The sequence below is a fragment of the Haliotis asinina genome, chromosome 12, assembly GCF_037392515.1.
Source record: "Haliotis asinina isolate JCU_RB_2024 chromosome 12, JCU_Hal_asi_v2, whole genome shotgun sequence".
NCBI lineage: Eukaryota > Metazoa > Mollusca > Gastropoda > Lepetellida > Haliotidae > Haliotis > Haliotis asinina.
Genome location: NC_090291.1, coordinates 47451267 through 47594085, shown reverse-complemented (window position 1 = coordinate 47594085; position 142819 = coordinate 47451267). Strand labels below are relative to the sequence as shown.

At 39.6% G+C, this 142819-nt stretch overlaps 5 protein-coding genes across 10 annotated transcripts; 3 read left to right on the top strand and 2 right to left on the bottom strand.

The window, feature by feature from the left end:
- Positions 1-27145: 27145 nt before the first annotated feature.
- On the bottom strand, positions 27146-43713 carry LOC137258164 (Fanconi anemia core complex-associated protein 24-like). Of its 3 annotated transcripts, XM_067795736.1 has the most exons (8): positions 43580-43713; positions 43435-43479; positions 39998-40127; positions 38855-38994; positions 31342-31494; positions 30728-30872; positions 29537-29568; positions 27146-28344 (listed from the first exon to the last, which is right to left on the bottom strand). In XM_067795736.1, the coding sequence occupies exons 2-8, from the start codon at positions 43456-43458 to the stop codon at positions 28279-28281; spliced, it is 690 nt and encodes a 229-aa protein (XP_067651837.1). In that variant the 5' UTR covers positions 43459-43479; positions 43580-43713; the 3' UTR covers positions 27146-28278. The 3 variants fall into 3 exon arrangements, with proteins under 3 accessions (XP_067651837.1, XP_067651838.1, XP_067651839.1); XM_067795737.1 differs by lacking the exon at positions 43435-43479; XM_067795738.1 differs by lacking the exons at positions 29537-29568; positions 43435-43479 and having other exon boundaries at positions 43580-43692.
- Positions 43714-45948: 2235 nt separating this feature from the next.
- On the top strand, positions 45949-60122 carry LOC137258727 (syntaxin-16-like). The gene is made up of 8 exons (XM_067796420.1): positions 45949-46135; positions 47167-47261; positions 47719-47771; positions 48925-49031; positions 50230-50392; positions 50955-51061; positions 54415-54558; positions 56178-60122. The coding sequence occupies exons 1-8, from the start codon at positions 46055-46057 to the stop codon at positions 56358-56360; spliced, it is 933 nt and encodes a 310-aa protein (XP_067652521.1). The 5' UTR covers positions 45949-46054; the 3' UTR covers positions 56361-60122.
- Positions 60123-70334: 10212 nt separating this feature from the next.
- On the top strand, positions 70335-72856 carry LOC137258405 (F-box/LRR-repeat protein 8-like). 2 transcript variants are annotated; one of them, XM_067796078.1, is made up of 2 exons: positions 70335-70477; positions 71251-72856. In XM_067796078.1, exon 2 carries the CDS (start codon positions 71286-71288, stop codon positions 72438-72440), a length of 1155 nt encoding a protein of 384 aa, XP_067652179.1. In that variant the 5' UTR covers positions 70335-70477; positions 71251-71285; the 3' UTR covers positions 72441-72856. The 2 variants fall into 2 exon arrangements, with proteins under 2 accessions (XP_067652179.1, XP_067652180.1); XM_067796079.1 differs by having other exon boundaries at positions 70383-70609.
- Positions 72857-74854: 1998 nt separating this feature from the next.
- Positions 74855-79916, top strand: LOC137258404 (F-box/LRR-repeat protein 8-like). Of its 2 annotated transcripts, none has more exons than XM_067796077.1 (2): positions 74855-74981; positions 77721-79916. In XM_067796077.1, the coding sequence occupies exon 2, from the start codon at positions 77729-77731 to the stop codon at positions 78863-78865; it is 1137 nt and encodes a 378-aa protein (XP_067652178.1). In that variant the 5' UTR covers positions 74855-74981; positions 77721-77728; the 3' UTR covers positions 78866-79916. The 2 variants fall into 2 exon arrangements, with proteins under 2 accessions (XP_067652178.1, XP_067652177.1); XM_067796076.1 differs by lacking the exon at positions 74855-74981 and adding an exon at positions 75074-75210.
- Positions 79917-81887: 1971 nt separating this feature from the next.
- On the bottom strand, positions 81888-126872 carry LOC137257717 (protein phosphatase 1 regulatory subunit 16A-like). Of its 2 annotated transcripts, XM_067795114.1 has the most exons (12): positions 126766-126872; positions 123515-124073; positions 116829-116899; positions 112561-112706; positions 111001-111104; positions 110131-110255; positions 108939-109064; positions 108282-108357; positions 107132-107243; positions 102450-102521; positions 89260-89374; positions 81888-88294 (listed from the first exon to the last, which is right to left on the bottom strand). In XM_067795114.1, exons 2-12 carry the CDS (start codon positions 123783-123785, stop codon positions 87566-87568), a joined length of 1947 nt encoding a protein of 648 aa, XP_067651215.1. In that variant the 5' UTR covers positions 123786-124073; positions 126766-126872; the 3' UTR covers positions 81888-87565. The 2 variants fall into 2 exon arrangements, with proteins under 2 accessions (XP_067651215.1, XP_067651216.1); XM_067795115.1 differs by lacking the exon at positions 102450-102521.
- Positions 126873-142819: the final 15947 nt, after the last annotated feature.

Sequence of the window (142819 nt, the reverse complement as noted above, 5' to 3'; positions counted from 1 at the left end):
TGCGAATACATGGAGTGTCTCCCGCATTCACCGTAAACCATACAATTTGGAGTAACGGGTCCGAACATAGATTTACAGTTGGCATTATTCTTACAGTTTGCATTATTGGCGCGTTCTATTACTTAGATAGGGTATCTCATGAAATGAAATTTGCTTAAAGGTCACATTCAACGTAAAACACAATTTTCCAGATTCTGATACCTTTCGGTATGCACTTACCGAAACAAATCATCAAAAATGCCAATTCAACCTATAAAGTTGAAAAAACGCGATGAAAAAAGCTCGCGAAATCGGAGTTCAGATGATTCAGAAAAAGTGGCTTCAACAGCTGTGGTGCGCTGCGCCCATGACGCATGCGCCGTGAATAGGTTCGCGGAGCTTGAAACAGCATGCATGACCGGAGTATGAGGTCGTGAGCAGTAGTCTAATCTTGGTTGTGTACACAAACAAGTAAATAGGCTAATCTTTATATAAAAAAAGTTGTTGATTGTGGTAAACAGCCTCTGTCACTGAGAAAGCTCAATGTCTGGCTTATTCACACCTATATGTGTGTCTGCCTGTCTGCTAGAATGGGCTTAGCTCGACTTGAAGGTATACGTATCCTGCATCACTATCAGTAAGTATCCACCTGACGAAGGGGCATGAAATAGCCCCAAAACGTTGTGTGAACAATAAAGAAGTTGACATCCATACCATTTTTGTCTTATTCCTCACAGACGTATACTTGCCATTCTGTCAAATGAGCGGGATCTTACTCATCACAGCAATCTTCACATTTCATTCACAAAGGTAAAAATATTTGTAAAACTGTGTCTCCAATTTAAGTTTAATATCGCCCACCTACGTTTAAAAGATCAGCCCGTCCGAAATGCATGTGCCCCGGTTTGCATCACGTCGGTATCTCAAACAGTTGGAGCACAGTTTCAACAAAAGTGACTAACGAGTATACACTGAACTAAACTAGTTGGCAGAAGTCTATGCTGAAATGCTTTAGTTTTAGTTTTATGGAGCACAGCGGCAAAAAGCAGCATCAAGTGTAAAGCGCGTTATATTTTCACTACATACTAGCTCTTTCTCATCTCCACACCGCGTTATCATGCGGAAGGTATTTATTAGTAAGAACAGTCTCAAAAGTGCAAACGACAACATATTTGCTCATCTTTACGATACAGTGGAAGCTGTCAAAAACCGGCGTCTGTTCAATTCATCAAGTTGAGGACACTGGCCTAAAATCTAAGGCCAGTCCCTGGATTGTACATGTATCATCAGCTCTACATACCGGCACTTTGTCTTAACCGGATAATTCTTCAGTTCAATGAGTGCCGGTTTAGACAGCATCCACTGTCTATGTTTTCCAAAGAAGTGGTGGGATCAGCGCATCCCGGGATCTAGTATCTTTATCTACCGAACATACAACTTCACCAATCTTCAGAGAACTAACTAATGATGCTGATAATCATATACTGAGGCTACATCATCAAAGGCAGCTACTCACCATCCTATCTTCCTAGTGTTGTCTCTCCTTGTTGCTCTTTGGATCTGATCAGTGGCGGGAGCAGATGCTACATATATACGTGTTACATGAAGCGTGGTGTGTTTGGTCGTGAACGAGGTGCATGCTCACATTTGCTGACGGCACGCAATTTAAAAATATCCATGGTATTCTTAGTCTGATCGTAACAAAATATCCCAGCAGTGTAGTTTTTTTCGGATGCTTGGATGGAAAAGTTACTCAATTTGATCCTATTTCTGTGTTTTTAACCTCGATATTTAATCATGTTACATGAAAATATGATACTTGGATGGTATAGTTACTCAATTTGATCCTATTTCTCTGTTTTTAACCTCGATATTCAATCATGTTACATGAAAATATGATGTCTACAGGCACGTAGCAAGCCATTTGTTTCACTCCGGAAGATCGCAAAGCTTCATATTTAGGTAATTCTGAGTGTTGGTTCAGCTGTGATAGCAAATATCATACGTAAAGTTTGGTAGCTATGGTAGCTACAATGGTTTATTATTTATGATAATAAAAACACACAGTTGATTTATTTGAATTCGTAAACAAAAAAAATGATGACTTTGCCTTTGGTAGAGAAATCTGAAAATTTTCTTACGTAAATTTCACCTATTTACCCAAGTACACAGCAAATGCCTGTATGTATTACTTATGTAACGAAATTCCGTTGGTATCCTCAAAACAGTTTCGGCCCATAAGTGTTTTCAGGCTGCATGCCACACAGAGATTACATCTTCCTTGCTGTAACTCGCGTTTGATGGTATAAACCTACACGTGTTATTTGTCATCATTCTCTTGATGGTCAATTCATGAATTTATAACAGGTATAATTAGTCGTAACACCACTCAGGTTACTCAACAAAGGTTCCCATTTGGCATTTCTCCTGTCTGGAGTAAATACTCAACATTATAAATTAAGGTCTGTAATGGCAAATGTATTGTATGTTATGTAATATGTGCATGTAAGTGATGCAAGAGGGTTTATCAGCTGAGTTACAAAAACAAACATCGATCAAAGGATTAACCGATAACACACTGATTGATTAATTACTTTTGTCAAAAGGTAGTGTGTGTAGATGACTACACCCTGTCGTAAAGTGCGATTGTAAAAACATCCTCCCTTCAAAGAATTAACCACCCTTGCGTTGATTGATTGATTGCTCATTATTGGTTAACTAAATTACTTAGAATAGCGGACATCATACAGTTAGTTACCAGGTGTGCTATCTTGGGTGACCAGTGATAGGTTTATCAGGTTTTCACCAACGAAAGACGTGAAACGATGTGTCACTTTTTCGCAAATTAGACAGTTGTGTAAGACACGCGACACAGAGCAGGATTATTTACCAGCTGCAGATGAATGGAATACGATTTCTTTTACGTGGATATTGATATATTCCTGAACAAGGTAGTAGCCTGACATTGTTGCTATAAAACTAGTCTGTTTTACATTCATTATTTGCATTTTGTTTTAATTTATTTTTTGTAGCATTCGGCAGAATCGATATGACAGAAAACACACACTTGATCGCGTATGTGTGTGAAATACGATCCACATTGGCAATCTATACAATGTATAAATGTTGCTGTTATGTTAGAAATTTACTATGGGTATAAGCAGATCGTGTGTTCTTTTATTAATTTTCAAAATCATACAAATATGACAATAAACTAATTAGGGTTTTGAGACAAAATAGAGACGTACATTGGCTTCGGTATTTTTCCGTCCTAATAGTTTTTTTACCATTTCTACCACTGGCAGATGATTAATCTTCAAAGTGTTTCATTTGTTTTCATAATACATTTGTAATGAAGTTGATCTGTCTATAATTAAACTAACAGTTCCACATACGGACTGCGCAGCAGAGGTCACGAACCAGTCAGGAATTCTGGGATATCATCCGGGTACTCACTGGAGAAAAACAATAACAAAAGTTTACACCAGTCCACGGAAATTGCTCCGCATCAGTGCCCCTTTAACAACCGGTAGCGTCTTGCTTCATTATGCCCTAAATTCTTTGAGAAACTTTTCTGATCATGAGTGGGTCAGAAGCGGCATGGGTTCAATCTTACATTTACGTTACCTTACATTTACTGTATTTACGTTATTTCAATGATGTATATCCGGCTTTTTGGTCCAGTGAACGGCAGTAGATTTGAATAATTAAACACTTCTTCAACCTTTACCGGGCAAACACGTGTTGTCATCAATGATTTTCAGTGATCCATACATATAATTATAACAGCTTATTTTCCTTCATACCAACGTGAAATTTGTTTCTGGGCATAGTGAAGACTTGGTATTATTTTGCATTGTATTCAAGTACGTTGTACAATTAATTAGTAATTAAGAAGTGGGACATCGTTCAGCTAGAATCTGTTTTTAAATTGTAAGGTATGAAGTGAAACGGTTTGTGATGATCCAGAAAGTTGTCTCTACTATTACTTGTTTTAAAGCTTAGAATAGCATTATACCAGCCCAATTACATATGACTGTGTCCAAGAGCGGTCGTCGTGGTCACTCTCGGGTGGTAGTTTAGGATGGTGGACAAGAGACAGGGAAGACAAGAGTCGGTGTTGGAGATGAAGACAGCAGCAGCCATGTTTTATTACTGTTTGGTCGAAGGATGGTCAAAATGGTAAATACAGTAGTCGACATGTGACAGAACGCACATCGGGACTGAGTGGCCAAAGATCCCGATGTGGAGACCCGCTCTGTCACTCACACACATTCAGAAGTCCGACGGCGATTCTTCATCGTCGACGTAGTCGTAGGTGGGGCGACGGCCTTGGCCGACACCCCGACTAGACGCACAATCCGTCCACTTCTCTCGATGATCTAGTCTCCATGGTTGGTCTTGCTGGTTGGTCTCGCTGGATGGTCTCGCCGGTTGGTCTCGCTGGATGGTCTCGCTGGATGGTCTGTCGACTGACCATATCAGTCAGGTTTTTATACACAGGGCCATTACGTCACATTGTGCAAGATCACTGGCCCATGCACATGTACATACGTAAGATTCGCCGACGTAGGGAGGTGTTAACTGACATGTATTGATAGCGTTTGAGAATTAAGGGTCCTGCCCGGAGGGGGGTTTATGATAAGAGGGGATACACCGAATGTTTGCTGAAAACATTACATAGACAAAGGGGATAGAATTTCAGTGCAATTTGGACTTATATTGAAACAAATAGATCGTTTCAATAAATGAAGTTTTAAGGAAACTTATTGAAATGATTTAGTCTATGACAACTGTATTATACTAATGCTTCCATTACTTTACACCGATGTGTGTGCACTCGTGCTTATACGAATCAGTGAAATAAAACGGTGTTATTTTCATAAAGGGTCACTAACGTTCCTGTACGAGTACTAATTTTGTCATGAATCAGTCAAGTTTACAATGATGATTCATACCCCCTCAAAATGTCATTCATACTGACGGGTTGTTTGTGGTGTGGACCGTGTACTGCTTCGCACATTGTTTTGGCCCTTACCAAATATTAATGCAGCCCCATCTTTCTTTAATACTGCTCCTCGACAAAGCACAGGCAAACTTTAGCACAAATGATTGTGCACCATAGAGAAAATAACTTTCGTACATGCGAGCGAAGCGAGCAGTCGTTGGCAATGTACTTTCCTCGCTTCGGTTCGAAATATATTTTTCATGTCAAATAAAATAATCGCCACCATCAAAGGTGTACACCCATTTCTTCTCTGGGTTGTGCTCTCACATTTCCAACTCCACGCTTAACAATTACTCACGTGAAATATTTTATATTCTACATTTTAAGCGCAATTTTTGCCACATCAGGCCGTTCTTCGCCTCCATTCCCCCTTCCAGCTTCCAGTTCAACAGAGTGAAGGAACAGCAAGGTATTATTCAATATGGAATGCTTACAGTTACCTCCCCTGCTTCAGTAGCCCATTGCGCCAGAAGTGTTTTTATGTAGAATACATGTTACGAACATTCTAACAATAGCGACGACAGATAAGACAATTAAACTCCAACAGGTTCATGATATATTTAAGCAATATGGCATTTCTGTTTAATTTCTGCATATTTTTGTTCCGTCACTCCGTCGGAAGCTGGCAGGGGTAATGGAGGCGAAGAACGATCTGAATACCACGAGTGGCGTAAAAGTTGAAATAAACAAATTTCACGTGAGTATTTACAAAGCATGGGGTAGGAAATCTAAGAGCACAACCAAGTGAGGAAATGGGAGTGTACCTTTGATGGTGGCGACATTATATTTTGACATAAAAAATATTTTTCGATCCGAAGCGAGGAAAGTACGTTGCCAACCTTTGCTTGCTTGGCTCGCATATAAGAAGACTTGTCACATTCTCTGTGTTGCGCAACCCCATTTGCTCTACAGTGTGCCTGTGGACAAAGATAAGATACTGAGAAGTCAACAATGATTGAACAATTAACGTACGTTTCACTGTTTCACAGAGTTTAAACAATGTATACTTTCTTTGTAGAAATATGAAGGAATGATGATACAGATTCACTTTCATCCACGGACGGTTTGATTCTTAGTTTTGTTTTAAATTAAATCATTCAAGAGGCAAGAGCTTATTTTTCTCCTCTTAGTTTGGTTTATATGCTCCCTATTTTCCGCAACCACGCCCATTACAACGACTACTTTACAGTAATTCATATGTGGGCAGAACATAGATGGTACTGAGATTACATATGATCTTTGAGTGTATTTCATGGTTATGTTTAACATACCGTGTTCTGTGCATGGTTTGCTGTACTATAGATGCACTGCAAAAACAGGAAGAGGGACTCTATCATATTTTGTTGGCATTGTATAAATTCAACCCTCCTATTTGTACGAGGTGATAATGTTGTTATTGTTGAACGTCACATCAGCAGTGTAGTGTAGCTATTCGCTGGGGTGATGTTTCTACGTTTTAGGGAATAAAATGAAGATGGGTGCCCCATATAATGCAGATTGTTCTCTTTTATGGGTGACATCCTGATAATGTAATTTAATCATAGTTAAAGTTTTATCATCTTTGCTCTGTACGTTGATCAACATTTAAGATATTAAATAGGTATTTGATCCTATGGAATGTGGAAAGGCTGCCACAAAGCAGGAGTAAAACACTATGTTCTGCCTTCATATTAAATGAAACCCTTGAATTTACGTTGAAATTACTATGACTTTATACGGATGACGGGTGTAAGGAAGTGAGGTGGAGGTCAATATAACATTGCTTACAATATAAATGTCACTTTGACCCCCACCTTGTTTCCTTGGAAGAAGTCCTTATGTTAAATGTTGTGTCATGCAAAATCATTTTGGCCATGATTAAAATGCATCTTTAACTACCAGTAAAAAGTAGTTTTGATTTTCTAACTTGATGAGAACAAATCATAATCTCAATAATTCTAACGGACTTTAGCCCGTGACTTCAGGATTCTCAAAAATGACGGCGCCCTGTCTGAGGATGAATGCTATTTAAGTTTGTTTTCACCGACTTACAAAATCAAAATTACCTTCTACTGGTAGTAAAATATGTATTTTATTGATGGACATTAGGATTTTACGTTACATTGCTTAATACATAACAATTTCACTCTTGGAATCGGTCAATATAAGGGGTCAATATAATATTACTTACGATAATATTGTCTCTTCGACCACAACCTCGTTTCCGAGGAAGAAAACGTTATATCCATGCAAAATCCTTTTGGTCAGCAATGTGTAGTAAGCAGTCTTAATTTTATAAACTCAATGAAACTTAGACTCAATTTTCTATCCTGGGAGCGTGGTAGGGGGCGAACCATCCGATTTAGTATACACCACAGGCTTCCACAAAGCTCACTTCGCACACACTAACAACCAATTGAAGCACAAACTACGGAGTCTGGTGGAAATCTGTGCATAGTGACACCATCACCCGACCCCAAGGAACAATTGACGGCAACACAAGAAATCGGCATGTCTTTGGTGACGTCGAGAAATCAGCAAAATGACGAGCTACCTACACATTTTCTATACATTTAGGAGATAAACATCATGTGTTGGCCAATTTCCGGGTGTTCCAAATGCATTCCCGTGCTTCAAATACTCAATAACACCCGGAAATTGGCCAACACATGATGTTTATCGACATTGTAAACACAAAAGTAAACCAAAGGGGTTTTAGTGTCTGCACTCGTTTACATCGAATACGGACGCAGCAGTGAAGTGTCATCAGCTGGCCGTTTCAGCTGGTTCTCATGGTAGCATCTGGAGTTGCTCATTTGTGACGTCATTCTAACTTTACGTCACAATATGATTTGAATGACGTCACCACTGTTGATGACACAACAAAACAATTGTTTACGTGTCAATACGCGGTGAATAGTCTTTCAGTTTCCGGGAATCTAATACCATTTAATCATGTTTTTCAACCAATCAGATTACAGAACACAGTAACTTTTGGTTTACAATTAACTGGAAACCGTTCCTTCTATGACGTCACTGTAGGGCTCTGGCGACACAGTTACGTAACCTGTTTGCGGGCGAGAGAGAAACAGACGGCTTTTTAGCAACTTTTAAGCGCTTGGTATTTATTAATCACTACCAAAAGTCTTTCATATGCAGTGATAAAAAGAGTACCAAAAAGTTGAGTTTAGTGGTCCTTTAACGACTCATCTCTCAGTGGCAGACGTCAGTAATGATTATGGAAAATCTTGATCTCACTTTGTAACGGTTAAACATGACTCAACAACCGAGACTAATGTGGCAACATCATTCATTACAAGTAAAGCGGGAAAACACGTATGTCTGATGTTTACGAAATACATAAACTCGCACACAACGGACCAAGGCTGTTATAAGTGGTACAAATGAGAAATTAACTGTAGTTCTGTTTACAAAATGCGCATACGTCCGTAGTTCAGATCATAGGCGCATTGTAGCGCAAATGGGATTGCGCAGCGTAGAGAAAATGACCAGTCTTGGTATATGGAGCGAAGCGAGTAAAGGTTGGCACTTCCCTCGCTTCGGTTCTACAAATATTTTTCATGTCAAAATAAAATATCGCTACCATCAAAGGTACAAGCCACGTTTCCTCAACTTCCGGTTCAACAGAGTGAAGGAGCAAGTTATTATTCCGTATGGAAACACATAAAGATTTACTTTCCCTGCTTCGTACGGCCACTACGCCGGAAGTGTTATTATAGTAGAATAAATGCTACAAAGGATCTAACAACAACGACATCACTTACGACAAATAACCTCCAACAGGTTCCTGATAAAATTAGGCAATGTGGTATTTCTTTTTTAATTTCTGCTTATTCTTGTTCCTTCACTCCGAGGTGCGTTGCCAACCTTTGCTCGCTTCGCTCGCATATATGAAGACTGTTCATATTCTCTACGCTGCGCAATCCCATCGACGCTACAGTTTGGCTGTGTTTAGATCTTTGGCATCCAAATCAATCGAGGAAAGATAGGGGGTCAATGCTTTGATTCACCTTGCCTCGTAACATTTATTAACAATCTGCCTAAACCCATATATTTAGCAATTAACGGGGACACCTTCTCGTCAAACTCACTTTAGAAGAAGATGAACCTGATTGGCCTCACGTGGGAGGGAAATCATCAAACACTCCAGAGCAAACACAGAATCAAGGCATTTGCCAGTAAGCGTATGAAACATTTAACTCAGAATGAGGAAAATCAGATCACCCCTAATTTAGAAATGGACTCCCCCATAACAACACTTGATTGTTCTTAGATGGTGCCAAACCATATAAAAAGCTTTACTTAAATTGCTTGGTATTAATTAACCACGCGTTTACAAAGAATGACTCTGGTGTTCATTTTTCTTTTCATTTTTGTACAAGCCTGTAAACGAAATAGTTTAACACCTGAAATGTAGATGAATACTGCATAGACTTCATTTCTATACCTACAATTACGTCACAGAGATTGGTTGAAATTTCGTTTGCGGCTGAGAATTGTGCACTGTTGACAAAAAGGTCGATTTAAAGGTCACATGCAACGTAAAACACAACTTTGCGGATTCTGGTACCTCTAGGTATGCACTTACCGAAACAAATCATAAAAAATGCCGATTCAACCTATAAAGTTGAAAAAACGCGATGGAAAGAAAGCCCGCGAAATCGGAGTTCAAACGTTTCACTAAATTCCCCCCAGCGCTGGGGGGGGGGGGGGGGGGGGGGGGAACTGGTTTCAACAACTGTGCTGCGCTGCGTCCATAAGGCATGCGCAGTGAATAGGTTCGCGGAGCTTGAAACAGTATGCATGCCCAGCATCTGAGGTCGTGAGCAGTAGTCTAATCTTGGTAGTGTACACAAACAAGTAAATAATCTACTCGTTACGTAAAACAACTTGTTGATTGTAGTAAGCAGTTTCTGTCACAGAGAAAGCTCAGTGTCTGGTTTATTCACACCTATATGTCTGTCTGCCTGTCTGCTAAAGACAACGTTTTTAACATGCAATACACAGCTTCAATCATTGACCACGTGCAATTTGAACTTAACACCTATCAGGCTATACGACGTAAAGAAAATAAGTTGATTTATGACTCGTGCACCCGAGTCCCGTGTCTGCCACATTATGTAATTAGGCACGTGTGATACACGCGACATGTTTTTATGTCTGTGGGTTGCAAACAAACTACATTCATTTTTTTCGGATGACTGGATGACGGAAACTGGTGCAAACTCTTGTCACTTTCAAGTCCTGATTTGTACTTGGACGAATGACAGAGTCCAGTCACGCAGTAGTTTACTATCTCTACTGACATGATTTTTTATTGGATCGAGCGGAAATTCAGAGAACATGTATTTTCCAAACCCAGCATCTCTATATACATTCTTCATGGATAACGACTTCTTTTAGTGAATATGATTTTGTTTGACAACAGTATATGAATCCATACTGAAACGACGCATCAAGTACACAAAAAGGTGTTATCCATAAAGAATCTTACTTTCTTGTGACTGGCTATACTTCTAAAATGTCCATCAAACAGATCATCTTTCTGTACACACAATGAACCCTCAGCATATATATCAGCAAATGAAACAGCCAATCGGAAGCCGTCGTTACACTTGAGTGCAGATCCACCCGCTATGACTGGGTTCGGTCTCCCGAGGGCTTCGTTTCGGGGGAAGTAAGCCCAAGTGCAAAATATCGCACTTTTGAATCGCGATTGTACGTTTATAATTGTGTTTATTTGTTTTTTTTAAAAGCAGCAATGTATATTATATGTCATGAATAAGTGATAAATGTGTTTTAATTGTGTTTGATTTTTTGGTTGCATGTGACCTTTAAGTTAATTAAAGGCCGAAATGAGTAGTTTTAATGGCGGGGTTTCATTTATAGCGATGTCAGCAAGTGATTCTGTATTTGTACCCTATTAGAGTATATGTGATCTTTAAGACTAACCACAAGTCTTTCACATGAAATGGTTAGTAGAGTTCAATAAGTGTGAGTTTATTTGTTCTCTAAGTCAGTTAATATGGCCATATTAATATTAATATGGCCATACGTAAAATATGGTCTAAAGTTTGTCTATTTGGCGTAAAGCCACTCTGGTCCTCCTTAACTAGTTTTAGTAAGGGTTTGGAGTTTGAGTTGAATATTTATTATTGCTTCTAGGATTTTACATGGGTCTGATATGAGTGATATTGATCGATATTGGTTCTTGGGTTTCCCAGGTTTAAGGACGGGCACCATCCTGGTTGTTTTCTAAATTGTGGGTATGTTACCTGATGTAGTGTGTATATGATGCTATCTGGACCAGGGTCATCTATGTTTATTTGCTCGTTTGTGGGATCATACTAGTGGAGAGTTGTAGGGTGTAAGACGGGTGGTTGTCTGTGGTGTGTTGGAAATAGGTAAGGTAGTTGGTAGAGCGAGAATTTTTTTAATTAATTTGTTTTGTTTCTTAGCCTTTTAGCAAAAATAATTCGTAACGGTCCCTCTTAGATCGGTTAAGTTACATATATCTTAACACACTTTGTATGTAATGTCAACGTTGTAGGTAACGTAGATGCACAAAAGGATTTAGCGAGAAACCAATCTGTTGTCTGTTGTTAATGTATAGGTAACAGTAAGCTGACCTGACCTTGGTAGGCATCCCCGATTAGAATAAACATTCCCTACCAAGGTCAGATCAGCCACAGTCGACTGCTCAAGAGGAGTATTCCCGGGAAGTAGAATATAATACAATCCTTGTTGGAATAGCCACAAATTAATAAACTGAAAATGCTCCAATATTGTGCCGGCCAGAGACTAACTCCAAAGAAAAAGAAACATCAAGACCTCTAGAGAGAACTGTCCACCCTGGAACAAGACAAGACAAGACAATCGTTTATTGTATTTAATGCCCTTATACAGCGTTGTGATACACGTTGTAGGTATATACATTAGGACATGATTTATTGGAAGTGCTCATTACGACGAATAAATGTATATTTAACACAGAAAGCTAGGTTACGAAGGGAGGATTCATTATTGGTTGTTAATATGCTAGAAAAAACGATCAATGATGGTGTCGATAGATAATATTCTGGGATATACTTGTGACGTAAATCTTCATGAAATGGACAGTCAAGCGTAAGAAGTAATCCACCTTCAACTGAAGAAATGCGTAAAGGACAAGAGTTTTCAGATTATTGGATGGACAGTTTTCTGCCTCTGTTCGCCATTAAGTCCAACAAACCTATCCTGTATTTGGCAAATATGTTTCTATTACAATTAAAAGTAAGTTAAAATAAATACAATTCAGGCTGTATTAGGGTGCAAAAGTTCTGTATAAGTCATAACAAGAGCTACATTTTAGAGTGACATGCCATTCCTGATAAAACATATTTACCGCCCGATTACGAAATTCTTTTAAAAAAACTTTACGACTTCCCATGACAAAACAGAACATTTCTTATATGTGATGCCCAATACATTTTACCCATATTATCTAGATGAACCATCATCTTATACGATATTTTTGGTAGACGACTTTCATGCATTATCAAAATCTTCAGTATTTAAGGCATCGTATTTGCGAATACATGGAGTGTCTCCCGCATTCACCGTAAACCATACAATTTGGAGTAACGGGTCCGAACATAGATTTACAGTTGGCATTATTCTTACAGTTTGCATTATTGGCGCGTTCTATTACTTAGATAGGGTATCTCATGAAATGAAATTTGCTTAAAGGTCACATTCAACGTAAAACACAATTTTCCAGATTCTGATACCTTTCGGTATGCACTTACCGAAACAAATCATCAAAAATGCCAATTCAACCTATAAAGTTGAAAAAACGCGATGACAAAAGCTCGCGAAATCGGAGTTCAGATGATTCAGAAAAAGTGGTTTCAACAGCTGTGATGCGCTGCGCCCATGACGCATGCGCCGTGAATAGGTTCGCGGAGCTTGAAACAGCATGCATGCCCGGAGTATGAGGTCGTGAGCAGTAGTCTAATCTTGGTTGTGTACACAAACAAGTAAATAGGCTAATCTTTATATAAAAAAAGTTGTTGATTGTGGTAAACAGCCTCTGTCACCGAGAAAGCTCAATGTCTGGCTTATTCACACCTATATGTGTGTCTGCCTGTCTGCTAGAATGGGCTTAGCTCGACTTGAAGGTATACGTATCCTGCATCACTATCAGTAAGTATCCACCTGACGAAGGGGCATGAAATAGCCCCAAAACGTTGTGTGAACAATAAAGAAGTTGACATCCATACCATTTTTGTCTTATTCCTCACAGACGTATGCTTGCCATTCTGTCAAATGAGCTGGATCTTACTCATCACAGCAATCTTCACATTTCATTCACAAAGGTAAAAATATTTGTAAAAATGTGCCTCCAATTTAAGTTTAATATCGCCCACCTACGTTTAAAAGATCAGCCCGTCCGAAATGCATGTGCCCCGGTTTGCATCACGTCGGTGTCTCAAACAGTTGGAGCACAGTTTCAACAAAAGTGACTAACGAGTATACCCTGAACTTCTAAACTAGTTGGCAGAAGTCTATGCTGAAATGCTTTAGTTTTAGTTTTATGGAGCACAGCGACAAAAAGCAGCATCAAGTGTAAAGCGCGTTATATTTTCACTACATACTAGCTCTTTCTCATCTCCACACCGCGTTATCATGCGGAAGGTATTTATTAGTAAGAACAGTCTCAAAAGTGCAAACGACAACATATTTGCTCATCTTTACGATACAGTGGAAGCTGTCAAAAACCGGCGTCTGTTCAATTCATCAAGTTGAGGACACTGGCCTAAAATCTAAGGCCAGTCCCTGGATTGTACATGTATCATCAGCTCTACATACCGGCACTTTGTCTTAACCGGATAATTCTTCAGTTCAATGAGTGCCGGTTTAGACAGCATCCACTGTCTATGTTTTCCAAAGAAGTGGTGGGATCAGCGCATCCCGGGATCTAGTATCTTTATCTACCGAACATACAACTTCACCAATCTTCAGAGAACTAACTAATGATGCTGATAATCATATACTGAGGCTACATCATCAAAGGCAGCTACTCACCATCCTATCTTCCTAGTGTTGTCTCTCCTTGTTGCTCTTTGGATCTGATCAGTGGCGGGAGCAGATGCTACATATATACGTGTTACATGAAGCGTGGTGTGTTTGGTCGTGAACGAGGTGCATGCTGACATTTGCTGACGGCACGCTAACAGAAGCTAAACATATTCCTGTTGTAACTTAATCCCAAACAATGTTTAGTTTTATTTTGGTACCAACGTTGCCGTCTGAAGACGCCACTAACAGATTTGAGGAACACTGGTATTAACAACCGGTAGCGTCTTGCTTCATTATGCCCTAAATTCTTTGAGAAACTTTTCTGATCATGAGTGGGTCAGAGGCGGCATGGGTTCAATCTTACATTCATCATTAGGGTTCGTGCGTTCATTAGACGTCGATCCGTGATGGCCCTCACTAACCCATGCTTGCCGTAAGAGGTGATCAATGGGATTGGGTGGTCAGGCTTGCTGACTTGTTGACACATGTCATCGGTTCCCAGTCGCGTAGATCGAAGTTCATGCTGTTGATCACTGGATTGTATGGTCCAGCTTTAATTATTTACAGACCGTCGCCATATAGCTGGAATATTGCTGAGTGCGGCGTAAACCTAAACTCACTCACCGGATCATTAGACGTCGTTTTCCGTCTGTTTCAGCGAGTTGATATTTCATTGTATGTTGGTCGCTCAACCGTAATGATGTCGCATCAGCCGCCAAATGTATGTTTAGAAGGTCACTTCATGTCCAATAGGGCACGTACGTTAGTCACGTCACTTCGCGAGACCTTACCACATCCGGTGACAAATAACGTCAATATTTTGGAATGCTCTTATGGTTGTCATTTGAAGGAACCGATAATCCTTGAAGGAATGACAAATTTCCGATGTAACTATTCCTAAATTAGCCAGCTATTACGACTGTCGATGGCTGTGACAGTTAAGCATGTTTGTACCCTTGGTCCGTTCTAGCAAGGTCATATTTGGGGGGCGGGGGACTGCAGCACCCGTTTTGTTCATGGTCATTTGTTTAAAGGACCATTGAAGCTCGGGTGAAAATGAAGTGTGCCTCCCTTTTCTCAAAAAGCTGTATCCGCCCTGACCCTGGATTGAGTGACGTCTGCACTCAGCAATGTTCCAGCTATATATATGATGGTTGTTTGTACATAATCGAGTCTGGATCAGACAATCCAGTGATCACCGGCATGAGCATGCATCGTCATTCGGGAACCGATGGCATGCGTCAACCAAGTCAGCGAGTCTGACCACCCGTTAGTCGCCTTATACGACAAGCATAGGTCACTGAAGATCAATGTTCTAACCCGGAAGCAGAACTGATTATTTCTCTGGAAATATGGTACCAGAAGTAGCGCCACGAGAGACTTACGTGTCCTATGTCTGTCATTGTTGCCACTTGAGAGCACAGGTCACAAGTCAAGTAATCGTGTGTTCGTCTGAGCTTTCTTCTTCTATATGGCATTAGAAGTCGCCTTCATGGAAGCAGTTGGCGATACACGGGGTGGTTGCGTGGCATCTCTAAGAATTATATTGTTTACAGTTTGCTGGGTGATAACGGTATAAGAATCCGTACTGGAACGTCACATCATATACAGTAGAAGAAGTTGTTATCCATACAAAATGTATATAGAGATAATGAGTTTGGTAAATACACACTCCGCGTTTCAGTTCGATCCAATCAACAAATACTGAGATGGTGGCTGGTCCAAGTACAAAGCAGAACTTGAAACTGACAATGTGATTTTGCAATGGTGTCCGCCCGATCCAGTCATCCGGGAAAAATGGATGCAGTTTGCTTGCAACCCACAGATATAATAACATGTCATGTGTACAAGTATCAAACCTGCCTTTCTGTGTAATTATATAATGTGACAGAGACAGAACCCGGGTGCACGAGCAATAAATCAGTGTTATTTTTTATGGTGTACAGCCTGATAGTTGTTAAGTTCAAATTGCATGTGGTCAATGATTGAAGTTGAGTATTGTATATTAGCAGACAGGCAGACAGACACATGGGTGTCAATAACACAGACATAGAGTTTTGTCAGTGACAGAGACTACTTGTCACAATCAACATATTTTTCTATGTTTCCATAGACATGTACTAAAACTTTTCAGTTTTCAAGATGAGCAATTTTAGCAATGAAATTAGTATTTCTAATGCTTCACTTTCTTGAAAACATGGTTTGCAAATCTGTATGTATGGGGCCAGTCTATATTTATTACTGCAGACCCAAGCTGCTTGTAATCACAAGGAACATCTCTTGTTCTCCAGCTTAGACCGTAACGGTAATCCTTTCACGCATCACTTGCTGTGTTTGTACGAGTTATCTTCCCGGTTCAAGCCGCCCGATCCCAATTATGTGCAATGGGCGCAGCGCAGCACAGCTTCTGGAACCACTTTTTCCCCAGGGCTTTTGTGCTTGTTCTTTCTTTTCGCTCGTTTGTTTGTTTGTTTGTTTGGTTGTCTTTTTTTGCTTGTTTTTACAACATGTAATGATATGGCGAATTAGGCACAATTATATTAATACTTTATGGATGTTTACACATACTTTATTTAACAAGATACCCAACGACCATAATATGCATGACAGCTGAGTAAACGAGTGGAAAGTTCACTGTGAGAAACAAGATTCAGCATTAAACAGCTGTTTCAAAACTGAGTCACATAAATAATCCTTGAATAGCTGAATACCAGCAATCTAAAAATGTAAACACACAGAATATGCATATATGGTTTGTGAATAATTAGATCTGGGCAAGTTAAATGTGATGCTTTGAATATACCCGTAATTAAAATTTCCCGTTCGTTCTGAATTGTTTAATGATAACGAAATACTCATCCATTACACGTGTGTTATCAGTGTAAATTATTTGTACAAGAAAACATTGATCGATAGATGAGTCAACGTTAAAGGGTATGTCACAGATGCAAACTACGTATGTTCTGTCCATGCAATAGTTTTAAATAAAAAATAAATAAATCATAAATGCGCAAATGGTTGTTCATTTGCTTGTTGAAGACATTCATTGGCAGCATCATTGGCTGGACACCAACAACCCTGGAAGAACATAAATCGATCACTGCCAGTATAGTGATCACTTACTGCGGTTTGGTATAATTCTGAAAACCGTTTGAGAAGTTACCTCAGATGGCAACGCAGTATCTCTATGTCGGAGATAATGGGAAAAAATTACCGTGGCCCTAACACAACACAGATCTTCTCCTACATGTTTCAATCGTGTATCATCAGGGAGAAGTGATTTCAGTTTAACACCACAAAGGAACACGAGCTATATAGTATTCAGCCCAAATTTTACAAGATGATCCAGGATTGGAAAAGCGTAAAAGCGACAACACACACATGCACGCACGCACGCACGCACGCACGCACGCACGCACGCACGCACGCACGCACGCACTATGGATCAGCTTCTGTCCCGATGATACCAGGTGCTCACGAAAAAAGAATAGCACTGCCTGTTTCTACGTAATACAAAAGGAGTATTCACAGATTACCAATGGCCCACGTTGATGGTTCGGACAGTTAAATTTGCAAAGTTTAGGGTCTCTCTGTTTAACGTGCGCATGGCATTAAGAGAGATTAGCTTCCCCTCCATCTCGATGGGATGTTTGGTCACCTCGCTTAGTGGTTACAGAACACCGTGACACGTGATTGCTCTACTACCAAAGTCCTTCAGCTTCTGATGCCATAAACTGGTTTAGACAAGCAAATGCACATCCAAGAGTAACGTGTAAACCCCAGTGTCTATGCAATTATTCCATAGGACACTAACATAAACAGTTGCTCATGTGGCTCGTGTATATATGATATATATTTACAACAGTTGCATGGAGGGAGTATACACAATATGTGTAGTTGAAATCTGTGACTTATCCGATGTAAAAGATTTATATTCTTTCATATTTAGGCAAGATCCATATTTTCTTTTACAGATAATGACTTACACTGATCACACATATTGTCCGTAGTATTACCAAAGACCCGTGTTATCAAGACATATTTCGTTAACGTAATGTGGGACGACCGGGAAATTTAATATATGTAAAGCATTACAATAAACACACCTAAGTCTGATTATTCAGAATTCAAGTATTCATATGCTATGTTTTTTTTTGCGTAATTATATTGCCATTGTTCAGCTATTCGAGGATTATTTATTTAAATCACGTTTCTCCCTATTCCATTCGTTTACTCAGATGTCATGCACACCATGGTCGTTACCAGTCATTTGCTTGAAATGAATAACCTATATAATTCTACCTGATTCACCCTGTCTTAATTAAAAAACAATAACAACAGGGCGTGTAAATTAAATTATGTGGCACCCGTGAAGGTCCCGGGGTAGAATAGGCCTTCAGCAACCCATGCTTGCCATAAAAGGTGACTATGCTTGTCGTAAGAGGCGACTAACGGGATCGAGTGGTCAGACTAGCTGACTTGGTTGACACATGTCATCGGTTCCCCATTGCGCAGATCGATGCTCATGTTGTTGATCACTGGATTGTCTGGTCCAGACTCGATTATTTACAGACCGTCGCCATATAGCTGGAATATTGCTAAGTGCGACGTAAAACTAAACTCACTCACTCACTCATTAAATTATGTGGCAGTACGACAGGAAAGGAAAGGGATCTGACTTTAGTTTTACGTCATATGGGTAACATCATGAATTGTCTTACTTCCCATGTGTTAAGATATCAGTATAAGTCACCGTTATTGATTGAAGGGTCAAGAGTAATGGCTAATACATGACGAAAACGTGACATGAACAAGACGTTGAAGGGTTATCAATATACAACTTATACTGACAGTGGAGATTCTTCAAAAGTAAAGGAAAACATCGTTATTTTATCCGACTGGGACTCAATTTTCACTTCTAGGGCCATGAACTGGCGCACACATCAAAGTGCCTCTTGCTGTTGTTCAAAACTTGTGGAACACTCGCCCTTACACGTATCCTCAGTTCTAATCTAGTCTTGGGTCTCAGACTAAATGGCCGACGCCATCACAAAATAAGCAGTGTCAATTTTCAATAATTACCCGTCAAAACTTATTAATACAATCACCTTAAATCCTCATACAGACGTATCATAGTAATGTCGAAAAAGCACACGTCAATTTGGAGAAAACTAAAATTAAAATTTGAGAAAAGGTACTTCTCGATTTAAAGGTTTGGGTTGAAAGAAAGAAAAAATGGGATAAGAATAACAAATTCATAAAACAAAAACTCCTTAAAGATAATGAAAAGCTGAAAAGCGCATTCACAGACAACGTAAAACAGAAGGCGATGGTAAACATGAAAAACGGCCTCCCATGGATGCCAATGAAAGGTTTTTGAAACAGATGTGGTGTGTACCCAATGACTGGACACCAACCACCCTGGAAGAACATAAACTTGCGGCACCATCTGTCAGTGTTTATGATCATGCAATGCACGATAAAATAACTGGATCGTTTTTTGAGTTACATCTCACCAGATTGACTGAAAAGTGTCATCAAAAAGTCCCCATCTAATGCAACTCCAATGCCCTGATGGCATTAAAAATGATTATGAGAAACTGTTCTCCCAAATCCATTCGTCATTACAGCACTGTCTAAATTCTCTCTTAGACCCGTGAAGGTCCCGGTATAGAATAGGCCTTCAGCAACCCATGCTTGCCATAAAAGGCGACTATGCTTGTCGTAAGAGGTGACTAACGGGATCGGGTGGTCAGGCTCGCTGACTTGGTTGACACATGTGATTGGTTCCCAGATCGATGCTCATGTTGTTTATCAGTAGATTGTCTGGTCCAGACTCGATTATTTACAGACCGCCGAAATATAGCTGGAATATTGCTGAGTGCGGCGTAAAACTAAACTCACTCACTCTTGGACACGTGTGATGTTCTTCTGTGGTTCCGCTAAGGTCGCACAACAATCCTTCCTCAGAATCCTCATGAAGGAGACTTCACTGATCCCAAAAACTTCCACCCATAACGTGCTTAAATGCACAATATCAAATCTTCACAGACAAATCTCTTGCCATCATACTGCTTTTCGGATGATACCAATTTATAGAGAGCAGAAGGGCTGCAAGGATCCACTTCTTGTACAAACGGTTACTGGAAATCATTACCACAACCATGTGCTGGATTGGTCACAAAAAGATATAAGACACTGTCCGTCATGAATGGATTCTGAAGTCTCTTCACTGTATTGATTTTGCCTCTGGAGCTGGGCGATAAATGCTTGAAAAAATGCAAAACAAAAACAAAACACAATACCTTGGCTATGCCAGTCCTTTCCCAATCCTGTAGAGTGGAGTCGAGTAGAGTGTGAATGGACAAAACAAGACAACCTGCGCCGGGTTTGATAATGTGGAGGATCTTCAAGGTAGAATTGTATTTTGTACTTTGCACATATTAACTTATCGGATGATCCTCTGTTGATACATGTTTAGACCCCACAGAACACGACTCAGTTGAATTCTGGAAACCCAGTCCACGTTCTGACGAATGATTTGACAAAATTCAACATGAAGTTATTTGATGTGTCCAGTAATTAAATGACAAGAATAGAAATATGAAAAAGAAATTCTAAAACTCAACTCGCAGGTCTATGGACCAAGGAAGGGCGAAGAATGAGCGATGGGCGATAATGTACAAACGTTTAGCTCAGAATTCATGTTTTGGAGGTTCAGGCCCCCCTAAGTAATTGAAGGAATTACAGCAAATTTGAAGGAATTGCATCTCAAATGTAAACAAACGCAGCCCACTCGCGAAACAATTGCAGCGATATCGGTAGTTTAGCGGTAATAACAGAAACACATCGGCCCTATCGGAAGCAATGTCGGTAATACTGGAAACACGATCGGCCATCTTCGGAGATTTTTCGGTCGCGAGCGGAAACTCACGCAGCAAAACATGGCGTCGTTGGAACAAGCACCCGTCTCGGTGAGATTTGTTTTTAGTTCCTACTATTACATTTTTACACTTATCCATCTTTGACCACCCGTGTTGAATGCGTTTAGGTATGAGGTGTTGTCGGGGCAATAAGTTTTGTTTTTAGGAAAAGATTGTCACTGCAGAAGAGTGTCACAAGTCATGCCCCTGCAGATTGTTTACATCTGAACATCGAAGTCGTGCCGATGATTACGAACATCATGAACGTGCGCCATGAAGAAGTTTATGAGCCTACACCGGGTAGGCACATTAATTAATGCACTAACAACAAAGGGGGTTGGCCTAAGTTAATACTCATCAAGTACCGCACATATGTGCTGGTTAAGAATTTACCGTGACAAACGATGTAAGAAATCCCCTGTGAACCAGCAAAACAGAACAAAGACAAGTCATAAACGTTCAAATTGTATATTATTATTATTGTATAGTCACAAGGCAGATTGCAAATTCAATACAAATGAGACAAAACCTAAGGCAATGGGTCACAAGATATAATATAGCAAACTCACCAAAGTCTCAGTACGATAGGTAATCAACTATGCAGAATGTAAGCACAGCGATCGGTCTGACAGCAGATAATGTAGATTCGGGCGTTGACGGGTTTTGATGATCAAGCGTTGGCAGTGATGTATATCCTCCTGTTATGTGAATGCGTGTCGCCCTCAACACGGCAACCTGCCTTTATATATATACTCAGTCATTTCCCGAAGGTTCGGGGGATTTCAAACATCGTCAACACTGTATAATACCCTCGAATAAGTCTCCCGGAAGTAAACATATAGAAAACTAGGAGCATTCAAGAAAACCAGAATCCTAAAAGTGTGACATCTATTAAAACGAAATGTGACCCATCATATTTAATATTCAAAACAATAAACATTGTGACCCAATAATAATTATTACTGAATTAATAACATAATATACAGAAAATACACACTCGTAACAGTGCACAGAAAGCAGTAATATTCATCAGCGGCACAGCACACGTGCACGTTTCACTGTTCCAACTACTGCGCTTACCCCCTTATAATACAAACCAATAACAGCAATTTGAATGTTTGATAAACAACTTTGTTAAATATCTCTGTCAAAAAACCTTTATCCTAAGTTGGATAAAATTCTGAAATTAAAATGTTTACGTGGCAAAGTAAAATTATGAGGATTCACGATCTTAATTTCACTTCGTTCGATTTATTTATTTATTTATTTATTTATTTATTTATTTATTTATTTATTTATTTATTTATTTATTTATTTATTTATTTATTTATTTATTTATTTTGTTTAGTGTGACATTCATCGATGCTGCAAACAGACTATGGTTGTTTGCCTATACGTTGTACATAGGCAGTTGGCATTTCAAAGCACGGTGGAATATCAGGATATGTCAAATAGAGAATCCGCTACAATTCTTCTGAAGTAAACTATGCAGCATGTAACGTACAAAATAAGTATATCAACACCTTGTAAGTTTTAGTCACAGTGGGTATTCTGCAGAATTTCTGCCATAACGATTTACTGTTGATATTGTCTTCCCACGAAAGATTTATAATGATCATTACATTTTCCCTTCTCAACCGAATTTGACGTAAAATGCTTTCAATGTATTAGTGTGAAAACAATAAGGCGTGAAGAATGCTTAGAGTAGCGTACGTCAAATACTCATTCGACGCCATTTCAATATATTTCATTCTAAAGGTCCTGAATGTACATGTACAAGCATAACACTTTGAAATCTAAAGGTTTAACTGAATCAAACAATAGTTACACTTTGTCCGTAAAGGAGAGACTGCTAGCACGCTCTTCGGCATCAGAGTCATTTGGTTGTACATTGTATCAGACAAAGGTTTCCAAATTATTCCACTGTGCTGTCTTGCTTAGATACAACACTGAGCACAGGAACTAGTGAATGAGTTTAGTTTTCGCCACACTAAGCAGTATTCCAGCTATACGGCGACAGTCTGTAAATAAACGAGTCTGGACCAGACAATCTACTGATCAACAGCATGGCCATTGATCTGCGCAATAGGGAACCGATCACAAGTGTCAACCAAGTCAGTGAACCTGATTACATGATCCCGTTAGTCGCCTCTTACGATAAGCATAGTCGTCTTTTATGCCAAAAACAACTTTTCTGAGGACTTATTCTACCGCGAATTCTCACGGGTTAAGAACAGAACAGTAAGGTCTATCGGACAGTTGACAAATACGATATAAATTACACGCGATGATTAACATTTGAGATTCACATACATCTCATTTTGAATATTTCATTGAGATGGCAGTGAGATGCTGTGCATTACTGTTTTGTGACATGACAATTTCCTGAATGGTTAGTGGGCCACTGTCTGTGAGTTCTGGGTGGATTCGTCACAAACCACAAACACATGGTTGTGGTCTTCACTAAGGTTATGGCTACAAAGTTCACAGATGGGGTCGATCGCCGTTGTATCATAATTGGTTCACAATTTGTTTACCTTGAAATTTGTTAACGAGCTGTATATTTGAAGTAAACGCTTATTAGGTGTTTGTTCTTGATGTTCGTGATATTTGATCCTCTCTCCAGTGAAAATAAGCGTTGTGGGTTAGGAAAATTGAACGGTTCACCTCATGATGCCAGTTTTGGAGTGATATATCTATGAGGCGCTGTTCAAGTCATGCAGGAAAACATTTACATCTCTGACATCCTGTGCGATCCATACATGTGAAAATGGTATCTTGAACAATGTGTCCGTAATATCTGAAGTCCAGTTTCTTTTTCCTATATCATCGAGAGATTTAAGCATTCGGTAACACTGGTGTGCGGAGCGATCGGTTGTCATTCGTAAAACTTTTATCCAGTACTTCATGATCTTTACTCGTGTTGATACAAAAATCAAATGCTTTCCAGCGTCAGCAAGAATTTCCTTGTTTGGAGCAATCTTTAGGTGTTTAAAATAGTTTGTCTGAACGTTTTCAATTGAAGCTGAATATTTGCTTAACACTTCTGGTCCATAGAGGGGTACTGGTAAAACCTTAGTGTCAAATATCGTACATACACTTACTAGCTTGCTGGTTGAGACTATCACTTGCTGTTGTCCATATCGACCCGTGAAGGTCCCGGGATAGAATAGGCTTTCAGCAACCCATGCTAGCCATGAAAGGCGACTCAGCTTGTCGTAAGAGGCGACTAACGGGATCGGGTGGTCAGGCTCGCTGACTTGGTTGACACGTCATCGGTTCCCAATTGCTCAGATCGATGCTCATGTTGTTGGTCACTGGATTGTCTTGTCCAGACTCGATTATTTACAGACCGCCGCCATATAGCTGGAATACTGCTGAGTGCGGCGTAAAACTAAACTCACTCACTCGCTGTTGTCCATACCAGTCGTGATGAGAAGATAAGTCGATAGGCAGTCCTCTATAAGTCCATTTTCCTTTAAGCAGTATTACAGCTGTATGCTGTTCCTTGTAAAAACATCGTGTCTGGACCAGATTGTCACGATGAGGAACCAGCATGAGTTTATAAATCACCATGAAATAGTGATGATAACAGGTGTTCGCGAAAAGGTGAGTGTATCCTGCCCCATCTGCGGCTCCCGTCATAAACATATACATAGTCTAGTCCCTTGTTCACCAGAAATAATTAGGGAACACAAGGCACAAGACAAAAAGAGCAATCGCATCTGACATCATTTTTTGTCACTGATGCATCAAATTTCGAAATGTCCTCTAAATTTTAAGTTTCATGGCAAGGTATGTTCTGTGTTTGTTTTGCGTGCTGATACTTACCTGACCTTTAGTGGCTGTCTTAGGAGTTTGACAGTGCAGTTATATTAACGTGTTTGCAGATTCAGTAGGAATTCATTGTATGTTTGCTAGTATATAGCATTTTTTGCTAAATGTTTGGGTCAACTAAAAGTCGAGTATACATAAGACGAAATACATCTGATCTACTTAGTAGTCACAACGCAGTGGCAGGTGGTGATATAGCATGAAGTTTATACACTTAACACGTTTGTCTCGTACTTACTACACACGATCGTGCAACAGTGACCTCGAATATGAACTGTTTACAGGAGTCGTACGATAGACCTATCATGAACAAACTCGACACGTTTTGGATACCACAGCCTTCTTAAACGAAATACTGAGATCACTCACTCGGGGGAATCAGACATTGTCAGTCAAGTGTCTGCAGATGACAGGTACATGTATATCAACATCTTATCCAGGCTTGTCGGAAATATTTTTACTTTTATCAACAGGTGTTGATATGTTTGATATCGGAAGACACGAGGGTGACATTCCATTGTGTCATCAAATATCACTCTCCATAGCTATTACACTTACAGTGCAGGGAAGTCATAGCATAGGGACGTCATGAAGTTATGACGTCATATCATTGTCAGTGCATTGTACAGAGAGAGAGAGAGAGAGAGAGAGAGAGTCTGTGTGTGCGTATGTCTCGTTAAGAGTAACGTCTGTTAATGGTAACTCATGCTGCGCATTCAGTTCAAAATGCATATCAGACCCATCAAATCGTAACTCTAATAATGAAAACAGGAAGATTGTAAAAATCAATCATCAATCTTTTGTCTTCCCTGTGTTGTATAAATACGGAAACCTGTTCTGAATGGTTCAACCACTAAACAATTTACTCAGCTTCATTCACGTCAAAACAGCAAGTCTGTTTACAAGAATAAGAGATAAAAGTACCCGCTCCCAAGAAAGGGACGATATGGTTTAAAGTTTAAAATTAATAGTCATTTGCAAATACCATTTCCTTATGAAACAAGGAATTGGAATTCGATGTAACTATAGTTGTTTATGAGTCTACTTTCACTTTCACATGAGAAAATTCGGACCGGCTGAAGAGTAGGTCATTCTCTCAGCATTCTTTCTACTCTTGTTCCCCTTCCAATAAAAATTGCAGGAAACCGCCTTCAAACATGCATCAACATGCTGACTGCTACAAACTTGCTCATGTTTCACAGGTAAAACTCTCTATCACAAATGTTGAACGTGTTAACAACGCATGTATACGGAGTTAAAAAACTTCACAACTCATGTTTGTAAAAACAAACACGAACTGATACAGTAGACAGTTTTCGGGAATCATATTATCAATTCTCGAGTACAGACGCAAGTAAAAACTCACACACATAAATGTTAGTCCATACATCGTCTGTACACCATGCAATGCTGAAACGTCTTTTTTGCATGCCTTTGGTCACGTGATCTTATCACTGTAGGCGCATTCGATCGCACATGTTCACAAGAACTGTACTAGAGAAGAAAAACCATTAAAGCACTATTCATATGAACCAAGTCTTATACCACGAGAACGAGCTGGAAGCAGGAACGTCAGTAAGTGACTTTGCAAGGACAGTGGGGTGCAATCTTTTGACTGTTCATTAACTGACTCGGTAACAAACTGGCACCGCGGTTCATCGTCATTGGCCAGATCGAGGGCCTGTGGATGGATGTGGTGGAGACTGTGTACAAGCATACTGCAATTGATGCCCGACTGCACGAAGTCACCAGCAAGCAGTTTGTAGCCAACCACGCCAGCCAATGATGTTTCAATTTATCCTGTTTATATCACCCATGAACACATGGGTTATGACTGTCTTCAACAATCCATGCTCGTTGTATGTCTATATAAACATGACAAACATGGTAAGTATGGCAATTCGGTTGTGGTATGTGGTATTTTGGGTCTGTTGGCCAACCACTAGCAAAAGGTGCTGCAGTCATTTCATGTGAGTCATCAACATCTGGGTTACAACTGGTCTTCAGCAACAAATGCTTGTTCTAAGGGGCAACTGACAAGATGGTCAGGCCCCATGGTTTGGTTGACACATGAGTAGATTGATCCTCATGATGTCACAGATTGCAGATTGGTATCGTAGTTGTTATGGTGAAGTTTGTCTGAAAGGTGGATTGTGGACTGATGTGAAGATCAAGTCTGTAACTGGTGATGGTGAAAATGCTGGTAATCTTATTGTAAATTTCCATGTACATGTTAATATAGCGTTACAACAATACAACAATCACTTGTTGATGGAAGTAAACTTGAAGCAAGACATTGCATTGAACACTGAAAAGTATAGAAGAAATCTCAAATCGGCCATCTTCACATACTACTTTATGCTTTATATAGGAACCTTACATAATTGGTATCACTGATAAACTTTAATCATGCATTAAACACAATTCCCTCACAAGATGAACTCATTGCATTAGCCATTTGCTACCTGAACAAAGTATTGGGATTATCTGTAGAAGATGGTGGGTTCCAGACTAGTCTGTTGATACATCACGACCCACATCACAACTTCCTTGACTGGCATTCTAGAAGTTAAGGACCTGAAGAAGAAGGACAACTTCTTTACACAACCACTTGCTTGACAACAACATTAGGATCTATGTTAAAATGTTGCCTATACAGAGTAAAGTTGTACATGGATATCCATAATTTCAGAGTCATCTGTCGACACACCAGGTACAACGAGCACATCAGGAGTCAGTCACACCTGTAGACACACCATAAACCACAGCACAATGTCAGGACACAGCACTGCTGTGTGCACATACATTCTCAGAAACAGTATATCTGTCAGCACATGTCAGCACATGCGCAGTCAAGCCTATCTGTCACAATATCATAACATACATTAAAAATGTAAGCACATAATGACACAAATCATTAGTGCCAACACATCATGTGCCTGACCCATCTGTCAAAAACTTCATGACACAAATCATGTCTGTCAACACATCATTTGTCTGACCCATCTGACAACACTTCATGACACAATTCAAGATTGTCAACACATCATGTGCCTTACCCTTCTGTCAAAAACTTCTTGACACAGATCATGAGTGGCGACACATTATATTTCTGAAACAGATCTTAAATGTTGACACATCAGGTGTCTGAACCATTTCTCCAGACATGACATGTATCATAATTATTGAAATGTTATCACCTGTGAGACTCATCTGTTGGCAAATCACAACACACATCACATCTGTCAGCACACCATGGCCCACATCGTAACTGTAGATGCTTCAAGTGCTAAACTCATCTGTCAGATCATATTGAGCCACATCATAACCCTTGACAACTCAGCAGGTGTCAGATCCATCAGTTGTAACTTCATCAGAAGCATCGTAAGTGTCAACACACATCACTGTCAGCAAACCCATTCCGGTCAGCTGAGGCTGTAGTCACTTCTGTTCAAGTATTCCTCAATCTTCTGTTCAGGATCCATCCAGAAATGCTTTTATGTTGGTGGCACTTGCCTTTCCCACTATGGACGACAGATCCTATTGAAAGACAAAACTTGGGTTAAACACTGTGCAAGGATACTGTCAAGCTGCTAAGTATTCTAGCTATATGGCTGTAAATAATTGATGCTGGATCAGACAATCCAGTGATCAACAGAATAAGCATCACTCTACACAACTGGGAAGATAACGGTAAATGAAACTGGCTTTACATGTGTATATATAAGTATCCCAGTTCAGAAATGGACAGATGCGAGCATCACTGTAACCAAATTAACATCCAGGGTTACTATGTTTCTAATATATAGAGATCACTGTCACTGCCTTGAAATGTACATGTACATTGCCCAAAAAGAGCAGTCAGTGAAACTCTCTTCTGTGTGTCTACATGCATACACACATACATGCACAAGCAAATCGACAAGCACTCATGTGCACAAACACAAAGACACACACACACATCTATGTATTAATGTGTACACATATATCAGTACTAATCTACCATCACCTGAGAATAACGAAATGACCATGCAAAACATGTTCAAAGGGTATGTGCATAAAGTTCACATGCTGCAAAGATGCGAACAAACAGGGCAATCATTTCTAAATTGCAGCATGTGAAATATGTTATAATTACCATTTGAATACATGGGACACATTCAACCATATTATACATGTAATGCCTCTGTATTTATCATGGGATAAATACTTGTGGTGCTTGATTAATGCTCTTACGAGTTCAGAGCCACTGTCATGGAATGTACATACAAATGTATCCGGCAATCTGCTTACACAACTAACATCTGACATGCAGTGTTTGTCCGGGCAGTGGGGTAGCATGTTGGATAAATTTGTTTACTCATCACACCAAAGACACCATCATCAATTCCCCAAATGGGTACAATGTGTGTCGTAGTCCATTTTTGGTGTTCGTTACTGTGATATTTCTGGAATATTGCTAAAAGTGACATACAGACCTCACAGACCATACAGACCATACAGACCATACAGATACAGAGGTCTGTCAGCAGTGTGCAAAGTGAGTTAAAATTGAAAACTCTCTATGTGAGGACATTATTGTTATTTTGAACTGTTCCAAGATTTTCTGCTCTATTTTATACTTTGGTCTTATAAGGTATGATTCAAGAAAACCAAGAGACATATGTTACAAGTTTGACACAAAGACTGCTGGCATGTCACACAGAGTCTAAATAAGTATGAACATACTCACTTCCAAAGATGCTCTTGCTATAGCCTGTAGACCTGTTTAATGAAAACGGTAAATATGATGACAAGGAGAACAATTATTGTAATGCCTCATTTATCACGAATGTTACATTTAGCTGACATCTTAAACATTATACTTACAAGATGAGAAAATGTTCATCCAAATCAATTAAACAATGGCACATATATCAAGGAAACATATCACTATCAAGTGAACATAACAATATTATTATGTGAACAAAAAGCACATACATTACCAGTGAAGGAAAGAAGTAGAAAATCTAGCCTGTCCACAGGACTGGCTTTTCAATTTTTACCAGTCCTGCCAAAATCTAGCCTGTCCTCCAAATATATTAAACCACCATTTCAAGATATAAACTGGTTTATTTTATTTCAATCTAACATTTAATATGCACATAGAGCTTGGACTGTTAAATCTCCCCTAGAGGAATCGTGTGGTTGCAACATTACAGAACTAGTCTTCAGACTAGTCATCAACATATTCATCACTAACCCGACATGAGGACACCAGAAATAGGTTTCAGATTTTACCTATGTACGGCATCAACCCCCAGGCCTTTGGCGTGATGAGCGAATGCTTTAACCATGAGGATACCCCAATATCTACACATCTAACTGGAACATGTGGTCAAGACTTGTGACAGGCAGATGGAAAGTGGTCAGACCCAGTTTAATGCCAATGTCAATCACTATATCAACTGCTTTACATTCCTTTACAGACCATCATCACTCAAAAGGACTTGGTGTTAAACAACTGACTACAATATATCATCACTGCAAATATGCCTACGTCTGTGAGTGTATGACCTCTCAAAATCTGCTGAATCATGGGAACACATCTTGCCAGACACTGATTAACTGCATGGCCATGGCCATATTGAGACTTGGATGAAGTGATCAGTAACTAACTACCACCCTAATCAGCCTTTAGTTTTACCTTGCTTTTAGCAAAATTCCAACAATATCATAGCAGGAGACACCAGAAATGCACTTCACACATTATATCCATGTGGGGAATCAAAGCCAGGTTTTCAGTGTGACGAGCCAACACTTTAACCACTTGGCTACCCCACCACTCCATACCATCATGGGTAATCAAACCCGTCTATTCATGGTGACAAGTGAACATTTTATTTACTAGGCTATGCAACAATTAGTGTTATTCTTGACTTACTCCCGAAGTGAAGCAGCAGCTGTTTGGCCTTCACCCCTCCCAGTCTGGGGATGCACTGAAGGCTGTTGAGGAGAGCCACATCCACACATACAGGTCTGGGCTTCTTTAACAATGGACTTGCCTCGGGCTTACTCTCAACATCCACCTGGAAATACAACAATCTCAGGGCCACGCACAGGCACAGGCACAGGCACAGGCACAGGCACAGGCACAGGCACAGGCACAGACACTGGAACAGGCACAGGGTCAGGTTGGGTCGGGTCGGGTCAAGGTCAGGTCAGGTCAGGTCAGCTCCCAATACAATTTCAAGAATAAACTAAAAATAATACTGAACATAATAGCCAATCTGAGTTTAGAAGATTGCTTACTTCAGTTGTTAGGGCCTTTTTGTCTTAGAAATGCAACTGAGTTACAAACTCAGCTATGTTGAACTGTCAATCTCAATAGACATATGAGTAAAAATATCAATCTCCTTTGTCAGGTTAGGTCAGGTCATCTGCAAACCCCATGTATCAACTGTTCTGTCATAAACAAAAAATCTCCCAACAGTCATTTCATCCTTTCAGCCCTCTTCTTAGAATATTGGTTAAACACAGTGTTAAATTTCATCTTACCATCTGGGTGAGGAGTCCAGCTGCCTCTTTCTGACTGTTGACAGGAAGTAACACAAATCCTATCTCCAGCATAACAAACTTCTGCAGCTCCTGGTAATACTGACCACTTGTGGCTGTTTTCTCTGCTATCACCACTCCCCGTACTTTGTTGGCCTGTTGAAGACAGCAAGCCTTGTACTTTTCTGTTGGTGACATGATCTTCAATAAGTTGCACAACTAACATTTTGGTACAGGTTGAACAAACAAATCCAAAGCTGCATACAGTGGAAGCTGTCTAAACTGTCACTCATCATGACTGAAGAATTAATCCAGTTTAGACAATGTGTTGAATTATAGAGCTGATGATAACTGTACAATCCACACACGGGACTGAGATTTTATGCCGGTGTTGACAACTATACCGACTTGACAGATGCCAGTTTTGACAGCTTCCACTGTAGTTGTATTGAAAGTATCCATCTTAGCATACAGATGGATTGGATTGCCATGGTAGTTTCAGGAGCACACAGTTTGGAAATGGTTAAGCTGTCATAGTCCAATAAATGATACTGTCAATATATAGATATTTGTAAAATATTTTCTGTCATACTTTGACAGTGAAATATCAGTTATCTCTGCAAAGCCATAAAATTAGTTAGAAGGTATACATAGAAATTTCTAATGCCTTTTCAAGTGGTCATATGTAACACAACTTATTTGTGATTACACTTTCTCAGTAAAGAACTGTAGTAATTTTGATCTCACATACACTAAGTAACTGAAAATGGCTAGCACACAAAGGAAGTTGAAGATATCATTCAGTACACTACACTGTGTGTGGTTGATAAAAATGAGTCCCATTATTCATGACTAGTAATAAGCAGTACTGGTTAATATTATTTTCCCTCTCTATTCGACTTGTTTCATTTCATTTGCACATACTGACACTGATGCATCATTTCGTTTCATTAATTCAATACATGTACGCATAGTAGTATACTGATAGTCATAAACAAGACATCATCAAGAGACAATCATCTTATACAAAATATGAGTGACTGAGTGAGTTCAATTTTGCGCCGCACTCAGCAATATTACAGCTATATGGTGGCGGTCTGTAAATAATCGAGTCTTGATAAGACAATCCAGTGATGAACAACATGAGCATCGATCTGCGCAATTGGGAACCGATGACATGTGTCAACCAAGTCAGCGAGCCTGACCACCCGATCCCTTTAGTTGCCTCTTACGACAAGCATACTCACATATTCAGACACTGGTGTAACCCCCTAAGAGGCACATCTGGGGATCATGGTGAACATGGTGAACGTGTACCAAGTTTGATAAAGCTAAAGTCTGCTCTTCACAAGATAACATCATCAAAGACACAGCCTAACTCATGTTTCCATGGAAACTGCAAAAAATAAAGACGGACATACGGAAAGATTTCCCTTTATTCCTTCATATTTGGGCATGCAAAAAGAAAACCGATGTATCTCCAGTAATGTGGCCAACAAGAACAAGCTCTATCTTTGAAAAAGAACTGTATATTTTTTATACTAACCAAACATAACAAGATACATAAAAGTGTCTGTAGATAACAGAGGCTGGAACAGACAATCTAGTGATCAGTGTTACTGAAGATCAATTCTAACCCACATCTTCACAGATCTTCAGATTTGTCAGTATCTTGATCTCTACCATCGAGCCTGACAAGACAATTTACTTTTAGTGCTCCCCCTTGGCATATTTAGGAGGGTGCAGCACCCAGCCCTTTGACTTTTGCGCCCTGCCCTTTTTATTTTCCGCCCTGCCCTTTTTCGCCTCAATAGCAGTCGTTTACTATGACAGGTGTGTATTTTCCAGATCTGAAATGTTTTTTTTTTCAAATTCTAATCTTAAAATACAAACTGGGAAGCGTAAAAATGAACTTAACAACTGAAATTATAACACAATTTGACTTCTTATATTTGTTGGTGTTTTTTCAATAATCCTCACCAACATGCCATTTGAGGTTACGAAGTGCCCTTTTCCATGAATTTACCCTGCCCTTTCTGAACCCTAGGGGGAACACTAACTATTAAACAAAAACTTGGTCAGAATTTTATAACCATACTAAGGTACTTATGTTTAATGAACTTCACTGGACAACAGGGATACAGGTAAGGGACGTGTATATGCGTAATGTATGCCTAAAAATCAATGAAATAAAACATGTATAAGATTTCAAGTATATGATGTACGCACATGAATATCTTTGTACATCAAACGCATATAAAGTTTAAGAGCTGAAAGATATTTAATATCATAAATAACAAACCACATCAACCACTCATTCACATTTTTGCAGTGTTGGCTCAAGAGAGGGTTTTGGAGTGTTTTGACTCATCAAATTCAGTGAGGACCCCCTCTATTTTATATCTGCCCATCTATTTAACATTTGAGGGGGTCCAGAAACATTATTTTCATCAATTTGGGCCCACTCAAAATTTCACCCAAATCTAACACTGCAAAAATATGTCAGAACTCAAAATTCTCAGTACACCTCCACTTGCAATATGGGGTGGTAAGTTCCACAGCCCCAAAGGTTATCTGGAGTGAGTGAGTGAGTGAGTGAGTGAGTGAGTGAGTGAGTGAGTGAGTGAGTGAGTGAGTGAGTGAGTGAGTGAGTGAGTGAGTGAGTGAGTGAGTGAGTGAGTGAGTGAGTGAGTGAGTGAGTGAGTGAGTGAGTGAGTGAGTGAGTGAGTGAGTGAGTGAGTGAGTGAGTGAGTGAGTGAGTGAGTGAGTGAGTGAGTGAGTGAGTGAGTGAGTGAGTGAGTGAGTGAGTGAGTGAGTGAGTGAGTGAGTGAGTGAGTGAGTGAGTGAGTGAGTGAGTGAGTGAGTGACCAGACAATCCAGGGTCAACAGAATGAGCATGAGCAACAGCATGCGTGTAAATTATGCGTCACAAATTTAATACAAGTGCAAGGGTTTAGTGTAAAATGCATCACACAATAAATGGGAACTCAGGAATCGGTATTGATGACAAAATGTGACACCCTGAATCTTTTGTCTTTTTATGCTTGTTATTTACCAAATAGTCTGAACTGAGCTTGTTAAGCAATGAATGGAAATGAGTTAACAATGCTTTGATTACGCTGCCATGTTTGATCACGTGATTGCTTGCTACGACTACTACTGCCTGTCTTACGACATTATAAACATTGCAGAATGTCCAGTCTGCTGATGTGCTGGAGTGATTTTAAACAAAGACCAGTGATTGTAACCAGTCATAATTTCATGTGACTTTAGATATTTGTAATGAGGTAGTGACCTGTATGGAGATAATGTGCAATGTCAAAACTTCCGCTGTTGTTACAGAATTAATGCTCATGGGAAGTCTGAAATGTGTCAGTATCATAATGCATGAAGAGTACAGATGCATTTTTCACATTAATAAAATGATCGCAATAATTTCAGTATACAGTATATTTGGGAGTACATTTTCTCTCTAAACTACAGACTCTAATAAGTTTTGAAGTTGAGAACAATCAGAGAATTGAGCCCATACTTTCTGAGTTAGGCACCTAGTCGTAAGCACACAAAGTTAGCAATGTATCTGGTAGTGAAGATCACGTACACAAACTAAAAATGCACTAGAATCTCTACTTGACGGAGGAGTGAGCTTTTAGCAATATTCCAACAATATCACAGCAGGGGACACCAGAAATGGGCTTCACACACTGTACCCATGTGGGGAATCAAACCCAGGTCTTCAGCATGACAAGCAGATGCTTCAACTAGCTAGTAGGCTACCCTACCGCCCCTACTTGACTGAAGAAGTGTACTCTCAAGTATATCGTGTCATATTTGACTACTTTCTAAAAGGCATTGTGTATTTAAGAAATACAGTTTGTTTCTTTTCTAAAATGCCGTACTTAATAATTTCTAAGCCTAATTTCGATTAATCTCTGAAAAACAAACGCCGGTGTCTGTGACCAAAATTAAGAATCCTCGCATAGGGCTAACTGATGCACTGTGCTTTTGACATGTCAGTCCCCTACGTTAAAACAAACGTTACTAGAAAAACAAATGAACAGTTTGGTGACGGTTTATGTTCGGGTTAAATATCTTCTCTAGATCATTTTAATTACATCTGTGAATCTCTTCCACCATACACAAAGGCAATATGACCGTCTCATTTCTAATACCAACGAAAGTTTAGATCAGTACATTCAGCTGAAGCTGACTCGTCATGCAACATTCCACGATTGCATTATGGGAATGTAAACATTTGCAAACATTACCGTGTCTCTGTAAAATTTTGAGTCAAATTATGAGACATTTTATCCGTCGGAAGACATAAATGTAATGTTTCCACCAGTGATGTTAGTTGTGTGATGCAACTGCAAACCAAGAAACGGTATGCGACGAAGCAGTTTACTGTAGGAGGCTGTAACGAGGCTATGACAGCTGACATCCATCGTGACGTCAGTTACATTGTGACATAATGCAATAAAGTTTGATTACGAGGGGGCAGACTGGAATGGCATTGTGACGTAATGCACATTATTGTCTGATAGAGTATTGTCAGCGCCTTTGATCTTTCACCGAAGCATCTTAGAATTTTAGTTATTACACTTGTTTATGGTTACTACAGTTAATAAACTGCCAATGACAAAAGGTATAAGAAATCCCCTTTGAACCAGCAAAATATAACAAAGCCAAGTCTAAAATATTCAATAATATATAAAGCAAACAATGAGCAAGTTTCTGTGAATCACAGATTTCTTAGTACAATGCATCTGAGTCACAAGCAGTGTTTGAAATAACTGACGACCCAGAGGCCCAGCACCGGTTGTTATTGTGTCTGGCCGGCAGTTTCAAATAGGTGCAGGCCCTTATGGCCTTCAGTAAATTATCTGTCAATTAGTTTTCAGCTGGAATGTTTCCCCTTTTTAGCTTTTTGAACGTTTGGGAATCATCTGTGATCCATCACGTTACGATAACTTAGTTTCACTTCCTGGTATTTCGGCGCTTTGGCGAAGGATTCTCAACACCAGTCTAAATAAAAACTCATCTGTGCACCACAGGCTTCACTTGATCTTGTAGAAATAGTGTGAAACTGTGTACAGTGTAGTCTGTTTTTATTGGGTCTGCAGATTTCATTCAGGGTGTGTAGATTTTAAAGCCTGCAGTTATCAGCAGGTCATGATGGCCAGGTGATAAATTAAAGTATTGCAAACACTGTTCACAAGTATAAGTATATGGGTCACAAACATCAAATATTGACTCACTTGAGTCTTGGTATTACAGTGAGACCTAATATACAAAATTGAGCTTGTTTCCGATGAGAAAACAGTCAGGCATGGAGTGTCACTCTTGAATGTAAATGTTGTTCACAGACAGACATTGATAGACAGAGGCTCACAACACCAGTATAATTCTGAGTGTAAGCCTTTATATATACCAGGGATACTCTACAACAGGGATAGGTCACTCGCTTGCTTTCTTTACCATTTGTACTAATTAACCTGTGCCTCGTCATGCTCCAATGCACACAGTGACTTGGCTCGTTCCCAGCCCAACTTCAGTTGTGTTTAACAGAACTTCAGCCAGTATATTGTATCAGTGAATGATATGTGAATTTACAATGAATGAATGAATGAATTATAGTAAGAATTATTAAGAGCAAGAATTATGTGAATGAATAAAAGAAAGAAAGAAAATGAATAAAAGAAAGAAGTACATATGCGAAAGAATGAAAGTACAAATGATACACAGAGGCCTTCCCTTAAAGAACGCAAAAGTATCGTGAGAACACCCGTTAACATCACTTGTCCTTTTAAAAAATCTACTTTGAGACATTTTTATTTACATTAATAATTACTTCAGATATCTTATTGCATGTGGGGAATAGAATGGACAGTAACAAAATGTTAACTGACACTGTCACACTGCCCTCAAAAATAAAGTTAAAACTGTCACAAAGCATTCTAAAACACCTTTCCAGTTTGTCAAATACTAAGATCAACAAGAAAGAAAGAAGTTATGGAACTAAAACCCTCAAGCATCAATGGCGAATCAGACCCCGATTTCTCGAAACAAACTTAAGTCTGAGATTTGACTTACTTCTGAGATTTTACTCAAATTTGAGAAAACGCATATCTCAGAATGAACTGAAATCAGCACAAAACTCAAAATATAGGAAACAGTTTGCGTTTCGTGAATAGAATACTTAATTTGTTTGGGTTTTATAAGTCAAAAATGCAGTTGTGCTAAAAATTCAGCTGTTTCAAATTGTGAAACTCAGTTTGATTCAAGAAATCGGGGCCTGATCAGATCGGCGATATGTCAGATTTTTCAAACACCTCAAATACACCTAACATTCTTTTTTAGATTATGAGACTATCACTATTAGTATTACTTGCAAACACATTTCACCTGATAGTATATTCCCCTCATATGAATCACAGGTGTATGTGAAAGATGTTTTTGAAGAAATAACTAGAAATACTCAAACAATGGCCTGTAGCATTTCAATGATGGATCAGAATAGATAGACGAAGTGTCATATTTTTCACACACCTCAATTACACCCTAACAAATTAAAAAATAAGTCATATAACTGTCACTATTACTTGCAAATACCTTTCAATTAAAGGTTTGTTTTCCTTTTAAAAATTAAACGAATGTGTGAAAGAAGTTTTTATTGGCACAATTTAGTCTATCTTCATGGTGAATTGAGAAGAGAAGCCTGTGAGCTATAACATACCAACTTGAAACTTCACTACAAATCTACTGTCCTAATACGGACACTAATACCAATTATTTGACTTAAACTGAAGTTACAAAAGAGTTAACCTATCTTCTACATGTAGGATTTCAGTTGTTACAGCACTCAGCGAACTTAATCAGCTGTTGAAAATAAATCAGGCTCAATCTTAAATACTATGCTGCCACTATATTGGCTACACTGGTTACCACCTAATTAATGATTATATAAATGAGAAAAAACACATTATCTCAACACAGTTCACAAACTGAAAAGTTAATATGACTGACAGAAATGCATTATTCATTCATGAGGTGAGACATAGTGCCTTTAAATCAAATAAAAATACAGAAGGTATATGGCATTTGTGTCATACTTTAGAATGTTTAAGAATGGGTTTACGCAGAGATTTACAGGACTCAAGTTCCTGCATACTATATGCATAGAAATTGACAATGAACACAACGAAATAGATTAGCACATCCACACGGATGGAGAATAAGTCCAAATACCGTTTTTCAATATGTTGATCAAGGAACTGTAAGTTATCAGTGAGTTATAATATCATTTGCAGTTTAATTATTGTGTTGATCATGACACACAATACAATAACAGTAACTGAATTGCAACAATGTTGCAAAATAGTATTAATATTAATATTTGGGTGTCTGGGGCCCCCATTTTGTTGTCCAGGACTCCTGAAACTTGAGCATGAGTCCCAGGGACCCTCAAATACAGGATTCAAGGTAAATCTCTGATTTTACATGTGTTGCAACAAACCTTCCTCAGTTTGGCCACTTTCCTCTTGTAGCCACTTCCACCAACAATGTCAGCCTCCGAGACATAGATGACACCAGTGTGAGAGGAAGGGTGGAAATCAACTACTCCAAGACCATCATCAAAGTGAACATTTGCAGTACCTGAAGCAAAGACATGTCACTCCATTATCTAAAGAACAGCAGAAGTACATTGAACAAAAAGGTCCCACAAATCATTATCTAAGTGCATGTATGCACAACCTTACAGATTAATAGCAAAAAAAATCCCACAACAATTTAATGTGAATATTTGCCCCAGCTGACACAAACAAGACCGCACTATTTAATAGCAAAGTGAACATTTCATTTCCTGAAACATAACCTATTTTCCTAAAACAAATCATTACAATGTGGTACAATGACATTTAACTTACAAAATAGGACTACCAACTCTTCATTTCCATCTGAAACCACCTCTGTGATGAGCTGAAAGTTGTGGGTTTGAGCCTCAGGTGAGTCTTAACAAAAGAGGGTCCCTGTCTGGAACTTGGCACTAATGGCTACAACAAGGACTGGTTGGTTCGGAGTGAGTATAATGTGTCTAAGTGGGGTATTCATGCTTAACTGTGGCAGGGTATCTCAGTGGGCTAACACCTTAAAACCAACTTAAGTCTGGGCTAGTAAAAGCAGTCACACATTCACACGCATGCATGTCATGATATAAACAAAATATTCTCAAATGTCATGTAAAACTCCACCTCACCTCACCTCACCTCATTATTTCCATCTGTACTTCTGACAGGCAGGAGACCCGTGAAGGTCCCGGGGTAGAATAGGCCTTCAGCTACCCATGCTTGCCATAAAAGGCGACTCAGCTTGTCGTAAGAGGCGACTAACGGGATCGGGTGGTCAGGCTCGCTGACTTGGTTGACACATGTCATCGGTTCCCAATTGCGCAGATCGATGCTCATGTTGTTGATCACTGGATTGTCTTGTCCAGACTCGATTATTTTCAGACCGCTGCCATATGGCTGGAATATTGCTGAGTGCGGCGTAAAACTAAACTCACTCACTCACTCACTCACTCACTCTGACAGGCAGGAGATAACAGTAAAACATAGAATCCACACAGCACTATCAAATGAGACAATAGCTCTATTCTGACCTTGGAGTTTGTTTACTAGGTCTGTGTTTCTCCAACGTCCACTGACAAGGATATGGCCCAAGGGAACATGTATTTCAGACAATCCCTGAACAACAGCTTGTGTGCACTGAGACAATTCCATGTCATTAATCTGAAAAACATAAAGTGCTATTTTTGGGTCAGTGTGAAGAAGGATTAGTTCTGGCACAATTTATTTTGGCGAAGATCAAATGGTTGGAGCTTTGAACTTAAAACCTCCAGTGACATGACCCCTAAAACATTTCAGGCTTTCCATATTTCAATAGCCTCAGGTAATGTATCCTATTGTTTCCACACAATAACTATTTAGAATGGACTTTCCACATAATTTTAGTCTGTCGCAGACATTTACTATACACAACACATATTCAAAATCAAACTCAGGTAAAGTGCAGAATGCTATAATGTCAGAAGACAATGATACTTATAAGGTGCGTAGCAAGACAGTTGCAAAGCTTGATATTTAGATAGTATTGAGGGCTTGTTCAAATTCTATGTTCAAAATCATGTGTAACCCAGGGCCCCGTTTCACAAAACTCTCGTAAGGTTAAGATCTCGTAACTTTCCTCGTACCATTTGCGCCTCCTATGTTACAGTATGCCAGGTACAAATGCTACGAGAAAAGTTACGAGATCTTATGCTTATGAGAGTTTTGTGAAACGGGCCCCAGGCTTTTTTAATGATGGTAGCTACATCCCCTACTTGTAATTGTAAGTGAGTGTGGTGGTGGTTAAAAGATTTTGCTCAAAGACCCGGGTTCGTTTCCCCACATGGACGGAACGTGTGATGACCATTTCCTGCATCCCCACCGTGAATATTGTTAGTAATGTTACAACCATACCCAGACCTACCATACAAGTGGTGAACGAATCATCAAAACTGAACTCATACACACCAAACCTGAACTCATATCCACCGAAAAAGAACAAAAATCACCAGAAACTGCCACAATATCCTCTAAAACCAAAACAGACCCCCTGTAACGGAAAACTAATTGTTTGAAATGGAAACAAAACTCTCGTATCAGCTACAACAGTGCCCGAGAACAGTCGCTGAGCGCACTAAACGGCAGTCAGAGCATCCAAAAATGGCAACTTGAAACGGCACAAATATCATCAAAGATGGCGGCGAGGGGAGATGAACAGGCTGTAGTCAATAATGTTTTTCGTCACCACGAGTCTAATGTTGAATATTTGACATTGGGATGTAGCACATCAACCCCCTATTGTATTAAGCTTCAAACCTATGTTCATACTTTCCAGTGTCAGGCTTGTGATTCTGCACAATTTGGTCCCCCATTCGACCGAGACAGTTTTGTACTTTGTTGTCGACAATGTGTCGTGCTATTGTTTTTCTTCTTGTTTTTCTTATAAAGTATTCATAGAGTCACATTCAAAGTTAATATATGTTGGTGATTTAAAACGTTGATCACTATCTGTGAACTGTATATCTAAGTGTCATTTTGACTTACACAATAAAGTGAACGAGTGCAAACTCAAACCACAGAGCAGGGACTTGTTTCAAATCAACAGGAGGCAACGCATTGAGACATACAAGAACTGAGATGGACAAATGTTTGGACAATTTAAGAGTTATTTTATTGTATATTTTGCTAAATGTAAAAATATTTGGATATATGGAAAATTTTGAAGAGCATGGAGATGATAATATTGCAGAATGATAAACCATCCTGATACACACTCCACAGTTGAAATTATTAGCAAGTTTATGTTTCCTTCTCTGATGGTAACGAAAAACATTATTGACTACAGCCCTCGCCGCCATCTTTGATGACATTTATACCATTTCAGGATGGTATGGTTGCCGTTTTTGGATGCTGTGACTGCCGTTTTGTGCGCTCTGCGACCATTCTCGGACACCGTTTCAAACGATGAGTTTTCTGTTGCAGGGGGGTTGTTTCGGTTTTAGAGGATATTGTGGCAGTTTCTGGTGATTTCTGTTCTGTCTTGGTGGATATGAGTTCAGTTTTGATGATTTGTTCACCGTTTGTATGGTAAGCCTGATACCCACTCACAATTATTTAATGTATTACATTGTGTGGGAAAGACTTCCGCCAGTATCCGCCCTTCTAGCATGCCCTGTCAAAAGATATTGCCTGATTATAGTCAGGAGCCACTACATCAGTGTCCTCCCGCCTAGCCCAAATTCAGATTTCCCCTATTCCCGCCTAGCCCAAAATCTATTTTTCCCTATTCCCACTAAGTCCCAAGCCAATGGATCATTGTTGTTGCACGGGATTAACGCTATGAGTTATAGCCCATTTCCCTGATACCTTGAGTGAGTGTTCACTCTTTGTCACCCACTACCTTTCATAAAGAGGCGGACAACTTAGACTGCTGATGCGTTGCATGATCGTTCACTCACTATCTTTAGTGTTTACTCAGTTTCATGAAGTTCATAGTATAAAAACTCAGACAACTTAGACAGCTTCAGTCAAAATGGCAAAGGCACAGGTACATACTGAATATATTGATAACCATAAAGGTTGACAATTTCTAGTCTACAGTCGCTTTCAGTTCACCTTAAGAACAGGCATAAGGACACAGTGTATTGGCGCTGTCGACATCATCCCATGGGTTATCGAGCGACAGCTTCGACACAGAACCACTAGTGCAAGAGAAAATAGACTATGTATGGGTCCAGGCCCTGGAAGACCGAACATCAGAAATACCCGACATAGATATGTTACTGAGAAGTGGGTTCAGAAAGAAGGTCGCCAGACGTGGAACCACTTTGACACCAAAGCGTCCCCATACAACAAACCATCTTGAAGGGGACAACATAAGCTCAATAACGCCATCAAGACAGCCCATCCTAACCTGTACAAGTTTATCAATCTCATCAAAACCATGCAGGCCAAGAATGAAATTTCAATAATCCATCTCCAGGCCACAGGTAGACTTAAGTACAAGAAGAAGTATCGAGAGCTGCAGATTCAACTCCAGACTCTGAGGACCAGATACCAAGGATGCGAAATTGATGTTGTCATGTTTGCTGATGCTGCTTCCTGCTTAATAAATGTTGACTTTTAAATTCTAAAGTATATGTTCAGATGGTAAACTGAAACAGACTATATCAGTCTGTATAGAAGTTTGTGTTATTTTTATTTTTATTTAGTACGACTAATCCCTGAACCCAAACGTTATAACTATTCCCACATAGCCAACGTGTTTGTTTGTACAACAGAGTAGTTACAGCAAGTTTTGGGCTAGGCGGGCGTGAACCGTTATATCGGTGTTACGTTAGCCACTCTATTCTAATCTGAACCTTTTTTATTACTAGAGGAAAAAATATTGGTGGAATAACGTAAACATGGTCGGTGATCGTAGCTTATAATCGCTCCTATTGTCAATATACATATATATCTTCCCTCATCGGGAATACGGCAGAAGTCTTACCGATATGGGCCATTTAAGTGTCATGAAGCTTACATCGATGTCACACTGAAAATGAAATGTCCCCAGATTCATATACATACGATCGAGCGCATAATTGCAACTGAATACTTACGAATTAAACATAGACGTTGTCTGTTTCACTTACCTAATTTCTCTAAAGGCGGGTCAATCAAAATTGGTGACACAGCCTCTTTGGCTTGATGCGAATGAAAAGGGTAAGTCAGCGGTACTCAACCTTTCGCAAAAACCGCCACGAACGTCAAAGGGAGGCAACAGCTCCGACAAAACAAGCATTTGGAAACCACTAAAAATATTTTCAGCGCATTTTGTTCATACTATTGACAGATTTTCATTTGTTTTGTTTGCATTATACAGTGCATGTACATCTTGTCTGTGTATTAGTCGAATATTATTTATTGAATGCATTCCTAATAAGATGTGGAAATAGATAATTTCTTGCAACTGTCCCACGTGAGAGTTAAAAATCGAAGAAAAACTACATTTATGGCTGTCAGCTTCTTTATTGTGTATAACATGACGTTTCGGAGCTTATGCTTGCAGTACCAAGGGGGTATACATACCGGGGCGCTACAAAGAAAACATGTTTAACAACGTTGAGTGAGTGAGTTTAGTTTTATGCTGCACTCAGCAATGTTACAGCTATATGGCGGCGGTCTGTAAATAATCGAGTCTGTACAAGACAATCCAGTGATCAACAACATGAGCATCGATCTGCGCAATTGGGAACCGATGACATATGCCAACCAAGTCAGCAAGCCTGACCACCCGATCCCGTTAGTCGCCTCTTACGACAAGCATATAGTCGCCTTTTATGGCAAGCATGGGTAGCTGAAGGCCTATTTTACCCCGGGACCTTCACGGGTAGTTTAACAAAGTTGAAGACTGGAAATGTAATGCAAACTTGATGTTGTAAACTGGGCTGGTCACGTAAAGAACCCCTTACACACTTCTGGACAGCAGTAAGGTTAACGAGGGGTTGGTCACTTAAAGAACTGTGTTGTTGATAACCACACACATAACTACCGATACCCTGGGGATACTCGTGTTACTGGTCCGTAAGATTCTTCGTCTTCTGCTTCCAGTCGCCCAACAACATTGTTCCAGTTGTGTTCAAGCTAGTCGTAGCATGTCTTCACAAGAGGCCTACACATTCCACGTGTAAAAACAAACACGTGCATAGATCCCATTCTTGTACAGGTCATGTTGCGTTACTTTCCAGTATTGCTGTTTATACTATTACCATGGAAACAAAACCGCATCTTCACATAATCACAACAGTATAAGAATCTATACCGAAAAGTCGCATCAAACATAATAAAGAAGTTGTTATCCATAAAGTACCTTACTTTCTTATCACTCATCGACTTCTAAAACACCAATCAAACATATCAGGAGAATAATGCCTGCTGCAACCCTGGCCACTTTCTGAGACCGGCATCATTATATTGCCACATAGTGTGTAGTTTAACATAAAGTGAATGTAGCGTCTGTAACTTAAAGTTTGGTTAGGTTTAAGTTAAGCCGCACACAGCAATATTCCATCATATGGCGGCACTCTGTAATAATCGAGTGTGGATCAGACAATCAAGTGTTCAAGTCCGTGAGCATCGATTTGTATGGGTACGATATGTGTCAACCAAGTCATGGAGCCTGATCACACGAACCCGACAGCTGCCTCTTAGGACAAACATACGTTAATGCAGGGATACTCTACAACCCTCTATATAACCTCCCTGGATAATGAAGACGCGGGCGGTGGGGTAGCTTCGTGAGCATCCGCTCCTCGCACAGGTACCGGGTTCGATTCCCCACATAGCTTCTATGAGGCCCATTTCCGGCGCCCCCCACCCTGATACTGCTTGAATATTGCTAAAAGCGGCATAAACTTTAACTCACTCACTCCCTGGAGACCAATTAATAATCTAAGATCTAGACCTTCACGGAATGTCCACAATCAATATAGTTAACGTTGTGCAAGAATGTCACGAGACTGCAGCAATACATTCTGTGTTTCGTTAGATATTGTTTACAAGGAAAGATAACTTTAACGAACAAAGCTGATCGATCGTTAAACCTTGAGATGTTACCCCGGGGAAACTGATGTTTCTTCCTTGAAGGGATGGGCTAAATATATATATATCATGTAGTTACCTCTTTATAGAGACACTGTCTTTATTTTCTACGTAGACCAACGGCTTAGATACTAAAACTGTGGACGCACACTATTTATGGAATAAATCAAAGATTCAAGCAAAGTATTTAGTTTGCCTAGGATATTCTTTAAAATAATTCGTCCAAAATGTGTTCAATTTAGCAATAATATTATTACAACTGCACGATGATCTGCATATCATCTTTCTTTTACTACAGCAAACATACAAGCGCAAACTATAAACTCCAGAGCAGTGCATGCTACAATTTTTCGCTGTTAGGAACCAGTTAACGGTGTAAGCGACCACACCGGAAAAGGAACGGTATCTGCAGGTCCCTCCCAGCATTAAGAAAATGACATAATGGAACCGACAACACGTTTATCGTTTTGAGTCATCTGGTTGTTTTGACTTGTGGAGACCACCGGGATCCCGGGTCCTCTGTCATAATGGCGACAAGAAGTCTCACTGAAGTGTTTATTTTAATGAGAAATAATGCCTTGCAAAGTCGCCACATCTTTTCGGAACAAGTGAGTCGCGTCTCTGACTTCGCCTAATTATCATACGATGTTAGCAGACTGTCCAGCTTCATACTGTGCAGCAATGTACATTTCATGAGGAAACAATGAAAATAAAATGACAGTTCTTAAGTCTGTCCATGCTCCTCTCTCCTCGTGTACTGTCAGATACCATGCATATTTAGTTCATGCCCAAAATATGTGAACGTAAACTGGATATTGAAAGCACATTTTGATATGTACAGCACTAACAGCCAAAGAGAAATTTGGGAAAGATTTCCGCCCGTAACAACCTTTTTATTAAATCATTGAATGCCTGAGAATGATCTTTTTATCATAAAAACCTTTCTCTATCCTTTACCTTGAACCACACTTTAACCTATACCCCTAAACCTAACCATGAAACCTCGATATAGTCCTAATACATAGAATACATTTCAAGCAGGGGTTAAGGGTAGTACTCCTACTGAAAGTGAAATGAGTATGTATTTTGGCTACAGCTGCAGCAGTACTCTCTGTTCTGTTACTAAATAATCTGTATTAGGGCAGTAATATTATCCGCTGTAAGATTCCTGAAATTCTACATTTGAATGGACAGTTGCCAATTATGATGTATGAAATGAATATCCTAGAGCAACTGAATCATTTCCTCCCAGTTCATTCAATAATTTCAAAATACACAAAATAGCATCAGAGTTTGATTCATCAACCTTACACGTTAACAATGCAGTGTTAATCAAAAAGGTATAGGCAGCAAATGATGTCTCAAAATGTCTATTCAATTAAGAAACAGGTGATTCTGATAAGAACAAAACAGAAAAACTAATGGAAAAAAGACAAACGGGTTCACATTTGCAGCCAGACTAAACTGCAGACCATGTAAACTGTAGCATCATTTCTGACAATACAAATTCTCTATCCTGACAGTGTCTCGAGGCCTGACAGAAAGTTTACTAAGTGCAGATTAGCAGGGACATGGATATTTTGCAGTCTGTGCACTTTACACATGTTGTAAGTTTTTTATGTCTCGTTGCTGTTTTCAGACTGCAGATGACCGCATGGCTCTCATGGGGTCAGCTACTGTTGACCCTGAACTTGGAATTGCTTCCACGAGGTCATCTCGACTACCCCCAGAATGGTGCGTATTCTTTTAGACAGGAGTGATTTTCTGACAGTGCTTGTTACTCTGGATATTCTTAGCAAACAAATTATTTCAACTCATCTGTCAATATCTTTACATGGAAACTCAAGTGACTTTCACCAAATTCATGTAGTGTTGTAAGCTGTTTTGAGTTTTCATCAGGTTTGTCTGAATGGTTTTTGAAAAAGGTTGGTCTTTTATTTTACAAATGAAGTTTCATTATATATGTGTGTTACCAATATATCTTGATTCTTTTGAAAGGTTTCTGATCTTTGAGCATGTCAGTAGTTATATAGGAGTTGATCTTCTTTCTTTCATGAATCAAAGTCTGGTTAAAATATAAATTATAAAGTATGTTGTGGAACATTAAATACAAACTATCATCCAATCATAGAACTAGTAATAGAAGTGGTATTTGGTGTTGAAAGGTTGATTATATTGCGTTTGTCTGTAGGGTTGATGGAGTAGAAGAGGTCCAGTTTGAAATATCCAGAATCAAACAAAGAGGTAAGTGGCTTGTTTCTCATACAAGATTTTTTCTACAAACCATTTCCTATGTTCATTTGTTCTGAAAGGTGTAGGTCATTTTGATGCACATTTCAGTGAGTACCGGCTTTGTACTTGTAAGCGCACTAGCATTTAATCAGCCGATTGTGATTGAGTTTAGTTTTGCACCACACTCAGCAGTATTCCAGCTATATGACAGCAATCTGTAAATAACTGAGGCGGGACCAGACAATCCAGTGGATCAAAAGCATGAGCATTGATCTACGCAGTTGCGATAGGACAAGTCAGCAAGCCTGACCTCATGATCCCATTAGTCGCCTCCGGTTCTAACCTGGATGTTCATGGGTCATCTGATTATTATGAAGAATGACTATGTTCAACTGAAGAAGAATATTCATGGGGACATGAGTTACCTGATATAAGTGAAAGTTACATTGGCCACTAAGTTTAGTCCCTTAAACTTCTGACGCTGCTTACATTAGTTACAATGTGTATGACAGGTTCATTCATTCTTGATTTTGATCCAAGAAATTTGCCCCCATAGCAAGTTAATTGTAACGTGAGTTGCTTGAACGGATCCCCTGGCTTCATCATTACTTGTTATGCAACTGTTGATGAATCTGTATTCCGTCATTGAACACTGAAATGCTAAAGGTAGAAACATTTACAGTGTTTGTCATTTTAAGTTCATGGAAAGGTGTGCTTTATTTAGAAGTCCTACGGAGTGAATGCATACCTCTCTCTTATGTCAGCTGCATGATTGGGTGCCTGTTATCCTAGTTAGACTTCAATGTACTTTCAACTGGTCACTGTATGTGCATGAAGGCTTGCTAAGTATGTGCTTGATGTAGGTGCTTATTGTTTTCTCACATCTGTAATGTTACCAGAACAGTCAGTGATGACATTAATTTATCAGTAGATTGTTATTTTGTATTCAGTCCCGAGTTATCTTAACATTCAGAAGATATATTTGACAGTTTGGTGATTATGCACCAGTATGTTACATGAGTGAACGAGCGAGGATAGTTTTATGCTGCTTTGCACAATATTCCTGTAATATTACAACAAGGGACACTAGAAATCGACTTCATGTATTTTATCCAGTACCCAGTACCTTCTTTGTGTTAAATGTTTGTATCGGTCCTTGTTGCAGTGAAGGAGTTGTCTGCTCTCCATGACAAACACCTGAATCGACCAACATTAGATGACAGTGTAGATGAGGAACACGCCATTGAGATACAAACCCAAGAAATAACTCAGGTACCCATAACCAACCCTGTTGAGAGTTAGGGTCAGGTACCACTGCCTAACCCTGTCAAGAATTAGTGGTCAGGTACCAGTAACCAACCCTGTGGAGAGTAAGGGCTAGTTACCAATAACCAAACCTGTGGAGAGAAAGGGCCATTTACCAGTAACCAACCCTGTGGAGAGTAATGTTCAGGTACCAGTAACCAACCCAGTGGTGTGTAAGGAGTCAGGTTCCAGTAACCAAGTTTGTGGAGGGTAAGGACCAGCAATCAGTACCCAGCCCTGCGGGAAGTAAGGGTCAGTTACCAGTAACCAACCCTGTGGCAAGGAAGGAGTCAGGTACCAGCAACCAACCCTGTGGAGAGTAAGGGCCAAGTACCAGTAACCAACCCTATGGAAAGTAGGGATCATGTTCCAGTAACCAACCCTGTAGAGAGTAGGCGTCAGGTACCAGTAACCAATAGTGTGGAGAGTAAGGGCCAGGTACCAGTAACCAACACTGTAGAGAGTAGGAGTCAGGTACCAGCAACCAACCCTATTGAGAGTAAAGGCCAGGTACCAGTAACCAACCCTATGGGAAGTAGGGATCAGGTTCCAGTAACCAACCCTGTAGAGAGTAGGCATCTGGTACCAGTAACCAGTAGTGTGGAGAGTAAGGGCCAGGTACCAGTAACCAACCTTGTAGAGAGTAGGGGTCAGGTTCCAATAACCAACACTGTAGAGAGTAGGAGTCAGGTACCAGCAACCAACCCTATGGAGGGTAAGGGCCAGGTACCAGTAACCAACCCTATTGAGAGTAAAGGCCAGGTACCAGTAACCAACCCTATGGGAAGTAGGGATCAGGTTCCAGTAACCAACCCTATAGAGAGTAGGGGTCAGGTACCAGTAACCAACCATGTAGGGGTCAAGTTCCAGTAACCAACCCTGTAGAGAGGAGGGGTTATTTACCGGTAACCAACCCTGTGGAAAGTAGGGATCAGGTTCCAGTAGCCATCCCTGTGGAGAGTAGGGGTCAGGTACCTTTTCAACCCTTTTCAGGCTAAGTGCCTTGGTTCTTGTCAACGTCATGATGCTGCTGAACACAGCAATCCATGCAACTGACATGGTCAGTCTGTGAGGTTAATGCCTGTATTTCAGTATACATACATGTGTGTCATTACTTGGTGTAACCTGATGTGATCACAGTTTGGGATTTTCTTATTCATTTCAGATGTTTACCAGGTGCCAGAGACTAGTCCATTCCATAGGCTCCAGAAGCTTGCATGGGACCAACCAAGAGAAGCGGCTGTCAGCCAACATTTTGTCATCCTTAGCACGTGCTATCCAGGAAATGTCCACAAATTTCCGGAAGAGTCAATCAAATTATCTCAGAAGTGAGTTTTATTAGCTTGTAATAGATTTTTATTAATAGATATTACTCCTCAATACTTTCTTCCTAATGTCATATTATGGCTGCAGGTATTAGGGTGATAAAGGGATGTGTTAGGGACATTGGGGGCAGCAGTGTTGGAGACATTGGGGGCAGCAGTGTTAGGGACATTGGGGGCAGCAGTGTTAGAGACATTGGGGGCAGCAGTGTTAGAGACAAAGAATGATATATTGTTATGGACAAAGACAGATACATTGTAAGGAACAAAGACAGATATATTGTTAGTGGCAAAGAAGGATATATTGTTAGTGGCAAAGAAGGGTGCATTATGAGGGACAAAGACAGATGTATTGTTAGACATTGGGGTCAGCAGTGTTAGGGACAAAGAAGGCAGCAGTGTTAGGGACAAAGAAGAATGTAGTGTTATTGACAAAGAAGGATGTAGTGTTATGGACATTGAAGACAGCAGAGTTTCGGAGAGTTGACAGCAGTTATTTTGATTTTGCTTGAAATAGTTAAATTCATGCCCATTATACATTACGTACCACTGGGATGTTTTTGTGCAGAGTTGAAGACACGAGAGGAGAGATCACGACAGTATTTTGGCACCAGTATTGGCCCGGAGTCCATGATGGAAGAAGTTAATATTGCTGATGATGACATGTATGACAGGGTAGGTTCCATGTTGAAAATATTGATAAACATGTATGACTGGGTAGGTTCCTTGTTGAATATATGGATAACATGTATGACTGGGAAGGTTCCATGTCAGTAAACTTAGTCTCAGTGTATTTCATTACACTCCACCACTGAGTCTAACAAAACCTAGTAGAAGGTCAAGTCAGGTAACCTTTGAGTGACAAATGGCCGTCCAATCAAACGTGAGGTGGTTAAATAGATTTAACCAATCAGACAATGGCTACTATATAGGGATCGGAGGGTCTTTCAAAATATTCAAGTCACTGACACAGATCTCTCCACAAACAAAAATCCGCATATAACACAGATATTTGACCTGCAGTATATACACGTTGGGGTACTGTTGACATGCTTACCATTAGCTAATATTTCTGCAAGTTAACATCCTTGAATATTGCCAAAAACAGTATTTTCAGCAACTGTTTTCTCACCGTTGTCATGTTTGTACCTACGCTGTGTGGATCACCCAGAAGTGAGCGTACGCTGAATAGCATTCGGAATCGTTCGGGTACAAACCTTTTCGAGATAAAAAGTTTAAAAGGTATGTGCGAATGTGCACTTACGCAATTTGGTAAGCTATGTTCTGATTGGTCTCTAAGGTTACCTGATGCGACCCCCATAAGGTTTTGTTAGACTCAGTAGTGGAGTGTAACAAAAAGTACTGAGGATAAGTTTACTTAGACTGGTTCCACACTGAATATATGGGTAGCATGTGTGACTGGGTAGGTTCCACATTGAATATATGGGTAACATGTATGACTGGGTTGGTTTAGTTTTGCGTGGAACAATTATATATGTGACTTGGTAAGATCAGCGTTCTTTGTGTAACAATAACATACACAACAGGGTATATTCAGTGACAGTATAAAGATAACATGTTTCATTGGTGGGATCAGTGTTAGAGGAGACATTATAAATTGTTCATTATAAATTGTCCCCTCGGAGCCCATGGATTGTTGTACCCTCGATGTTTGTTTATGTTTCCAAAGCCTTTGATGTTTGTTTATGTAACATAAACAAAACTGAGGGTACATCAACCCATGGGCCCCAAGGATCTGGTGAACAATGTATTTATCTTACTGAACATGTCAGTGTTAATTTTGAACTGTTTGAAACATGGGAATTGGATCGTAAACTTTAGCCAACCTGTGTGACTCAAAAGATTTGAATCTTGCATTTTGCTGTTTTTCCTGCAGACATTGTCTCAGTAAAGTCGCTGTAATTCCCATTCTTAATATTGACAGGGACGACATGTGAATGTTTTGTCAAATTTACTTATGGGCATCACAGTCAAATCTCTTTGTAGCCATCACTAGATTTTGCAGACGACACAAGAAAAACAAATTTAGAGTTATCTCCCTTCCTCTGATTAGCATTCACAAAACATCAGTAATTTCCATGCATCATACATGATTCAGTGTTATTTGAGATAAAGAAGTGCTATCACAAAGTACCAAATGAGTTGCCATTGGCAGCAGGGTACATTGCAATGTACCTCACTTGTAAGTGGGGTACAATGAAAATAACAGAAGAGTGTTCAGTCAATCAGAAAACAAGAGGTAATGTGTGAGGTAAGATAACATTGGTTGTTCACTGGTCAGGGGAACATTGGTCAATGTACCTTTAGCCGGAAGGGTGAGGAGAACAAGCAAACATTGAGGGTATATCAATCCATGGCCCCGAGGGACAGGTGAACAACATATTTTTCTTACCAAACACCTTAACGTCAAACACAGGTACAATATAAGTTGTTCATTGGTCGCAAGGGGGCCAAGGGCTCATGTACCCTGGAGGTTACATGAGCCCATGGACCCCGACGGACCAGTGAACAACATATTTATCTTATCGAACACTTGAGTTTTAATTTTTAACTGTTTGAAGCATTTCTGTTAAATGCGAGGCAAATCGCCATTTGCAGATGACACAAAGTAAACAGATTCAGAGTTATCTCCCTTCCATTGATTCTCAATCTCAAAACATCGGTAATTTCCATGCCTGATGCGTGATTCAATGTTATTCGAGGTAAAAAAGAACTACCATGAAGCACCAGAAGAGTTCGGAATTCCCAGCAGTGTACATTGAAAATAATACATTGCCTGTAAGCAGGGTACATTGAAAATACTAGAATAGCGCTTACCCAGTCAGAAAGCGACATTCATGTGTCAGTGTTGGTGATCGTGTCCAGATTGACGGCTGTGGTTACAGTACTGTGAGTGCCTTGATGAGAGAAAATTGTTGTCTCATAATGATAGATGGGACATATTACGACCAGCACTGAAATGCAGGCGTCTTGCAATAATTGACTCGGATAGCAGCCAGGAAAATCTCGAATGAACTGTTTGACACTTTGTCAGTTGACAAGTGCACTTGCAAAATGCACTGCGAAGATTATATTTGTTGCTCAAAAGTTTAACTGAAATATTCCCAAATTCCACACTTTTTTTGTCATTTTTCAAACTAAGTTAATATTTGTTGACAACAATACGGTCTTTAACATATAGGCTGAATGGGCACTACATGACGTAACACTGTCAAATGAGTGATCAGTAGAAAACTGCGTCACTGAGCTTGTGACGTCACGTATTACTACTAAGTTTAGTTTCATGATCTGTGGCAAATGAAATCACATTTTTCTAAAGTAAGAATGACATTGTATGCTAAATAGGTTATCACACTCGCGTGTTTTGGGATGGTTAGTATCCTGCATGCCAAGGCTCGCTAAATACAATGCTTATTCCCAATGCAGGATATTAGCCATCCCAAAAAACACTTGCGTGATAACCTATATATATTTTTCAAATGCACATTAATACCATCATATCTAATGTCTGTTATGTATGCATTATGTATGAGCTCTTATGAAATCTGAGCACCACAACACAATGAAATATGCATGTGCATCCTACCAACCAGATTTTCCCCAAATGCAATATGATCATGCATGGGAATTTCTCTATCTAATGGGCTGTTCTGATTACAGCGTAATTAGCAGACTAATCAGAAAACGTGCCCAAACAGATCAAGTGAAGGACTGTATATGTTCAGGATGTTCCCCTTGTCCACTATGTCATACTTTCTAAATTATAATTTGTGTTTCCTCTGACAACCAAAACCACTTTGGGTGCTCAACTGTTTTCTCTATGTGTGTAATGAATACATGTTAGTGTATGTTACTTTTCATGTAGAAGTACTACTTTCACACTTTTTCGAAGATGGAAAGAGATATGATGTGCAAACATTGCCTGGATTCCTACACAGACTTACGGGAATTAATAAGCTGCGTTGATATGAGGTGACCCTAATGCCTGTAATGCGGTGATGTTTCAGGGCTTCACCGCTGACCAGATTCTGCTGGTGGAAGACAACACAAACATGGTTCAGACAAGGGAGAAGGAGGTGTCCCAGATTGTCCGATCAATCATGGATCTGAATGAAATCTTTAAAGATTTATCGTCCATGATAGTAGATCAGGTATGATGAGTTTTCAGTATCTTTTGATCAAGTGATATTGATCAATCATTTAGTTTCAATCACAGTTAGCTTGGATGACAACCTTTCATGTGAAGATGACTGTCCAACATCTACATGGTTCTGCCATCGGAACCTAGCACATGTAAGGGACATAACTCCGCACTGACATTTTCACACTGTCTAAATCTATCATGCACAGCTACTGTCTGTGGAACATGCAGATAAATGAATGTTACTCTGTAATGTTCATATTAGTTAAACCTGTCAACATGTGGATTATGCTTTGTCTGCAGCATTCCATGTGTGTTGTAAGAGGCGACTAGTGGAATCAGGTGGTTTTGGATGAAATGGAATTATTTTCAAGCTCACGTTTATCCTTACATACAGTGCTTTGTCCAAGTTTTTTTTAGCAGACACATGGGTTCTTTAAGTGTACAGGGTTGTGTACTGTACACTAGAGATTGTGACAACATGGAAAGAGTCTGCACACTAAGTTGACTCCAAGGTTTTTAAACCTGGTCATAGTTGGGCTCGCTCCTGACACCTCAAGCTCACTGGATCACTAGACTAGAGCTTTAGCCAGCTTGCCCACCATGCCCATGAACATTAAGTCATGCTTTGTAGATACACAGGCATAGGTATTGTCATATGAGTGCAACTGTCTCACCTCACCTCACCTCACCTCACCTCACCTCACCTCACCTCACCTCACCTCACCTCACCTCTATTAGTGCTGTAAACTGTCTTATTTCCTTGCGTTTAAATTTTCGCGAGTGATGGTCACTAAACCTTTTCGCGACTTCTTATTTTCGTGAGGCGCTGGTTGACCAATATATTGACAAATGCAATACAGTATGAATACCTGAGATATAGGTCTAAAGGGTACTTTACATGACTACGGTTTTCAAGCAGAATATTGATCGATAAATCTTTGATTCAGCCATGAAAAAGACCGGCCACGTGATAAACATGTGATCCTGTAACAGAGGGTGTCTCTGAATGTTTTAACACAACACCCAGGTGCATGATCATTGAGTTGTCATAAGATAAACAGATCTGCATAGTGATTTAAAAACAAAATGTAATTGATATCAAACCTAGTTCTCTTTAACCGGGTGTTAGAGCAATGAAAACAAAATGATCTCTTCTCATGTGATATGACTGCTTACGTAGATGTATACAGTGGTATGCAGAGAAGGTAGTCGCCAATTGCAAGACAAACATCAATGAAACAATAGACTTGCGAATCAGTGTTATGAAGCCTGTACAGGCACGGTGGATAGTGAAATGTCTGGACAAGCTCTCCAAATAGAAAGACATTGTTCTGAGGGGTTGGCAAAAAGCTAATCTCTTGTGAAAACTGTAAGTAAGAGGATCAGTAAGTGACACGTGTTAATTCAGATTAGCCCAGCAATGACACGTGAATGAGCAGTGTACGCTTGTATTATTTTTATGTTGTTGACTTATCTGAATAAAGTGAATGATATATCTATATTATCGCGTGTTTTTATTCTCGCGTCATGAAGTCTGACGCGAAGTTCACGAAAATTAAAAGGTTGCGAAAATTTGTCTGTTTACAGTATTTGCCTTAACTCACCACTCTGATGCAATTGTTTCAGGGTACACTTCTCGACAGGATCGACTACAACATAGAACATTCCTCCGTTGCTGTTGAGAAAGGACTGCAGCAGTTACAGAAAGCAGAAAAATATCAAAAGAAAAACAGAAAAATGTACATAATAATCGTCCTGGCAGTCGTTATCACATTTCTAGTTATAATATTAATAGCTGTAAAAAGTTAACATTCAGTTTTGCTATAGTCCTCATGTAACTTATGTTGTACACTGCAGGTTGTACAGGATTGTACATAAAACTAATGTTGTTACCAAAAGGGGCAGGTCCTGGATGAGCTGAGGGCAAAGCATTTGTAGCATTATGACCTGTCGTAACTCTATTGTTCATCATAGGCTTAAAGGTCACATGCAACCAAAAATTCAAACATAATTAACCTGTTCATGATATATAAAATGCATTGGTGATTGTGAAAAAGCAAAATAAACAAAATCTTAAGCGTATAATCACTAATCTGAGGTGCAGTGTTTTGTACTTGGGTTTACCTCCCTTGAAACGAAGCAGCCATGATACCAAACCCAGTCAGAGCCGGTGGGTGTGCACTCAAGTGTAATGACACCTTGTCATTGCCCACTGGTTCATTTGCCGGTATGCTTAGTCAGCTCTTTGTTTATGGATTATAAGCCCGATAGGTGTTAATTTCAAATTGCATGTGGTCAGTGACTGAAGCTGTGCATTGCATATTATCATTAGCAGACAGGCAGGCAGACATATAGGTGTCAATAAACCAGACATTCAGTTTTCTCTGTGACAGAGTCTGCTTATCACAATCAACATGTTCTTTTCATGTAATGAGTAGATTATTTACTTGTTAGTGTTCATACAGGCGTACTGATTCAACCTCTACGAACCTACTCACTGCTGAAGCGTTATGAATGCAGCGCAGCATAGCTGTTGAAGCCGCTTTTTTCCCAACCGCTGGGGGAAAATTAGTGAATTGTCTGAACTCGGATTACATAGTATTTTTTCATCACGTTTTTTTTTTCATAGGTTGAATTGGCATTTTTGATGATTTGGTGAATGCTTACTGAAAGGTATAAGAATCTGCAAAGTTGTGTTTTACGTTGCATGTGACCTTTAAGAATTGTAGCTATGGACATTTTATTGACCAGGGCCCCGTTCCTTAAAGTGATCATAGCACTAAGATGATCGTAACTCCCACACTTTAACATAGACTTACAACTGTCATAGGGCTATGATCGCTCTAAGGAAAGGGACCCTGTTCTGTGTTGTGGTTCCATATGAGCTCTCCACCAGCACTGGATCAGAGTAATATGATAACTGGGAATTAACCATTCCACTTGACATTTTAATCCGTTTCTTTCATAAAAATGTCAGTATCAAGAGCATAGCAGCATTTTTATTTTTTTTATGTCTGTAACGATGGAAACGTATTGTGTACAGACGAATCAATAATAAATTGAACCTGTTCCAGAAGGTTTCCTTTAACAGTCATAGCTAAACATGAATTGATTTCTTAGTCCCATAACTTGAGCCTCTATCTACAAGTTTAAAGTTTGGTGTGGAAATATATTTGTCATTTCATTTCAGTCACCAACCCTGTTTTCAGGAAAAGATTTTTAAGTAAGCAATGTGATCTGAAAACCTTAACATAGACTCAGGGCAGCCATGTGACAAAGAAATCTTTTGGGATCTGGACCAGGCCTATCTCCAGAGAGTCAAGCAGACACACATCATCAAAATAGTGGCTAGAACAACTGAGCCTCAGACGTTCAAAAGATCAGCTATTTTTGTTATTTGTGCAAACTGTTTATTGAATGAAGACAACATGGGTACAGTATCATGGTATCATTATTTCACGAGGGAGACATAAGAATCATTGACTTGTGTGTTGTATCATTGACCGGGGGCCCATGTCACAAAGTGGTCGTAGCCCTAAGACTGTAGTAGGTCTGTGTTAAGGTATCACAGAGATGCCAACCACTGATTTTGGAGAAGTTACTCCAATTTTCAAGCACAAAATCTGCTCTCCGATTTGTCTGTGAAAAACTCTGATTTTTAGAAAATACAAATATGTTAATAAATTTAGAATGTTTGAAAGAGTTTTAGTAAATAGTCGTTTGAATATGCTCATTTCAGTTAAGTATTATCTGGTTAAGTATGCCCAGAAATTGCATATGTCTGGCAGACTAAATCTATTTTTGTAGGGAGGCCCCCCTAGACCGCCACTGTCAAATGGGGTCTGATCCCCTCTCACTCTCACATCCATCTTGCACCTTCAGGGCTCGAGAATTGCTTTGGGCAAGGCATGACTCTTTCATTTGATTCAGGGTTGACATCTCTGGTATCAGAGTTACAATCACTTTAGCACTATGATCACTTTGTAAAATGGGTCCGAGGATGTTGTGGCATGGGGAATAATCGTGAAAAGGACTTCAGTCACTTTTGTGTTGAATTTAAAGCTTTGGGGACTGTCATCATTAGAAGACAGTTGACATTGTGATTATGTGAACATGAAGGACACAGGCCCTAAAGCATTGTGCCTGAGTGGTGTGGAAAGATTTTCACTTGTAACACCTGTATTTTTTTAATCATTCTAAGCCTAAGAATATCAGCCTATGTTTTTTATAAAAAGCCTAAACCGTTAACCTAAACCCTAACCACTTGAAATAATCCTAATAAATACAATACATTTCAAGTTATGGGTAGACCTCTTACCAGTGGTGCAGGATCTGCTTAGTGAGTGAGTGTTGACATGAAGAATACCACTGCTCTTGTGACTGATGGTAGCAATTTATCATAAAGTATTGGAATAAGGACATTATTTACTCTCTTTTTTTTGTTCCAACATTTCTTATTTTCTTTTTTTCCAATAAAGTCAGACTGGTCAGTGTGGAAATATGTGAATTTACAAATGTAGCATCAAAAATGTATTGTGATGCTGGTGCTTGTTTAGAACACTTAGCAGTCATGTTATGTGTTTGTGACATGTATGCAATAAGTAATGTGCCATTTGTTATTTATTCTACTCAAAAGTAGTTAAGGATCCCAAAATATTCACATTGCAATGGTTAATCTGTCATGGCATGAAAAATCAACTATAGCAGTAAAAAATATGGAGGTTCATAGTATTTTTCTTTTATTATATGTTTTGTTATTACTGGTATATGAAAGCATGCTTAGTGGATTCATAATTATTCATTTTTAAATAAATTCCCAATCATCACTGTCCCTGTGGACTGAATATATAGACCTAGAAGCAGTGTGCAAATAGCCACTGGCCTGATGGCCCGTGACTAGTAGAAATTCATTTGGGTCAGTAAATCTCCACAGTCACTGGCCTGATTGGCATGTGTATTTTCATTGGGTAATTTTACAAAGATGTCCTGCTCTCCAACATGTTATAATACACACTTTTAAATCAATCAAGTTTATGGTCGGATAAAATTGTTCATATTGTCAGCTTAATAATGACTTACTTAACCATAAACAAAATATTTCAGAAATGTACTTGTATATTTGTTTTGGAGGTTATTACACCTTTTGTAATCTTTTCATTAGTTTCTACATTCAAGTTAGGGGCTATATAAGTATTTTGTGGGCTAGTAACTTTCAGGCATATCTAACCAGACTGGCTAACAATATCTGGAAACTACTGCGCACACTGGCAAGAAGTATCATCATCATGGCCATTGTATGATGGGTGTGTCTCCAGTGGGTGGGGCACTGTGTGGATTAAGATTTTGTGTAGCTGCTGGTGTTGGAAGCTTCATTCCATGATATGTGTATGACTCATTGCACTGTATTCTTACAATCATTCCCCTATTCAAAAATCCGTTTTGGAATGGATGTGTGGAAGGCGTGTGTGTACATACTGTATATCTATGTATCTATTGACTGTATGTATATTTGATGGTGTATATATTTCCTGTCCTCAACCGTTGCAATATCAGATAAACATAGAGACAAACCACATTGTATCTGTTGTGATTGTTGGAAGTAGTCATCAGCTGTGAATCTGATGGTACCATTTTGTTGCAATTTGTGTTTTTTCTCAGTAGTTATAGGGGCGGTTGGGTAGCCTAGTGGTTAAAGAGTTCGCTCGTCACGCCGAAGACCCGGGTTCAATTCCCTACATGGGTACAATGTGTGAGGCCCATTTTCTGGTGTCCCCCGCCGTGATATCTCTGAAATATTGCTGAAAGCGGCGTAAAAGCAAACTAACTCACTCACTCAGTAGTTACACACAGCATCAACCCAGGATTGTATGTGAGTAGTTCTATGGGCATAAGTAACTATCAAAATGACCATAGTCTTGTCCACTCGTTATTCACACAACAGTTTTGTCCAGCATGGCAGTCATGAAGCCCAATAGTGATTGAAAGGTCCTCTGGTCGTGCAGTTCTATTCCCCACACCGTTTCTGATGTGAAGCTCATTTCTAGTGTCTCCTGCAGTATCATTGATGAAATATTGCTAAAAGCGCTGTAAAATCACACACATGCATTCCTGTCCAGCAAGCATGTATTGTCGGTATGTATTTTATAGGCAAGCACATCGGAGTATGTCTATCAAGAGGTGATGTGCTAATGGGCAAGCTTATCTAGGATGTCAAACAAAAACAGGACTAAGTGTTGCCCATTTAGGAGTTTCCATCATTACTGTAACATGAACTGAATGTATTTTTGCCAGGTCTTTTCTAAAAAAAGTTCAAAACAACCACATGCGATAAGAAAAGAGTGAGAAGCAGGATGGATCCGAACCTGTTCAAGATTTAATGTTAGTTCATTTATATGTAAGAGCAGGATGTATTATCAAACAGAATCGGCAGATATGCTATCTTCGCCGAAATAATAATGGACACCAAATGAAATAAATACGGAACATAGTTACAAATTAGGGAGTTATCTTACAAGAATAGGGGTGCCAAATTTCAGATTCACTATTCTATTGAGTTTGCGGAAGGTGTTGCAAATATACGGCCGTACTTGCTCAGACGTACTTGCTGTCACCACCAACCACGCGCTTGGGTCACGCGCTCGCCTTAATTCCTAATATCACCTAACCTCATATATCCCGCTTGCATTCTCAGTTGTTCACCCCTGAACCAGGAGGACTACCAAAAGTACATCTCAGGAGCTCAGGGCCTAGACTTAGTTAATGTATGGCACTCACGGCTATCTTAGCCCTGGTCTGTGGTCAGTCAACAATGGCATATGGTGCCATTATAAGAACCTACGAAACACGTCTTCAGCACGGGGTGGGTTGGAAGTGACTTAAACGTGTCGAAAAGACTGAATGATGACTCAACATACTATATACGGCTTTGTTTGCGTCCCGCGTAGGACCCAACGTACAGAGTCCAGTTCAAATACTTTCACAACAGACCCCGAATTCTGCTTACCAACGGGCTCCTTTGTCCACTTTGATAAAATATCTGATCACCCTCCAAAATACAGGGCTATGCCGACGATTGTATGTCCCATTCCCTATCACAGACTCTCCCCCGCCACCAGACCACACAGGTATTGCTGGAATACTGCTAAAAGGGCACAAAACTAGACTCACTCACTCACTCACTTTAGCATAGACCTAAGTCGTTTCGTGGAACGAAGACCCAAACCAATTAATGATGCATTGCATATATATATATATAGACAGATACATACATACATACATACATACATACATACATACATACATACATACATACATACATACATACATACATACATACATACATACATACACACATACATACATACACACACACATAACATACACACATAACATACATACATACATACATACATACATACATACATACATACATACATACATACATACATACATACATACATACATACATACATAACATACACACATAACATACATACATACATACATACATACATACATACATACATACATACATACATACATACATACATACATACATACATACATACATACATACACACATACATACATACACACACACATAACATACACACATAACATACATACATACATACATACATACATACATACATACATACATACATACATACATACATAACATACACACATAACATACATACATACATACATACATACATACATACATACATACATACATACATACATACATACATACATACATACATACATACATACATACATACATACACACATAACATACACACATAACATAACATACATACATACATACATACATACATACATACATACATACATACATACATACATACATACATACATACATACATACATACATACATACATACATACATACATACATACATACATACATACATACATACATACATGCAGACAGACACATGGGTTCTTTAAGTGTACAGGGTTGTGTACTGTACACTAGAGATTGTGACAACATGGAAAGAGTCTGCACACTAAGTTGACTCCAAGGTTTTTAAACCTGGTCATAGTTGGGCTCGCTCCTGACACCTCAAGCTCACTGGATCACTAGACTAGAGCTTTAGCCAGCTTGCCCACCATGCCCATGAACATTAAGTCATGCTTTGTAGATACACAGGCATAGGTATTGTCATATGAGTGCAACTGTCTCACCTCACCTCACCTCACCTCACCTCACCTCACCTCACCTCACCTCACCTCACCTCACCTCACCTCACCTCACCTCACCTCACCTCACCTCACCTCACCTCTATTAGTGCTGTAAACTGTCTTATTTCCTTGCGTTTAAATTTTCGCGAGTGATGGTCACTAAACCTTTTCGCGACTTCTTATTTTCGTGAGGCGCTGGTTGACCAATATATTGACAAATGCAATACAGTATGAATACCTGAGATATAGGTCTAAAGGGTACTTTACATGACTACGGTTTTCAAGCAGAATATTGATCGATAAATCTTTGATTCAGCCATGAAAAAGACCGGCCACGTGATAAACATGTGATCCTGTAACAGAGGGTGTCTCTGAATGTTTTAACACAACACCCAGGTGCATGATCATTGAGTTGTCATAAGATAAACAGATCTGCATAGTGATTTAAAAACAAAATGTAATTGATATCAAACCTAGTTCTCTTTAACCGGGTGTTAGAGCAATGAAAACAAAATGATCTCTTCTCATGTGATATGACTGCTTACGTAGATGTATACAGTGGTATGCAGAGAAGGTAGTCGCCAATTGCAAGACAAACATCAATGAAACAATAGACTTGCGAATCAGTGTTATGAAGCCTGTACAGGCACGGTGGATAGTGAAATGTCTGGACAAGCTCTCCAAATAGAAAGACATTGTTCTGAGGGGTTGGCAAAAAGCTAATCTCTTGTGAAAACTGTAAGTAAGAGGATCAGTAAGTGACACGTGTTAATTCAGATTAGCCCAGCAATGACACGTGAATGAGCAGTGTACGCTTGTATTATTTTTATGTTGTTGACTTATCTGAATAAAGTGAATGATATATCTATATTATCGCGTGTTTTTATTCTCGCGTCATGAAGTCTGACGCGAAGTTCACGAAAATTAAAAGGTTGCGAAAATTTGTCTGTTTACAGTATTTGCCTTAACTCACCACTCTGATGCAATTGTTTCAGGGTACACTTCTCGACAGGATCGACTACAACATAGAACATTCCTCCGTTGCTGTTGAGAAAGGACTGCAGCAGTTACAGAAAGCAGAAAAATATCAAAAGAAAAACAGAAAAATGTACATAATAATCGTCCTGGCAGTCGTTATCACATTTCTAGTTATAATATTAATAGCTGTAAAAAGTTAACATTCAGTTTTGCTATAGTCCTCATGTAACTTATGTTGTACACTGCAGGTTGTACAGGATTGTACATAAAACTAATGTTGTTACCAAAAGGGGCAGGTCCTGGATGAGCTGAGGGCAAAGCATTTGTAGCATTATGACCTGTCGTAACTCTATTGTTCATCATAGGCTTAAAGGTCACATGCAACCAAAAATTCAAACATAATTAACCTGTTCATGATATATAAAATGCATTGGTGATTGTGAAAAAGCAAAATAAACAAAATCTTAAGCGTATAATCACTAATCTGAGGTGCAGTGTTTTGTACTTGGGTTTACCTCCCTTGAAACGAAGCAGCCATGATACCAAACCCAGTCAGAGCCGGTGGGTGTGCACTCAAGTGTAATGACACCTTGTCATTGCCCACTGGTTCATTTGCCGGTATGCTTAGTCAGCTCTTTGTTTATGGATTATAAGCCCGATAGGTGTTAATTTCAAATTGCATGTGGTCAGTGACTGAAGCTGTGCATTGCATATTATCATTAGCAGACAGGCAGGCAGACATATAGGTGTCAATAAACCAGACATTCAGTTTTCTCTGTGACAGAGTCTGCTTATCACAATCAACATGTTCTTTTCATGTAATGAGTAGATTATTTACTTGTTAGTGTTCATACAGGCGTACTGATTCAACCTCTACGAACCTACTCACTGCTGAAGCGTTATGAATGCAGCGCAGCATAGCTGTTGAAGCCGCTTTTTTCCCAACCGCTGGGGGAAAATTAGTGAATTGTCTGAACTCGGATTACATAGTATTTTTTCATCACGTTTTTTTTTTCATAGGTTGAATTGGCATTTTTGATGATTTGGTGAATGCTTACTGAAAGGTATAAGAATCTGCAAAGTTGTGTTTTACGTTGCATGTGACCTTTAAGAATTGTAGCTATGGACATTTTATTGACCAGGGCCCCGTTCCTTAAAGTGATCATAGCACTAAGATGATCGTAACTCCCACACTGTAACATAGACTTACAACTGTCATAGGGCTATGATCGCTCTAAGGAAAGGGACCCTGTTCTGTGTTGTGGTTCCATATGAGCTCTCCACCAGCACTGGATCAGAGTAATATGATAACTGGGAATTAACCATTCCACTTGACATTTTAATCCGTTTCTTTCATAAAAATGTCAGTATCAAGAGCATAGCAGCATTTTTATTTTTTTTATGTCTGTAACGATGGAAACGTATTGTGTACAGACGAATCAATAATAAATTGAACCTGTTCCAGAAGGTTTCCTTTAACAGTCATAGCTAAACATGAATTGATTTCTTAGTCCCATAACTTGAGCCTCTATCTACAAGTTTAAAGTTTGGTGTGGAAATATATTTGTCATTTCATTTCAGTCACCAACCCTGTTTTCAGGAAAAGATTTTTAAGTAAGCAATGTGATCTGAAAACCTTAACATAGACTCAGGGCAGCCATGTGACAAAGAAATCTTTTGGGATCTGGACCAGGCCTATCTCCAGAGAGTCAAGCAGACACACATCATCAAAATAGTGGCTAGAACAACTGAGCCTCAGACGTTCAAAAGATCAGCTATTTTTGTTATTTGTGCAAACTGTTTATTGAATGAAGACAACATGGGTACAGTATCATGGTATCATTATTTCACGAGGGAGACATAAGAATCATTGACTTGTGTGTTGTATCATTGACCGGGGGCCCATGTCACAAAGTGGTCGTAGCCCTAAGACTGTAGTAGGTCTGTGTTAAGGTATCACAGAGATGCCAACCACTGATTTTGGAGAAGTTACTCCAATTTTCAAGCACAAAATCTGCTCTCCGATTTGTCTGTGAAAAACTCTGATTTTTAGAAAATACAAATATGTTAATAAATTTAGAATGTTTGAAAGAGTTTTAGTAAATAGTCGTTTGAATATGCTCATTTCAGTTAAGTATTATCTGGTTAAGTATGCCCAGAAATTGCATATGTCTGGCAGACTAAATCTATTTTTGTAGGGAGGCCCCCCTAGACCGCCACTGTCAAATGGGGTCTGATCCCCTCTCACTCTCACATCCATCTTGCACCTTCAGGGCTCGAGAATTGCTTTGGGCAAGGCATGACTCTTTCATTTGATTCAGGGTTGACATCTCTGGTATCAGAGTTACAATCACTTTAGCACTATGATCACTTTGTAAAATGGGTCCGAGGATGTTGTGGCATGGGGAATAATCGTGAAAAGGACTTCAGTCACTTTTGTGTTGAATTTAAAGCTTTGGGGACTGTCATCATTAGAAGACAGTTGACATTGTGATTATGTGAACATGAAGGACACAGGCCCTAAAGCATTGTGCCTGAGTGGTGTGGAAAGATTTTCACTTGTAACACCTGTATTTTTTTAATCATTCTAAGCCTAAGAATATCAGCCTATGTTTTTTATAAAAAGCCTAAACCGTTAACCTAAACCCTAACCACTTGAAATAATCCTAATAAATACAATACATTTCAAGTTATGGGTAGACCTCTTACCAGTGGTGCAGGATCTGCTTAGTGAGTGAGTGTTGACATGAAGAATACCACTGCTCTTGTGACTGATGGTAGCAATTTATCATAAAGTATTGGAATAAGGACATTATTTACTCTCTTTTTTTTGTTCCAACATTTCTTATTTTCTTTTTTTCCAATAAAGTCAGACTGGTCAGTGTGGAAATATGTGAATTTACAAATGTAGCATCAAAAATGTATTGTGATGCTGGTGCTTGTTTAGAACACTTAGCAGTCATGTTATGTGTTTGTGACATGTATGCAATAAGTAATGTGCCATTTGTTATTTATTCTACTCAAAAGTAGTTAAGGATCCCAAAATATTCACATTGCAATGGTTAATCTGTCATGGCATGAAAAATCAACTATAGCAGTAAAAAATATGGAGGTTCATAGTATTTTTCTTTTATTATATGTTTTGTTATTACTGGTATATGAAAGCATGCTTAGTGGATTCATAATTATTCATTTTTAAATAAATTCCCAATCATCACTGTCCCTGTGGACTGAATATATAGACCTAGAAGCAGTGTGCAAATAGCCACTGGCCTGATGGCCCGTGACTAGTAGAAATTCATTTGGGTCAGTAAATCTCCACAGTCACTGGCCTGATTGGCATGTGTATTTTCATTGGGTAATTTTACAAAGATGTCCTGCTCTCCAACATGTTATAATACACACTTTTAAATCAATCAAGTTTATGGTCGGATAAAATTGTTCATATTGTCAGCTTAATAATGACTTACTTAACCATAAACAAAATATTTCAGAAATGTACTTGTATATTTGTTTTGGAGGTTATTACACCTTTTGTAATCTTTTCATTAGTTTCTACATTCAAGTTAGGGGCTATATAAGTATTTTGTGGGCTAGTAACTTTCAGGCATATCTAACCAGACTGGCTAACAATATCTGGAAACTACTGCGCACACTGGCAAGAAGTATCATCATCATGGCCATTGTATGATGGGTGTGTCTCCAGTGGGTGGGGCACTGTGTGGATTAAGATTTTGTGTAGCTGCTGGTGTTGGAAGCTTCATTCCATGATATGTGTATGACTCATTGCACTGTATTCTTACAATCATTCCCCTATTCAAAAATCCGTTTTGGAATGGATGTGTGGAAGGCGTGTGTGTACATACTGTATATCTATGTATCTATTGACTGTATGTATATTTGATGGTGTATATATTTCCTGTCCTCAACCGTTGCAATATCAGATAAACATAGAGACAAACCACATTGTATCTGTTGTGATTGTTGGAAGTAGTCATCAGCTGTGAATCTGATGGTACCATTTTGTTGCAATTTGTGTTTTTTCTCAGTAGTTATAGGGGCGGTTGGGTAGCCTAGTGGTTAAAGAGTTCGCTCGTCACGCCGAAGACCCGGGTTCAATTCCCTACATGGGTACAATGTGTGAGGCCCATTTTCTGGTGTCCCCCGCCGTGATATCTCTGAAATATTGCTGAAAGCGGCGTAAAAGCAAACTAACTCACTCACTCAGTAGTTACACACAGCATCAACCCAGGATTGTATGTGAGTAGTTCTATGGGCATAAGTAACTATCAAAATGACCATAGTCTTGTCCACTCGTTATTCACACAACAGTTTTGTCCAGCATGGCAGTCATGAAGCCCAATAGTGATTGAAAGGTCCTCTGGTCGTGCAGTTCTATTCCCCACACCGTTTCTGATGTGAAGCTCATTTCTAGTGTCTCCTGCAGTATCATTGATGAAATATTGCTAAAAGCGCTGTAAAATCACACACATGCATTCCTGTCCAGCAAGCATGTATTGTCGGTATGTATTTTATAGGCAAGCACATCGGAGTATGTCTATCAAGAGGTGATGTGCTAATGGGCAAGCTTATCTAGGATGTCAAACAAAAACAGGACTAAGTGTTGCCCATTTAGGAGTTTCCATCATTACTGTAACATGAACTGAATGTATTTTTGCCAGGTCTTTTCTAAAAAAAGTTCAAAACAACCACATGCGATAAGAAAAGAGTGAGAAGCAGGATGGATCCGAACCTGTTCAAGATTTAATGTTAGTTCATTTATATGTAAGAGCAGGATGTATTATCAAACAGAATCGGCAGATATGCTATCTTCGCCGAAATAATAATGGACACCAAATGAAATAAATACGGAACATAGTTACAAATTAGGGAGTTATCTTACAAGAATAGGGGTGCCAAATTTCAGATTCACTATTCTATTGAGTTTGCGGAAGGTGTTGCAAATATACGGCCGTACTTGCTCAGACGTACTTGCTGTCACCACCAACCACGCGCTTGGGTCACGCGCTCGCCTTAATTCCTAATATCACCTAACCTCATATATCCCGCTTGCATTCTCAGTTGTTCACCCCTGAACCAGGAGGACTACCAAAAGTACATCTCAGGAGCTCAGGGCCTAGACTTAGTTAATGTATGGCACTCACGGCTATCTTAGCCCTGGTCTGTGGTCAGTCAACAATGGCATATGGTGCCATTATAAGAACCTACGAAACACGTCTTCAGCACGGGGTGGGTTGGAAGTGACTTAAACGTGTCGAAAAGACTGAATGATGACTCAACATACTATATACGGCTTTGTTTGCGTCCCGCGTAGGACCCAACGTACAGAGTCCAGTTCAAATACTTTCACAACAGACCCCGAATTCTGCTTACCAACGGGCTCCTTTGTCCACTTTGATAAAATATCTGATCACCCTCCAAAATACAGGGCTATGCCGACGATTGTATGTCCCATTCCCTATCACAGACTCTCCCCCGCCACCAGACCACACAGGTATTGCTGGAATACTGCTAAAAGGGCACAAAACTAGACTCACTCACTCACTCACTTTAGCATAGACCTAAGTCGTTTCGTGGAACGAAGACCCAAACCAATTAATGATGCATTGCATATATATATATATAGACAGATACATACATACATACATACATACATACATACATACATACATACATACATACATACATACATACATACATACATACATACATACATACATACATACACACATACATACATACACACACACATAACATACACACATAACATACATACATACATACATACATACATACATACATACATACATACATACATACATACATACATACATAACATACACACATAACATACATACATACATACATACATACATACATACATACATACATACATACATACATACATACATACATACATACATACATACATACATACATACATACATACATACACACATAACATACACACATAACATAACATACATACATACATACATACATACATACATACATACATACATACATACATACATACATACATACATACATACATACATACATACATGTTTCTTCTCATTGAAGAGCTTCTTAAAACCTGTAAGCTTCGAAACAAACATTCAGCTACACGCGAGAAAGTGTAGAGGCGGTCTCCTTATATTTTTTATTGTTCGCACAAGGTCACGAAAGAAGCGACGAATACGAATCATATTTATTTAGTTTCCCGCAGATAGTTTCATAACTGTGACACTTAACACCCCCATTCCCCCCAAAACTCGACGCGAGAGTTTTGTGAGATCCCTTTTCACAATGACGACTGAGAGTACAAATGTACTCAAATTAGTTCAACCCGACAAAGAAAATGTTGCACCCATTATGACTAGAACTAAGTTAGCCAGCTGATTCAGGTCGCCTATTCTGTTGCCTTGTGGTGAAAACGATCGACCCGGGCTTGACCCAGATCTGTCTATCAGGTCTGCAGCCTGTCTCATTGCGACATCACCGCGAATATGGTTTATAACTCCTTTACTCACTCACTCACTGACACATATCTGACACGAAATCTATATTTAACTGACCGCTATACCTATGTCCATATATGGAGAGTTGAGATCAGCGCGGTTCACAGTCATACGGGTATCTTACAAGTGAACATGTCTGAAGTTCTACACTGGTGAAGTAGACGGGTGATTTTGCCTCCGTTGTCTGATCTGTCCGAGGTATGTGCACAGCTACATCGCATAACTGTTTGTGTGGAAGGTGGTATCTTACTTCCGTGTCGGTGAGTGGTTGCGAGTTACACTACAACTGATGGATCAGGAAGTGGCACTGTCTTGAGCGGTATTATTCAGGTATACATGTAACATTAGATCATGATCTGCGAGCGTTGGTTTCGTATTATCGAAGACAACGTGAACTATCCATAGCACAAAGGATGTAGACATTTATAACTTGAGCCGAGCTCAATGGGTGGGGGGGGTAAGGGAGGTAACTCACCAAGAGAAACGCTCATAAAATTCTATATACTTTTTCTACACATTACTAGGCTTTAGAGAGACTATGTTGTTTTATGACGCTGTTAGCAAATGTTCTGGAATATTATACCGGTATGTGTTGTTTGGAGGGACGTATGTCTGCATAATGGGTTGTATCTCATCTTGATTTTTCAATGAATCTGAAAAATGCCAGTTATTATGAAGTGCGCTGTGGGTGGCGGAGTGATCGACATCTGGCCATTGGCACTTTGAGTCCACACCTCTATCGATGGGTATGCAAGGACAGTGATACCATTGGGATGCTGGACAAACCGGGAAAGCTAAACGTCACATAGCAGGCTAGCTGCACAAGCAGGCTACAGAAAAGCTGGTATTACCAAATGGAGACACGTCACACCTAATATACACAGCTGATCAAGTTGGATAATGACGTATTAGTAGATTGTTTCACACTGTGATCGAGAATCGACATAACCGTCACTTTGTGTGTGTTTCAGTATCGTGTTGCCCTATCGCACCCCGAGGAGCTGTCATGGAAGGTCTCTGCTGGGCGTTGCCTGAGCACATTGTGATCAACATACTGTCCTACCTGAGTCGGGAGGACAGAGCCAGAGCGGGCAGCACCTGCACAACATGGCACCGTTGCTACAAAAGCCCAATGCTCTGGCACGTCTCAACCCTTAACTTCCAGCGACCAAAGGACGGCCATTGCCTTCAGTGGCTTCAGCAGTATGCCCAACACATAAGGGTGTTGCGAATCCTCGTGAATCAGCGTGAAGAGCAGAATAGACAGAATGCCTGCGAAGCTCTCAAAATACTGTGCCACACCGAAGGAAGAAAACTGACGTCATTAAGAATAAACTTCACAGAGACAAATCCACTGTTTTACGCAGGCCAGGAGTTTATAGATGTGCTGAAAACCTTGTTCGGATGCCGCATGGAATCCCAGAAGATTCAATTTCGCCACGTAGATTTAAGCGGATTATCTGTAGCTTATGATGATAGTGTATTTGAAATTTTGTCTCTGAACAACCCACAGCTAGAAACTTTAAATGTTCTGAACGGAAACCTCGTGTGCAAGATCTCACCTGAGTGTGTAGAGAACATTGCACAGAGATGTAGATGCCTCACAGAACTGCGACTCTTTCACTGCAGCTTGTCGGATGGTGTTCTCTATGCGTTAGCAGAGGCCGACCGCAAACCGCTGAAGCATCTCTCTCTTCTATGCAGAAGGGAACAGAAGTACACGCAAGATTTATCGTCAGAGGCCTGGTCCGAATTGGTCAAGAAGAGTCCACAGCTGAGGGTCGTCCTTGGATTTGACCACACATGTCCACTGCGTATGGTTGCTGGAATACTGAAGCCAGAGATCCCTGTTGTAGATCTTCGCCTGGAGACCTTTACGTACATCTACGATGAGGTGAACCTTGCTGCTGTCTTGTACTACAAGACTCTGGAGAAGGTGGTGTTACAGACGAGGAACTCTCCTGAGCTCGGAGACGCTCTGATCAAATTATGCACCAGATCTGAAAGGCTGACGTGTCTCATGGTGTATTGCGTTCTGGAGAAGAGGGTGGTGGACACAATCCTAGCAGTACGTCCCGAGATGAAGGAAAAGGGGACGTACATCCTCAAGTGGAAACAGGAACCGGAACCATGGACTGTAGGCGTAGAAGAAGGGGATTAGGACCATCAGCGACCCCTCATCACATCTGAAGAAGGAATATGTGACCGATGGACAATATTCTGACAGATCGCGCAAATATTTCCGACTACAAGCGCAGAACTCACCGACTGTTGGTATCGTAATGCATCTCTGCATATGATGATGTGAGGAGAAAGTATATATGCGAATATTTTCTTGGAACATCAGCGATTCCTCATCACATCTGAATGGGGAATGTGTGACCAGCGACAAATGTACTGAATATGTTTTCCACAAACAGAGGGCATATTGATAATACTAGCTATTTATAAAGCGCCTGTTTCCTAGCAGTTGTTCATGCTCAAAGCGCTAACACATATTACCAAGTTGCCTGTGAGATGATAGAAGGTAACAGTCACATTTCTTATCCAAAATTAAAATTACACCAAATGCAACAATTACTCTTTTGTTATAGTTTCTGACCACAATGTGAACTACCTCCACCCTTTTTGACGAGCCTTAACGCCTTTTTCAGTGGTGGCGATGATGAAGGCTTGGGTTTTGTTTGTAGTGATAGGTGTGTGATATGGTCCAGCGAACTCGGGAGCACTATTCTGTGTTTTAACTCAGGGGCACTATTCTGTGTTGTAACCCGGGAGCACTATTCTGTGATGTAACTCGGGGGCATTATTCTGTGTTGTAACACAAGAGCACTATTCTGTGTTGTAACTCAGGGGCGCTATTCTGTGTTGTAACTCAGGAGCACTATTCTGTGTTGTTTGTAGTTCATGTATTGTGTGCGCGCGCGCGCGTGTGTGTGTGGTGTGGTGTGGTGTGGTGTGTGTATGAGGGTTTAAGTTGCTGCACGACGCTTTTAGCAACATTCCAGCAGTATCACGGCTGTTGACATCAGAATCAGAAATGGGCTTCACACATTGTATCATGCGGGGAATCGGAACAGGGTCTTTGGCGTGGCAAGCCAGCGATTTAAGCACTAGGCTACCCCATCGCCTCCATATAGCACAAGAACCAAGGTGTACCTTCACATTCAACGGTGTTCCATTGGCCTACGTCACAGTGAATACGGTGCAAAGAGTCGCATTCATTTCCAGGGTTCGCATACCAAGGAGCTGATCATGTTTTATCCCGCTAATGACCCCTGACTTGCCGTGAATGAGTGGGTTTGCTTTTACGCCGTTTAAGGCAATACTCAACCAACATCAGGCGGAGGACACCAGCAGCAATGGTCTTCACACATTATAACAAATTGTGAGAAACGGAATCCAGATCTTTGGCGAGCCAAGCGACACTTTAACCACGAGGCTACGCCCCACCACGTACATATACTTGTACTGTAGCTATACTATGCTCATTGGTTATACGTGAAAGGCAACTTACGAATTTTCCCCCTTGTCAGCGTGGAATAATAGTAAAACGGCGTAAAACTAACCCCGCTGTCTCACTCGTTACCCATCTAAAAGACCGGCAGACACCCCTCCGGAGTTGGTCTGACAGTGTGGTACCTGTATAACTGACTCCGAAAAGAGTGTGGTGGTGATCCGATAATCGATTTTGCCAAAGAGACCGAATTGTTAATTGGACATGTTGGGTTTGCTGTGACCAAAGGAGCAGGTCCCTTTTTCAAGATTTGTTTTGAGGCGTGCTTCTACGTCCAGGCCCTCTATGCCGATGAATCATCAGTTGCCGTATGAACTAGATATTGACTCATCAGAATAGTATGACAATTTCATTATAATTAACTCACAGCAGATAGTTACGTATGTCAGTCACAGATATTTTCAAAAGGACATCAGACATTTCCACATGACAAGGACCTGTGAAGATCCCTGGGATAGAATTGTATTTTAGCCAGCCATTCTTATAAGAGACGACTAAAGCGATCGAGTGGTCAAACTCACTCACCACGTCATCGTACCCTCAATGCACTGATGAATGCGTATGATGTTAACGTCGATCACTGGATAGTCGATTATTTAGAAACCGCCGCCATATATCTAGAATATTGCTGAGAACTGCGATAAACAACAAACCCACAAAAATCATATGACAAGCCATATTGTTCCAGTCGGTTATTTCAGACAACGGAATCACATCAATCTAACGGCTCACAGGAAAATTCTGTAGATCTTCAAAATCAGATTTTGTTTTCCAGATACATACGTAGTACGATGCTCATGCAGTTGATCACTGGATTGTCGGGTCCAGAATCGATTATTTATAGACCCATGCCATATAGCGGGAATATTGCGGAGTGTGGCGTGTTATAATTAAACTGAAAATATAGCTCTCTTACTATGCCTGTGTTTTCAATCCATTTATAATCATTGAATCCTGAAGTCTCCAATACTCTATTCATAGATAATTAACAGATGACACACAGTGAGTCCCTCTTCGTAAGCCCTTATATGTCGATACGGAGAGGAGGATCACAAGTCAAAATCAGTCTGGGTTGTGAATCAAGGCCGACCTACATTGTATAGTATCTGGGACCCTAACCTTCAGACTGTGACTGTATATGGAGAAAGTAGGCTGTCGTCTGTCGCTGGTTTACACGCTGTTCCGGTGAGTACTGGTAATCCTTTACCGAGTAAACAATGACGTAGGCCGTGTGCCCCCTATCTCACAGACAGCTACCACGGTAAGTAATTCTTGACAGTCAGACAACCGTCGTTATCCCGTTCGGACGACCCCGCCCGGCCGAGGACGCGAGACTGAGTGTTGTCCTACATTGTTCCGTGAACATATAGCAAGTGAATGCTGTCTCTTCGGAACGTTCGTCAGGTGTTCACACGTAAGGGAAAATGTGTCATTATGCATAGAATGGCTTTCAAATAGTTAAACTCGACCTTGTATGGATAGAGTCGATATCGTCGTTTGAAAAGGTTGTATTGACGATGCATGGCCCTCCCATCTTGAGTTACAAATACGAGCGGTCAAAGGGAGATAACCCGTATATATCCTTTTAGTCAATCAGGGCGTAATTTCAGTTAAACTAATTTTGTTTCAGTTTAGGTCATCTTGCTATTACCGATGTAGACAGTATTTTCACATCATCGTCAGTATCAGCACCACAAGCATATTCAGATCATTTCATGTTTATGGTGTGATGAACAATTCCACAGCCTGTATATATCCTCCAGTAATAATTAAGAAAGGTATGATACTTCATCGATGATCGTTGCTCGTCTTGCTTGAGAACGATACGAAAGTCAATACCGAAACTTTGCATCATAATACAATAAAGACGTCGTCAGTTAAGTGTCTCACTTTCGTATTATTTATCCAGCTGTAAAATGTCAATCAAATAGTACTCCAGTAACACTACGCACTGAAACAACTATTCCACGTGGCATCTCAGGATAGAATTAAGTAGATGTAGTACACCGCGGCACAAACAGAAAATGCATATCCATGGTTTGTGAGTGATGAAAGAAACAACAAACAGTTGATGAACTTTGATGTTTTTAAGCGAGTATCATAGCTATGTGTTGATCTTCAAGTATGCAGTGTTTCATGGGCAGTTTTTCACTAAAACGTGAACACGTCTAATTGATTTTTGTTAAATCAAAGTCTGCTTGTAGCCCACACCTAAACTGGTTTTACGAAGTTAAGGATGAACCCCTCTCAGACACATTATACTGACTCCTTGTTGTACCCATTAATGCCTAGCGCCAGGCAGCGACCCAACAAGTGCCATATTTTGACGTCTTTAGGCATGACGCAGCTGAGGATCGAACCCGCACCATTCCGTTGTCCTGACGCTCCCTCTAACACAACGAGGATGTGGATTCAAACACCATAAATCAATATATTTTAGAATCAAAGTCATTTTTATCCCCCCGACATGTAATGCGTCCGTCCGTAATCATTTTGTTCCCGGAGCATAACTCAGAAACCGTTCAATATTTTAGACCAGACTTGATACATATAGTAATCTGAGCCTATGGGAGTGCCTTCTGCTATTTTGCAGATTTTTGGCATTTATAATTTTAGTGTTATTCTTATGGTGGGGTGGGCTTCGTTTCCGGAGCAGAACTCAAAAACCGTTCAATATTTTTCTGCACAACTTGGTAGATATATCAGTCAGAGGCTGAAGTGGTGCCTTTTGCTATGTACAGGGTTTTGTGATTTATTATTTTCTCGGTTTCCATGGGAACGTTTCGGACATAGTCTCAAAATGGAGGGATGGGCTTCGTTTCCGGAGCAGAACTCAAAAACCATTCAATGTTTTTTTTCCTGCAAAACAGGGTAGATATATCAGTCTGGACCTATAGTGGTGCCTTTTGGTATTTACAGGATTTTGCGATTTATTATTTTCTCCGTTTCTATGGAAATGTTTCAGACATAGTCTCAAAAGTAAGAGGTGTGTTTCGTTTCCTGAGCAGAACTCAAAAACTTCTTAATATCTGTCAGTATTACTTGGTAGATATGTGTTGCAGACCCCAAAGTGGTGCTTTTCGCTATTTACAGGTTTTTTTGATGTATTATTTTCTTGGTTCCATGAACACGTTGCTGACTTCGTTTCCGGAGCACAACTCGAAAACTTTTTCATATCTTTCAAAAGATATTGGCAGATATACGAGACAGATCTTGAAATGGTGACTTTTTTCTGATTACAGATATGTGGCATTTATATTTTTTATTTAGACTCGGTCTAAATACACAATAAGTAACTGTCAGATGATTTGTCCTTTCAAATATGTGGGGGCCGGGGGCATATGTCATCTTCTGATGACCCTTGTTTATTACGTAGTTTAGTTTTACACCGCACTCAGCAATATTCCTTCTATATTGCGGTGGTCTGAAAATAATCGAGTCTGGACCAGATAATCAAGTGATCAACAGCATGAACATCCATATGCTTACTGATATGAAAAGCATGGATATGATATATCATTTTGATTCGTCAAGAAACGTTGGGTTTGTCTCGTCACGACCAAATGTAGTTCTGTAATGTGTTGATTGGTAGCATGGGGGATATATTTATAATCAAAGACCACAATAGCTACACATTATTTAGTTGCGTGTTTAAGTATCGTACCTGTTGTTTAACATTTAGTCACAAATGAAAATCCGGGTTAGAACTGATCTTCAGTAACACATGATTGTCATAAGAGGCGACCTTACAGACTGGATGGTCAGACTCGCTGATTTGGTTGACACATAGCATCGGTTCCCAGTGGGTAGATCGATACTCATGCTGTTGATCACTTTGTTGCCTTGTCCAGACTCGATTACTGTTGGAATATTGCTAAGTAAAACTAAACTCACTTACTAAGATTTAGTATTTCCGAATTACAGCGCCCGTAATGGAAAACATACCATGGTCCACACTGCCAGATCATGCTACCATCACAATACTGTCCTACCTGAGTGGGGTGGACAGAGCCAGAGCGGGTAGCACCTGCACGTCATGGCACCGTTGTTACAAAAGTCCGCAGCTCTGGCAGACAGCAACCCTCAACTTCCAGCAACCCCGCGACGGCCATTGTCTCCTCTGGCTCGCCCAGTGTGCCCAAAACATGAGGACTGTTCGAATCCTGTTAAACCAATTTGAATCGGAGAACAGACGCAATGCATGCGAAGCTCTTAATATACTCTCCAAAGCCCAGGGGAGACAGTTGATGAAGTTGTGTATTGAGTTCACGGGAGACAACCCGTTCTTCTTCAATGGTCAGGATTTTGTTGATGCTCTAAAAGCATTATTTGACCGCCACGTGGACTCTACCCGGTGGCAATTAAAGCACGTGCAGCTATGTGGCCTGGCAGTGTCGTATGACGCCACTGTTGTTGACTCCTTGTCGGAAAACAATCCCTTACTGCAATTCCTAGATATCAGTAATAATGTCCGTATCTGCAAGGTACCTCCTGATTGTGTTGAAAGACTTGTCGACAGGTGCAGGGGCTTAAAGCATCTTGCACTGTTTCACTGCAGCCTGACTGACCAGGTTCTGGAATGTTTAGCTCAACCAGACCGCGTTCCACTGGAGTATTTGGGTATCACATGTCGATGGGAACAGGCATACATGGGAGACCTGTCTTCTGAAGCTTGGAATACTCTCACCTCCAGGTGTCCGAACCTTAGAGTATGCTTGGTTTTTAATGAAACGTGTCCTTTGCATAAGATTTCTGTAATAATGAAGCCGGAAATACCAGTCAAAGAGCTTCGGTTAGAGCCCAGTAACTGTATCTTTAAAGATGAGTTAGACCTGGTTGCCCGTTCGTACAGCAAGACCCTGGAGAAGGTTGTTCTTCAGACGGAGAACTATTCGGAACTCGGTGACAACCTTATCTACTTGTGCACCAAGTGTAAAAGGTTGACGTCACTCGTTGTGCACTGTGTCCTGGAGAAGACGGTGGTGGACACGATCCTGACAATCTGTCCACAAATGAAGGACAGGGGAACATATCTTCTTAAATCGGAACCGGAACTGAAAGTCGGCTAAGGACATAACGATGGCCAGCTTCTTGTTAACATTAACTTTCATGGCTCATAATCTTCAGAAACAATGATGTCGTGAATCAAGAAAACAATGGCATGATGTAGTGTTGCTTGCTGTAGTTCAGTTATTACACATTGGGAAAGGACTTTTCCAAGTTTTAGCAAGCAAGGCGAGAAGCTGCAGATGATATCTTTTTATCCCAGTATGTCAATATAGCCTAGCTTTATGTAACTGGTTCATGTACGACAGAGCTGGACGCCAAGTCGTCAGTACGATGCTCAAACCTCATGGGAAATCTTGCACAATTTATGTGAAAAACTTGATTATGAGAGGCCGTGAAAGTGTATGGATGGTGAGATTACTGTGTCTAAACAGATGATCGAGTGGCATCATACTCCAAAAGCAAGCTTTGTTCGTAAGATGTCTAATAGTATTTCCCTGACCACGGTTGGATTGCTTACAAACTGGTGAAATATTATTAAGATCTCATTCATTCAGTAAGGCTGAAGGCACTGGCGCAGTTGGAATGGATCGAGAAACTATCATTGAAAAGTGGGGTGTCCGAGAGGTTAAAGCGTTCGCTTGTCACGCTAAAATCCCGGTTAGATTGCCCGCTTGGGTACAATGCGTGAAGCCCAGTTTACGCCATATTAATATTACGTGATATTGCTGGACTATTGCTAAAACCGGCGTAAAATCTTGCTCACTCACTTATGCATAAAAAATGAAGCCGGTTTCCTGTCCCTGGCCGTGATAATGCAGGAATACTGCTAAAAGCAGCGTAAACTAAACCCAACCACTCGCTATGGAAAACGCCCATTAACATAGCGTCTCATTCCTTTTGTAACATTCCTGCTCAGTGTGCTACAGACTCTGTGATAGCCCAGCATGTCCTCGTTTTTATGAGTAACCCTGTGTAAATACGATTCACAAAGTTGTTTTTCAGTTTGGGAATCAATAAACTTGTATATTTTCTGTAACTTTTATTATATTTGCTTCATATCAGTCCAACCATGGAAATGTAAACGTGTTTGATATTAATTAAAACATAATGCTGTTCGCCATGAGTTATTTTGAGAATGGTGACACGAAATGGTCAATACCTGGTTCCACTAGGACAAAACGATCTTAGTGTGGTAGTCGTGAGCCTATGTCAACATGTTGGAGTTACAAACACCTTTGGGCTGAGATCGCTTTATGCAAGTGGACCCTGTGTAGCGTTGTAAAAGACAATCTCTGAACTGAAACTGTCATAAGGCAATGCTAAGGTATGGGAACTGTGATCACCTTAGCGTTGAATCACCCCGGACAGTTGTTCTAGTTGAGTGTGTTTGAAGAACGCTGTGATATCCTCATGACCTTTGCATACTAATGTCTATTTTATGATACAGCCACGAAACATGGGGTAACCAAGTGGCTAAAGCGTTCGCTCGCCTCGCTAAAAATACGGGTTCTGTTCCCCACATGCATGTGTACAATGCAAGAAGCCCATTTCTGGTGTACCCCGCTGCGATATTGTCGAATATTGTTAAAAACGGCGTAAAACCAAACTCGCTCATACGCATGTGTTCATGAACTGTTATATAGCGACGATATCAGGGGTTAACGAACAGGTAGGTGTAATCCCTACTGATGGTACACGAAACAAATATACGAAAAACAGTCACTTGTACAGTAGTTTTTGCAATACCATAATTTGCCAGTGGTCATCACGGCAGGCTGGCACCTGCATGCTTTAAAATCTACAAATTTAAAATCTTGTAAAATCCCTGGACAAAATCTGTAGGCCCATGTTGTAAAGCTACAAAAGTCAATCAGCGAAGTCTATGGCGCGTGGAGAATCTTTTATTTGACATTCCCATGCGCTAAATGCTGAAATACCAGGAAGTGAAACTGTAAGTTATCGCAATATGATGGATCACGGATGATTCCTAAATGTTAATAAAGAAAACAATATGGGAACGATTCCAACTGGAAAAAGGTTTTCAGATAATTTATTTAACGCCATAGGGGCCTGCAAATATTTGAAACTACCGGCCGGACGGCGACTATATTGAAAGCTGAACGAGACAAAGAATCGTGTTCAAGCTCAAGAAACCCATGGTCGCCCATGGTTTTACCAACGGACATTACGACTTGCATGCCAACCGCAGATACTGTCAAACACCAAGACCAGAACCTTAAACAGAACACGGACTACAGTTCTCTAAGAATTTAGTTTCGAAGGCAACATCTTAAACCATATGCGTGTGACACATTCAACCAGATTGACTTGATGTATGTCGTAACATCGGCAATATTTCTGCCATATCGCGAGTGAGTATGCTTTTAGCAATATTTCACTATAATTCCATCAGAAATGGGTTTCACACATTAAACCATGTAGGGAATCGAGCCCCGGTCTTTGGTGTGACGAGCAAACACTTCAGCCACAAAGCTACCCTCAGGCGTTGCCTGATGAATGTAGAAAGAACTATATGTAGTTTCATGTATGCTGAATCATCAGCTGATGAATCGAAACGTGTGATTGAAGTTAGTTTTACGCCGCACTCAGCAATATTCCAGCTATATGGCGGCGGTCTGTGATAATCGAGTCTGGATCAGGACCAGACAATCCAGAGATCAACAGCATGAGCATCAATCTGCGCAATTGGAAAACGATGGCATGTATCAACCAGCGAGCGTGACCACCCGCTCCCGTTAGTTCCCTCTTACAAGAATAAATGTGTGAATTTACGATAGTATTTACTCATCCTTTTGACATGTCATTCTCTGGTTCTACGCAAGCAGGTTTCTGGAACCTGACCACAGGCCCTCGCGTCACTGCGAGGATTAAAGATTAAAGATTGCGAGGATGTCCAGATATATTATACTGTTTAGCGTTTCAAGTCGGGCGTCTACTACAAAATTTTAAATTTTTTTATAAAAAAAAAATCTTTATTCCTCGCAATGACAAGTGGGCCTGTGCACCTGAGTACCCAAACTGCACTGAATATAATTCCTGACGATATCAAAACAAACAGAATGTGAAAAGCAATATTTATTTCTTGTCATTATTTCGTTTCACGCCAATCAACAGAGGGCACCTGTCCAGGTGATGTCCACCGTGTCAAGGTCTCTATCAACAAGCGTAGACACTTCAGGACATCAGCCTTGTTAACAGATCTCTGGTTACTCGCATATTAAAAATATACCATTTGAATATCATTGCATGTATGATCAATTCCTCAGAAGGTGGTGAAGCGTGAGCCGTGTTCAGGGAAGGGAACAGCCTGCAACAAATTAGCTAAGATACATAGCGTTCTTCAACATGTTGGTGAAGCTATGTATCTCAGCTAGCAATAAATGAGCAAAGTACATGCACCAGCACAGTTTTCCCAAATCAGGAAAGCACGACTGACAGGGACTATGTACACTTCTTACAGCCAGCTTACCATTTACATTTCCTACTGCCTAACCTGACCCTACAATCAGCATTTTGCATCTTCTCCTTTATTATGACATCAAATCACATCTATTGGGTGAGCCAAAAAAGGGAGGTAATCCTAAGACTTGGCAGGCGACCAACCAAATAATGTAATCTACTGCTACAACATTGCCAGTGTTTGTCAACAATCGAACAAATTAAGCTCTAGATGATGAAATTGATTATAATAGTCTGTAGCTTACAACCATTGGTGAGGAAAGGGAGGTAATCCAGTTTTGCCTCCGTTGTACCATCTTCAGAAATGGAGGTAAGAAACTACTACTTAATAAACACCTACTTACCTAGTTATCACCATGTATTTGGCCAATCTAAATGGGTATTGCAAAACTTGCATTGACATTTGATTTTAAAAATCAAGCAAAACAAACTCTTGGCAGGCTTTCCTCAAATGTCAAGCCCAAAAGTTACACAAAATATCACAATATTATTTCCAGTGATGAAAATAACCTAAGGTTGAGTCAGCAATCACGATAAATTCCATGTCCAATATAAATGATAAAAGGTCCAGCTTTTCATTTTTTCAGGAACAGTATCTGATTACTGAGTTAAACCTGTAGCAGTATACCTCACATAAAATGTTCTCAATCCTGAGCTCCTCTTTTTTTTCAGAAACTGCAGTTCATTTTTTGAAGAAAAAAAAGAGCTTTAAAAAACAAATTCTCTACTTTAGCTATACCAAATTGGACAGCTCTAACACATATATGAATCTCACAAATGTTCAACTGGTTCCTGACGGATATAACTTTTTTTATGAAACTTTGAAATTCGCTCCTCGGCCAAGAACACCACCAACCGAAACACCAATTTCCAAACCATGTCATAACATTAAGATTCCTGGGGATGCAAATTGGGTATGCTATACATCCTTTTCCATCTTTTCATTTTGGTAAGTTGCCAAAATGTGTGGCCTTGAAATATGTACATCCAAACCAGAGGCGATATACTAAGTAATCTATTATATGGTCTGTTTGAAATGAAATCAATAAATTACTCCTTTTACTATACATTCCTGTATGTTTATCTTTACAAGTTAGAAGTAATGCCACAAAATTCACGAATAAAGGTATAATTGTCAAATTAACATGGGTTTAAACGGTGTCATAAGTTATGCTCGTGTTGTTTTCCTTACTACTCATTTTCCATTCAGAACAATGTGCACCACTCCAGATAGATCAGATGATCCCATGGTTATGACTATAACCACATGTTACTAACATCTCATGGCTTTCTGCTCATACAGTCAATCCATCTGAATGAAAAAAAACCCTGTTTCCTATTTCAGCCCATTCAAAAATAGAGTATGTAGGTCTGTTCTGGTGATATTTTATTCCCTTTCAAAAATGTAATTTTCAATATGTCAGTAAAAGCCAACTATTAAAATAAATTAAAAAAGGTTTATCTTTTCTGCAAAATTTACATAAAATATATACGATAACAGAATAGTGATAATGCATTTGGTGAAACTTTCGTGAAACAAGAAACATGGCCTATGGTCAGTAACTCCAGACATCAGAATAGCGTACCACTTAGTTTATATGCTGCCCGATCAGGCCATTTCAGCGGTTTAGATTCCGGATATTCCTAATGAGAGCAGAATATGTTATTGACAACATAAAAAGCGGGGGACAAAAGACAAAAAGGTATGAGTGTAACGTTATTAATATCAATGGATTTGATTTCAGATGCTTCTACTTACAGAACCAAATGAACAAGGGCATGTGAAGACATAGCTCACTAAGGACTACTCTAACTAGGGAGATTGCTGTTGTGTGATGGGTGTAGGATTTTATGCCACTTTTAGCAATATTCCAGCAACATCACAGCAGAGAACACTAGAAATGGCCTTCAGACACTGTACACATGTGGGAACTCAGATGTTCAGTACGTTTCAACCACGAAGAGCTCCAGTAGCGGTTCTGTGGGTGTGGGGTGTGCGGTACATGGGATCAAACCCCCTTCTTCCAAAAATTACACACGGCCTTGCACTGACACAAAGATATACCCTTGTATCATTGAACTGCAGGTGACTTTGTCAGTATACAGTGCAGACCTCAACTCCTGACTATTTTTCATAAATCCTGGATCCAGGCGCTGTTAATTGTCTGTGCAACAAGATTTTCCATGTGTTCAATCTTTCCATAAATTGAATCTCCTAGACTACTCACTACACCTTATAAACAAGTGCCATGACTGCCTTTTTCTCCAGTCAGATATACCTACAAATGCCCATCTACTGTAGCTCTCACAGCCTATATACTTCCATGTCATGTATTTCAATCAGGCACCAAATTCATGCTGCATCGGTGTAAAATTTCATATAACAATAAAATGGAAATTAAAAGCTTTCAAACACTGAAACAAGAAAGGTTCAAAGAATCCATAAAATCCTGAATTTCCAAATAACTGTTTCTTGTTACTGGTTTCATCAGGAGTCCAAATATCTGCAGAACAATAGCACCAACAAACTATTGGTATATGGATTGTATCGCCACAAATAAATGATAAAACTGATAATTCCCTTATTACAAAGAATAAGCTTGTTTGAGCTTGGCAGGGACTTCAGCAGTTATACTAAAGTCTAAAGTATTACTGGTAGAAATACTACACAGGTCTGTTTACAAACTGAGTGAGTGAGTATGGTTATATATTGTTTTCAGCAAAATTTCAGCAATATCATGGCTGGGACAGCAGAAACTGGCTTCACACATTGTACCCATGTGGTTAATCAAACCTAGACCTCAAGTGTGACAAGCAAACACTTCAACAAATAGGCTATTCCAAAGTCCCTTGTCAAGAGAAACTGGTGTATTCTGTGATTCAGACAATGCGGTGTAGGTGCAATTCATGTATTTAATGAACAAGTTGTTAGGCAAACCACAGTCCTCATGACTTCTGTCCTACCAGTGTCATGTGACCAAGAAGTAAATACTACACAGTAAGGCAGAGCAAAAGAACTAACGCACAATGGTATATCACTGTGCAAGTGATCACTTGATGGCAATATGTTCAGATGGTGCTTGACTTTACATGGCTATATACAACCTGGAATGTAGTGGGTAGTTCATAGGACAATAGCATTTAGTTTATGTACAAAGTTAAAAAAAACAACCAATAACAATGTAGAAATGCCTATTTTTCCACGAACTTGTAAATGTAATATTTGCACCTAGCACCCTTCATCAAGTTATGTGCCATGTAAGAAAGTGCAGGGCTGCGTCATACTGAATGATGTAATAATGGGCAGATACTTCTATGTACAGAATTCTATAAAAATAACAATGGACTGATAAACTGGTGTGACACATTCAAACAGGACAGCACTCTTCACACGCACAGGATTGCTGGGACCACTTCAGTAGAATCAAATCCATACTTCACCTCTTTAATTAGTTCACTAACATCACCTCAAATTCAAAACTGCAGTCACTTTCTTGGTCCCAACACTTTAACAGACAAAGGGTAGGACTCCATTCACACAAAAGGTGCTTGGAGGACTACAATCACAAATGGGCCTTAAGGAATATATTAATATGTACTATTCAGGAAGATCACATTCTTATTAAATTGAACATTCACGTTTTAACCTCCGCAAAATAGGGATTGAACAGGCTGAACATCCATACCAATACCATTGTTTGATGGAAACTCACATCATAGGGCTTAAAACAAGCAGATAAAACATTGATACTCACAGGATAGAGTTAGAGCTTCAGGGAAACGCATTCAGAGCACATGGCGTTAACCAGGTAGAACATTCATACTCGCAGCATAGAGTTAAGAGCTTCAGGAAAAGCCTTTCAGACCACACTGTTTTAACCAGGTAGAACATTCATTCAAACACAACTGTGCCAGACTTCAAGGAAACACATGAAAAGGACTCAAGAAACACTTTCATGTCCATATACAATGAAAGGGAAACTCTCAGACACACTAAGTGCAGAAAGTTCCCACTCACTGGGTACCGAAGGCAACACTTCTTTCTTTCATGTTTTTTCAAATTTTCTAATGCAAACTGTCTGTGGCAGAGATATAAACAAATACATATTGATGTAATATTGTTTATATCATACAGCATTAAGGTTACTGTGTTTTATGTCACAAACAATAATCGTTTAATCTGCTTAAAGTGCAAGGCACTTAGTAGAAATGTTCTTTTTAGAAGGTGTTTGCTGTTAGTACAAACTACCGGTATATGCAATATATCTGAACAGCTACTATGTATTGTGAAAACATACAGTTTGATTCTGTTTCCCAAAGCGAAATATTACAGAAAAATTATTTCATTTCAATTTCTGACTTGCTCTTGGTGGAATCACAAACCACAAAAGAGAAGTGTTGCCTCATTCTGGAATGTTTGAAGAAAGGGCACACTATGAACCACAACGTGGTGCTGGAAAGGGGGATGGCTCGAGTTTAGGGAGGTGGGATGTCTCCTATTGCATAGCTGTCTGACTTGCACTCATTTGGGCACATAATGGTTGACATTCTATTATATCAGTCTGTTGACCTCCCATGGAGATGAAAGCTCAAACAGTTGATGGTCTGTAATACATGGGGCACGCATGTTTCCAGCATCTGTTGAATGAGTCAGATAAGGGTCAAAGGAAAATAAATGTACTGCAGCTGAATCTAATAAATAAAGCTAATATTTGCAAACTATTAAAAGAGTTATACAGATATGCCAAGACTGGATGCAAAATTCCTAAATTAGATAAATAAGGCTGAAGCGTATGACAATGGTAAAGTCCACAAAGGTCTCATGGTAAGTACAGGATATATGCATTCAGCAACTGAAACATGAATGACATGAGGCAACTAAAATAATTCAAGCATGATACTATAGAAAATGTAGTGAAGACCTCATCACCAGATTCCATCTGATGATGACAGAAAATGTATAGGTTATCTGTGACTATTTCTGGAATAACACAAAATTTGACAAAGTATTCACATAGATCTGAAATCAGAGTGATGCCATTTGTATGTTGCACTGGAAATGGTTTCCTATCATGCCCATTTCTGACACTCATTTTGGACACAAGGACCTTATGGCTTGTAAGCATGTTAACATGAATAATTTCTCACGCCATTGATATTTCTCAAAAAAAATCTGTCTTTCTGTTTACGGACATACCACTACATCCATCAGCAAACATGCAATACTGTGTCAATATCAGTCTGCTAGTGCCCTCAAGCATATCCAACTGGGCATGTCACTATGATATCACACAGCACTTTGTGTCCTTATCATCATCCCCACCAATCACCGCATGGGTCTTGAATGACTTCAGTCGACCGTCATCATGAGGATAGGTATTGCGATTGGATGACGAGATTGATGTTCGGTTGTTGTTATTATGCCCGTTTTGTGCTTTGTCTTTCGCCGATGCTTTTGGAACATTGGAGCCTTGCATTACAGGGTCCTTTTGTAAGCTGGTTAAAAACATGTCCTGCAGGTGATCATCAAGTGTTTTTGGTCTTGCTGGAGGATCTACTACACGCTGCTCAGTACGAGTCTTTTTGAGATCCGGCAGGGTACTAAACTGAGCCCCATGTGGAGGTGCTCTAGGTTGCCATTGCTGTGCTGGGAGTACCCTGGCACTAGCTCCTTGCTCGGCCGAATCAACATGAGCAACCTTGTCACCTTGAGAAACGGGCCTATTTTCACTTGGGCGGTTTTCTGCTACTGGGCGGTTTTCGGGAGGTGGACGTGGCTGCTGAGATTTGACCGTTTCTGATTTTGAAGCTGGTGCAGTTTGCGGAGGTGGTCGGTGGACATCCTCCTTCAGCACAGCAGGTTGAGAGTTTGTGGGTCGGGACACAACTGCATTGCTGGCTGGTCGACTGGGAGGTCCATCACGTGAATCTTGTTCTTGATCATCCGATATGGTCACTTTTACATCATCAATATCTGTGATGGGGGATGTCTCCTTCTCATCATCATCCTGAAAACAAAGGTACATACATGAATTTCATCTGTTCATATGCTGACAATCACTGAAGCAACATTCAGTACTAATTCCACGAAGTCTTGTAGAAATCCCCAGTGCACACAACATGCCACACTAAATTAGTTTCATCTTAGAATTAGAAAGACCCTTAACTATGCAATTCATAGCTATCTTTAACTTGAAATCCCACAAAAGGTCTTTCACACAATGTTCTCATTGATAAAAGGACCATTTGGTCAGAGTTTCATTTCATTCCATGCACACCTATAGATGTCAGCTTCAACTATCGTGAGAGTTTTAACCACAATCGAACTGGAGAGACACGTCAAAAAATGCATGTTCCATGTAATAAATCCAAAGTAGTCATCAGCTGTTGTTTTTCTTAACTCACTGCATGAATATATATGCTCATTAGGTAAAATTCTGTATCCACTTGATCTCAATCTCAGCAAAGCCAAGCTGATGCCCTTGCAATACTGAAATAATGTCAATTAAGCAAGTTACAGAAGTGTGACATTCTGACCTAAATGCCTGTATTCTCTACATACCATGTCAGCAATTTATTACTCGCCCGTTGAAGATACTGCAGTGTAATATTTTTACGGCAATATTGCACTAATGTAATACCGCTTGATGTATGATGTCAAAATGGTTCAAAGTTGTCACAATGCTAATGCCGATGTCGCAATTTTACTAGACCTTGCTTGACTCACGGAAAGCTGAGAGTCCTCACACTGTAGGGAATTTCGCGGCAGTTTCTGTCAATTTATGTTGGTGAGTAATAAACAGAATACTAAACTTGCTTCCGTGAAATATCATTTGTATTAAACGAGTTAATGATTTGGTATCAGATGAACGAAAGCGAGTTTGATACTAAATCTTTAACGAGTTTAATAAAAATGGTATTACACGGAAGGTCATTTAGTATCTTCTATATATCACATATGGAGGCTACTTACCCCATCATCATTGTCATCCATTGGGAGAAGACCAAAGTGAAGGGCCTCCTCTTTTGCTTCCTTCTTGAATAACACACTCTTCTCACCACGGAGACTGCTTCGACGGATGGAGGCACTGAAATCAGAGATGACATGTCAGGAGGGTACATAGGTATTATTAAACACACTGATTATGACAAGTCATCCCAAACAGGCGATACCAGCTATGAGATAAATAAAATGGCCGTAATGACTAAATTACAATATATTTGAAACAAGACTCTAAAACCTGCAGTCTGATTAAGACTAGAACCTGGTACTCTGAGTGATGTCAGTAAAAGGCTTGCTACATATATTTGGTCATTGCCTTCACTTGTTAGAGAATGTTTTGGTGAAAATGTAATTTTCTGAACATAATTGACATTTTATACTTATCCTGACTCATGCTTAATTGCTTATCTCCTCCCCCTGGCAAAGGTAGTGGAATACCTAAAATCCCTTGAAGTTCCCTTGTAAAAGAAGCAGACGTAAATACATTCACCCACTAGTAGACTCCTTAGTCCCGCCAAATTGGTCACATGCTTATCACTCTCTCCTTAATAAATTGCCTGACAAGAGAATTTTGGAATTCAGCGAGCAGGGGGTAAGGGGTGGTTAGTTTCATCATGAGTCAGGATAAGTATAAAATATCAATTTTATTCAGAAAATTACATATTTTTCCTTATCCTGACTCATGCTTAATTGCTTACAGAATCCGACGACACTGTGCTGGATTCTGCTGGCTGTCAAAATTATGTCCAATATTCCCCCTCTAACGGGAACTTGTAATGGCGATAATTCGGTCCTGTTCTTCCAAGAAGGCTTTGTTGACTGGAACGTGATGATATCTAAAGTAACTAATGTCCTGCTAGTATCTGATGCAACTGAATGTCAAGATATTCTATTCAAGACTTGCTGCGATCCTTGTTCATGTACAAGTATCTGCATCATGAGCACAGGGTCATAATCACTGATGCTAGTCTGTTCGAAACGTGCATGGACTCTCAACCATTATACTCCGCAGAGCGTCTGGTTTCCACAAGTCACGTGATAAATGGGTGAGTAAACTCAGTGCCTTCGAGGCCCCGTTAGTTGCTGCGCAACGATGAGAAGCCCAAACTGATGAATGCCAGTGACATCCTCCGTGGCTATGTCTCGTAGATAATGATTGGTACACACCGTGTTTGACTTCCAAAAGCAGCCCTCCACTATACTTGATAGCGAGCAATTTCCATGTAGAGCTAGTGTAGAGGCCAAGGCTCTGGCTTCATGTGGGTGGAGCTTTGCAGAGGTTCTAATCCTGCTGCTTTGTAGGCTCTCAGTATAACATCTCTGATCCACACTGTGTTGCGGGATACTTCTGTAGTTGTCTCAGTAGATATAGGGATAAATAGGCACTTGAAACATTGTCTTCTAGACTTGGTACGTGTGAGATATATCTTCAGTGCTCTCACTGGACATAATGATAGGTCTTGCGTATGATGAGGTCCTAGGATTGAAGATAATGCTGGTATGTGGAATCGCCTATCCGGTTGACCTACCAGTTGATTCTTCACAATAAAATCCCACCACAGACCAAGATGAACTGTCTCTTGATAACTTGCATCAAATCTCGTGCGGCTGAAGTCCAGAGCATGAATTTCTGACATCCATGCCACTGTAGCGAAGGCAAGTAAAACCAGCGTCTTTTGAGTTAATAGTTCCAGTGAGGTCTGGTCAAGCGCTTCGTACGTACCACTTGTTAGATGTTGGAGTACGATGTTTAGATCCCAAACTGGAGCTCTAAACTTGCACTGTTGATCTTCCAAATGAAAGGAACATAATAAGGCAAGTACCTCAGGTACCTTAGTCAGTTTGATCCCTGTTTTCATGGTGATAACAGAGCTGAGGTCCGCCATGTATGTAGATAATATCGAGCCTTTCAGACCTCTCCGTGAAGTCGGAATGTCGATGGATTGCAGTGCACCTATCTGTTTGAGGATGGACGAGAAGATTCTTCCAATCTGGTATTTGTAACGCTCGCTGTCCCAATGCTTCTGTAATTATTGGGAACCAATATCTTGTTGGCCTGTAAGGCGTGACCAAAATCAGTTGTAACAGCTTCATCTGTTTGATTTTCTCTCGATGACCTTTGGTACCAGCACTTGAGCGGGAAACACAAATGTGTTTAATCTGATGCTGAGAGCATCTGTTGCCCAGGTTAACGGATCTGGTACCAGTGACACGAAGGTTTTTGTCAGTTTGTTGAACCTTATTGCAAATAAGTCTGTTTGAGGGGATCCGAATGTCTGGCTGATTAGTCGAAACGCTTCCCGATGAGGCATCCACTCTGTTGGTGATGAACGAAGAGGCCAAGACAAAGGGTGTCTGCCATAATGTTGCAAGCTCCTGGTATTTTAGCTTGGTGTTTTAGCTTCCTGGCTTTTGGCACATCATCCTTGGAGAGACGCGTCTACGTAGAGATGGTTGTTGAATGCCAACTCTAACATAAATTCCTGTGCATTTGACATTTGACTGGTGAGTCCACCATAGTGGGGATGGTTTTAAGATGTCCAGCATCTTAAGCCGGTCAAGACGTGAAACCGTTACTCAGGAACTACTGTCATAGACATAGTTTTATGCGTTTTCGTCTGGTCATATCCTGAGGTGAAGTGAGCAGACCAAGTAGACATTGTCACTGTCGTAGTGGTAACGGAGAGAGTAGAACTTACTTCGGCTTGAACTTTGACCCACTAATCTTCTGGGACTGCGTTGTATTTCAATGCAGTGATGAATCAAATCTCGAGGAATTTATATTCACAAGTCATCCAAGCTGAGTTAGTAGCCTGATAGTGAAGTCTAACTGTAGACTGAGTTGACTTCTCTCATGATGAGCTTGTACGCAGTGAAGATGTGTCATTCTTCGTCTTCACATTGTCAACATTGTATATTATGAGTGAGTTGACATTCGAAGGAAGTCGATTTATAGCTGGCTGCCAGACCGATCAGAAACTGTCATTCATTGCTGCAAGCCTCCTTATAGGCAACGTTGAATCTGCCGTTAGAAGACCTCTATGCCTCCTGAAGAATCAAATGACGCTGTAAACTGCTAATCTAGTGTGTAATCGGCATCTTTCCAGCATTGAAAGCATGTGTCTAGATGAGTAAAAAGGCACGAGCAAGATACTTCCGCCATTGAAAGCTGATGTAGACAGACTGTCCTCCAGGTAGACATGTTGGAATTTTTCCACCGAAGATAATACCGTCATCTCTTGTGATCGGAGGTGTAGTTTGTAGTGGTACCTTGTAGTCTCAAAGAATCTTCGTGACTTACTCGTCATTGAGAATTCCCCAATTCTTCTAGTAGAGTTGAAGACGTCCACCTGCTTGAGACCGTTGTACGGGAACGGCTTGGGGTGGAAGATTCTCGTCGTTCTGAACCTGATGTTCAATGTTTACCTCCTCTTCCGTCCTAGGACAAACGGCTAGATGCCTGAGGGTGCCTAATTCCTCTGTAGGGTGACAAAAAGAAGATACCATGTCTCCTCGAGTACAGTCAGACCCCGTTTATTTGGATGTTTTGGTTTCCATCGAAAACTGCCCGGATAGAGAGATGTCCGGTTAACTGGATCAAACAAGCAAATCGTGAAAATTAAGTGAAAGCAAAACATGTTTATGTACACATACCAATAAATCAACGGTCAATAGTAATAACAGTGAATCATCATAACATATAAGTGTACTGATAACACACAGAAGGTGGAACGTAGGTTACCATTTGTCAGGTTGTCTCGGACGTAATCATGTAGCGTGTGGGGCTTCAGCTGGTTAGTTAGATGAAAAACATAAATCGATGAAAAAAAGTCTCTATTTTGCCAAATTCATATTCTTTTTTCATTTTAAATGCCCTAAAAACATATGGAATCATGTCAAACTTATGCTGTCTTCAGAAAGTAAACTTTCCAATGGGATCACAATACTTAGATCATGTGGCAGGCTATTTTTATCGTGCATCGCGACAGATAGTAGGGGTCGATTTATAAGTGTTATATACACTACAATTACATTGTAGTTTACCTTAACCCTACTTAACATGTGTTTTCATTACTGATAAGATGTTCTCACACCCGCCAAATCCTAATGAACAACCCGAGTGACACACGTCCCTTAAAGTGTTTTGATGGCTAATTAATCAATTCACACCAAATGCCTTCCGATAGATTAAGAATGAAATCACATAGTCGTGCGGTAAACGTGACATGACACATACACATGCAGGTTGCACAGATCTCTCCATCCAGATAACTGGATCATATTTCAATGGAAATCTATGGGAAAAATTTGTTGTCAGGGTCCAGAAGCATGGCGTCCGGTTAAGCGAGTACCATTAATGAATGTAACTTTCGTTTCACATAAAAATCGTCCAGAGGGCGAGGTTTCCGGATATGTGGGATCTGAGTAAACAGGGTTTGACTGTATTAAACTTCTTGAAGCACGGACTTCTCTGCTTGAGCACCGTTGTCAAGGTGTCGAGGGACTTGATCATCATGACTTCTCTGGAGTCTTGCATAACCATCCTTGCTACCTCTTCAATCTTCACATCAAATATTGTAGGCGCCAACCAAGGGCTTTGTAAACTTCTCACTCCATGATGAGTGCTGACAGGATCATTCTCTTTTTCTCAATAGCAGGATTGCTGAACTTTGAGATGAGAGTCTCACTGATAGCTCTAGATCGAGCTAGTCCGAAGAACGTGCATCTTGTAGTGGTGTCCTGTTGTGCAAGCTGCTTGTCGTCTATCTTGTAGGATCTGTTGCGGGCAGTACTGATTATTTTGTATGCTGTGCTGTTTGTATGTTCTGATGAAAGGCTCCATATAGTGAAGAAGGAAATGACAAGCGTGCATGGTTAGTCATGTAACCAATTTGGCGGGATTAGCGAGGCTACCGGAGTGTATTTACGTCCGCTTCTTTTAAAAGGGAACTTCAAGTGATTTCAGGTATTCCACTACCTTTGCCAGGGAGGAGGAGATAAGCAATTAAGCACAAGTCAGGAAAAGGAACAATTCTACATTTCTCACATACAATCAACTCCATATCAAATAAAGAAACAAATTAACTGTTATGGAAAAAAAATTGCACTAGACCTGTCTCACACTTAAATGACGCCCAAAGAATTGTTTTAAAGGAATCAATAATCACTTGCTTCAAAATGTTGTTTTCGACCTGACAGAATATACAAGAAATAATTCTTCTGTAATTCTGTAGGTAATTACAGACAATATCTCTGGTGATAATACATGATATGGTATATATAAGCCTGTACAACATTATTACAATGTACAGCTATTTAATAATCATCTATTATCTCATGAGAGATGATATACTGTTATATGGCCACATAATTTGAATGATACATGAGTACCACATAAACAAATGCATATTTCACCAAGAATATTCTACAATCAGAACTTATACTGACAGTTAGAAAAGTCTACTCTGTTGCCGGTTCAGACAAATTCCCAATATGAAAGTGTTAGTTGTGAAGTCATGAATCAACAATGACTGTCAGCATCTGTGAGAGAACAGACACGACTCAACAAGTCTATTAAAACAAAAACATATATGAAGAGCATAACATTCAATGTTCAATGTTCATAAAACGACAAGTGGAAGAGTACAGTGGAAGTCAATCTAAATCGGCGGTCCTCAACGTCAGCACTAGAATTTGGTCCTGGCAGAAACTTATAACTTCCTATTACATACATTCCCTCTAATCCAGCATCAATCCATTCCTTATTTCGGCATACCAAAAACCGATTGGTGACCAATTGGTTGATTGTACACTAATAAACTCTCTCTAAGCTGGCATACAGTATCTCAGCCCTCATGACAACTTGACTGGCTGAACATCTAATAACAACGCAATGGATTACCATCAGCATTAAGCTCATTGATGCTGTCTGATAAAGGGAGTATGTATACGGATTAGGCTTAAATGTAGATGGGGTAAATTGGTGAGTGACACATGTCACTTGTATTATAAATATATTGTCATGTCACAATTTGTCGGTCACTCACCATGTCAAAATGTCTAGACCAGTCAAAAGGGTAAATGGAAAAAGTTCACGAAACCGACAACTCCTCTATACCGGCATTTTTGGCTGGACCCAACAAATGCCGGTTTAGAAGCCTTCCACTCTATGATCAAGACACTTCTACTGACTGGCAAACACATCCATTACACCTCTACTGACTGATACACAAAGGTTATATCTATATTACATCTCTACTGAAACACATCTGTTACACTGACTGATACACATTCGATATGTACCTACCGACCAAGGAACACATCCGTTACATCTCTATTGACTGATACACAAAGGTTACATCTGTACTGACTGGGCAACAATAAGTTACATCTCCACTGACTGGAAAACACATCCGTTACATCTCTACTGACTGAGACACATTCGATATGTACCTACCGACCAAGTAACACATCCGTTACATCTCTACTGACTGAGACACATTCAATATGTACCTACTGACCAAGGAACACATCCGTTACATCTCTACTGACTGATACACATTCCATACATACCTACTGACCAAGGAACACATCCGTTACATCTCTACTGACTGAGACACATTTGATACATACTTACCGACCAACGAAACACATTCGTTACATTTCTACTGACTGAGACACATTTGATACATACCTACTGACCAAGGAACACATCGTTACATCTCTACTGACTGGGCAACAATCAGTTACATCTCCACTGACTGGGAAACACATACATTACATCTCTACTGACTGAGACACATTCGATATGTACCTACCAACCAAGGAACACATCCGTTACATCTCTACTGACTGATACACATTTGATATGTACCTACCGACCAAGTAACACATCCGTTACATCTCTATTGACTGATACACATTTGATATGTACCTACCAACCAAGGAACACATCCGTTACATCTCTACTGACTGAGACACATTCCATACATACCTACCAACCAAGGAACACATCCGTTACATCTCTACTGACTGATACACATTCAATATGTACCTACCAACCAAGGAACACATCCGTTACATCTCTACTGACTGATACACATTCGATATGTACCTACTGACCAAGGAACACATCCGTTACATCTCTACTGACTGATACACATTTGATAGGTACCTACCAACCAAGGAACACATCCGTTACATCTCCACTGACTGAGACACATTTGATACATACTTACCGACCAACGAACACATTCGTTACATTTCTACTGACTGAGACACATTCGATACATACCTACTGACCAAGGAACACATCGTTACATCTCTACTGACTGATACACAATCATTACATCTCTACTGACTGATACACAAAGGTTACATCTGTACTGACTGGGCAACAATCAGTTACATCTCCACTGACTGGGAAACACATACATTACATCTCTACTGCAACACATCCGTTACATCTCTTCTGACTGAGACACATTCGATATGTACCTACCGACCAAAGAACACATCGTTACATCTCTACTGACTGATACACATTCGATATGTACCTACCAACCAAGGAACACATCCGTTACATCTCTACTGACTGATACACATTTGATATGTACCTACTGACCAAGGAACACATCCGTTACATCTCTACTGACTGATACACATTCAATATGTACCTACTGACCAAGGAACACATCCGTTACATCTCTACTGACTGATACACATTTGATATGTACCTACCAACCAAGTAACACATCCGTTGCATCTCCACTGACTGAGACACATTTGATACATACTTACCGACCAACGAACACATTCGTTACATTTCTACTGACTGAGACACATTCGATACATACCTACTGACCAAGGAACACATCGTTACATCTCTACTGACTGATACACAATCATTACATCTCTACTGACTGATACACAAAGGTTACATCTGTACTGACTGGGCAACAATCAGTTACATCTCTACTGACTGGGAAACACATACATTACATCTCTACTGAAACACATCCGTTACATCTCTTCTGACTGAGACACATTCGATATGTACCTACCAACCAAGGAACACATCCGTTACATCTCTTCTGACTGAGACACATTCGATATGTACCTACCGACCAAGGAACAAATCGTTACATCTCTACTGACTGGGAAACACATCTATCACATCTCTACTGAAACACATCCGTTACATCTCTTCTGACTGAGACACATTCGATATGTACCTACCGACCAAGGAACAAATCGTTACATCTCTACTGACTGATACACATTCGATATGTACCTACCGACCAAGGAACACATAGATTACATCTGTACTGACTGATGCACAACGGTTACATCTGTACTGACTGGGCAACAATCAGTTACATCTCTACTGACTGATACATAATCATTACATCTCTACTGAGGAACACATCTGTTATATCTCTACTTACTGGGAACACATACATTACATCTCTAGTGACTGATACAGATCCATTACATCTCTGCTTATTTTGGGGACACATTGGTTACATTTCGCATTGATTTCACTTACACAGACAGGGGAACAAACTGATTACATTTCTACAGTCTTAGAAAAATACTGATTTCATTTCTGCCAGCTGGGGGAACACATCAATTACTTTTCTACAAACTAAGAGCACATCGATACATGTCTGTCAACTGGGGAACACATCAGTTTCATTTTTGCCATTAATGGAACCCAATAGTTAAATTTATGCTGTCAGTGGAACCTACTGGTTACATTTCAGCCATCGGGAGAACATACCTCTTGCTCCTCTGAGGGAATATATCTATTACATCACTACTATCCAGGGAATATATATCTATTACATCTCTACTATCCAGGGAATATATCTATTACATCTCTACTATCAAGGGAATATAACTGTCATATTTCTACTATCAAGGGAATGTATCTGTTATATTTCTACTATCAATTGAATATATTTCAATAAATCCATTTCCGGCTGGTGACATTTTGAAGTTACCAGCTCTGACTTCTGGCTGGAGTTTTGGCTTATTTCAACCACTGATAATGCATACAGATGCTGTCAAGAGTTGTAATTTGGGGGATTGTGATAATCTGCCTTCTAATTCTGTTTTTGTTATTATTTACCTTGTTTGCTGAAACAGTTGCTACAGACATAATTTAACATGATAGCAGAGTGGACAGTCTGAGGTTTGAAAGTTTTCGCTAGTCATGTTGTATTGAAACAGGCGTCTGTACAGTGAGGAAATGGCACAAATATGGAGTAGTGCTTCATTGCATTCAAACATTAACCAAAGCAAAGCCAAAATGGTATATATACTGTAATTATTTTCATCATGCAGTTAGCACTCACTGTACCCAAGGCCAGTATGAGCTAATTGACATACATACTAACTGACATACATTCCACAATACAATATACAAACAGTTTATATAAAACTTACATATATTTGTTATGTAATTAGTAAAGAAATTCCATTAAACAACAAATTTCAGTCAAGTGAAATAATACTGTATTGTTTTAAGAGTAAGATAATAAAACTCAAGCAATAAAATACACACTACATAAACATCTGTCTCCTTTCTTATCAAATAAGGTTGATGCGCTACATCTCGATATCAAATTTTCAAGATAATAGACTCATGGTGATGAAAAACATTATTGACCAAAGCCTATACATCTCCCCTTGATGCCATCTTTGACGATGTTTATGCCACTTCAGGATGCTATGACTGCCGTTTTTGGATGCTATGACCACTGTTTTGTACATTGGGAGACCGTTCTTCGGGCACTCTCGTAGCTGACACACAAGATTTCCATTTCAAACAATTAGTTTTCTCTTACAGAGCATTTGTTTCGGTTTTGGAGGATATTGTGGCAATTTCAGAAGTTTATTTTTCCTCTATTGATGATTTTTGTTCTGTTTTGGTGCACTTGAGCTCAGTTTTGATGATTTGTTCACTGTTTTTATGGTGGTCCTGTTGTCAGGCCCACCCATGCTGCCGAGATGCTATGAGACAAATAGATAAACCTACCTCGTATGAGACTCCTTAAAATATTCCTCAAGCCTAAAACTGTTCCAATTTAACATTGCGTTCGATCGCTAGTTTGTTTGGTTGTTGCCACCAATATTTGATTACTTCAATCACAGGAACACTATTGGGTTCTACCAAAATCAATATGAGAACTAGACAGACCAACCACAGACCTAAACTTTTGTCATACTTCCTCATTAATACCCTCTTGAAAAAAATAAGTAATGCTAAAAAATCCATAGAGAACAGGACCAAAATCAACTCTCTTGCTTTTATGCAGAGCCTACTTTTACTCCACTGGTGCATGCCTATAATTATTAGCCACATGATTAACAAATCATCATCACCTAATTTTCCCAGTATACATACATCTAGCTGAAAGTCAGTCATGTACCTCGTACTATACTGAACTTTAGACAGCTACCAGTCTCATCTAGTCATGAGATATAACATGCACCCAATGGTCAAAAGCTGCTCAGACCTTACACAACTAGCCAGGTAATATGGCACATGCTAAAACAATTGGACAAGCATTTAGCTTATTATACACATCTATAACTACCGCCACCTTCCTCTAAGTTGAAAATACCTTAAGATGACCAAAACAAATCAAATATATTCATTATCAAGCCAGCAATAATAGTTATAACCACGCAGAATACAATGTTAGCTGTCACCTCAACCCTCCGGTGGCGAGTTTGATATCATGAATATTACAACCGGTTGTTGCTTTGATGAAGTTGCCTTACCGTACGTCGTTTATGTCATTGATGCGAGATGAGCAAGCCTTGCTCCTGTCCCTGTTACACAACCCATCACAACTCAGATCAATACAATTGTGACAAAATGTGTCTTGAACATGCATATCAGTGAAAACCACCAGAGAGCAACCAAGCCATTTCTAAAAGGCATTTAGAAGTGGAATACATGAGAAAAGCAAGATTTACGTTTAAAAACTTCTTTACTGTGAATAACACAATGTTTAGGAGTGTATGCTTGCACCTTTGCCATCAGATGATGAAGAAGCAAGCATGTACTCTAAAACATTGTGTTATTCACAATAAAGACGATGATGTCCACAAATCTTGCTTTTCTTATACATTGAAACAGCCACATAAATTACAACCAAGACCTGATTGCCATAAAGTGTGCAGCATAATGATTATAATCAGCCAGATTTTCAATGGAACCAATAGCAGTAAATCACGCAAACGAAAACAAGGTATGCAGGCATTCTTCAGTTTTTGCGTTAAATTCTCAGTTGAAACTGAGGGCTTTAATGATGCACTTTCTGACGCACACTTTATGTAGAATGTTTTTTAGTTGTAATTTGTGTATCTATTTCTCTTTAATTCCATTTAGTTTAGGTTGCTCTCTGCTGTTTTCAGTGGTAGGCCTGTACAAGGTACATTAACATTGGATTTAGTTCACATGTATTTCATGCAAACTGTTTACATCACATATGCAAGACACAAAGACACAGATACACTGCTTTCTATGAAGACATTTCTTAAACCTGGCACCAGGTCGATTCTAGTGATTGCCAAAAGCATGAGCTTAACACAGGGTTATATGGTAATGTTAGAAGGGTAGGAAATGTTAGTCAGTAGGTAAGTTGTACAGAGGCTAAGGCAGCCAACTAAGACAGGTTTTGGGCAATCAGACAGCTTTTCTAGGGTACAGATTCTTAAAACTTGCAGTGTCCACTTCCCAAGTGTTCCCTTGACATCTTGACCACATGCCAGTCATCAACCTATGGTACCCCATGCTGACACAAGTGCTGTGTTTGCAAACTGAAGTGTCAGGCCTCAATTTTCAAAACTCTCTTGGCACTAAGACAGTCGTAAGTACCATACATTAACAATGACTTACGACTGTCTTAGTGCCAAGAGAACTTTGAAAATCTAGGCCCAGGAACATACAAACGTCAGATAGATTAATCTGATAGTTTAGTACTCACCCTGGTAAATTATGATTGTTACAGTCACCATATCTGACATGTGCAAGAAGACCAGGCTCACGTACACCTTACAACTAGTAGTAGGTCCTTAGTCCTTCTAGCAGTACATTCTAATATCATCAGTTCACTGTCAGTTCACCAAGGAGTTGAACTTAACTCAAAGAGTCATCCTTGAACCCTGATGTGTCAAATTTACGGCTGTCTTGAAGCAAAATCTTTGTCTCTGTGTCTGGATAACCTTGGATAAGTCAAAGTATTTGCATACATCGCTTCAGTACAAACAGTATTTGAGAAAAAGTACATTTTGTTCAAGACTGTATATAATACTGGAAGTCAGAATACCATAATATAATGTCATACAGCATAACACATGCAAGTTAGTTCACCTTACTGTCATACAACATATAGCAGCAAACTTTTTCATTTAAAATCTGTAGTCAGTACACCCCAAAGCCAATACACCTGGATACCAGTGAAATATTCAACAGTATATCCATACGGTCAGTACACCTTAAAGCCAATACATCTGGATACCATTACCAGTAAAACATACAGTAGTACATCATTATGAATACATCTTAAAGTCAGCACACCTGGATACCAGCAAAATATACAACAGTACATCCTTACGGTCAGTACATCAAAAAGCCAGTACACCCGGATACCAGTAAAATATACAGCAGTACACCCATAAGGTCAGTACACCTGCATACCAGTAAAATATACAGCAGTACACCCATATGGTCAGCACACCTGGATACCAGTAAAATATACAAAAGTACATCATTATAAATACACCTTAAAGTCAGTACACCTGGACACCAGCAAAATATACAACAGTACACCCCTACAGTCAGTGCATAAAAAAGCCAGTACACTCCTGTTGAGGTGTCACACAGTCTCATAGTGAACAGCCAGTCAGTCTTGAATATATCTGTCTAGATAACACACAACACCAACGGTTAAAATGTTACAACAGCTATTGAACCCATACATGGAAGACATGAGGATGAGTATTAGAATGCACAGGATGGTTAATACTGAAGCCATGAGATGATTATGCAGGGATGAGGAAAGGTAAGCAAAGATGGTGCCAGCAGAGTAGACAGAGAGACACTTTACAATGATATATATGGTATCTATCTTGTGTTGTCTAACCTGTGACTACTGGGGGTTTTCTCACTCAGTGAGGAATTGGAGCTATACAGCATCCCTGGGGAATGAGTCAAGCTGAAATATAGAGCAGCATCAGGCTGAAAACATGCCTTCCTCAATGTCATCATGTCATACATCGGTGCATGAGGTGAGAACACTTACAGAGCTTCATGTGCATTCAAGTCTACAGGAAATGTTCAGTTGAGCTTCTCATAACAGCAAGCAGATTCACTTCATGTTATTTTGTTATGCAAGTTCATGTTAGCTCCAAAATGCAAATAATATTTAGATAAATTTCCTGAAATTCCTTTCTTATGCAAACTCATCAACTTGACCTGTTACAAAAGACTGACATCAGATGACCTTGAACTTACTGGTTGGACCAACAGAGACAATTGATATAATTGACATTTGGAACAAAAAGGTTCCAAAATTTTGCATTTTAACCCAATTTTACAACCAATTCCACCTATTTTGGAATCTTAAGATGGCGAGATTATCAAGGGATATGTTGATGTGCATTGGTCAGATGGAGAAATTAGCCAGGAGAAATTTTTGTGAAGTTGACAGATGGAGAAATTGTCAAGGGCATGCTTAGGTGAGATGGATTGTTTACTTGAGAAGAGAAAGTCTTGTCTATTGCAAGATTAGATGAGATGGGAAGATGGAGATCTTGTATAGGTCAAGATTAGGTGAGAGGGAGATCTTGTCAGAGACAAGATTAGGTGAGATGGAGAGATTGCCAAGAGCAATATTAGGTGAGAGGGAGATCTTGTCAGAGACAAGATTAGGTGAGATGGAGAGATTGCCAAGAGCAAGATTAGGTGAGACAGAGATTGTCTTAACCAAGATTAGGGAAGATAGATTGTCTAGGGCAAGATTAGGTGAGATGCAGATCTTGTCCAGGCCAACATTAGGTGATAAGGATAGATTGTGAAGGTGAAGATTAGGTAAGATGGAAAGATTGTCAAAGGCAAGATTAGGTAGGATAGAGAGAATGTCTAGTCCAAGATTAGGTGAGATAGAAAGATTGTATAAGGCAATATTAGATGAGATGGAGAGATTGTCTAGGGCAAGAATAGATGATACAACCAGAGAGGGAGAATATCCATGGCAAGATTAGGTGAAATGGACAGAAGGTGAGATTATCAAAGGTTGAGGGTTGGTTCTTTTGAGAGACCAGGTGCATTGGGTGAAATGGACAGAAGGTGAGATTATCAAAGGGTGAGGTGAGTTGGTTTTTTGAGAGACCAGGTGCAAGGTAATGTGGTTTGGAGATTGAAAGACAATATCAGGTCGGTTAATTACATAACTATGTAGATGGACAACACCTTTTGGTAAAAGGCACTTGGTGAAATGGATGTTTGACCATGGTTGTGCTCAACGGAAGACTTAACAAGCATTGAATTTTGGTTATACAAGTTGTAATAACAACAACAAACAGCAAATATCATATGTCTTTCTTTAGCTAACACTTAGTTAATATCTCATTGATGACAAGGACTTAGATAAAATGGCAGTATATCTTAAATAATCACTTAATCAATAACTCAAAGATGACAATGGATGGGTTCAGACCAGTCCCTTAGACACTGTTTTAGACACAATATTAAGACCCTGTTTTGACTGAAAGAGATGTAGAGTTTAACATACAGGTGGACAGAAGGACAGGACAAACAGTGCATGAATGTACCAACTCCACTGACTGAACGCCAGTAGAGCTAAAACATTCATGGACAAGTTAGTTTTATTAGAGGTTATTAATATATTGTAACTTTTTTTCACATTTGGAATAAATATAATTTTCATCTGGATGCACATGTAGTCTTGTAAAATGTATCAAGGCAAGAAACAACTCAAAGAAAATCTGGAATAGAAGTTAAATAATTAATCTGGCTAAAGGGCAGGCACAGTGCATAAGAAGGAATTCTATACACTGTGGACACTGGCACACTGATCAACCTGTGACACTAATGTAGTCATCGATTCAGCAAAAACTTACTTCTGTTTTGGAGGATATTTCAGTTAATTTGACTGACTGTAAAATGCAAGGAAAGTCACAATTCCAGGTTCCTGAAAATGTGATTTCCTGGCATATTTAAAAGACATCTCTCTCCTCAGAGATGTTGCAAATTCCAGGACGTTGTGCTAAAATGAATGCAGTAACTACAAAAAAAACTCCCCGTTGAAAAAAACTACAGATTGAAAATATACCACCAGAAAAAGCTTTTCCATAATACTTTCAGCAATGTTCCAACAATATCACAATGGGGAACACCAGAAACAGACATCACACATTGTACTCATGTGAGTATTTGAACCCATCCCTTCCATGTGACAAGCGAACGCCTCACCTACTAGGCTACCCCACCACCATAATATTTCGTAAGTCATGACAGATTAAGTATGGCAATTCAAAAGAATTTAATGGTTGTGGGTCTTTCATTGTCTTTCAATATTTTCTAGAAATCAATTCCCAAGTTCACTACACTTTAGAAAAGTAGTAATTATAACAAGAAGACAGTCATCAATATCCCCCACATTAACTCCAATTTCCCATAGAAACACCAAAAATATGTTATTCAGAATTCCAAAACTACCAAAAGGCACCAGTATACCACTAGACCAATCCATGTGTCAAGTTTGGTGAAGAAATATTGAAAGGTTTTAGTGTTCTGCTCCGGAAAATATAAAAGTGCACAAATGGACACATACATGCACGGATGGACAGGGTGCATTTTAACACCCCCTGCAAAACGCATTGCAGGAGATAAAAAGAGCCATCATAGAAATATGTTCTGTTGATCAGGATATTCTCTGGTCAGAGTGACAGGGTTTCATCAGTGTGTTGTCCACCATGTACAGTTTATCCATGTTTCAGGTGCAGAAGACTACACTCAGGCAAGCAACAATAGTACCCAACATCAAGCCAGCTGTATATAGGGCACACAAGCATGATGATGCTAGCCATGGTGCAAGTATCAATCTTGATACTGCTGGTCAAAATAGTCATGATAACAAGGAAATAGTAATATAGCTTTAATAAATATGCATTATGTAATATCACTTAAATCAAATAGCACAAAAATATTGACTTCCTTTAATATCTGATTTTTTTATGGCTGTTGTAATTGCTTGAAATATTTACTTCTCCATAACACAGTATAATAATGTCATGCAACAGACCCAACCACTGCCCACATGCACTGTTCGACTAGCCAAAATACATCTTACACATAACTATGAATATACACTCTGACACAGAGACAAACACTTGCACACGTACACACATGCATTCACGCAGACACTCATTCACACAATATACTGCAAGACTAGAATGCAATCTGACTTAACAGCTCTTCATACTATACTTCAATTTGACATGGAAGAAAAGATTGACAAAAGGTGAGGCAAGTTATTCTGCTGCTAAGATTCCTGAACTTATTTCGTGCCAGCTGGTGCCAAACAAATGCCCATGTCATAGTCCCAGTTTACTGCATTTCAACATTTTTTCTTTCCTACTCAAGTCTCAATGCCAACAAAAAACTTTTGCTCTATCGCATGAATACAGAAAACTTGGCAGGGCAATAACAAGTACCATGTTTTAAAGATTTTTGTATGGCACATCACACCAGTGATCCACTGACTTCCCTATCAGGGAATATGAGTTATCTGCTACACCATGTAGTAATGAAAGGTTCAGGGTTATTTATCATTATTGTGAAACCCATTGTGACCTTCCGAATAAAGTCATCAGCCAGGTTTTGATCTCAAGATCAGCAAACACTTTCCTTGCTATGGACAGTACACTCTCAGTGTCAGTATAATGTCTGTCCTGGCAGTATTAACCCAATGAAAACAAACAACATGCAAATCTTATTCACACCAAGCAAGTCTCAATACAGACACTTAAAACTCATCTTTCCCTTCAGTGCATTTAACAACTACAAGCTCACTTCAGAATACAAGACCAGAAAAAGCAACCAATAGGCTTTAATATCTCCACTCAGACACATGCCATATTCACAAATGTGACACGCATTTATGATGATAACACTTAGACATCTTGAAAGTCAACTAAATGTGATCATCCATTTCCTGTAGGTTACCAGCTGAACTTACAAATGGCTTTAAACACAACCATTCTATGGCATACTGATAAATGTCAAATACTGTGTCACATGTGAATATTAACAACACACAATTATATATTCATGCATTTGAAACCAGTCTCCAGAAGTGCCGTCCGTAACTTGCCATTACACATTATAAGAACCTCAATGTCAAGCTTCAACATAACTGGACATGGACCCTCCACCTGTATGCCCACATTCCTATAAGAACCCTGTAACTTTACAACCACACTTCCTTCATCAAAGCTCTTCCCAAATGCCATATACCTTTAAGAGTTCACTACCTGTATGTTCACATATCTTCAAACAGTTTCTACCTGCACGTCTTCACTGCTACAGGAGCTAACTACTGATACACTCAAATGATTTTTCACAGCTCACTACCTCCCATGTTAATCTAAGAGCTCCCCCCTTGAACATCAAGATCCTACCAGTCTGTATTTTCTTAAGAGTGTTCTACCTGAATGCATCACATTTTGCTAATGCTTCAACAAGTGATCCCCATGCATCTTTGCAGCCTGGTTTCAAAGCAAGCATGCAGTGCTAACTTACCTTCTGGTACTAATACGGTGTTTCCTCTGAGGCAACCGATTGTTTCGCGTCGTCTCAATCTCATCCTTCATGTCAAGGATCTTCTGTTTGAGCTCGGGATCCTCACATAAATCTGGTAAAAGGAAGAGAAAGAAACACATCAAGAGAGAACCATAGTAGCAGATGATGGAGAGAGTGAGTCTAATTTTATGCCACTTTTCACACAAATCCAACCGGGGTCTTCAGCATGACAAGCGAACGCTTTAACCACTTGGCTTTCCCAATGCCCCCTATAGCTTGTGGACTCACTACAGAGCAGATCTGTTTACAACTTGACAACCTGTCTGTATGTATTGTTTAGCTGTTTTTCATCAGAATACAAAATCAATACTAGAGTGAAGGTGTGTTGGAACTGCCAATCTCAAGTGAGTGAGTGAGTTTAGTTTTATGCCGCACTTAGCAATATTCCAGCTATATGGCGGCGGTCTGTAAATTAATCGAGTCTGGACCAGACAATCCAGTGGCCTACAACATGAGCATTGATCTGCGCAACTGGGAACTGATGACATGTGTCAACCAAGTCACTGAGCCTGATCACCCAATCCCGTTAGTCGCCTCTTACGACAAGCATAGGCACGTTTTATAGCAAACATGGGTTGCTGAAGGCCTATTCTACTCCGGGACCTTCACGGGTCTCGAAACTTAAGTATTCTACAACACTTGTGGTTGAACATTGACTATTCACAACTAACAGTACATGTTCAAGTTCTGCCTCATATAAACACTGACAACTGACATCCTCTACCTAACTTATCAAGAATCAAAGAAATAGACTGAAGAGGCAAATCTATCTTTGTGGTGATGTGTAATAGTGCAAATGTTTACAACTTAGCCTTTTTTACATCAAGATAGCCTAAAGGAAGAACCAGCCAAGTAAGCAAGTGAGTGAGTCGAGTTTAGAGCCATTTTGAATAGTGTATGAGGTCATGTAAGCTTGTGAGAATGCAGCCGGCAGTGATGAGGGTCACAGATATTCACCACATTGATAGAATCAGAGAGTATGACAGGTCTGGTGTTGACCTAGAAACACACTGTGACGAAGTGATATTAGAACTGACACAACCATATAACAAACCAATTAACTCAGTTGGTTCATAAACATGATAAATACCAAAAGCAGTCTCTCCATTTCGTGTTTTGGCATCAAGATCAGCTCCATTCTGGACAAGGAGCTCCAAAATCTCAGGCTGAAAAATGAAGAAGGCTTCTTAACATCAACAGCTCCAATAACTAAGATAAGGATACATCTAGAACCGAGGACAATATACACTAAGAGTGAACGAGTTAAGTTTTATGCCACTTCTATCAACATTCCAGGAATATTATGGCTGGGGGCATCAGAAAGGGGCTTCACACATCGTACCCATTTGGGGAATTGAACATGGGTCTTAAGGAAATGCTTAATCACTAGGTTAATCCCTGCGACAAAGTGGTACCTTCAGTAAAGTATGTCTATAACGAACATGATTAGAACCAGAGTGACAGATACAGCAAACTGTTTTTTCAAGCCCCTGTCACATGATGTTTATTTCAGCTGAAGTATGCATAACAATCTACGGTTAAAACAAAGTTAAAATAATGGTCCAGCTACAATTGTCATCACAGTAGTGTACTGTATTTCAAAGTTCCATATTATCATGTTTATCTAAGCACACTGATATAATTCTGGCATAATTCTTGCACATTAAATACTTTGAATATTTGAAGCCCAAACAGACTCCTTACAGTGACACCAGTTCATTTCAAGCAGTATGGCACATCGACTCACCTGTCCCCAGTAAGCAGCGGCGTGGATAGGCTGCCATGAGTCATCATCACGCATGTTGATTGCAACATGATTGGACAGGAGGTAGTCGGCGACTTCTATGTAGCCATTGGCTGCGGCGATGTGCAGCTGAAGACAACAGAAGGAATGGGTGATATGATATAATATCAATAACGCAATATACAAGTAGCTGTTACTTAATGTAACAGTAGCCATTACTTAATTTAACAGTAAACTCTACTCCTAAATAGGGTTGTACATGGGTCTATTTTTACTTTCGCTACTGTAGTGCAATAATATCCCGAACTACTGCAATCATATCAAGACAGTTTAATAATAATTTTCAACTATCACAAATCGCAAAAGTACTCATGGAATCATAAGGCTTGGAAGTTATATATTAATCAAAACAATTTAAATGAATGTAGTACTGCCAAGTCCAAGTCATCAACTCCCCATCCCTAACCTCAAACCAAGGGGAAGCAACTCTAACCAAAAGTTATAAATAACCATAAATAAAAAAATATTCTGTGCTCGGCTATACACACCATTTTGAAATCTGTCTGTAGAAAATGGACTTTTCAGTTATGTTTATAACTCATGATGACCAAAAGAATAATTTAGAATACTATCAAAAATACTATGGCTACACACATCATTTTGAAATTTGTCTGCAGAAAATGGACTTTTCAGTTATGTTTATAACTCATGATGACCAAAAGAATAATTTAGAATACTATCATAAATACTATAGCCACTTAGAAATTCCTATCAGTACAGAACAATCTAAAGCAGACAACTCCCGTTACATCAGTAGTTCAACCATAACTCAAGCTTGTGCAGTAGACCCCATTCATTTGGTTGACATGGAAACATGACTATGTAGTGGTTACAAAAGAATTCATGAATAGACTCTTAGATGTTCTCAAATAGCACCACTGTATCATTTAATATTCAACTAAGATTACGTGTCCCATTTCTGAATGCAAGACAACCATTTTGAACTTTTCAAAATGAAATATTTCCCAGTTGTTTAAAGTGAAAAAAACATGGCATAACACTGTTCGCATTAATATATTGTTAAAGAAATAATCAGCTGATCATATTTGTGTTGAGACCAGAGACATATTCAACACATTGATCTTCTGCTAAATCTGTAGATCTCGATGAATGATGATGCAACAAGAGCACCTACAGGCGTCACTCCATCCTCAAGCCGATTTTCTAGGACTCGGCGCTCAGTGCCCGCAGCCTTGAGATCCTCCAGCATCTTCTTCTCTGTGGCAAGTCGTGTCTCATCTACCTGTTCCTGGGTGATGCCTGCAAGGTCACAGAACACACACTGTTGGCATCTCACTCTCTCAAACAGCATGGTTTAACATGAGTAAAGAATTGTATCCATGTTGTGAACTGATCCTTGGTCTATTTATAACTTCTAATTATTATATTTACATACCCATGAAGATCCAGGGTAGAATAGGTCTTCAGCAACTCATTCTTGCCATAAATGGTGACTATGCTTGTTGTAAGAGACGACTAAAGGGATCAGGTGGTCAGACCTGCTGACTCGGTTGACACTTGTCATCGGTACCCAATTGGTCAGGTCAACTGGCATGCTGTTAATCACTGGATATTCTTGTTCAGACTCGATTATTTACGGACCGCCGCCATATAGCTGGAATATTGCTGAGTGGTGCATAAAACTAAACTCACTCACTCTAAATTTTAGAAAATCAAATCTCAACAGCTGTCATCAACGTATCTTAAGATTCTGTTTGTGAGTAAAAGAAAGGAAAGTGCATGAAAATGATTAGGACTGTATTTTTTATAATTCATCATATGGCCAGTTTGGTGGGACAATGAAATTTTGTTGAAACCATGGACACACAGAGCATATAATGTGCATCTATTGTTGTTTATCCTATAGGTTTCAGGTGAATATCAACATGTATGCTACTATTGGCTGTAAGAACCAGAACAGCTCAATGATGTGTAACTATGATTGTCAAGGTGGGCAAAAAAAGATGCAAGTCAAAGAAGAGAGAAGCAAACAAAGACTGCGTACCTCTCATAGCCATCTGAGTCTCTATATAGTCTAGTGTTTCCTCATCTTCACAGATGTCGTATGGCATGTTGCCATCAGCATTGACAGCCAGCAATTCAGCACCCCTGGAAAGAAACAATACATTGTTTACCAGGTTTCATGGGCCATGAAATACACCTTGCAGATATCTAAACCAATGGTGATATGCATAACATGTAGTTCTGTCAACACAGGTTCACAAGGAGACTTGGTCGAGATGCATACCAGTACCATTGCTTACTGCACACACACAGTATTTCAGTGGAGGCTGTTGCCCCATATATTGCTTCAGGGGAGGTTGTTGCCCCATATATTTTTTCAGAGGAGGCTGTTGCCCCATTTATCGTTTCAGTGGAGGTTGTTGCCCACACAACATTTAAAGATGACATGCAATGTAAAAGACATCTTTGCAGATTCTGATACCTTTTGGTATGCACTTATTGAAACTAATCTTCAAAAATGCCAATTCCACCTACAAAGTTGAAAAAAAATGCAATTAAAAAACGCCTGCAAAAATTCACTAATTTCCCACTGCACTGGGGGAAAAAAGTGGTTTCAAGAGCTTTGCTGCACAGTGCTCATAATGTATGAGCAGTGATTAGGTTCCCGGAGCATGAAACAGTATGCCTGCTCGGAGTATGAGGTTGTGAGCAGTAGTCTAATCTTGGTTGTATACACAAACAAGTAAATAATCACTCGTTGCATAAAAAAAAACATGTTGATTGTGACAAGCAGACTCTGTCACAGAGAAAACTCAATGTGTGGTTTATTCTGCCTGTCTGCTAATGACAATGTGTAATGCACAACTTCAATCATAGACCACGCGCAATTTGAAATTGTTATCAGGCTTATAAGCCATAAACAAAGAGATGACTGAGCGTATCGGCAAATGAACCAGTGGCTAATGAAGACGCTTCATTACACTTGAGTGCACACCCATCAGGTATGACTAGGTTTGGTCTCTCAAGTGTTTCAAGGTAAGTAAACCCAAGTACAAAATATTGCACTTCTGATTTGTGATTATATGCTTAGAATTTTGCTTATTTGTTTTTTCTTAATTAGCACTGAACCATAAATAAGTGATAACTGTGTTTTAATTATGTTTGATGTTTTGGTCGCATGTAACCTTTAAGTGATGGATGCATGCTGTCCCACCTAATAGTTAAGTGGAGGATGTTGTCCCACTCAATAGTTAAGTGGAGGATGTTGTCCTACACAACAGTTAAGTGGAAGATGTTGTCCTACACAATACTTAAGTGTAGGGTGTTGCCCCATACAGTTGTTAAGGCAGAGGGTGTTGCCCACACAACATTTTAGTGGAGGATGCTGTCCCACACAACATTTTAGTGGAGGATTGCTTTCCCCTACGACATATAAGTGGAGGTTGTCTAATACAAATACATAAGCGTAGTGTGCTGCCTCAAGCAATATCTTTAGTGTGGTTGTCTCTCATGGCTGGTGATGATAAAGCAACATTTCCTACTAAGTACAGATTGCAGTATCATGCTCGACATACTCCTGTCACAAATCATGGCAGCCTACCTGTCTATGAGCAGTTTACACAAATGCACATGTCCACACGTGGCAGCAGCATGTAGCGGCGTCCACAACTCGCTGTCCTTGGCGTTGACATTAGCTCCATGGTCCAACAGGAGCAGCAGTAGGTCTGTGTTGTCATCTATACAACACTGTTAAGGAGGACCACAATTACACACAGTTTGGAATATGAGTGAAAGTTACCTGTATTCAATGATAACAAGAGTCATCAGGAGATGGCAAATCTCCCTGGCCCCCACAAATTTGAAAGAGCACATCATGTGACAGTTACTTTGAGTCCAACTTGATATTTTTCAACCAAGTCCAAATTGTTTCCATTGAAATCGTTAAAAATAAAAAGCCAAAAATCTGTACATATGAAAAGGAAGATTCTTTCTGATGTGTTTACCAATTTTTGTTGAAAGACATTGAATGGTTTTCAGTTATACTCTGGAAACGAAATAATTACAGACCATCGAGACATTGACTGTGTCCCAAATGCATTACATGAGGGGGGAAAAAAGCATGAACAGAAATATTACAGGTTGGCTAGCCGATCACATGACATCAGGCATCATCTTTCATGCGTGTAAATTATCAGTATCACGTGTGAGGCTTCGGTATGATATGTCTAAACACAAACCTGATATAGTTCCAGCTAACAGACCGACACTAATCTCAGGTGTTGTCCCAAACTTTTTAACCATTTGTTACAAATTTGTGTAGTCAGTTCTCCAGCATATACTATCCAAAGTTTGTGAAGGATCACCACTTAAAAGTAATAGGTCAAACTGTGTGCATGTGTTGAAATAACCAAAGGCAATATAGCCTGAAGCCATGAATGTTTACACATATAACACTCAGCAGGTTTAGTAACATCACCAGTTTTCAGATTCAAGATGCTTTTGGGCAAACATAAACAATGCAACAATGAACAAGAAATAGTAATGTATTGATTTATTCCATCACTTTGGACAACATTTTTGCAGATGATTCACCTTCTTAACGTAAGTGAGTATGCAGAGTTCACGCTGCTTTTAGCAATATTTCAACAATATCCCTAAAGGGAACACCAGGAATGGGCTTCACACATTACACCTATGTGGGGAAACAAACCTGTGTCTTTGGCGTGAAGAGTGAACACTTTAACCACAGCACCACCATTCTTTAATCCTCTCAATGCTATCATCGAACCCATTCGACAGGAGTGCAGGATAATGACATCTCCAAATAAAACTTGCAATAATTATTCAACGAGTCGGATTTACGTGTCATATGAATTATGTATGGAATGTACTAATTCTCACCTTTTTAAATATGTAATGTTCAATACGTTTATATACCTTAAAACGAAACGCCCGCGAATTAAAAATGAGATCGCCGAATTTCTCGGCACGCAGTCGAAAATAACGGCCATTGTTGACTTCCAGCGCACCACGCCGTGTGGTACCCAGTCTAATATTTTCTTCATAATGAAATATTTTTTGATAGTTTAGTCGATATTTTTTGTTCCTTGACGAAGAGAAAGCTCATAAGTTTCCCATTTTCTAAAAATTAGTAACTTTCGGCTCAAATAAATATAAACAAAACCAATCTCAATGTTATATCATCGATTGGACGAACAGAAACGATCATGGCAACGGCAGTAAACAAACAACTCCACATGTATCGTGGTGCCGAAGAAAATGTGCCATCCTTTTGACATATCCAATTATTTTATCTGGAATTATTTACACGGTGTGAATAGGTAAATGTTATTGCCTCTGCACAGAAATTACCAGATTTAGCGATTTTATTTTGATTTGGTTTGATAAACTTCCAACATTCACAAAGTTGACAGCCGTTGGTGACCCGAAAGGGCGTGGCCAAACTCGCGGTCTTTCTAAGTGACAAGATACGAAGGATGTTTGAAAATATGCGTTCATAAGCAGAATCTGAACACATATACATTGAAAGAAAACGACTCAATACTTATATAATGCAGATCATGAAACAATATCACAATATTTGTAATTGTACCCACCCTTGATGAAACCGGAAGCACGTACACGGCATGGCACTCGTGGAAGTAAAATGTGAACGAGTTGGAAAACGACCATTGATACATTTTCTAAACTGATTCAAATTCCCGTAAGATCCATACTATACACCAGAATTACCTTTCAGTCATCCTCAGTCATTTACTATTAGTTGTGTTCAATAGCAGTTGTCATTTGTTGCTTGTGTTGTAGTATTTCTCCTGAAGTTAGCCGTCGATGTGTTGATCTTTAGTTTAGCAAATCCGAAGTCGATGATTTTCGCGGTCTATTTTTTTCAAAGAATCTTCTGACACGGGGAGACATATAAATTGTCAGTGTGTCATAACAATAACAGAATATTCTTCTGTGTATATCGTTACAAGAAGTACAATTTTGATGATTATAGATCTCATGAAAAAAAATCATTTTTCCTTTTGCAGAAACGAACGAAACCAAAGCTAGTGTGAGAATGTAACGTACAGTAAATGTATTTCATAAAAATTAATTACTGCTTAGAAAACAACTGTCATCGTCTTTGTGAATCAGTATTTATTTTAGACATTAAAATTAAAACAGCTAAACATCACATCTTTTGTTCACGAATTTGGAGCAAAATTGAAATTATTTTGTTACTCCAAACAGCAGAGCTTTCGGAGTTAATTCTACCTAGTATAATGCAGGTAATGTTTCAGATCAAATTGTTTGACGTGTGTGCATATTTGTATAAAAAAAATCATGTCATGTGGCTCAGTCCGTGGTTCCATACAGCTTTTAGATATTGCACTAGTGCAATCTGAACTGCAAAATGTACCTCATGTTTATGGCCATACTTTTTACCTACTTGCACACTGTCTATGTTCATATTTTACTGTTAAAACAGACTTCATCTGGGAAACAGACTGATGATCCAAACTCTTGGAGCAGTGATTACACTGACAGTGATCGAAAGACAGACTCATTTTTTTCTTGTGATGAAATTTCATGAAGTAATATGAAATTATCATACCAGACCTGGAATAATTTTGTCGTAGTGATGTTTTGAATATGGAATATCAAAACTACAAGTGACAGATAATTAAGTGTTGAGTAGGAGGTGCAACCTATGTTAGTCTTTGGCATCAAGGTAATCATGTGGTGGCAAGTAAATTTCTTTTTTCCTAATACTGAGCTCTGCAGTGAGTGGTTTTTGTTGTCCAGTTTGGAGCTATTCTTTAAGATTACAATTTGGATTTTTTTTCATTGCCATGTGTATATGGCAAAGACATATATATCAAATGCTTCCAGATCTTTAACGGAAGACTGCTCAGTCCTTGGCATTTTGTTATTCAAGGAAGACTGTTCTTCATGTTTCTTGTTTCATGATGGTTTAGGCTATTGAACACTAAATAATTGGAGTATATCACCATCAGACACTTCAGCAAACAGAAACAATCCTTGAAAGTTCATTAGACCCATTTCATATTGTGACATTGCTCCTAAACCCAGGAAAAGACAATAAGGTAGAATAATATATATTTACAGAATATGAAGCCTGTTTACTTTCACCAGAGACAATATAACTTCTTATATGTATATGGTTTCTTTTTTATCAAATGATAACATTTTCCAATAAATTTACATGTACTGTTACTTCAACAACATAAATGACATTATTTGTCATGTGCGATTCAAAATAATTCAGCAAACAAAGTGGTACTGCTGAAAACAAAAATAACTCATCACCCATTTGTATTTGATGTACATTTTGGCACGATATTATGAAGAAATAAAATACACAAAATAATTTGTAACATCTATCCATATATTTTATGGCATACATGTAGTTGTAATAAAAAATCAGATCATTTCCCCTTTGGTAACACATGGATACAATGTAAATAATTCAGAACCCAGTATCTGAGCCGAATCATAGATTTCTGGTACAGCTAAGGGACACAACCCTGGAATTGTTAACCTGTTCTCAATGATTCAGTCATGCTACACATCGGACTAAATGTTTGTCTACTAAATTGCACTATGCCATTCGTAAGCTTTATGATGACATTTTTATGATGGGCCATAATGTTACAACTGCTTTGTAAATTGGGATCCAGAACAAATAAAACTGACAGAACATGTTAACATGGGAAACATTTTCCTCTCAATCAGGTAGGACTAGCTGAAAACTTTGGAGAACATAATGCTTCCACAAATCCTCTAATCTCAAATTCTAATACTGGCAGTTGTATCACCATGCGCACAGGTACACAGACTTACCTGGTGCAATGCTGTTAGCCCATCCTCATTTGTTACATTAGGGTCCGTCTTGTTTTGCAAAAGTTTCTGAACTGTAAAAAACAAAATGAGAACATTAAAATTCACCACAAATTAACCAGTAAGAACATACCCAGTCTAAGTAAACTTAGTCTCAGTGTATTTCGTTACACTCCACCACTGAGTCTAACAAAACCTAACAGAAGGTCGTGTCAGGTAACCTTTGAGCGACCAATGACCGTCCAATCAAAGGCGAGACGATTAAATAGATTTAACCAATCAGACAATGGCTACTAAGTAGGGATTGGAGGGACTTTCAAACTACATTTGTATTTATGTCACTGACACAGATCTTTCCACAAGCAAAATTCTGAATATAACACAAATATTTGATCTGCAGTATATATGTTTTGGGGTTTCTGTTGACATGGTTACCATTAGCTAATATTTCCGCAAGATGACATACTTGAATATTCTCCAAAACACCATTTTCAGCGACTGTTTATTCACTGTTGTCATGGTTGTATGTACACTGTGTGCATCACCCGTAAGCTAAATAGCATTCGGAATCGTTTGGGTACGAACCTTTTCAAGATAAAAAGTTCAAAAGGTATGTGCGAATGTGCACTTTCGCGATTTGGTAAGCTGTGTTCTGATTGGTCAATCTCAAAGGTTACCTGACGTGAGCTCCCACAAGGTTTTGTTAGACTCAGTAGTGGAGTGTAAGACAAAGTACTGAGGATAAGTTTACTCAGACAGGAACATACTATGCTACTATTAACAAGCAAAAATGGACTTTCAAGGAGCAAACTCCAAAAATAATATATCTGTGTATGACATCAAGATTATATTCTAGTTACATTCTCCATGATCATGTCTCTCTGCACATGGACAACCTTTAGCGAATGAAGCAATCATCTTGTTTTACCATGAACGCCAGGAGAAATTTGTTTCTTGTACTTAGTTTACTAACATGTGATACATTTTAAAATAATACCACTGATGCAGCTACATTTTAAAATAATACCACTGATGCAGCTACATTTTAAAATAATACCACTGATGCAGCTACATTTTAAAATAATACCACTGATGTAGCTATAAGATGACTCATAGTGGCAAGTTTGTTAAGAATTGATACTACCAGTATACTTGTCAATGTGTTAAAGTTGTTGGCATCTACATATATGTGCTTACCTTAGGCAAACCAAAGGTTTTAATACAATTTTTGAATATGGAATTGTCAGTTTTCCCAAACTAACTACCTCAAGTGTATGTACTGATCTGTTCAAAATGTATGAGTACCCTCCAGCCAGATAACTTAACAATGATAAAATTAGACCTGCAGATGATTAAAAACTCAAACATTCAGTTTTACAGCTATCAAACATAACAGCAACTTTTTTATCATTTAAGATGTTTCAAATATAAGACTGGCAGTAAGCACGGTGGGACTATATCAATAAACACCACATGTGACACATGTTGACTCAACTTGTGGAAGTGAGTTCAAAATTGCCTCTGTTCACCCAGCAAAAATGGGTACCCGGTGGGGTTAGGCATATGACCATAACTTCGTAGGGCTTAACTGGCAGCTTGGGTTATGCTAGGTAATAATGTTGTGTTGTTGGTGCACACGTTGAGCAAGCACCTTTGTGGTGTGGGGTACTGAACGACATAAGTACCTTCATTATTAATAATTACTAAAAAACTTAGCAGCTAGCAGCACCTATTACTCCCTCCATAATAACTCCAAAATGCTTTAATACAGAGATATTCCAATGTAATACGTCAGTCAGGCACTGGTAACATCCCCAGCTCAGCCTGTCTACCAGTCACCTGTAATCAAGACTCTTGATATCTCTTGCATGTCTAGCTACAAGAATATTCATCAATAAATGTGTATGGATATATCAATGAGATATGCGAGTCAGGTGCTGGCAACATCCCTTAAACAACTAGGTTTGTCGAAAAGTAAATATGTTTCAACAGGATGGGAAACGTGGGCATACAAAAAGGACATGTATTTCATGAATCAACAAAGAATAAGCTGGTCCTGACCTTTTTACTCTATGTTCTTCTAGATTTAGGTACATTTGACAAATTCAGTGTCAGTTATACCAGATCTGAAGTTCATTTGTGTAGCAAATCTGAGTGTTTTAAACCTTGTCTTACAATTATTTTCACATCATTTAGTAAATGTTGAAGTTGTCAAAAACTATGGTGTTTAATGTGTATGTTTACATTTTTAATATAAATTAGACTTGTACAGTGTTTTGCAATGTGTACAGGCTAGGACTGCATGATATTACTAGTGTATACTGTAATATACTTAATAATAGTATACTTACAAGTGTATAATATTATAGCAACATGCTTTTCAGATGATACATAACATCACCTGTTTTGTTCTCTGGGTCACTATGGTGCCCAGTAATAAAAATACAGGAAGTTTTGTGATTATCTCTGAGGTTTAAGTTAAAACATACACAGACTTTAATTTAGAATGAGGTCTTTCATTGTAATTGACAAAACAGCATACTTTAAATGCAGTGAATTATTTTTCAACAAATGCAATCCCTCAAAATTAAATCTGAATTCGAAAATTCTGTTTTCACAACCATAACATTTAGAGTTGGGGCTTTAGAAAATAGGCTCTGCACTGTAGCTCCCAATATTATTGAAATATGCAACAGAATGTGAGTACCAGAATCGCAAAATAACATTGCATTACAATTTATTTGCCAAAACAAAGCACTAGTTGAGGCATTACAATATGATGACCCTGAGATCTAATATGTTTCCCATTATTTCAAATGTTTATACTCCTACTCTTTTCACAGGTGATTCTCAGCTCTTAGTATAATGACCCTCATAATACAATATTGTACCTAACTTTACACCACTGGTGTATAAATGACCCTCTTTAAGAAGTACAAATCCTCACCCTACTGGCGTAATATATTCAAGCAAACTGTTTTTCAATAACTAAAATATTTTTGTAAGTATCAATCACTTTTAGAACTTTTAAACGGCAAAGTTAATTTATTACTAAGTTAATAAAAACTGTCCTGTTTTTATGAAACTATTTTGATAACATGTGATTATTGTTTTGGCATGAATCTATTTGCTGAAAAATTTCCATCAAAACAGTCCTTACCAGAATATAATAACAAGACGTGCACCAGTTTTAGGCCTTATAAATACCTTCAATTGAGGGCTGTCCTTCACTGGAGACATTCCACAAACAACTGATAGCTAAATCAATAAATCAACAGATAGACCCAAAATGACCCAGCATTAAAACTACTTCACAATGACACACATTAAAATCTGGACCTATAGATGATAAACATGATCATGAAATTCTAGCTTCATACAAGTTGTATGTGACCTACATTCAAATGCCAACTGATAAAGCCATGGTAACTCCTGACATGCCTTGAACTTGCAATGTTGACCTATGTTCAAGTGATATAATGTTTTACCTGATACATGCCAGCTTTATTTTTGGCTCAGTAAAACAAATGTGGGTCTCAGTTCATATTCTGCGTTTGTTATCTCATGCAACAATGTGCTACATTCCTTGACACTAGTTCACTTCCATTTAGTTGAAATAATCAAAGATAGGTCGCAGTGACCAAACAGCCAATTAAGCAATAATTTTTCTCATAATCAAACACAAACAATTTTGGAACTACGGTTTAAGTGTTAGAAACGCATGGTTAAAGATCATACCTTAAAAGCTGTCAGGGACTGATAATTACTTTAATTCTCAGAAAAATCACTTCACCTACTGAAACATCTTATTTAGCAGTTGCTAAATATAACAAAAAACATGTTACATCTATTAGCATTGATAGCAACCTCAGAACAGGAAAATCTGAAAATAACGGTAACCAAATTTTTCGATGATTGGTAAGGAACCAAGCATCAGTTGTGAGCTTTCATCCAACCCCCAACACTGCTGGACGTAGTAAAACAACATGTACCTAGTTTACAGTCAGGTCTACCTGTAACTTATTGAGTGTGAGTATTGCACTTGCTCATGCATCTCATTACAGGGATCGAAATTATTAGTGCCATTATACCGATGGCACATCTAAGATTGAAATGGCACAGTTGAATTCTTACCAACGTGCCCTTATGGTACACTTGATTTGTTTGCACTGTCATTATCTTTCATGACTGAAAGTGACATTATGAACAATGACTAATTATACAGTGTACAAGTCAGACAGGTAGCTAGCCATCAGTGTCTTTTCAAAGTTTGAGGTCCGTAAATAAACAAAAATACATACCTAGCATTCTATAATTACTCATGATTTATTAGTCAACATTACAATATAACTTTCACATTTACTTAAAGTCATATGTAAAGTTTAGAAGTTCAGTTTAATAGAGCATGGCACACATGAAATTGAAATAACATAGTTAAGTTGTCATGACAGTACCCAAGAGCAACACTTGAAAAAAAATTAATTTTGTTCTCTGCATTACCATCTTCAAACAGAATTAGGATGATTAGTGATATATTAAACATTTGTTAAACTAGTCAGTTACTTAACACTGACAACATTCAAACCATGACAAAACAAATGTTGTCACATCTCATTTCATCATTCACTCAAAGCCGACAAATAAAATTAAACATTAAAGCCCTTTATTGGTTGCTATCAGTGAACATTATGTCAACTCTGCAAAGTAATAACATTTAAATTATATTACCACCGAGTATGTCAAAGTGACCCGGCAAACATTTTAATTTTAATCCTGAAATATTTACTGTCATAAGCTCAATATTTGAGCAGTCCAGCAAGATTAATCTTAAGCAAGATAATCTTGCCATGAAAACTCATGGAACAATTAATTATATTTGCCATGTGCAATATGTTTATTTGTTAAAGATACTGACTTACTGAAAAGGTTAAGAGTGAGTGAGTTTAGTTTTACGCAGGTATTAGCAACATTCCAGAAATATCATGGCAAGGAACACCGGAAATGGGCTTCACACACTGTACCCATGTTGGGAATCGAACCCAGGCCTGACGAAACAGGACATCATACAGACGTTGAATTGAGTTGTAAAGACATTGAATTGTTTAAACATAAATATGAATACATATTGTTTATAAAATTCTGGATGATTATCAGTTATATTACCTGTAAAAGCAATTTGCATGTGAGGTGTACCTAACATATTTCCCTGTAACCATGGAAACATGAGGACAAGAGCTAGCATTTCAACCATTCAACTTAGCTGCCAGTAACAATAGTTTCTAAATATAGTTATTTCATTTCTTCTTCCATATCAACCAACGTTGTAACTGCATGCTTGGTACATTGTGTCATTTAGTACTTACTTCTATGAGTACCAACTAAGTAACTGCTGGCAGAAATACTGCTTGTTAATAATTATATTTATCATGTTCTTCTATGGGAAGATGACAAACCAACAATGTAGCAACTGGTACCAAACCTCTTGGTAAATAATTTTATTTATTCCCTACCATGACAACCTGGTAAATAATGTTATTTATTTTTTTATGAGAACATGGCAAATCAACTACATTGTACTTAGTTATTGGTACCAGTACTGATAATAACAAACAATAACTGTCACAGGAATATTAGAAGCTACTCATGGGGCATGTATTCTGTCCAGTCAACAGCAGATGTCAACAAACATTCCAGATTTAGGTTATTAAACTTATATTATGGATCAACAGAGGTGACATCTAGTTCAACTAAAACAAGGCAAATATAAAGGATGAGACTACACCTGCAGTGTTTCAGCCAGGATTTACTGGCTCCTACCTTTAGAAAATGTGGGCCAATAACAAAAAGTGAACAAAGAATTCAGTAATCCTTCTCCTTGACATACTGACTGAAAAAAGATTTCATGACAAAGTCTGTAAATCAAGCTCCGAACAGCAACAAAAACTTACAGATATTCCTGTTACATGTTCATATAAAAACAGACATAGTAGCAATTACAAATAAAGCTTAGGATGTCATGTTTTTAATTCCGAAAGTTTCAATATTTTGATTTTCAAATGTATGACATCGCTTTGAGCAAAAACAGTGATATTTTTAAAGTTTTTATGGGCCTGATATATAAATATGCACTATAAATTATAACTCTGTGCCTTTGTTGGTACACACATATATAAATAAAGCTCCACAGATTATGTTCGCTGGCTGCAGCATTGTACATGTTTAAAGTAACTGAATGAAATACAATGAATGGAATGCCTAACTACCTCTGAGATCACAAAATAATTATTTTTCACAAAAAAAAATGTGGCCTAGAATTCTAACAATCCCTAGGTTGGTAAATAATGTTATTTATTACCTCCTTCTATGAGATCCAACTGCCATGCTGATACTAACAAAACTGTTGCCTTTTTGTTTTGTATCTATTTTGTCGTTTAATGGTGCTCTCTGACCAATATACCAGCAACATGGCAATGGTTCACAAATAATCGAGTCTGGGCCAGACAATCCAGTGATCAACATCAGAAGCATTGTTCTACTCAATGGGATACAATGATATGTCAACTAAGGCAGTGAGATTGACTACCAATTCCTGTTAGTCGCCTCTCACGACAAGCATGGGTTGCTGAAGGCTCATTCTAACCTTTGACTTCAATGATGCTAATTAATTGGCAAATAATGCTATTTATTACCTTCTTCTATGTCATTTCTTGCGGCAGATTCCAACAATGCTATGCTACTTATAAATTTCACTCGCATATTTTTCTTTTTTTTCTGTCTCTGAATAGAATTCTGCTGAGAAGTAGATTTCTTCTTCTTTGATTCCTTATCCAAGTGTTTCTCATACTGGCTATATTTCTTCAGCTGCTGTGAGCGGCGTTTACGAGCATGTTTCAGACGCTCCTGAGTGGACATCCGTTCCACGGATGCCATCTCATTAACCAGCTCAGTATGGTCCGTCATCTTGGTAGCGTCAGTCAGATATCACAATTACTGGGGAACACAGCTAGAGGTAACACCGCCACAAAAAGTCCTGCCCCATCACAAACACCAAGGAAAGTAATGTGAGTGTGCGCGAGACAAGCCACACCTTCCCTCCATAGGCCAACAGAGGACCAGCGTCTACAGGAAGTAGCCTATGCTTTCTGAGAGTTGCTCAACATGAAGTACATCCAATAGAAGGTTACAAGTGGGACTCCTGTAAGGTGGGCGGAGTCGACCTTGGTCCCCTGTGGACTAGTTACATGTCACCTGAAACAAATGGTAGATACAATGCATCAGACATGTACACCATGAACTGTGGCAGAGACTTGGACTGTGTTAAAATTCACAAAAGGTTCTAAGAATTACAATATTACATGCCACAAAACAAGAAGTGACATAAAAGTATTTGCAAGGGTGTAATTGTATGAATATTTATCATAGATAACTATTTTCATCTTAAGTGCACAAATGTGTAAAGAACACTGGTTTAATAATTAAGTCAATACAACATATGTTACTATTGTTAGAGTAAGGCCACTAATTACTTCCTTTCATATCAGCTAAAGACACATATCATAATCAAAAGGAAATTAATTACATAAGAAGTATTACTCCTGAAAAAAGGCAGGTAATCCAGTGATCAACATCATGAGCACTGACCTATGTAATTGGAATATGATATTATGTGTGAACTGAGTCAGGGAGTCTCATATGTTTGTTGCCTCTTACGACAAGCATTGGTTGCTGAAGATCAATACCAATACAACTCAGAACTTTATGGGTCCGTTAATAAAGGATGTTGTCATTACAGGATACATGTGACAGGAACAAGTATAAATGTGAACAAAAATTATAGATAAGTCATTAGACAAACACTTGTACATGTCAAGCTGCCAGAATACATTAGCAAGTGCTGAAAAACTCAATATTGTCTCTTCTTGTTTCTCAAACTGGGGGAAAGTGTGTCACATTTACAAAAAGTATTTCCATGGGGTATATGCTGTCGTACACATTCACAGACCTCACAAAAGGAGTTTGTCCACAGTTGCCCACTTTGTAACATGCACTGTTTAAGACAAAAGGACCTCAAGAGTGGAAGATTTGTTTACAAAAATGTATGGCACAAGTCTCATGGCATTAATGACAAAAAAATGAAGAATTTATTGTTGCATATATAACGATGAACAAATCAATCTGATGTCATGTCACAATCCATACAACGTTACATATCATATAGGTATTGCCACACCCAGCGCTGAATATTATGTAGAAATAATGAAAATGCATTCAATGATAAACACAAAATAAACTAAATAAATATCAATCCCAATGGTTCATTTATCTTCACAGAACAGTCACCATAGTAACATGATGGTTCACTTGAATCGTCCTGTTGGGAATAGCTAAATATTCCAATATACACCTACATCAAAATTATTTAATGTGGATTATCTCATATGGAATGCTACCTGTAACGATGTCTGTATTGACAATGTTAACTACAGGTAAGAATTCCGAGCAGCAAAAGTACTGATAAGTCAAAAAGAGAACTGAACTTGAGATCTGTGCAACAGTAAAATCTGTTTGTATCCTTGTGCGAATAAACAAAAGCTGTTAGTCAACCCAGCTGTGTTTCTAGCACTGTCAGATTTCTACATGTGTTTTCCTATTGACATGGACCAACATTATCATTTCTTTCAAATATCAAAAATAAATATATATTTGGTATGGAAGAGAGCTCATAATAATACAATCTCTCTACCTTAGAAAACCTTTCAACACTCCACTGCAGCAAGTTCATCAAAACTATGGAATCATGTTTGAACTTAATCCATTTAGACAGCCAGCTGAAAATTAATCCAATGAGAGACAGCTCAAAACTGCCCTGTAGGAAATTATGAACAGTGTTCTCATACATGAGACACAGTTTCAGTTGTGGTATACATACCCATATCCTACATATCACAGTATAATCAGTTTGTATCGAGATGGAACCTATCATGCACTGTATACACACCATGTTTAAACATTAAATACTTTAACATGTACATCGCACATAATAACATTACTAATCAGTGTAAATGTTTTAAAATTGAAATTCACAGTTACATGTTGTAGAGGTTACAAATTTTGATGACATAAATAAAATGGAATTGCTTGTGTAAATAAATATTCATTTTTCAACAATAGTCGATCTATTGTCGAAATGTTAGGTCGGTAAAATCACCTTCTGCAGAAACATTAAAACATTTGGTTTGCCTCATCAATGAACATAGGAGCCGATATTCATAGAGGATTGCAAAACCTAATCCCATCTACCTGTAATCCGTCTTAACTCCACCTGTAGGTCTGTGACTCGTCTACGTTTAACTTCATCCTACCTGACCTAAATCTACCTGTACAGGCTTAACGTCTTTTCATCAGTACTGGCCTCACCTGACACTTCTCTCTGTTCGCTAACCGTTACACGTGCAATACATTCACCTATATACACTACATAACAACATATATACTATATCATATCACCGTGTGCACATACATTTGGAAAACATCTAGTCCAGTGCACTGTTTGTGACATCGAACGGCACTTCCGCTCAGCTATCCAATATACAGCCGATATTTTGTTGTCTCAGCTTAGGTGTGTCAAATATTTCTCAATCCATAGAAAAGCTGTAAACATGTGAAAACGGTATATGAAAGTTTTCTCTAGCACTGAAAGAACAGAAACAATTATAAACTAAGGCTACAGAGGTTGTGTAAGCTGCAGATGGCTTGTCAACAATCGTTACAATGCGACAACTCAACTACAGAGGCCAAACGACACACTCCGTCGCGTCGACCTCGGCTCTGACTCCGCCATCGAGCGACATTCTCGACACAAACACTACATCACGCGGGCACCACATACACACAAAGTATAAAACTAACCACGAATTCTGTTCAAAGCCGAGATACATACCTCATAACCCGGTCATCATGACGATACTTGGCAAGGTCGACAGATTAAGTCCCGGTAGACATTTTACCGGTAGGTGGCGCTACGCACGGAGGACAATGTCATGTGACAGGTGTTGGTCAGGTGTGTTATGAACAGGTAATACACAGAGGCCGGGTGTGGGGTCGTGATGGTATGGACCGAACGTGCTAGCGCAGGTAGATGGACGTTCAGATGTCAAGCCAGCGACAGCGTTTAACTATGAGTTAATGTTGTAATCAACAGTCATTTAGGTTAAGGGCTGCAGAAAAGTGCAACGTGATCGAAATGAATCACTCTCGGGCGTTCGTTTTCAATGCGACGGTGGCAGCGAATTTGCTGGATGAATGTTGTCTACGCATACTTATGAACGAGTAACGCAATCAACGCACAGACGGTCCCTGACATGCATGCATATACATACCGCCCTTGAGTTGGTTTGAATGCAGTCAATCAGACGGCTTCGCGTAAGGCGCTGCCAAGACCTGCACGATGCATAGTGTTTATGCAGAGTGTGAGGCCTGAATAACAGTTACGTTGGCACGTTTGTTATAATTGACGCACACGGAATGCATGAAGAGGATATGGGCTGGCACAAAAAGATCGCCGAGTTCACCAACTCACTTCTCTGCAGTAATGTGTACCCAATACACAACGTACACGCGAACTTTGCAGGCATAGTGATCTGGTGTATCTCAGCTGTAGCAGCTAGTGGCTTCAGACAAACACTTGTTATGTATAACTTCATAACGCAGAATAACAATAATAAGCAAACGCCATTAACTTGCACGCCAAAACGCCAGTAATACTTCGGGGGATGGTAATAATTCCGTTTTATTTACCGATTCAAGATTTCGCAAACCTGATTGGCCAGCTGAAGCATTGTGACGTGCAATATTTAATGACGTCACCAGGTATCACGTTACGTCACCAGAAAATCCAGTTATTTCAGAGGCGGTATTCGAAATAATAGGGCTGATGTTTTACACGAATTTTCTTCATTGCCTCTAGGGTTTAAGACCTGTCCGTTCCTCTTGAATGGATGTTGTAAGACGCCAGCAATATCCTCAGGCCATACACCTGTCATTCAAGGACATTCCCCATTATTTCTCGCAGACTGGTAGTTACTCTTGAGATGTCTCACGGAAAGGGACCACTGATCTGCATTTAACACAACACTACTGATTCTCAATTTACTCATCGCCAACTCTCACCATACAACACCTAGGGACCACAGGTAACTGAAACTAAAACACGCTGTAGAAGGAAGGAAAATTACCCCATCTTAACACAACAACCATTGAATATCTGCACTACGTTAGCATGGACCTACTAACGATCGCAGAGTCGGGATTATGATTTCTTATACATTTAGCAACACCACATTATAATCACAGGCAGATTAAAACCCGGCCTTCGGCGCGACGAGCGAATATTTAACTACTAGGCTACCCTATTGCTCAATTGGTTAGAGGTCCTGTCCGACAGGAAACCTCATGCCGGTACCTGACGAAGCTTAGTTCATGTTCATTCATAACTATACATTTATATCAGTTATACAGAAACATAAGTGTGAATCACACATAGTGGTTGATAGTGTGGATACCAGGCAGACTGCGGACAGTGCTCTGAAGTCCCATGTGAAGGTCTAGAGATACTCAGCAGTGCCAACAGTTAAACGGATGTATACTAGTATTCTCGTTGAAATTCATATATTCTTTACAGTTCCTTTACACAATGAAATGTAATGTAGTAGCCCGATTCACGATGCATGAACTGCCATTAGCCAGTGGCTAGTCCCCCCTTAAACAAAGTCTCACATTTGATAACAGGCAGAATGCAGGTCCTGTTCCACAACACTACCGTAACGTTAAGACGGTCTTGTAGAGGTCTTGGGATCTAAGCTTTAAGTGAGTGAGTATGTTTTTAGCATTAAGACGCTCGCAACTCCCATACTTTAACAATGACTTAATTAGTCTTTGCAGTAAAGTCGGTAACTATTTTCAGTCAAATTTTACAATAACAATTGACCTCATGACTTTACTGAGGTGGGATTGCAGTATCTCAGCCCATGATTTCACGACAATATCTAAATTCTATAATTCATCCTAACTTTCTTTGTTGTCTGAAGGCATAGGCACAAGGCATACGTACGATGGGATAAGTCACCTGCAGAGCATCGACCCACGCCAGCGCGGTACGATATACAAGATAAGTCAAACTTCACAGGATCGGAGACACCTCTTTAAAACTTTAAAACTCACAGCTTTAGCGACCCAGGCTTATCCGTCTTCGTGTCATCGAGATAACAGACGTACGGTTATCTGCTTTGTTTCTTCTATGAGGTACCGTAGAGTCACGCTATAGTGTAAGATGCGATTCACAGTAAATTTTAGTGCAATATAAATGTTAGTGTAAGAGAGGTTCGAGGTATAATGTGATATGGACCCAAGTTTTAGTCTAAGATGGGATCAATGTGTGATGTAATACTCCGAAGATATTATATAGGGCCCGGTATTATAAGGGTAAGATGTGCGCAAGTTATAGTTTTAGAGGGGCTCGAGGTATAATGTGATATGAACCCAAGTTTTAATGTAAGATGTGTTCAAGTTATAGTGTAAGCTGGACTCGAGGTATAATGTGATATGAACCCAAGGTTTAATGTAAGATGTGTTCAAGTTATAGTGTAAGCTGGACTCGAGGTATAATGTGATATGAACCCAAGGTTTAATGTAAGATGTGTTCAAGTTATAGTGTAAGCTGGACTCGAGGTATAATGTGATATGAACCCAAGGTTTAATGTAAGATGTGTTCAGGTTATAGTGTAAGCTGGACTCGAGGTATAATGTGATATGAACCCAAGTTTTAATGTAAGATGTGTTCAAGTTATAGTGTAAGCTGGACTCGAGGTATAATGTGATATGAACCCAAGGTTTAATGTAAGATGTGTTCAAGTTATAGTGTAAGCTGGACTCGAGGTATAATGTGATATGAACCCAAGTTTTAATGTAAGATGTGTTCAAGTTATAGTGTAAGCTGGACTCGAGGTATAATGTGATATGAACCCAAGGTTTAATGTAAGATGTGTTCAAGTTATAGTGTAAGCTGGACTCGAGGTATAATGTGATATGAACCCAAGTTTTAATGTAAGATGTGTTCAAGTTATAGTGTAAGCTGGACTCGAGGTATAATGTGATATGAACCCAAGGTTTAATGTAAGATGTGTTCAAGTTATAGTGTAAGCTGGACTCGAGGTATAATGTGATATGAACCCAAGTTTTAATGTAAGATGTGTTCAAGTTATAGTGTAAGCTGGACTCGAGGTATAATGTGATATGAACCCAAGGTTTAATGTAAGATGTGTTCAAGTTATAGTGTAAGCTGGACTCGAGGTATAATGTGATATGAACCCAAGGTTTAATGTAAGATGTGTTCAAGTTATAGTGTAAGCTGGACTCGAGGTATAATGTGATATGAACCCAAGTTTTAATGTAAGATGTGTTCAAGTTATAGTGTAAGCTGGACTCGAGGTATAATGTGATATGAACCCAAGGTTTAATGTAAGATGTGTTCAGGTTATAGTGTAAGCTGGACTCGAGGTATAATGTGATATGAACCCAAGTTTTAATGTAAGATGTGTTCAAGTTATAGTGTAAGCTGGACTCGAGGTATAATGTGATATGAACCCAAGGTTTAATGTAAGATGTGTTCAAGTTATAGTGTAAGCTGGACTCGAGGTATAATGTGATATGAACCCAAGGTTTAATGTAAGATGTGTTCAAGTTATAGTGTAAGCTGGACTCGAGGTATAATGTGATATGAACCCAAGTTTTAATGTAAGATGTGTTCAAGTTATAGTGTAAGCTGGACTCGAGGTATAATGTGATATGAACCCAAGGTTTAATGTAAGATGTGTTCAGGTTATAGTGTAAGCTGGACTCGAGGTATAATGTGATATGAACCCAAGTTTTAATGTAAGATGTGTTCAAGTTATAGTGTAAGCTGGACTCGAGGTATAATGTGATATGAACCCAAGTTTTAATGTAAGATGTGTTCAAGTTATAGTGTAAGCTGGACTCGAGGTATAATGTGATATGAACCCAAGTTTTAATGTAAGATGTGTTCAAGTTATAGTGTAAGCTGGACTCGAGGTATAATGTGATATGAACCCAAGGTTTAATGTAAGATGTGTTCAAGTTATAGTGTAAGCTGGACTCGAGGTATAATGTGATATGAACCCAAGTTTTAATGTAAGATGTGTTCAAGTTATAGTGTAAGCTGGACTCGAGGTATAATGTGATATGAACCCAAGTTTTAATGTAAGATGTGTTCAAGTTATAGTGTAAGCTGGACTCGAGGTATAATGTGATATGAACCCAAGTTTTAATGTAAGATGTGTTCAAGTTATAGTGTAAGCTGGACTCGAGGTATAATGTGATATGAACCCAAGTTTTAATGTAAGATGTGTTCAAGTTATAGTGTAAGCTGGACTCGAGGTATAATGTGATATGAACCCAAGGTTTAATGTAAGATGTGTTCAAGTTATAGTGTAAGCTGGACTCGAGGTATAATGTGATATGAACCCAAGGTTTAATGTAAGATGTGTTCAAGTTATAGTGTAAGCTGGACTCGAGGTATAATGTGATATGAACCCAAGTTTTAATGTAAGATGTGTTCAAGTTATAGTGTAAGCTGGACTCGAGGTATAATGTGATATGAACCCAAGGTTTAATGTAAGATGTGTTCAAGTTATAGTGTAAGCTGGACTCGAGGTATAATGTGATATGAACCCAAGGTATAATGTAAGATGTGTTCAAGTTATAGTGTAAGCTGGACTCGAGGTATAATGTGATATGAACCCAAGGTTTAATGTAAATTAGTGTTCACCGTAATATGCTTCAAGGTATAATGTTCGATGGGCTGAAGTTATTGTGTAAGATCGGCTCGAGGTATGATGTAAGTGGTGCTCAAGGTATAATACATTATTGGCCCAAGGTATACCGTAACATGGTCCCTAGGTGTAATATTAGATGGGCTCGAGGTATCAAGGTTTAACGTAACAGTGGCTTAACGTCTAGTGTATTGAAGATAGGCCCAAGGTATGATTTCAGATGGGACCAAGTTAATAGGCCAAAGCTATGAGACGGGTTCATGATACAGTGTAAGATATTTATGAATGTAAAATATTGTGTGCGATAAAAATAGTATAATGTGATCCCTCCCTTCTCTCTCACTTATCTCGCACTCGAACATGAAGAGACAGGAGCGGTACACGAACACGCAGAGCTATGACACACCATGTTGTTCTACAAGTTACTATATATGTAATATTTACACAGATAGCTCACTGGAGAAGGGTGGGGGTGGCTGTCGGCCATGCTGATGGCTGCTCTTCAGTCCGTGATGTGCATTGTTCATACAACCACAAACTGGGACGAAGTTAATGAAGTGTATAACGCGATGGAGCACCTGTACAACACTGAATTCAGGATGTGTACACATCCGCAATAGGTAAACGACATGTGAGACACTGTGTTCTGTATGATAGTGGACTGACCGTTCTTTCAGGTTATATACCACTCATTGAATAATGCACCTGTATGTACAATTGTCATGTATACCCCCGACTGTCACAAGGAAGGTGTTGCACAAGTCAGCAAGGGAAGCTCTTCTTGATCCAGAGCTACAGGGAGATATATTTATAGTGTCTGAAAAAGAGTGCCTCTTCAATGTATGCATACCAGATCGAAAACGCAGCTGTGAAAAAAACATGACCTGAAAGTTAAACCCGCGTGGATTTGCATTGGGTACTAGGTATATCAACGATGTATACTATGCCACCAGACAAGTACAGGGATGATGCAGTTCTAGTGGTACATATGTCCAATGTATTATGTTGTACTAATATACAGCTGTGCTATGAAAATCATAAAGTATAAGGTTGTGCGGTAGGAAGTTGTACATATGCGAAAGCTATGCTAAACAGCTATGTAAGGTATACATCTTACATGTCTGAATTATACAGCGCACAGTGTATACCAGCTGTACACTGTATACCTACATCCATATGCTGAATACCTTACTTGTACGATGTATGCATTACACACCTGTATACCTTACACACCTGTACATTGTAAACCTTACACACCTGTACGTTGTAGATCGTAAACGCCTTTACACCTTACACACCTGTACATTGTAAACCTTACACACCTGTACGTTGTAGATCGTAAACGCCTGTATACCTTACACACCTGTACATTGTTTACCGTACACATCTGTACGCGTATACTTCATACACTGTATACCTTACACACCTTTAAGCTGTATACCTTACACACCTGTACACTGTATGCCTTACACACCTGTACGTTGTGTACCTTACAAACCTGTACGTTGTATACCTTACACACCTGTACGTTGTATACCTTACACACCTGTACGTTGTATACCTTACACACCTGTACACTGTTTACCGTACAAACCTGTACACGTATACTTCATACACTGTATACCTTACACACCTGTAAGCTGTATACCTTACACACCTGTACGCTGTATACCTTACAAACCCATTCGCTGAACAGCTTACTTGTACGATGTATGCGTTACACACCTGTATACCTTATGCACCTGTACACTATATTTCTTACACACCTGTACACTGTATACCTTACAAGTTGTTGTAGACACGCCTGCTTTGACTCATGCACACATACTTGTAAAGTTGAAAGAACAGGCTGGCTTTGTCTTCATACTAATAATATGAAGTTGAACAAGGAAGTAGAATTCTTTTATGCGTTACATCGATCGCCTTTGCGCGTGTTTCCACGCAGTGGCGTCAGCTAAACTATCCATGACATCAGTCATCCTTAAAAGTACTTAGCGTCTTAACGGGAACAAATACTGTATCTCCTATTCCTAAACAAGATTATTTTTAAAGTGTCCGTGCAGCTGGATCAGTTATGCGGTCATTTTTATGCCAAACATATAATATTATTTATCAGAGAATAAACACATTCATCTGTGTGATAAATATGTATACCCTCCATGACCGTGTACTCCAGACACTCGGTTATATCCAGACTCGTATTTTCATCGGAACACAATGGATAGACCATGCACTGGATAAACGATGTCGTGCATAGTCACATGACTGATGCTTCCCATGCGCGCCAGTTTATCTGGTATCATCACTTACCGTTACCCAGTAGGGTTTCCGGGTTTGGAACTAGGCCCCAGTAGCCGGTATCGGTCAAAGAGGTGACCAATGAATCGGTGGTCAGACTCAGTGACTTAGTTGATGGACTGACGGTTTATGTGGCCTCTGCTCACGGCATTAGTCATTGGATTGTCTGGTCCTGCCCGTCACATAGCTCGAATATTGGTCAGGAAGAACAATATATTGTGTCCCGGATGAGGGAGGCAAATGCTGAGTTTACTGAGTGTCTACCGTGGCAACGTGGATCTTCTACTTTACCCAGCTATCTGTCATCCACGAGCCTAACCAGGATGTTTGCTATTTGGCGTAACAGTACTTCTTTCTTTAAGGAAAGAAACGCGACAAAAAGTCCCTGATGTAGGAGACCTGCTTGAAGTGTACTACTATATGGCATTCATTGCTGAGTATTAACCATAGAGCGAAGACGGGATGCACAGGTAAAATTCGAAGGTACAATTGTATGGCGTTTTGATACGAATATCTAACAGGTTGTGGGAAGTGTGTAAGGCTTTGTGGGAAATGGGGAGCATGGAGGAAGGTACGAGCACAAGGAGACATACGTGGAGGAATGCGTGATAGGGGTCGTGATCGTAGGGGGGAGGGTAGGGGGAGGGGCGGGGTAACGTGTGACAGTGATCGTAGAAGGAGTTACGGGTGACAGAGATCGTAGAAGGAGTTACGGGTGATGGGGATCGTAGGAGGAGTAACGCGTGACAGGGATCGTAGAAGGAGTTACGGGTGATAGGGATCGTAGGGGTAACGCGTGAGAGGGATCGTAGAAGGAGTTATGGGTGATAGGGACCGTAGGAGTAACAAGTGCTGGAAAGTTACGTGTGATATGGATCTTAGGAGAGACTGCGAGTGATATGGATTCTAGGAGGAGTTACCAGCGATAGGGATGGTAGGAGGAGTTACGAATGATAGGGACCGTAGGAGAAGTTACGAGTGATAAGGATCATAGGAAGAGTTACGAGTGATAGGGATCACAGGAGGAGTTACGGGTGATAGGGATCGTGGCGGGAGTTACGAGTGATATGCAGTGTGGAAGGGGGTGCGAGCGTAACGGAATGTGAGTGCAGTTGTGAGTACTAGTAACTGGCATCATACGAGGATCGTAAGATCTCAAAAGTAAGTGGAAAATCAAATCCTGGCGACGATCAAACGCTTTAACCACAAGGCTAACTCACCTCCATTCACCACCAGAAATAGGCTTCACACAACGTACCCGCAGAGGGAATCAAATCTGGACCGTCGGTGTAACAATCGAGCACTGTGTCTACTAGGCTACCTAACCAACCCCGAGGTAACCTGGGAAGAATTATGAGGGACTATGGATGCGGAGTGAGAGGGTCAAATGTCAGGAAGGACAGTGAGCATATTTTGAATGAGTCATGAGAGGGGGAGTTAATGGTCTACAACAGAATAGTTTACCTGGCGGGTCTGTAAGCATATGTTCTCTGTTATTCGGCATCTATTGTCCTCTTTTTTCACAAGTGGTTTGTTGTTGTTGTTGTTTTGTGGTTGTTTTGTTTTCGTTGTTGTTGTTTTTTACTTTGGCATATGAAGCTGCAAAATCACTCGTTTGTTCTCAACTAGCTGCTGGTCTGTCATAATGAATAACCAGGATCTCCTCAAATCACCTAGCCGTGAACGCAAAGGGCATTCCATGGCGAGGCTGCGTCCGTGTTGCCTGGACGTGGATGATCTCACGCGGGGCCGTACTCTCTGTACAGGTGTACTCTGGCAAGGCAGCTCGCTGACTCCAAGTCCTTTATCGCACCGGGTCACACAGCGTGAGAACCTGGTTCGGCTGGACACGGTTCAGTGGTAATCGCGCAACTTTCGTGCGTAAATACAGGAATCAGTAATATTGTACCTGCCGGGAATAAGTCTTCGTTACACTTTCTGCGGCTTTTAAATGGTAGTTCAGGTTTCTTTTCATTCTCACATTCCACCCACTTTTTTCGCACGGCCGCCATTTCGCTTTTCTCTTTTTATCAATGTACTTTAAGCTGTGTATACATCAATGAATGAGTGTTGTTTGACGTCGCGGTGACTATTTACGATTAACACACCACTGAGGTCAGTTTTACACCGCTTTCAGCAATATTTCTGCAACATCACTGCACCCACGAGGGGCCGGTCTTCATCGAGAGGAGCGAACGTTCTATAAGCATCCTAATATCCTAACGCCCCTGGTTAATCAAGACGTGCTGTAAATACTCGAGTTTGGAACAGGCAGACCCACAGTTAACGTAATGACACCCAATCAGTTATTTCCCACGTACTGAGTCAACCGTTGCTTGCACCACGTTAATTTCTCTCCACCCGTCGCAGATGTGAAGCAAGATCTAAACTGAGCAAGTCTAGATACCTCACAGGTTCTGAATCTCTATTTATTCCTGGGAAACGTTTTCAAGGTGTAGGGCCTTCTGGAAGGCGTTCACTCGTCACGCCTATAATCCGAGTTTAATTCCATCATTACTACAATGCGAGATGCCTATTGGTGTTCCTCGACGTGACGATGTTGGAACGATGCCACATGATGCACAAAACCACTCGCTCACTCACCCTGATGCTCACATACAACTCACTCCTTAACCAGCTGAATGACTCTTTGTTCCCTTTGTGAGTTTAATTATATACTTGTTACAAGCGTAATATAAAAACTGCCAGTACAAAGCGGAAGTCGTTTTGATTTCCTGGTCTAAAGCCTAGTGTAGGGAGCTATGTGACACACATTAGGCTTACTCTTCATATACAAAGGACGTTCAGTTTACAGTATGACCACTAACACAAGTATCAGAGGCATGGAATTATGATTTATTATGATAATAGCGAATCATGGCCGAGGAATTATTATTGTGGTTATAATATTTAGATCTAGGGAAGATGTGATTAATAACAAGTGATCACGGTGTTCTAATAGTATATTTAGAATGGGAAATAATAAATAAAGGCCTGTGAGGTAGAAAACATATACAATGTAGGAGAGGTCGGTAATCGGCTGCGGAGGAAAAGAGCATGAAAGTAGGTCGTCAGAACTTAGTGGGGGCAAGTCGAGATGACTCATAGATTAGGTAAAGGGATAGGGACGGTACTATCAAGATGGAGCAACTTGTCCGGGGACCTCGGCAGCAGTTCGTAGTATTCCACGGGACACATATGGTTAGGAGGTAGAAACTTTGAGTTTCTTGGAATCCACCTCACAGCTTTACAAATATGGTATTGGGGGTACGGAATAAGGATGGGGGAGTGAAAAAGTATACAGGGTTAGGGGTTTTTGACCAATGGGCAAAAAAGAACAGGGTGTTGACTGTGACGTAGGGAGCCAGCTTTAAGCGGTAGCAAAGCTCAGAGTCTCCCACTCTTGGTGTTTGGTCACAAGGAATCGTCGGAAAGCTATCTTAAAAGGCACCAGCATTTGGCTTAAGACGGAAGCCTTGCGGCCGAAGTCTTATAGAGTGACCATAGAGTGGGTTGTCCAACAACACAGTTTCAAATAAACTATTAAACGAAGATCATCGTCTTGTGGTTGCTGGAAGAACTACGGTAAAGCTCCAAGGCCCCCGGGGTACTGACATTGTACCTCTCGCACATCCCCTATCGTCAGGACTTAAGTACGGGTGTATACCGTAGTTCGGGTAAGGACTCGCCCATCGCAGGTACAGGGTTCGGCCAGGTAAACGTCATCTACCTGGCAGCTAACGGAGATAATACCACACCTTGGAGACAAGGGCTGAGACGATTTGAGATTTTCTACCCGGGTACCCCACGCCTGATTATCCTACCCGGATACCCGTTGAGTTAATTCCTGACATTAAATTAGCAAAAATGGCAATGTATTCTTCATCTCGGACACTAAGATTTCGAGTTTTTCAACACATTAGCATGAATTATATTCAAAAGAGGTGACTATAAATTAAGTCAAAATCTTTAAAGACGATACGACCTTTTAATCATGAAAGAAAAACATATATTACGTGATTGTTTAATCTAGTGAAAAACATGATCATAACGGGTATTGAAATGGGTACCCAACTCATTACCCACCCACCCTGGGTATCCGGATTACCCGTCCCAGCCCTAACTCACATTATATGTTCACGAAATAAATATGCACATAAATGCCTTTGGTCGGTCACATACTCTTTCTCTCTTTCTCTGTATGTTTTCATAAATAGATATAAAATATATATCAAATATGTCAATATTATGTTCATAGAATAATACGCATTATTTTCATCAAATGCATTTCATTAGCACCGATTGATCTGGTGCAACACCGTCGGATAAGCTGATATGCTATCAAACAAGCTTTCGAGACAGTTATCATTATTAATAGAGATATATTCAGTATTTCACTCGGAAGTCTCCATGGTCTTGTATTGGTGAATGACCCACGGGTCACATTTGTGTCAAAATGTGGTGCCAAAATGCACCCTGTGCTGCAATATTGCATGTGGTCATGAAGTACGCATGTAACAACAGTTGCACTCCACACTCGAACAACGGTGTTGACTACCGTCTCGACATGAACCACATTTATAACAACCATTGTGCTTTGAACATGAAGGAATAACTGTCTGTGATGCTATGGTGCTCAGGGCATGCCTGTGCATAAAGCACAGGACATGCATGCCCATATAATAAGCACAATGCTCTGGACATTCATAATCGTGTAACAAACACAGTGCTCTAGACATTCCTATGTAATGAGGACAGTGCTCTGGACATACATACTCATGTAATAAACAGAGAGCTCTGGACATTTCCATGTAATAGGCACAGTGTTCTGGACATGCATAGCCATGTAATAAGCACAGTGCTCTGGACATGACCACGTAATAAGCACCATACTCTGGACATGCCCATATAATAAATACAGTGCTCTGGAAATGCCTATGTAAAAAGCCCAGTGTTCTGGACATGCCTGTGTAAAACGCACAGTGCTCTGGACATGACTGTGTAATAAACACATTGCTTTGGACATGCAGGTGTAATAAGCACAGTGCTCTGAACATGACCATGTAATAAGCACAGTGCTCTGGACATGCCTAAGTACAACGCAGACTGTTCTGGACATACCTATGTAATAAGCACAATGCTCTGGACATGACTATGTAATAAACACAGTGCTCTGGACATGACCATGTAATAAGCACAGCGCTCTGGACATAGCTATGTAATAAGCACAGTGCTCTGGACATGCCTATGTACAACGCAGACTATCTGGACATACCTATGTAATAAGCACAATGCTCTGGACATGCCTATGCAATAAACACAGTGTTCTGGACATGACCATGTAATAAGCACAATGCTCTGGACATGACCATGTAATATACACAGTGCTCTGGACATGCCTATGTAATAATCATAATGCTCTGGCCATGACCATGTAATAAGCACAATGCTCTGGACATGACCATGTAATATACACAGTGCTCTGGACATGCCTATGTAATAATCATAATGCTCTGGCCATGACCATGTAATAAGCACAGTGCTCTGGACATGACCATGTACAACGCAGACTGTTCTGGACATACCTATGTAATAAGCACAGTGCTCTGGACATGGCCATGTAATAATCAAAGTGCTCTGGACATGACCATGTACAACGCAGACTGTTCTGGACATACCTATGTAATAAGCACAGTGCTCTGGACATGGCCATGTAATAATCAAAGTGCTCTGGACATGCCTATGCAATAAGCACAGTGCTCTGGACATGGCTATGTAATAATCAAAGTGCTCTGGACATGCCTATGCAATAAGCACAGTTTTCTGGACATGACCATGTAACAAGCACAGTGCTCTGGACATGGCTATGTAATAATCAAAGTGCTCTGGACATGCCTATGCAATAAGCACAGTGTTCTGGACATGACCATGCAATAAGCACAGTGCTCTGGACATGGCTATGCAATAAGCACAGTGCTCTGGACATGGCTATGTAATAATCAAAGTGCTCTGGACATGCCTATGCAATAAGCACAGTGTTCTGGACATGACCATGTAAAAAGCACAGTGCTCTGGACGTGCATATGTGATAAACACAGTACTCTGGACATGCCCATATAATAAATACAGTGCTCTGGAAATGCCTATGTAAAATGCCCAGTGTTCTGGACATGCCAGTGTAAATACAGTGCTCTGGACATGACTATGTAATAAACACATTGCTTTGGACATGCCCGTGTAATAAACACAATGCTTTGGACATGACTATGTAATAATCATAGTGCTCTGGACATGCCTATGTTAAAAGCACAGTGCTCTGGACATGACTATGTTATAAGCACAGTGCCAACGACCAAACATCACATGAAAGGGTTTGAACAGCTATTAAAATGAGGAAATAAATTTCAAAGTGTATTGTAATGAAATGCAATCATCTTCTACTTCTACAGTCATTCTCTCCCATTCTCTCTCTGTCTAATTCACATAACACACACTCGCACCACTCACAGCACGTTACACACACGTACATTCAAACTGTAAGTAACGGGCACTTACGAGGGTCCAGCTCGTTTCATCGCTCACAATGCCAGTACATTCCTTCACATCCACGATCTGACACACGGTATCCATAACCAACAGGCTGTCACCAGGTCATGGCTTTACGACAACCCTCGGATTAGTATTTCTACTATTATTAATATTTGACTCCCACAACTCGGCATGTTATGCAAGATCACGTCATCCAATCACACTCAGACACACATTTCAGGACGGAAACCCTAATTGACATCAAGGAAACGAGCATTGGAAACTCCTTGTATCTAGCACAAAAAACATTCTAACGCAGTAACACTGTGCAGTCTTTCGTCGAAGTGCTTATGTTTATTAAGTAACATCCAAAGATGACTGCCGTGCTTCGAGAACCAGACTAGACGTTCGACACACTCACTCATCGGCTCCTGTGCGTGTGATGGTTCTGAGTGAGTTCAGTTTTACGCCGCACTTAGCAATATTCCAGCTACACGGCGGCGGTCTGTAAATAGTCGAGTTCGGACCAGACAATCCACTGATCAACATCATGACCATCTATCTGCACAACAGGGAACCGATGACATGTATCAAACAGGTCAGCGAGCCTGACCACCCGATCCTGTTAGTCGCCTCTTATGACGAGCATAGTCCCCTTTTATGGCAAGCATGGGTTGCTGAAGGCCTAATCTACCCCGGACCTTCACGGGTTTTGATGGTGTAACTGTTATCTTATGAGAGTGAGTTTATGAGCTAACGCTAACCTTACTTAGAATACAGAGTAGTAGACAGAGATTTGTCGTTTAATCTAGGAAGGCTGAACGAATGTTAATCTCCTGGCTATCAGTATAGTCGCTTGAACCCAAGTGTTGGACTTTACTTTTGACCGATCTTTTTAGGGTTGTTGTGCTTTCGCAAGTCTTTATCTTCATGACATACAAGATTTAAATTTATCTGAGCTTATCTGCCTACACATAACTGGTTTTCAGTGGCGACAGATCGGTGGCATTTAAAGGTGTGGGGAGAGCGTTGTTGAGACACGAATCTGTTAACATTGATTTCATGCTAAAGTGTCTAGTCATCGATGATGGATAAACATGTTGGTTGAGATTGTGATATTTAAACACAACGCCCATCTCAACATGTGCAACATAACTTTACGGACACCTACTAATATTCATGCTTTATCTGTCAACGCCGCTATATGACAACTGCTGGTCCATAACTCGAATTGTATCCAGCTTTCGCCCGGAATGCCCACAAGATCTGTTAGCAGGGGTTGAGTGGGTGAGTGAGCTTTATGCCACTTGGAGCAATGTTCCATCAATATCAAAGCGACAGACATTAAAAATGGGCTTCACATACCGTACCCATGTGAGGAATAGAAACCTTCATCGTAACGATCCAACGACGCACAACCAGTAGGCTATCCCAGAAAGATGAGAGCCTTTAGTGTTTATGTAGATGGCTGTGGGTTGATTCCCACAAAAATTAAGTGTTATGCGGCAGTAGAGGTTCTTGATAAACAGATAAATTTGCTGTGTCGTTTCCAGCCCCTGATCGGAGCGGTGATTCAGCGTCAAGCCGTGTGAGATTGTCACTTGAGGGATATCAGAGTTATCTCCCTTCGATGTTCACAACTATATGACGCTGGATCTGCCAAGAAGTTTCTGGGTGTTTCTCAATCTCCGACCGTACATATACAACTGCAACATGCGTTATGTCGGAAAGCGTACGTAACATCTCCAAATCATCATCTTCATCATCTTCATCATCTTCATCATCAAACTTTACATCATGAGCATCCTATGTGCTTTGTAAAGTAACATTAGTTTCATATCTGAAAACACAACCTTTCTGCTGGTTTCCAAAACAAGTCTAGGTGGTGTCTGAAACAACTGCACGAACCAGATGACTAACTGTACTGTCTTCAGATCAAGCTGTGAAAACCAACTGGCTAGCTGTTCTGGTGTCTGAAGAACCTGTTAGAATCTTGGTGACTAAAGCTGAAAGGGCCAACTTGGTAGTTGTTCTGCTGAAAGTCTTAATCACCACCTGAAGAAATTAACTAGTCATTTAGCTAGAAGTCCGAAATGCTACAAATATAGGGAGTGGTGGTGTTTGGTGCAGGTTACAAATCAGTCACACTTAATCATAATAGACAGTCCTTGGATGTGTGATTGTGTTTGGCATCTTGACTTCAGTCTTGCCCCACAAAGAAGCACACAAGTGCATTGGTTCAAAACTGCCGCTGTTCCCCCAACAGGAAATGGATACCCGGTGGGACTAGCAATACGACTATTAACCTTCTAGTACGTCACA

Excerpts from the sequence above, each read along its gene's own strand:
- LOC137258164 (XM_067795736.1), bottom strand. The coding sequence starts at position 43,458 with ATGACACTTAAATGGCCCATATCG. Across the intron at positions 31,495-38,854 it reads AAGTGGCCAAACTGAGGAAG|GCCAACAAAGTACGGGGAGT; the intron begins GTTTGTTGCAAC and ends TGTCTTCAACAG. Across the intron at positions 29,569-30,727 it reads GCTGCTGCTTCACTTCGGGA|GTCTACAGGCTATAGCAAGA; the intron begins GTAAGTCAAGAA and ends TTCATTAAACAG.
- LOC137258404 (XM_067796076.1), top strand. The coding sequence starts at position 75,174 with ATGCTGTCTCTTCGGAACGTTCGTCAGGTGTTCACAC. Across the intron at positions 75,211-77,720 it reads CGTTCGTCAGGTGTTCACAC|CGCCCGTAATGGAAAACATA; the intron begins GTAAGGGAAAAT and ends TCCGAATTACAG.
- LOC137258727 (XM_067796420.1), top strand. The coding sequence starts at position 46,055 with ATGGCGACAAGAAGTCTCACTGAAGTGTTTATTTTAATGAGAAATAAT. Across the intron at positions 50,393-50,954 it reads TCAATCAAATTATCTCAGAA|AGTTGAAGACACGAGAGGAG; the intron begins GTGAGTTTTATT and ends GTTTTTGTGCAG. Across the intron at positions 54,559-56,177 it reads CGTCCATGATAGTAGATCAG|GGTACACTTCTCGACAGGAT; the intron begins GTATGATGAGTT and ends CAATTGTTTCAG.
- LOC137257717 (XM_067795114.1), bottom strand. The coding sequence starts at position 123,785 with ATGACGGACCATACTGAGCTGGTTAATGAGATGGCATCCGTGGAACGG. Across the intron at positions 111,105-112,560 it reads TGTAAACTGCTCATAGACAG|GGGTGCTGAATTGCTGGCTG; the intron begins GTAGGCTGCCAT and ends GTTTCTTTCCAG. Across the intron at positions 110,256-111,000 it reads GACTCAGATGGCTATGAGAG|GCATCACCCAGGAACAGGTA; the intron begins GTACGCAGTCTT and ends GTGACCTTGCAG.
- LOC137258405 (XM_067796078.1), top strand. The coding sequence starts at position 71,286 with ATGGAAGGTCTCTGCTGGGCGTTGCCTGAGCACATTGTGATCAACATA.